Raw genomic sequence first — 144,179 nt, 5'->3', positions numbered from 1 at the left:
TCAGCTGACATGCCTGCACTGCACAGCCTTTTACATTGGAATGACAACAACTAAACTGGCTGAGCGCATGAACGGACACAGACGAACTGTCCGCCTAGGAGATGTCCAATACCCAGTAGCAGAGCATGCCCTCCAGCATAATTCTAGGGACCTAGGAACCTGCTACACCGTATGTGCCATTTGGATTCTCCCACCCAACACCAGTCCCTCTGAACTGCGGAGATGGGAACTTGCACTCCAACACATCCTTTCCCTCTGACCAAACTCTTTGCCTTTACAAATGTCTGCTTGTGTCTGTGTATGTGCAGATGGATATATATATATATATATATATATATATATATATATATATATATATATATATATATATGTGTGTGTGTGTGTGTGCGCACGAGTGCGCGCTCGTTTGTATACCTGTCCTTTTTTCCTCCTAAGGTAAGTCTTTCCACTCCCGGGATTGGAATGACTCCTTGCCCTCTCCCTTAAAACCCACATCCTTTCCTCTTTCCCTCTCCTTCCCTCTTTCCTGATGATGCAACCGTTGGTTGCGAAAGCTTGAATTCTGTGTGTATGTTTGTGTGTCAATCAACCTGCCAGCACTTTCGTTTGGTAAGCCACATCATCTTTGTTTTTGCTAATATTTATACTGCTAGACAAGGGTTAAAAATTGTCATATTCAAATTATTGAAAGCAAATAATTTAAAATCTATTCTTGGTCTCTTTACAAGCCAAACTGCCTGCTTACTCCCACACCCTGAGAGAAACATTTGCTATGTTATTCTCAACTAAAAGTGGTTTAAATTGGATCACAAATGGCTTTTTGGCTCACAGGCAGTTAACGAATAGTCACATTGCTGGAGGGTGAGCGATGACAGTGGATACTGAAGACTTTTTGATCAACTTTAATTTGAAGGCATACGCATGGTGAAAAGCTGGCATCAAATATCAGGCTGCTGCATAAGTTCATAACATTTTTGTTTTGCATGTTGGTATTCCAGTTGTTTATTTATCAATTGTCATTTGGAGATAGTAAGTGGAGCCAGTAGATGCTAGAAAATACGAGTGCCAAGTGTAGAAATCTGAATATTTCCGATATATTTTTTCTGTTTGAGTTCAACAGAGGAGTGGCAGCTAAGCTGACAGAAACATTTGCACCATGTATGGGGATATGCCATTCGACAGAGCACAGCAGGAAAATAATTTTCTCTTTTTAAGGAGGATCGTTTTGAGACTAGTGACTCTCCAAGTTCAAGAAGTCCTTTGGAGTTTGATGAAGATCATTTCAACACATTAATCCACAATGATCCACATCAGTGTACTTGAGAACTGGTAAATAAAATGAACTGTGATCATTATTTCACAATTTTGTGACATTTGCATGCAATGGGGAAAGCTTAAAGATTGGGTGTATGGATACAGCATGCTCTATGCCAAAATCATAAAAATCAGGTGGTGGCAATATGTGCATTTTTGCTTACTCACCATCAACTGGCTCACGAACACCAATCAGTCCTATTCTGTATAATTACTGGTGAAGAGAAATGGTGTCTTTAAACATAAGGAAAATAAAGGATTGGCTGAGCCCAAACAAAGCAGCAACTCCACATACAAAACCTGCTTGCATCCACAAAAGATAATGTTACGCATCTGGTGGAACATCAATGGTGTCGTGTACTATGAACGGCTTCACCGAGGTGTAATTATCACTGGTGACATTTATTGTCAACAACTGAGACATCTGAGACATCGTGCAGACGCAGTCCAGGAACAACGACCAGGAAGACTGAATGAAAGGCTGCTACTCTACTATAAAGCCCACATGCATTCTGCTAGACTAAACAAAAAACACTATACAGGAGCTGGGTTTGAGAAGTGATTCCACATCCACCTTATTCACCTGATCTCGCCCATTCAGATTTTCATCTTTTCTGTTTTCTATTTAAAAGCCTTCAAGGAACTTCCTTCCCATGTGAAAATGGGCTCTGAACATGAGGTCTTCGCATCATAACCATTTGACCTCTACAGTCACAAAATCAAGAAGTTACTCCAGCATTGGCAGACTGTTGTAAATAGTTAAGGAGAATACACGAAAAAACAGATTGCTACTTGCCATATGTAAGAAGACACATCTAGTTGCAGACAGGCACAATTAAAAGACACTTATATAAAGCTTTCAGCCAAAGCCTTCATCTTCAGTAAAACAGGTGCACACACCATTCACACAAACAATCAAGCACAGCCATGCACACATGACCACCAACTCTAGCATCTCAGGGCAGAATGCCAAAGCTGGAGTTGGCAGTCGTGTGTGCATGACATGTACTTGCTAGTGTGTGAATGTTGTGTGTGTCTCTCTTTTACTGATGAGGGCTGTAGCCACAAGCTTCATTTGTGTCCTTTAATTGTGCCTGTCTGCAACCTGATGTGTCTTCCTTACAATAAGTAACAGTCTGTCTTTTCCTATATTGTTGATATTCCTACCTGGAGTTTCCATTGTTTGTTTACAGAGAACACATTATTGATAACTAATGTCTCTGTTATATGTACTGTTGCATTTATTAACTTACAGAGAAATGCTATGAACTTATGTAGCAATCCAACAGTAAGTGGTGGTTCATTAGCTTCAGCACAGAGGCTAGGAATTGGTGTAGGACTTTTACTGCTACACACGATGCCAGTTTGATGTCTGTATCCATCTATAGAAGATATGAAGTTCAGACTGAACCACAAACGATGTTCCCATAGTCGATGAGGGACCACGCAATTGCTTAGAAAAGTTGTTGTAGACAGTATTTGTCAGCACTGCAGATCTTTCCACTGAGACACTATAAAATCTGCAAGGCTTAATGAGCTCTTAGTTAACTGCATGGAGAGAATACACTTCCTATTGAACTACGTATTTGTGTTCCTTCCCATTCCATTCACATGTGGATTATGGAAAGAAGGAATACTTAAATGCCTCTGCGTGCACTGCAATTAGTCGAATCTTGTCTCCACAGTACAGGATCAATACTTAGGTGGCTTTAGCAAATTTCTAGATTTCTCACTTAAAAGTGGTTCTCAACAATTTATAAGCAAGCTTTTGCAGAATAGCTGACATCGATATTCAAACGTCTGTCAAGTTACATTCTTCCACATTTCTATGACAAAGAATAAATTAAACTTGTGACCACTGGTATTACCATGCTTTGTATGCAATCAATATCCTTTGTTAGACATATTTTGTATGAGCCACATACACTTTAAAAATATTCTAGGACTTGCCATACAGGCGATTTTAAGCAAGACTCACATTTTCCCAGAATCCTATCAATGAAGGTAAGTACACCTGCTGGTTTACCTATGATGACTCATTCCAATAGTGACTCACTGATATTTACAGTCACAAGAACATATGTTTTTGCATTTTGTGAAGTAACCAATTTACATTTCTGAACATTTACAGGAAGCTTCCAATCTTTACACCACTTTGGAATCTTATCAAGTATGAATGAATATTTGTGCAATGTTTTTCAGATAGTACTTCATTACAGAAAGGTAAATCATCACCAAAACATCAGAGGTTACAGTTACTATTGTCGGCCGAGTCATTAACATACTGAATCAATAGAAATATTCTCAATACACCTCTCTCTGGTACGTCTGAAGTTACTTTGTATCTACTAATAACGTTACATCCAAGATAATATATAGTGTCCTCCCTACTGAGAAATTTCAATCCAGTCATAAATTTTGTTAGATCACACATCAATACTCAGTTTGGTACTTTGTCAACTGCTTTATAGAAGTAAAAAACTACAACCATAGTATGGCCTTAATCTGTAGCTTTCAGGATGTAATATGAGTAAATCATGAGTTTTGCTTTGCATGACTGATGTTTTCAGAATCCATGGAGGTTGGCACAGAGAAGGTCTTCTGTTAAAGCTACTTTATTTCTTTATAGCTCATAATATGGCCTAAGATGGCTGGCTGTGAGGGTTAAGGGACTAAACAATGAGCTCACCAGTCCCATGGTCATGAGAGGTCATGGGGAGAGTTCCACCTGCACAATGCAGAAATGTCTGAATTTTGCAAGTGAAAACTCCCTCTAAAATGTATTTTCTGTTCCTGTACACCTCATAGTCCTTTCCCCTTCTCTGCCTTCCTCCTCTTCTCTTTTCTCCCCTGGTACAACCTCCGGTACTGCATATACCTAACAGCCCACCATCTAGTCCCCACCATGTCCCTACATATTCACACATGTAGCAATACAGCACCTTCCCCAACCCCAACCCTGCTATCTCTCCAACCTCCCTGGCTCCACACCTCCTCTGTAACTGCACTACCCAACACAGCCGAGATCTTTGCTCACCTTCTTGCCTGGAAACAACAGTGGTCACATGTGTTGTGCATGTATAGATGTGTATTTTCTGTCTGAGGAAAGACTTTTGTCCAACAGCTTAGTCTACTTCTAAATGTACTTTAAATGTGCTTCTGTATCACTCAATGACTCCTCCATGAGGTGAGTAGCAATCTATTCTATTTCAGTGTTGTTAATTCATCACAGATTTTCCTGTTTGCTCCTAACTTTAAGAGCTCTCTTCATTGGTTGTGTGTTAGTACGCACTTATGGTCCACCCCTATATTGCAAGTTTGATCAGTAAGAATCATTTTGTTCCCACAAACTGCTAGGGAAATACACTATGTGATCAAAAGTATCCGGACACCAGGCTGAAATCACACAAATTTGTGGCGTCCTCCATCGGTAATGCTGGAATTCAGGTTAGTTTGTGGGATTAAAGGGACCAAACTACTATGGTCATCGGTCCATTGTTCCATAAAAACTACAACCACCCCGAAGAGAATAAAAAACGAACAACAGGAAATACAGCAGACAAAACAGGACATGAAATACTCTGACAGAGACCAGACAAAAAAAAAATTAAAACACACAGTGTGACGGTGGTTGGGCAACCGTAGAGAAAAAGAGGAAAAGCCAACCACCAAGAACACTTTAAAAACTCAGTTTAAAATCAGAGACTAAAAGCCAGAATCAACACTTAAAAAAAACACTCAGATTAAAGGATAAAAAACCCCTGCCCAAATAAAACACAAAACCAAGTCCACCATGGCAGAGTCATCTGATAAAAGAGCAGAGAGCGTGTCTGGCATTGCAAAAGTGTGCCTGAGCACGGTTAAACGGGGGCACTCCGACAGAATATGGACCACCGTCAAGGACGCCCCACAACGACAAAGAGGGGGATCCTCACGACACAGTAAATAACTGTGCGTGAGTCGGGTGTGGCCAATGCGGAGCCGACAAAGGACGACTGAGTCCCTGCGGTTGGCTCGCATGGATGACCACCACACAGTCGTTGTGTCCTTGACGGCACGGAGTTTGTTAGGAGTGGTCAGACCGTGCCATTCAGCATCCCAAAACGAGAGAACTTTGCGGCATAAGACTGCCCGCAAATCAGCCGCCAGGAGGCCAATCTCCAGAGATGGCGCACTGGTGGCCTCTTTCGCCAGGCGGTCAACAGTTTTATTGCCGGGTATACCAACATGGCCTGGGGTCCAAACAAAGACCACAGACCTGCCACTACGGGCGAGAGTATGCAGGGACTCCTGGATAGCCATCACCAGACGAGAACGAGGGAAACACTGGTCGAGAGCTCGTAAACCGCTCAGGGAATCGCTACAGATAACGAAGGACTCACCTGAGCAGGAGCGAATATACTCTAGGGCACGAAAGATGGCGACCAGCTCAGCAGTGTAAACACTGCAGCCAGCCGGCAACGAATGTTGTTCAGAATGGTCCCCTAGAGTTAGTGCATAACCGACGAGACCTGCAACCATCGAACTGTCGGTGTAGACAACGCCCGAGCCCTGATACGTGGCCAGGATGGAATAAAAGCGGCGTCGGAAGGCCTCCGGAGGGACTGAGTCCTTCGGGCCATGTGCCAAGTCGAGCCGAAGGCAAGGGCGAGGCACACACCACAGGGGTGGACGCAGAGGGGACCGGAAAGGAGGTGGAACAGGGAAACACACAAGCCAGGAAAGAAGCTGTTTGACACGTACGGCGATCGGACAACCCAACCGGGGCCGACGTTCTGGCAGATGAACGACTGACTGCACGAAGAGGACACGATAATTTGGATGCCCGGGCAAGCTAAAAACATGGGCAGCATAAGCAGCCAGTAATTGTTGGCGTCGTAACCGCAGTGGAGGGACACCTGCCTCCACAAGTATGCTGTCTACAGGGCTGGTTCGGAAGGCACCAGTGGCAAGGCGTATCCTGCTGTGGAGGATTGGGTCCAGCACCCGCAACGCAGATGGGGATGCTGAGCCATAAGCCAGACTTCCGTAGTCCAGACGGGACTGGATTAACGCCTGGTAAAGCCGTAGGAGAGTAGATCGGTCGGCGCCCCACCTGGTGTGGCTCAGGCATCGCAGAGCATTTAGATGCCGCCAATACGCCTGTTTAAGCTGCCGAATATGAGGCAGCCAAGTCAACCGGGCATCAAAAACCATCCCCAAAAACCTATGTGACTCCACCACTTTTAGAATGTTGCTGTCAAGACAAAGCCGCGGCTCCGGGTGAACAGTGCGTCGCCGGCAGAAATGCATCACGCAGGTCTTGGCTGCGGAAAACTGAAAACCATGCGCTACAGCAAAAGACTGCACCTTGCGGATTGCGCCCTGTAGCTGACGTTCAGCAGCTGCAATGCCAATAGAGCTGTAGTAAAGGCAGAAGTTGTCAGCATACAGGGAAGTGGAGACAGTATTTCCCACGGCCGCAGCGAGCCCGTTAATAGCTATTAAAAACAGACACACACTGAGAACAGAACCCTGTGGCACACCGTTCTCCTGGACTTGGGAGGAACTATATGAGGCCGCGACGTGCATGCGGAAGGTACGATACGACAGAAAATTGCGGATATAGATCTGCAGAGGGCCCCGAAGACCCCATCCATGAAGCGTAGAAAGGATGTGATGACGCCATGTCGTATCATATGCCTTCCACATGATGAAAAAGACAGCAACCAGATGCTGACGGCGGGCAAAGGCAGTACGGATGGCTGACTCCAGGCTCACCAGATTGTCGGCGGCGGAGCGACCTTTACGGAACCCACCCTGAGACGGAGCCAGAAGGCCCCGAGACTCCAGTACCCAATTCAAGCATCGGCTCACCATCCGTTCAAGCAACTTGCAAAGAACGTTGGTGAGGCTAATGGGACGGTAGCTGTCCACCTCCAAAGGGTTCTTCCCTGGTTTCAGAATGGGGACAACAAGACTTTCCCGCCATTGCGACGGAAACTCGCCCTCGACCCAAATGCGGTTGTAAAGATCGAGGAGGCGTCGCTGGCAGTCCACTGAAAGGTGTTTCAGCATCAGAGTGGATGCTATCTGGCCCATGAGCGGTATCAGGACAAGCGGCGAGGGCACTTCGAAATTCCCACTCACTGAATGGAACATTGTACAATTCAGGATGGTGAGTGCGAAAAGAAAGACTCCGACGTTCTATCCGCTCCTTAATGGAGCGGAAGCCCAAGGGGTAGTTGGCAGAAGTGGAATTCATAGCAAAGTACTCTGCCAAGCGGTTTGCAATGACGCTGGAGTCCGTACAAACTGCTCCATTCAGCAATAGCCATAGAGGCGGCGAATCTTGGCCCAGACCTGCGATGGAGTGACATGGAGGCCAATGGTGGACACATACCACTCCCAGCATTCCTGCTTGCGACGGCGGATAATGCAGCGGGCTCGTGCACGCAGCCGTTTAAAGGCGATAAGGTGGTCAATTGAGGGATGTCACTTGTTACGCTGGAGCGCCCGCCGGTGAGCTTTAATCGCTTCAGCAATCTCAGGCGACCACCAAGGCACAGTCCGCCGCTGAAGGGACCCAGAAGAACTGGCAATAGCAGATTCGGCGGCAGTAACGAAGCCGGTGGTGACCGATTGAACCACTGCATCAATGGCATCGGTAGAGAGAGGCTCAATAGCGGCAGTTGAGGAGACCAAGTCCCAGTCAGCCTTATTCAGAGCCCATCTGCTAGGGCGCCCAGAAGACTGACGCTGTGGCAGTGACAGAAAGATCGGAAAGTGGTCACTGCCACAAAGGTCGTCATGCACTCTCCACTGGACATACGGTAATAGGCTAGGGCTACAGATCGAAAGGTCAATGGCGGAGTATGTGCCATGCGCCACACTGAAGTGTGTGAAGGGACCATCATTTAAGATAGAGAGATCGAGCTGCGCCAATAAATGCTCAACGATGGTGCCACAACCTGTTGCCACTGACCCACCCCACAGATGGTTATGGGCGTTAAAGTCGCCCAGTAACAGGAAAGGTGGAGGCAATTGAGCTATCAGAGCAGCCAGGACATGCTGCGCGACATCACCATCCGGTGGAAGGTAAAGACTGCAGACGGTAACAGCCTGTGGCGTCCACACCCGAACAGCGACAGCCTCTAAAGGTGTGTCGAGAGGTACAGACTCGCTGTGAAGAGAGTTCAGGACATAGATGCAGACGCCACCAGACACCCTTTCATAAGCTGCCCGGTTCTTATAATAACCCCGATAGCCACGGAGGGCGGGGGTTCGCATTGCTGGAAACCAAGTTTCCTGCAGGGCAATGCAGAGGAAAGGGTGAAGGCTGATAAGTTGGCGGAGCTCAGCTAGATGGTGGAAGAAACCGCTGCAGTTCCACTGGAGGATGGTGTTGTCCATGGCTGAGAAAGGCTTGACGGGACTGGGAAGGGAGATTACGCCACTGGGTCACCTGCTGCCTCCGATTTAGCACCTGTGATAGTGCTTTCCATGGCGTCTGATGGACCGGCGAGATCGAGGTCCTCAGCGGACGCCAGAATCTCCACCGCATCCTCAGATACAGAGCTGGAAGGTTGCGGTGGGATGGCTGCCACCGCGAGTTCCTTGGGCTGAGAGCTCTTCTTGGGTTTCTCTCGCCATTCCTTGGGTCGCACCGGCTGGGAGGGCTTCACCGATTCAGTCTCCGGGACGGAGGAGGATCATGAAGCCCTACGACCAGCTGATTGCGGTCACTTACGCCATTGTCGGTCGTCAGGCTTCTTGCTGGCGGAAACCTGGGAAGGGAGGGACCCAAGCGACCCCTTGCGAGCGTGAGATGCCAAAGAAGTTGGACACTTCTCTGGCTTAGAAGTGGGGACGGATGTCCCCGATGGGTGGGATGGTGTTGCTCCTGAGGTAGGTGGTGCAGGAGCAACCAGGTGGGTTGAGCCCCCCACAGGCGAGGGGGCAGGAGGAGTTTTACTACTCGTCGATCCGGCCACAATTGGAGAAAGAGATGGGGCTAGCACAGGTGTTGTAGCAGCAGCGTAGGAAGATGTCATTCTCACAGGATGGAGTCGGTCGTATTTCCTCTTGGCTCAGTATAGGTTAGTCGGTCCAGGGTCTTGTATTCCATGATTTTACGCTCTTTCTGGAAAATTCGGCAGTCTGGCGGGCAAGGTGAATGGTGCTCCCCGCAGTTGACACAGATGGGAGGCGGGGCACATGGAGTATTGGGATGTGATGGGCGTCCGCAATCTCGACATGTGAGGCTGGAAGTGCAGCGAGAAGACATATGGCCGAACTTCCAGCACTTAAGGCACTGCATCGGGGGAGGGATATAGGGCTTAACGTCACATCGGTAGACCATCACCTTGACTTCTTCCGGTAATGTATCCCCTTCGAAGGCCAAGATGAAGGCACCGGTAGCAATCTGATTTTCCTTCGGACCCCGACGAACGCGCAGGACGAAATGTACACCTCGGCGCTCTAAATTGGCGCACAGTTCTTCATCACACTGCAAAAGAAGATCCCTATGGTAAATAACTCCCTGGACCATATTTGAACTCTTATGGGGTGTGATCGTAACGGCAACAACCCCCAACTTGTCACAAGCGAGTAACCGTCGTGACTGGGCAGAGGATGCCGTTTGTATCAGGACTGACCCAGAGCGCATTTTTGACAAGCCCTCCACCTCCCCAAACTTGTCCTCTAAATGCTCGACGAAGAACTGAGGCTTTGTGGAGAGAAAAGACTCCCATCAACCCTCATACAAACTAAGAAGTGGGGCAAATAACTGCTACTGCCATACTGAGACTTACGTTCCTCCCACGGTGTGGCCAGGGAGGGGAACGTTTTCGGATTGTACTTCTGAGCGTTAAACTGAGCCCGAGAACGCTTAGAGACTGCTGGCGGCTGGTCACCAGCGAGAGACAATGTACCACGCTTCATTGCGGGTCATCTGCCGCGATGCCACCTACTCCGACCAAGGGCCCTCCCCACGGGCGCCACCCAGCCACAGCAAGAGCCACCTGGCAGGATGGCTGTTGCCGGGAGTCCCGATACCCCAGGAGGATTGGCATCTACTCCCTGGCATACGTGGGGAGTTAACGGCGCAGGCATCAGTAGAGCGATCCCTGTGTTGTCAGGGGGCTACAACCAACAGGGTACATGGCGGCCCCACCACAACGGACTGGCTACCGTGCTGGATGTTAGGTAACATGTGGTCCATGGTCGCCGTCGGTGCAGAAAGAGGCACTGCACAGTGCAAGGTGTTATCTGCACGCAGAAAAAGAGTCATGCCCAAGAGATGGAGAGCGGACAGGACTGCAGTTCAACGCTGTACAAGCTGGCGAAAGGTCTGATCGCAAGATGGACACAATGCACCAAGTAAGGCGCCCTTCCCCAATCGGCTCGCTCTTCGGAAAATTTTAAGAGATGGAGGTCAAACCCAACAGGGGACCATCATATAAGGCCGAAAAGTTTGAGACTCCTTTTAGTCGCCTCTTACGACAGGCAGGAATACCGCGGGCCTATTCTAACCCCCGAACCCGCAGGGGATGCTGGAATTCAATATGGTGTTGACCCACACTTAGCCTTGATGACAGCTTCCACTCTTGTAGGCATACGTTCAATCAGGTGCTGGAAGGTTTCTTGGGGAATGGCAGCCCGTTCTTCACGGAGTGCTGCACTGGGGAGAGGTATCAATGTCGGTCAGTGAGGCTTGGCACGAAGTTAGCGTTCCAGAACATCCCAAAGGTGTACTATATGATTCGGGTCACTCCACTCCACCACAGGCTGTGCATTATGAATAGGTGCTTGATCGTGTTGTAAGATGCAGTCGCCAACCTGAACTGCTCTTCAATAGAGGGAATCAAGAAGGTGCTTAAAACATCAATGTAGGTGCATGGTGTGATAGTATCACACAAAACAATAAGGGGAAAAACATGATCCCCACCGTAGCACCACCACCTCCGAATTTTACTGTTGGCAGATGACATTTTCTCAGCATTTGCAATACCCACACCCTGCCATCGGATTGCCACATTGTGTACCCTGATTTGTCACTCCAATCAATGTTTTTCCACTGCTCAATCGTCCAATGTTTCCGCACCTTACACCAAACGAGGCGTCGTTTGGCATTTACTGGCATGATGTGTGGCTTATGAGCAGCTGCTCAACCATGAAATCCAAGTTTTCTCACCTCCCACCTAACTGTCTTAGTACTTGCAGTGGGTCCTGATGCAGTTTGGAATTCCTGTGTTATGGTCTGGATAGATGCCTGCCTATTACACATCACGACCCTCTTCAACTGTCGGCAGTCTCTCTCAGTCAATAGACGAGGTTGGCCTGTACGCTTTTGTGCTGTACATGTCCCTTCACGTTTCCACTTCACTGTCACATCAGACGTATGACACTAGTGACACCCAATCACCTGACCACGTTCAAAGTCTATGAGTTCCACGGAGCACTCCCTTCTGCTCTCTCACGATGTCTAGCGGCTACTGATGTTGCTAGTATGGAATACCTGGCAGTAGGTGGCAGTACTTTGCACCTAATATGAAAAACACGTTTTTTTGGGAGTGTCCAGATATTTTTGATCATATAGTATAAACATCTGCACAGGCAGAGCTCTGCTCGGCTGGATAAGTCTTATAAAACTGTGGTGCTGCAGATGCTACCTACTAGTGATCTGACATGTAGAATATCTTGAGGTTGAGTGATTTTTAACACATCTTCACCATCACCGTAATTTGTACAATTAAGCCAAGTTGCAACTCTTCCAAATACACAGTGTTCCACCTCCATGCCCATCATGGTTGCTGAAGCAAGCAAAGAGTTTACAGCAGCAGATGACTGACAGACACTAACAGCCCGCCGCTAGGGAACCCCATAACTTCTAGGCCATTACTCACTGCAGCCCTAAAGGAAAGGAACTGGAAAGAAGAACGGATAGGGAAGCAGAATCACAAAAGGTTGGGGCCCACAACTGCTTACCATCAGTTATGTGCACAGAAAAGGGTTGAAGGACCATTTGGGGAAGAAAAAAAACAGGCTGAAATCCAAGTTCTGCAGGAATGGTTACATTTCAATGTAATGGTCAGCGTACTAGTTTTACAGGGGATTCTCAAATTAACTAATCCACAAGAATCAAAGTTAGAAGTTGGGCAGAGAGACTAGTAGGGAAACATCCAATTGAAAAATAACTGTTAAACTTGTTTCCTAATATGATACCAGCTGATTAATGTAGTTATGATGCTAAGACAACAAAGGATATGGGCTACAATTAATTGCTAAATGGGAAAAACGAGGTAAATGGAAAGATGAAAAACTAATTAAATGGAAAGAAATTGGAACAATTGTCCATACCTGACTTTTGGAGTGTTACCATGTTTGTTCATGAAATCTCTCCTATTTCTTGCAATTGTAGCAGGGCGACGAGGTTCTGGACAATCTCTCAAACAGTGATTTCCCAGACAGTTGAAACATGTTTGCAATGATGCATTTGGTGTATTCTTCTCATCTGACTTTACTTCTTGTTTCTGAAGAACTTCGTTAAATTTCTGCAGAATGATAAATACAGTGAGAAAGATGGATTTAATTATGCAGATTCTTTTTCTCTCTAATTGCAAAATATCAACACCTCAAAAGACTTTTTACACAAAAGAAAATTTTGCAATATACCAAACAAAAAACACACTACTTAGAAGTTTACGATATATTGAAAAGCTTTAGATTCAAGTACAAAGAAGACTATAGAATGGGGCGAAAACAGTAGTTCAAAATGATTACTGTACATATTTTATAATTATGGAAAACCAAGGATTGGATCAATTACAAAAAATGAGGAAAGGCAACCACTAACCTAAATATGTACATACTTAATAGCACAGAAAATCTCACTAGTCTTTGAGAGAGCTAGTTCCATTTTAAATACATACTCTGAAACAAAATTCTTGATTTGACCACCTATAAAGCGAAAATTAATAATTTATTGCACATCTTACCTGATTATATGCAGGAATGTCTAAGTCATCCTTCATGGATGGATGAGTATCAACCGTAAAGAGATGTGACACATCGAGTTGGTCATCATCGTCTGCTTCTTCAAGTGATTCTTCCCAAATATCTAACTCTAAGTCCGATGAGCCACCATCTTCCGAATCTGTTAGTTGCTTTGAAATAAGATCTTTCAAAAAGTCCTTAATTTTCTTCTGGTATTTCCTGTGAAACCCAGAAAACAGAATTAATACCACAGTGAGTTTTCAACATTCCTCTACATACTGTACTGAATTAAACAAATAATTATTCTGCTGCCAACAAGGAACTATTTTTTCCAAGAATATCCAAGGCATTTAGCTTTCAAATTTTCACATACAGTTTGATATGCTTTTTGTAACATAGATTCACAGTGAGGAGATCCTCAAGCCTGTGGAACATGTCATTAAAACAAACATACATGACTCAAATTTACTAAAGGACACACATTCTCATACCCTGTTAGCACATCTTACATAAAATGATGCCCAATGACATGGATTAGGTAAAAAATTCGGAAACATATTTCCATTTAAAATTCAATGGCAAACTCATCACAAGAACATAAATTTATATAAAATGCTTGTTTTGTAAATAAAACTGATTTTTCTTGCTGCAACTTAATTTATTTTTCCCAGGCACATTTCGCCTCTTTCTCATTCTAAGACATCTTCAGTGGGATATATAACATTACAGTTTTGTTGTTTTTAGATTATTAAACAATTCACGTCACATTTTTTATGTAAACAAGTAATTACAGTTTGCTGAGACCTGTGCTTCCTCTCATCTGGTCTCGAGGTCGCACTATCACTTTATTTCCGACACATAAGCACTATTTTGTATTCGAAACTTTTTCACACTGTTCACCGTGTTTCTAAAAATAATAAAACAGTATTTTTGTAGATCCCACAGAATATGCCTTAGAGCAGAAAATGGGGAAACATGACAGGGAAAAACAAATTAAGTTGCAGCAAGGTAAGTCGGTTTTACAAAAGAAATACTTCTGTGCTTGCTGCAGAGGATGGCCACACAAACAAACTTGTTATATACAATGAATTGCATAAGATCTCATGTGTACATTATAGAAATTACAGAACAATATTTACAGAAGTTACACAACCTGTAATTGTGCACTGCAGATGTTCACAGGTCAAATTTTACAAAAGACCTACATTATTTCATATTATTAATAGCATATAAATTGATGAGTTGTATTAAAAAATGGCAAATGGTGTAGGAGGTGGCCATTAATACATTCCTTTGAACTCTTCATAAATTGAAGTCTGTTAGTGTCTAAGACTTTTTATAGCGGCTGGCAATTTTATGTAAAACGTGTGTTCCTGAGAGTATAGGACTCCTTTCAGAACCAAAGTAAGTGACTAAGTTTTTATGAAGCTTATCCTTAATTTTAGAGATAATTCCACGAACTGATCTGTTGGGGATTAATCATGACAAATTTCATTATATATTGGGAAGCAGCTGTTTGCAACTGTGGTTATTTGAATGGGCCTCTGCAGGAAGTTCTTGAATACACACCAAAAACAGTTCATACTTTTGAAACTATACGTGCTTTCGGAACTATAAAGCCTGAACTTGGCTCAGAAGTTACTACACAATATGATCCTGCATGACATTAAGTAAGTGAGTAAGTATGACATTAAGCAAGCAAAATATATTAGATTTTTCTATTTTTATATCTCCCATGTCTGACAAAATGATGATTTTAGGTGTTGTAGCAGTTCTGTGGTATGTTCCTCTCAACAGAAACTATTATGAAGTTTTAATCCAAGAATTTGACAGCATCAGCCTCTTCTATGCGCTTATCATATTTTAGACATATGCTGACTGGAAAGCTCCTGCATGTTACTAAGTGAAAGTAGTGTGCGTTTTCAAAGTTCAGAGACAAGGAATTGGGCTGAAAGCATGTATTAATGCCCATGGAAAATTTATTAACAGCATTTTCTAAAACAATACTCAATGTGTTATTGTCTCAATATTTGCAGTACCCGCACACAAAACAAACTAAGTATCTGGCAATGTTATGCACTGAATGTGATGTGAATTCAGAAACCAAGGCTTGTTCATAGAACTGAGGATGCTAACATCTGCTTTCAAGTATGTAGTGAAATTGGTAGTAAGGAATATGTCCTTTTCACAAATCCACAGCTCAGGTCATGGAATCAATAGTAAAAATATGAATAATCTTCACAAAGATTTAAAGTCTTTTACTCTGGTCCAGAAAGGTGTCCATTATCCAGGAACACAAATTAACCATGGACCTTGTCAAAGTACATTGCCTTGTGTGTCTCACTAATACAGATAGCTGTACCACATGTGCAACAACAATGAAGGGATATCTGTGGAAAGACCAGACCAGCGGGTGGGATCTGAAGAGGGGTAACATACTATTCAGTAGTTGCAGGGCAATAGTCTAAGTGATTGACTGATTTGGTCCTGTTACACAGTCATTATTTTTCCCACGGGCAAGCACCTGCAGCAGTACCGTACAGCTAAATGATAATGGCTTCTACACCTACATACATAGTCCACAAGCCTCCATATGGTACATGGCTGAGGGTACCCTGTATAACTACTAGTCATTTTCTTTTTGGTTCCATTCACAAACAGACTGAAGGAGAAATGACTGTCTATATGCCTTCAGGTGGGCCCTCATTTCTCATACCTTCGTGGTCCTGACGTGAAATGTATGTTGGTGGCAGCAGAATCATTTTGCAGTCAGCATCAAATGGGAGTTATCTAAATATTCTCAAAAGCGTTTCTCAAAAAGAATATTGCCTTCTGTCTAGGCCAGTGGTTCTCAACCTTTCTGAGACTACTTCCTCTGGGTGAAACCGGATATTGGCTAATATGCAACCCCGTTCCCCTACCATCAACAACATTAGCACCTAACTAAACTTTAGAATAAAAAAGAATTTCTTTGAACAAGTTTATTTTTTAAACAATGTAAGATAATTAATATTTAGTTTTTTTTATATATCTTATTAAATCCTGAAGTAATGAGCCATTGAGACAATTGGCAACACTTAATTCTAACAACATTTTATTTACACAGCGGGTGTTCAATTTTACATTCTCTGATTTTAAATTTTTCATGATTCCACACCATAAATTCATAGTCCCTGTAAAAAAACCCATAAGATCAATGCTAAAATTTCCCCAGTTTTACATTTCTGCCTGATAAGGTTTACCTCAATTCTAAGTACTTGACATCTCGCTTGACTTTGTCCCGTTTCCTTTGCATTGATGTTTGATGTGGCTGAACGAGTTATAAGTAGCACGAAATGCAGCTGGTTTGCACCATTAGTGGTGACAGGGTTAAGGAAATATTTTAGGTCGTTGTTGAGAGGGGAGATGTGAAACAGGAAATGCTGACGTAATCCAAGATCAGTGTTGCCAACACAACTTGCAACATTTAGCCTCACTGCGTAAATTATGATACACCTACTGCTAGGTTGTAGCATTATTGGAAAAACAAGACAGTTGACACAAATTGTTCTGGACCGAGCCAATATATGATGAAGGGACCCAGTCACTACCTATTTTTGTGCCACTTATAACTCGGTCTCATATTTTTGCATATATTTCCGAAGCACTGGATCCAGCAACAAAATCAATCATTAACCTCTTACATTCAAACACTGAGTCATGAAGAACATGCTCAATCACAATCGAGGAAACATCGTCCATTTCTGGCTAGTGATTTGCTAAGTCATCCAATAGCCAGAGCAAGCACAACACACTAACACACACACACAAAATGAGCTCACCTGCTGGATGTGCGGAGAGACCGAGTGGCCCTTCAGCCACAGGAGTGCAGGTAGGGGTGAAAGCCTTTTGTTAAGTGCTGAAAATATACTTTTCATGCAGATGATGTGCTATGACAGAGATGTCACACGGAAATAAAACAAGGATTTTGCGTGCACTTTGAAGACTTTTGTGTTCAAATCTGACATGATACAGTTGCAACAAGTACATACACTACCCCTGTGTACACTTTGCACCACACACACCACACACTGTAGATTGTAAAGACTGTCAGCAGTGATAGAGGGCATGAAACTGTAACACCTGAGCTTTCTTTCAAATTTACATTTTACACAGTATGCAGAAATTCACACTTCTAATAAATTTGTAACATCAATTGGGGAAGCAAACTCATTTTTTTCATTTCTCTGTTTCTCTCATCACGCCTAAAATAACACTTCAACAGTGCTGTGCATATGAAGTGCAGCTCATAAAAGCATTAAACAATACCAGCATGGTGACTAAGTTTGTCATTAAGCACATGCGTGCATTTATGGCTTAACCATTTATCTGCTGTGATATTTTTGGTTTAATACTGAAGCAATTTTTGGTTTTTTCTGTGTGAGCACAAAGGATGATCTCCCAAAAACACTTGTTTTGAATGTATAATTTGAGGTCATAGCATGCCGGAAAATAGCTTGATTGCCTTGTACCCAGATACCAATATTTTTGAGTTTTTACTTGCTGTTATACATCAGTGATTTCTTTTAAGAACTTATGAAATCCATTACCACAACTTATTGCGTAAACACTGTATTATATGTTTAATTTCCTTCATAGACTTTTTACAAAGTATAGGAGGATTGCAATTTTTAATCATATACGTCTATTACATGTGTTTCTGCCAAAATTTTTGAGAGTTTTAACACTTTGTTCACTCCTGCATTTGCCTCAATTATGCATTTTTTTGTCTGGACAGAACAGAAAAATAAGATAGGGGTTTCACTTTACTTATAGAAAGATGACATAATCCTCACTCCACTGCGAATGCTACCTACAACTCCTTCACAGAAAAGAAAGCTAATTATCCACATAGATAGTAAATATTTACTACAAAACATGCTTCCTCTGCACCACTCCTCTCCTAGTGACATTTGCCCCACACACACACTGTAACCTCATTTTAAAAACAGCCAAAGCAAAGAGTGTACATTATAGCTACTAGTTGCGTACCCCATTACCTCCGAAATTGTATAAATTGGAAAATTAGGCTGTCAATGCTTTGCATCTGACCACTGCTGCACACCAACATAGTAGACATTAAATGATAATTAAATGGACGCTGCAAACAGGCGTTGATGTACTTCATTAGGGACATGTTGAAAATGTGTGCCCCGACCGGGACTTGAACCCGGGATCTCCTGCTTACATGGCAGACGCTCTATCCATCTGAGCCACCGAGGGCACAGAGGATAGCGCAACTGCAGGGACTTATCCCTTGCACGTTCCCCGTGAGACCCACATTCCCAACATGTCCACACCATTACATTCAACTACGCCTAAGAGATGTTTGCCCATCATACTCATTACTCATGGCAGATTAATCTACTAAGTCCCGTACGAGTTCGTGTGTGTGTGTGTGTGTGTGTGTGTGTGTGTGTTGGAGGTTTACGGGCGCTAAACAGCGTGGTCATCAGCGCCCAAACGCATAAAAACAGGAACACATGCAGTGAAGGGACTAAGGCGAACAAGTAGAACAGCTAAAAGATACAGACTTGACGCAGTTCCAAATCCTCACATACACAGGCAAAACAAGAGGAGAAGGGACACACTAAAAAAGGAAAGGAAACACAAGGAAAGGAGAACATAAATTGACGGGAAAAAAGGAGGTAATCGCGACTGACGGACCTCTTACCTAAAACCTGGGTGAACCAGTCACCCAGCAGCACATTAAAACCCTCTCCCTAAAATCCAAAGCAACAAATTGGAAAGGACACAAAACCGTAGTCCTTAACCACAGTACGAGTTTGGGCATAGTGTGTGCGTTCGCACAGGAAGGCCAATGGCCGGGATGCCATATTTTAACTTATAGTTAAAATATGGCTTCCCGGCCACTGACCTTCCTGTGCGAACGCACACACTATGCCCAAACTCGTACGGGACTTGGTAGATTAATCTGCCACGAGTAATGAGTATGATGGGCAAACATCTCTTAGGCGCAGTCGAATGTAATGGTGTGAACATGTTGGGAATGTGGGTCTCACGGGGAACGTGCTAGGGATAAGTCCCTGCAGTCGTGCTACCATGTGTGCCCTCGGTGGCTCAGATGGATAGAGCGTCTGCCATGTAAGCAGGAGATCCCGGGTTCAAGTCCCGGTCGGGGCACACATTTTCAACATGTCCCTAATGAAGTACATCAACGCCTGTTTGCAGCTAGGGCGTCCATTTAATTATCATTTCATTTCTAGCAAAGCTGCATGGTCATCTACAGTAACTGTTCTTTCAGGAACAGATACTATCGTCATGTATAGTAGACATTACCTAATTATAGCTGTTTTGTGGGGTCAACCGAAACATCTGATCCCACATGTCTGCTTTGACCTGTAACATAAGGCTGTTATGGTGTGTGTCGTCATGACGCTGCAGAGTTTCATTTGTGAGTGTGGCGTGTTTGTAGGTGTCATCGTGTTGTGGTTCATGGTGCTCTCTGGTGATGTGATTAGGGGTTTTGTGTTGTGTGGTGTATTGGGTTTAGTTTGGTGTTACTGATTCTAGTGGTTGGTTCTCATTTTGGCTGTGTTTGGAGCAGAATTGGTTTCAGTGAGTTAACAATTTAGTGGTTTTGTGTGAAAGTTATTATAGTGCTGTTCGCTGAAGGTCGTGTGTCAATGTGAGTAAATTAATTTGTTGTTGCTCTTGTTAGGTATGGATACGACCAATAAAATAGTGGGCAACTCCATGCTTTGATGTGTGCGACTCAGTTGAAGCTGATCAAATTTCTACAGCTTTTTGGGTTGACTGCAGAGGTGGATGAGTGTGATGTCTGTCAGAATGACATGAGACTGGCAAAAGTTTTGGAATCTCGAACCAGGGACGGTTATATGTGGCAGTGCCATAGGGATAGATTACGGCACTCGGTACGTCGCGGTTTCTGGTTCGAGAAGTCTAGTTTGGGCATGTGCGAGATTGTGTTGTTGACTTATTACTTTTGTTATAGATCCTCTAAAAGTTTTTGCGCGCATGTGACTGGCATGTTTTGCAGTGAGGTATAATCTGAGTTTATTATGTACAGGGGTAAGCTGGGTGGGTTGTGGTGGAGGTGGACAAGTCACAGTTTGGGAAAAGGAAGTATGGGAGGGGTAAGTCTGTGGTCGGTATCTGCATGTAGGGGGGCTGTTGTACCAGGGGGTGGGTGGAATGTGTTTTTAAGGTTGTGGAGGGGCGGTCTAAGGCGGAATTAGGGGGGTTAATTGAGGAGTTCAAAGAACCAGATATTACTGTAGTTTCAGATGCTTTTTCTTCTTATAGGGGGTTGGGTGAGAGGGGGTACAATCATTTAGTTGTTAACCATAGTTTAAGAGTTAAAAATTATGAGACGAGGGCTTGTACGAATATTACAGAATGGCTGTGGAGGGGCCATTAAGTCAGTTCTTGGGAGGGAGAAGAGGCGCTCTTCTAACATTCAGTGTCATTTAGGTGAGTACTGTTGGCCAAGAGCGTTCCTGTGGGCTGCTTTTTTTTCGTTTTTTAAGGGCTATTAGTAAGATGTACAGGCCGAAAGTGGTTAGTTAGGGTGGGTGGGTGGCTACTGCTGGGGAGGGGGGGGGGGGGGTTAGGTTTTTGGTGCTGTTTGTTAGGGGTGTGTGTGTTGGTTTGTGATTTAGTTGTGCAGGATCTATTTTGTTGCAGTTTTGTTGAGTTGTAGTGTGCCATTGAGATTTTTTTATTTTGCGCTTGGTTTTTGTTTATGGGTATTTTATTTTGGGGTGAGCGGGGAGGTTGGATTGGGCCTTTCTTTTGGTTGTGTATTTTTTCATTGTTTTGTGGTTGTGTGTGTGTATGTGTGTGTGTGTGTGTGTGTGTGTGTGTGTGTGTGTTTTTGGTGATTGTGGTGACCAACCTAGGTTGCGGCGCCGGAACTTTGTTGTGGTAAATTTTTATTCTTCTTGTTCTTAGTGTATTTTTTGTGTGTTGGGGTCAAGGGAAGTGTTCGATTCCAATTTGTGGGATCGGGAGCTGACATTGAGGTATATAGGTCAAGGGAAATGTCCAATTCCAGAGGATATTGTTGTTTAGTGGAATTTGGGATGTGTTGTCGGTTTTTTTCATTGTTTTGTGTGGTCTGGTATGGAGGTGTGTGTCTATATTTATATTTACTTTGGTAAACTTACTGGGTATTTCCGAAACTACTGGCCATAGACTATCTTTGAATGATACTAAACCTGTTACAGTGGAATCAAGTGGGAAAAATATTAACTTGGTTTCATCTAGACGTGTTAATACATGACCAGATAACTTCACTAACACTAAAATTCAAACTCAAGAGATGTCTTGGCTAAAATATTTGGATTCAGGCAGGGACTACACATGAGGATACTGTCATTACCAAACACGAAACTGGCCTCCTATGGGTCAGAATGTGGAATGTTAGCACCCTTAATGGGGTAGGCAGGTTACAGAATTAAAAAAAGGAAATGGGTAGGTAGAAATCAGATGCAGTAAGAATTAGTGCAATGCAGTGCCAGGAAGTACAGAACTTCTGTCAAGTCAGTACAGGTTTATCAACACAAAATAACATTGAGATAATGCAGGAGATAGTCTAATAATGAGTAAGAAAATGAGAATGTGGGTAAGCTATTCTAACCAGTACAGTGAATGCATTATCATAGCCAAGATAGACACAAAGCCAACATCAACCACAATTGTACAAGTTTATATGCCAACTAGCTCTGTGGATGATGAAAAAATTGAAAGAACATGTGATGATATGAAGGATATTATTCAGATGGTTACAGGATATGATAATTTTTGATGGGTGACTAGCATTCAGTAGACGGAAGGGCAAGAGAAGGAAAAATGGTAGGCGAACATGGACTAAGGGAAAGGAATGAAAGAGGAAGCCACCTGGTAGAACTTTGTACAGAGAATGATTTAATCATCACCAACAATTTGTTGAAGGGTCATGAAAGAAGGTTGTATATGTGGAAGAGATCTTGGACAGTGGACAGTTGCAGATGGATTACATAACAGTAAGACATATTTCAAAACAAGATTTTAAATTGTACGAGATTTCCAGAAGTGGGTCTGTATTTTAACCATTGTTTAGTAGCTGTGAACTGCAGACTAAAACAAAATAAATTAGACAAATGCAGAAATTTAAGGAGATGGGACATGGATATACTGAAAGAACCAGAAGTTATTGAGAGTTTCAGAGAAAGCATTAGGCAACATGTGACTGAAAAAGGTAAAAGAAATGCAACAGAAGACAACTGGGCAGGTGTGAGAGATGAAACTGGGAAGGCAGAAGAGAATCACATACATAAAAAGAAAACGCCTATTAGAAATCCCCGTACATCATTTGAGGTATTCAATTTCATTAATGAAAGGAGAAAAATGCGGTAAATTAAGCTGATGAAAGGGAACAGAGACAAAGCAGTCATACATATATCGCTGTAAATACGTAGAGAACCAGTAGAAAATACACACAAGCAGGCAAGAACGAAAAATTAATATAGGCCTATATGGTGTCTCTGGACTGCCAGAAGAAAACACACACAATGGAAGACATCAGAACAAACAATACGTTGTCATTAATAAAAAAAACAGACTACGAACTACACTACAAGCTTAAGATCGCTAATATCTAACTGTTGGAAAGCTGGCAGTCTAACAAAATAAACACAAACAAATACAAACACTAACCTTGCCGTCCCTTGATCCCTAAACCTTATACTGAATATGGGTTCTTTTTTCCTCACGGCATCTCCCTTCAGATTACTACTTGAGCAGCTGGATCGATCACTTGCGTCTGTTAAATCGACTAAGGGACACATAGGTTTCAATGCATCACATCTATTTGCAGAATCCTCGTCAACATTAATAACCATCGTTGGAGACTGTTTCAGGGAGGTTTCCGTGGCAACGCATTCATCAGAGCAACTTCCATTAAAATCGGAATCAATGCTGTCACTTATACTCATACAAATACAATCATGAAACTACACATATAAACAAAACATAGAAAACCGTTTCCTCCTATCACAGCCCCTCAACTTCACACGAACAGAGCACACACAGCACAGTTATTCCGCAGTGCTACCAAAAGGCATCGATCTCGGTCGATATCACTTGATGTGTCGCGTCTCTTTCCAAGTAGGCGAAGAATTCCCTAGAAGATATATTCATTGAGCTATATTTGAAACTACAAACCAATATTTCATTTTCCACTGATTTGTGGAATGGCGGCTAGTGTAAATCGTGAGTATGATATTCCTGTTAGTAAACAAGGAATTGCGAGAAAAAATGTCTAAAGTGCAAACAATACAGCGTTCACAGTGAAAATAACTGCCTCGTGTGTTATATTACCGAAATAAGAGCAAAATATACATAAAAACGAAATAAGAGATTGCTTGCGTTCCAACCACGTCCTATAACAGAAATATGGACATATTTCTCGTGGGCATATTTCTCGAGTCTGGATATTACTACTGGGAAAAGCGAGCTCATAAAGGTATTACACGTGTTAAATTAAAACAATATTACATGTTGAGTGTGCAGACGCAACTTCAAAATGGAAAATACGGTTGTATGCAAAATGTGACCAAAATAAATTGAACAGAAAAACGTAAAAGGGATACTAAAAACTAAATTATTTTGCCACAAATAGAAGAAACATATAGGTTAAAGTGTGATGAACTTTCGAATACTAGGGTCGAGAATCAGAGTACAACAGAACTAAGTGAAAGTGTGTGCTGTAACTTAGACATAGTGAAAGCAAACGTGCGGAAAAATCCACGAAAAGTACACGCGAATGTGGTTGCAAGAGGCAAATGCCCCTCTATCAGAAATATGAAAACTAGGAAGCTACAGAAAAATGCTGAAGAATAGATGGGTAGATCACATAACTAATGAGGAAGTATTGAATAGAATTGGGGAGAAGAGAAATCTGTGGCACAACTTGACTAGAAGAAGGGATCGGTTGGTAGGACATGTTCTGAGGCATCAATGGATCACCAATTTGGTACTGGAGGGCAGCATGGAAGGTAAAAATCGTGGAGGGAGACCAAGAGATGAATACGCTGAGCAGATTCAGAAGGATGTAGGCTGCAGTAGGTACTGGGAGATGAAGAAGCTTGCACAGGATAGAGTAGCATGGAGAGCTGCATCAAACCAGTCTCAGGACTGAAGACCACAACAACAACATAATATCTGCAGATTGTATGAGTTTAAATCAAAAGGACTGGGTAATTCTAGTAGGGGAATCGAACGACATATACGGAAATGAAAAGCAAGTAACTGCAAGTAATTTAAAAAAGTGCCTAGCTGTCTTACGCATAACTATGTTATTGTTTGGAATGTACCACAAACATACGATTTACAAGAGTGATCTTCCGTAAACATGGAAATAACATAATTGCATATGCTTATGCAGCCAGAGTCATGCTACATAAAAGTTTTCTGGGTGTGGTACTGCATCATAATGTATAAAACTACTGCTGGAGAGAAACCACCTTTATTGGTGCCACAGTTCAACTTTCTTGTGCTTCTATTTATGAGCATAATGGCTCATTTGGATACAAAGACACTTTGGTATTTTGGTTCTGCAAAATATACAAAATGGATAAGTGTATGCAATGGACATGATTTCTTAAATCTACATAGGTGAAAGAAAGTAAACTAGTGACATCACCAATTACAAGAGATATATTGCAAAATAGGGCATAAGACTGGTCATAAATGGCAACATCATAAAATACAAAGAGTGAATAATCTAATAAAAAGTAGTAATAATTCATCAGGCAATAGCATAAATTTCAGCATAGCATCAGAAAAAAGCACATTTCATGGTATCAGCAAAGTCGAAATGTATCAGAAATAAATGAACATAAGATATTTAGAGGTTATATACCAAAGAATACAAATTCTTATTATGAAAAAAAATGTTTGTGTTACAATTTTCAGCGACCAGACCACCCAAGGGATGTGATCTGCTAGACATATCTCAAACTAAATTGTGTCTCTTTCAGTTATTGTTTCATGCATACGCATATGAAAACAAAAAATCTTAAGGTAAGGTAAGAGAACCAACCTGCAAGGCCCTCCCTACTGAGCACATCTCCAGCTAATAAAGTACTAAATAATCAAGAAATCATGAAAACAAGGTACCAATATAATTTGTATAAGCATGGGAAATGTGTCAAGTAAAAGGTCTGGTATGTCTTATAGATATGTGGACTTGCATGTAAAACCAAAATAAGTGTAAATTGAGATTTACTGGTAATGCAAATAGCGACTTTTGCAAAACAAATGCCAAGTATCATATTTCCTGATAAGTAACAAAAAAAATTATTTAAAGCTGAAAGGGGAAAAAAATAGTTGCGGTATGTGATCACCAACTTCTATCAAGCAACATGTATTGAACCAAAGCAAAAGTTATTCTTTAAAGTGTTTGACGTTGTTGGTGTGATGATTGCCTCACGATTATCTCTTCCATAAATTTTTAATATGAACCACATTGGATGGGGAAGATTATGTATCGAAAATCAAAAGGTCCAGAGTATGAAAGTTCAAATATACTGCAACGACATTTTCCTCTGTTGCATAGGTAGTGAGTGCATACCAACACTTTTTGTCCTATGTGGAGGTTACTAACCTTTTCTTGTTGACATTTGCGGCACTGTGCTGCACGCTTTATATTCTTGGGCGCCACGTGTATAATCTTTTTGTGGTAGGAAAAGAAACAATTTCACGAATTTTATTAGGTGGATCTATATTTTTCAACACAAGATACGCAAAAGCATAGTGGAGACGTTTGCTACAGAACTGATGACGCCATGAAAATCTGTAATGTACTTGTCCCAATCACTATGTTTCTCTTTCATTATGCTCTGTGATGGGTTGCAAGAAGCACTGTATCTGGAAATAAAATTGGATGTAATATTTCTAGCTTGCTGTGTGCGTTCACACACTACTGATCGAAATTGAGGTCCATTGTCGGAGATTACCTTCTGAACATGTCCAAAGCAAAAAAATATTTAGTAAAAGCATTAGAAACAGTTCTACCTGTGGCTTTTCGAACTCGGGACCTTTGCCTTTCGAGGGTTCGCAGGAGAGCTTCTGTAAAGTTTGGAAGGTAGGAGACGAGGTACTGGCGGAAGTAAAGCTGTGAGGACGGGGCGTGAGGCGTCCTTGGGTAGCTCAGTTGATGCTGGCATGCTAACTCAGCGTGTTCGCTGCCCTCTGTAATAAAAAAAACTTAGTTAATGGATCAACGACGCACGCAAATGGGTGTCTTGTGGCGTCCGCCCCGAACAAATAAAAGAACGAAAACGAACAAAATGAGATTTTAAAAAAATTGGCAAAGCACTTGCCCACGAAATGGAAAGGTCCCGAGTTCGAGTCTCGGCCCTGCACACAGTTTTAATCTGCCAGGAAGTTTCATATCAGCGCACACTCCGCTGCAGAATGAAAATTTCATTCTGGACTGGAATAATGTTTTGCCTTAAATGTATCATGCGGCTTTACTTGGAATTCGTAAACAAAATTGGACATGTTTCCTGGAACATTGTTCAGTACTTTAGAGTGCTGTAAAAAAGTATTCTGTAACTGTTGGCGTTCTTCGTCGCTCGAAGCTTTACTTTTATTTACCTGTTGTTGATCGTCTGTACAACGTCGTAGTCAGATTTATCAGGGATGTTGTTACTACGGTAATACATGTATGTAAAAAATGTTGTATGCCAATTAGTATTCTTACATGTTGAAATGACCTCCACTCTGTTAATGTCTTGCTATTCAGCAGGCAAAATGGAAAGGTAGAACAGCTATCGTCGGTGTTACATTTTTGAAATGGTGTTTCATTTATCACTGTTACTGGTAAACCAGAGTCGATCACTGCAGAAAATAAATACAAGCCAATTTTAATTCCAACTATGGGATGAGAAATATTCTTTTGAGTCTGGCGTCTCTCTTGCAATAGTGTGTCCCTAATATCGTCGTAAGTTGTAACGTTTTGCTGAACGGTATTATGAGTAGTAGAATGGAATTTTACATTTTCTGACTAAACAGCGTCGGTAGTTTCTAGTCATGCATTACTAGTGGGCTTCTTGGTGGCAGAAGATTGCTGCAGTATTTCTATTATTTGTACTGTATGGTTGTTTTGACCTGTTGAGTGCTTCAGTAGATAGAAACGAACATTAGGTCCACTAAGAGTGAACTGACACTGCTGAGGTTGATTCTGATGAAAGTTGCTGTTTCTGAAATTATGTTTAAATTGTTGATTATGCCCTTTATGTTTGTAGTGAAAATTGCTTTACTGTTGATCGTTTCGATGTGACTGCAGCCATTCGTTTTTGTGGGAGAAGTTACTCCCTTGCAGTTGCGCCAAATTATTGGACTGGGCTGTACTGGAAAAGCTGGGCGGTGGCACATTGATCTTCGGTTGAACTTGTAAGACCGTATTGTTGAATATTTCCAGGCTGCTGCGACAAGAATTGCGGCTGGTTACTGTGATTGTTGGTGTCAAGATTCTGATATAGATGTTACTGCTAAATGCACTGGTTATCAAAATGTTATCTCTTATTAGAATGTCTATGAAAACCATTATCGAAACCAAATCTTTTATGTATTTTGTTACGGAATTGGAAGAATTGCTCGTTGTAACCAAACGAGTTATGCCCTTGATTGCTGTTATTGAAGATCTTATTGACAAATGAGTAGTCCGATTGCTGAATTTCTAGTAATTGTAAGAAGTCCCTGAGTGCTGAAATGCTTTCCTTTTGCTGTCCGGTGAGAATGGAAACTCGCAATGAACGCGGAAGTATCGAGCTGCATAATTGTACGAGCATAGATTGGCTACACGGTTCGTTCACATATTGGTTTCTGTTGGACCATATACACAAAGAAAACTGAGTGATAGTGGGAAAACTGGTGTGTTCAAAATCGGGTAAAATGATGAGCTGATCCTTAATGCCTCGCTGAGTCGTTTCCGATCGATACGCAGATAGAAACGCATTTTGTGACTCCCCGACGGAGTGACATAACCATGCTATGGGTCTCATAAGCATCGAAGGTTCTCCCTATAAAAAGCTACTGAAAAATTCGAGCTTATGTGTCACTCGCCAGTTTGGTGGCAACGAAAGTGAAAATTGCTGCACCCAATCAAGGAGATGCAGGTCTGTGCGGTTATTTCTAAGCCCCTTGAATTTATTTATAGGTAAGAAATGTTTATAGTCGAATCCTTCGCGTTAGATTTTGAGAACGTTCGGCGGCGTAAATAATTGATTGTGAGATGACTGGCTTGCTTCAATGTCACGCACTCTGCTCATACACTACAGTAGTGGGGCAAGCTTCGCGTCAGCTCACTCTGCATTGTACAGGGTGTTTCAAAACTGACCGGTATATATGAAACGGCAATACAAACTAAACGAGCAGCTATAGAAGTACACCGTTTGTTGCAATATGCTTGGGACAACAGTACATTTTCAGGCAGACAAACTTTCGAAATTACAATAGTTACAATTGTCAACAACAGATGGCACTGCGGTCCAGGAAACCTATAGTACGATATTTTCCACATATCCACCATGCGTAGCAATAATATGCTGTAGTCTCTGAATGAAATTACCTGAAACCTTTGACAACGTGTCTGGCGGAATGGCTTCACATGCAGATGAGATGTACTGCTTCAGCTGTTCAATTGTTTCTGGATTCTGGCGGTACACCTGGTCTTTCAAGTGTCCCCACAGAAAGAAGTCACAAGGGTTCATGTCTGGCGAATAGGGAGGCCAATCCACGCCGCCTCCTGTATGTTTCGGATAGCCCAAAGCAATCACATGATCATCGAAATATTCATTCGGGAAATTAAAGACGTCGGTCGTGCGATGTGGCCGGGCACCATCTTCCATAAACCACGAGGTGTTCGCAGTGTCATCTAAGGCAGTTTGTACCATCACAAATTCACGAAGAATGTCCAGATAGCGTGATGCAGTAATCGTTTCGGATCTGAAAAATGGGCCAATGATTCCTTTGGAAGTAATGGCGGCCCAGACCAGTACTTTTTGAGGATGCAGGGATGATGGGACTGCAACATGGGGCTTTTCGGTTCCCCATATGCGCCAGTTCTGTTTATTGACGAAGCCGTCCAGGTAAAAATAAGCTTTGTCGGTAAACCAAATGCTGCCCACATGCATATCGCCGTCATCAACCCTGTGCACTATATCGTTAGCGAATGTCTCTCGTGCAGCAATGGTAGCGGCGCTGAGGGGTTGCCGCGTTTGAATTTTTTATGGATAGAGGTGTAAACTCTGGCGCATGAGACGATACGTGGACGTTGGCGTCATTTGGACCGCAGCTGCAACACGGCGAATGGAAACCCGAGGCCGCTGTTGGATCACCTGCTGCACTAGCTGTGCGTTGCCCTCTGTGGTTGCCGTACGCGGTCGCCCTACCTTTCCAGCACATTCATCCGTCACGTTCCCAGTCCGTTGAAATTTTTCAAACAGATCCTTTATTGTATCGCTTGTTGGTCCTTTGGTTACATTAAACCTCTGTTGAAAACTTCGTCATGTTGCAACAGCACTGTGTTCTAGGCGGTGGAATTCCAACACCAGAAAAATCCTTTGTTCTAAGGAATAAACCATGTTGTCCACAGCACACTTGCACGTTGTGAACAGCACACGCTTACAGCAGAAAGACGACGTACAGAATGGCGCACCCACAGACTGCGTTGTCTTCTATATCTTTCACATCAATTGCAGCGCCATCTGTTGTTGAAAATTGTAACTACTGTAATTTTTAAAGTTTGTCCGCCTGAAAATGTACTGTTGTCCCAAGCATATTGCAACAAACGGTGTATTTCTATCGCTGCTCGTTTAGTTTTTATTGCCGTTTCAAATATACCGGTCATTTTTGAAACACCCTGTAAATAGTCTTCACGGGTGTGCCGCCAGATGACGTTGTGCAAATCCCACAATATATCCTCGGAGGAACTGTCCGACATCATCAGGTGGTTAAACCTCCCTGGTGGCTAGGTACGACTGACAAGATCCGCATATCGACACCGCTGTGTATAGAGGACGCGCGCGAAGATTGCGCAGCCGCGGGAACCACGCATGCGCAAAAATTTGCAGATAGATGGCGCCAGACTCAAACACCCTCTGCTGGGAAACGCAGAGCGGCCGTTCTGCGCGAGCGCTGACGGGTCTATTATCGAAAGCACTTTGCTTTCTCGTCGTGATTTAACAGCAGCCAATGCAGGATTCTAGGCTGTACTCAATTGAAATCCCGCATCCCTGTTGATAAGGTTATCAGCTGTACGGATATGTATTGCTTCCTTAATGATGCAATCCCAGAAAGAGGATGCTGGGGATAAAAATTCCGTCTTTTCATAAATCATGTGATGTCCTGTGTTCAGACAGTTTTCTGCAATTGGCGACTTCTCCGGTTGGCGTAGGCGTGTATGACGCTGATGTTCAGCGCAACGTTCTTGTACTGTGCGACATGTCTCACCTATATATGCCGCTCCACACTGACAAGGAATCTTGTACACACCACGTTTCCTCAGACTGATGTCATCCTTAACCGAACCTAACAGGTTCCTCAGTTTTGCAGATGGTCGGAAAACACACTTGATGTCATACCTTTCGAGGACTCTTCCGATTCTTCACGACATGGCACCAAAGTACGGCAAGAAGGCCAAGGTGGTGAGTGTCTTCGTATCTTCATTCCGCTCCATAGACTGAACTTGCGTGGGCCTGAATGCATTACGTATCTGTCTCTCAGAATAACCGTTTTGACAGAAGACTGTCTTCAAATGTTGCATCTCACTCGGCAGGCTTTCAGAGTCAGATACCACATGCGCTCTATGCGCTAGCTTCGTAATGCACTACCGCATTGTGCTTATGATGGCAGCCTGTGGCCTGCAAATATAGGTCTGTGTGCGTTGGCTTGTGGCATACGCTGTGTCCCCAGGTTCCATCTGCTTTCCTTCGTACCAAGAAAAGGTAAAGTGCCATCTTTTTCCACTTCCATAGTGAAGTTAATATTCGGATGGAGCGAATTTAAATGTTGAAGAAACGTAGGTATAGTATCCAGTCCGTGTGGCAACACCACAAACGTATCGTCAACATACCACATAAAACAAGAGGGTTTGAGAGTGGATGACTGTAGTGCTTTATCTTCAAAGTCCTCCATAAAATAATTGGCCATCACAGGAGAAAGAGGGCTCCCCATGGCGACACCGTCCACTTGTTCAAAATATTGGTCTTTAAATAAGAAGTGTGTTGAAGTAAGCACACGTTTAAATAGTGCCACTATGTCCTCCTCAAACTTGTTACTAATGAGCTCTAAAGAGTCCTGCAAGGGCACCTTTGTATATAAAGACACAACATCGAAACTTACTAAGAGATCCGATGATTGCAGTCATCAGTATCATCCTCATTAACACTATCGCGCCCACTGCACACTGAACTTCTGTTCATTGTAGTGCTGCTCATTGCAAATCGCATTCGTTGGCAGCAGTGTGTAAAACTACAGAACGTTCCAGACTCTGCCGACGAGCTCCGAGAGAGCTAAGGGAAGTAGGAAAACCTTAAAAGATACATTAAAAGGAAAAAAAAAATCCACGAACATACCTAATGCATCTACTTTTCATGTAGCACACCCAATGTTGCCAAATTGTAAAGATCCATTTCCGCTATAAATTGTTTACCACAACAAAAAAAGCATGTTATAAAATTTCGTATGTTGGAATCTCGTACATAATTGTACGAGCCTGACCGTGTACTTGTACCCCGTACAGCAGACCACAAATCTCGTATTTGTACGAGGAAGCTCGTACATTTGGTACCCATGATATCCATGCACACAGATGCAAAAGGCCCTGAGCTAAGCAAGGCAAACACAGCGCCATCTTTTAGCCAACTGACCGTAGAGTTAAGAAGACTGAGTGCTAGGCTGAAACGACGTGAGGGTGAGGCAATATGCAGTGTACCGGTACCAAAGAACAATAAACGCGTCGCCTTCGGCTGATGTTGGTACCACAGACGTTTACGCGACGCTGCCAGGCAATGTGCAAGATCCTCCCACTACCCAAACTTTAAAGATGAGTGCTGGAAGGTGTGAATGCTCGTCAAATGAAGAATAAGCGACTTAAAAGTTGTAAGAACGCCATCGGGTCTGCAGTAAACAGTTCGTGTCGTCGTTTTGTGCAGGACATCATAACTGGTGAACATTTCGTTATCTACACTGGATCGGAAATTAGTGTGTGCGTAAGGGCCCAATGAGCGCCCAACAAAAGTGGCACTTTCTCTGCACACCGTGGCTAGTGATTCTTGGACTTCCGCATTTTAAAGGAAAGAGTTGACACTTCACATAGATGACTATTTCCGCCCTAAGTGGACTTCTGTGGTTGCCGAAGCAAGCGGTATTATTATTGGCGCCGACTTTTTCCGTTATTTTCGCCTAATACCACTATTAATAAATCATTATTTAGTGAAAAATGCATACTCTTAGTGCCTATCTCCAGTGTCGGAACGCATGTTGCACAATGGAACCGTCACACGTGGCACGAAGATATTTGGACATACCATGTGAAACGTCCCCTTAGAAAAATTATACAAATCTGTGCTTAAACTGACACACAATATTTTTAGCGCAACGCAAACTGACTTTCAAAAAACCCTACAAAAGAATGGCCCTGACTAACATTAACCTATACGTTTCACATATCACTTACCTCACAAAAATCTTGGTTACTCGAACTACTGCAATACAGCGAGCACCACTACTGCCAGCTAAATAAAAGATTCAAACTACAGAAGTCACTAACTACTGATAGGTATAGTTAGCAAATGAAAGATTTTAATAGAGAACAAACAATGTATTTACCTTAATAGTCATTATATATATATATATATATATATATATATATATATATACATGTGTGTGTGTGTGTGTGTGTATATATATATATATATATATATATATATATATATATATATATATATATATATATATATATATATCAGTTCATGACATCAATTCTTACAAATTTCAAAACTCCGCAATCTCTCTTCCCACGACCACCACTGCTGGCGGCTCACCTCCAACTGAGCAACGCTACGCGCTGTTAACATCCAGCTGCCCAACACAACAATGGCAGACAACAATGCAAACCAGCCACAGACTGCACACAGCACAGCCAGTGATTTTCATACAGAGCGCTACGTGGCGGCGACGTTACCAATAAAAAAAACCTAAACAGCCTACTTACATAGCCCACATGCTCCCCACAAAAAAATTTACAAATTGTTTTGGGCAGAGGCCAATACAGATTTGAAAAATTTTTCATAATTACAATTACAATAACAAAGAAATCAAATGCACACACTTATTGATACAATGTTGGTCAAAAGCTAAAATTTTCTCACAGTCCAAAAAGACAGTCCTGATCGTTCATCACAGTAAGATTGCAGTTTTTTCTGAAAGTCTGAGCAGTAAAAGAAAAGGCACACAGAAGTAGTGGATTTCCGTGCAGTCTGGAAGATGTGGTGTTGTCCTTCCAAGGGAAAGACAGTTTTGACTCTTGACTTGCAGACACGTAATGGGCCACAACAGAGCAAACCCACAGCAGAGTCATTCGAAGTTTTGAAGAATATTGGTAGGTATGTCATCACAGAACAGACCCACTTTAGTCCTGATAAAGATAATGGTATTGGTGGGCCATCAAAGGTGCAGACCCACTGCAGTCCTTGTAGAAATAATGGCATTGGTGAGTCATCAAAGGTGTAGACCAACTGTAGTCCTTGTAGAGTGTGCAGGTGCACAATCACCATTGAAGAGTCTTGCGGAGAATTTAGCAAGTCCATCAACCACCACTTGTGCATGCACAAAGTTTTTGGAATTCTCCTTAGAACCAGCAATGCTGTTAACCAGTCTCTTGCTGAATTATCAACACATGTGCAAACACTACCAGTCCCTACTTCTCACATATTGTCCATATACTATGACCAACAGAAATGTGTGCAGTGAAATGACACTTAATTTGAAGAACTGGTGTCTATACAATTATAAATTTAAAACATAATCATTAAAGAACATAACAATACAGATAACATTTGTAGTAAAGCGGGCTTTACAAAAGAATAGAAATAAACATATACAGGAATTATGACATAAGTAAATACATAAAAGATCAGAATAATTATTGAAACATCAACTTCACACATGAGCATTAAAACAGAACAGAATAAATAATGTCTAAACATCTTTACAAAGAAAATAACATATTATCAGAAAAATTCTACAATGGAAATCGTATTACCTAAACACATAAAGACAGGACAAACACAGATTCACATAGCGTAATAACACAAAATACAGGGTAGGGTTTGTTTTCAGTGTGACATTTGGTACTGCAGTCCAACCCAAAACGTCATTCTGTAGATCTTTCGTCTTATCTCAACATTTGTTTCTACCAAAAATACCCTATCCAAGGATGCTTTCTGTATTTTGTTCACATCTTCTTTCAAAAATAGTTTTTCCTCCACTGTACACTTCTTTTTTTGCCAAATCATATTCTTATAGCTTCTCAATGCATTTCTTCCAATTCATCACAACTTGTTCTCTTTTATAGCCTACCCCATCTTAAGCTAATTTAAATCTACTGAGCTCAGATGCTAAACTAAGGGACGAGGCAATGCAGCAGCACAAAACAATTAATACAAACAGCAATGAAAAGAATGGAAGTTGTCAAAGCAAGCAGCAATATTACAACTAATATTAGGCAATGCTCAGCAAACAAGAAAAATAAATCCGTAGTAAAACTGGCTTAACAGAGTAATAAAAAGTAAAATTCAGTAACACTATGCCTGGCAAACAGCAGCAGCAAATGCAATAATTTATATCTAAACATGACAAAGCTCAAGGAGAAAAAATATTACAGTAAAGACAACAATGCAGAAAAGGGAAATGTCTATTCACATATTAATATCTATGTCATTAAAGTGGTGCACCACAAAACTAATTCTACAAAAGATATTACCAAGTAGTTGAAAAGAAAATTAAGTATGCAGTAACTGTTATTAATCCCTTCTTATTGTTCTTTCCTTTCCAAGTGCTCCTTTTTCGAAGAACGTGGATCATAAAAAGATTATTTAATAGATCTGTTAACAGAAAGTGTTCACATTAGCAAATGCATTTAATTTTAATTTATAAAACCAATGCTCCAACACAGCTGGAAACCAGATATCAAATGAAATAAGCAACTATGACAGGCAAAGCATAAAATATCATTCAATAGTCGTGTGACATTTCATAAGTTAGTAGTAATTCTCTCAACTCTCGTAGAAAGACGCTTGTCATAATCAGGTGTGCACATGTAAGTATCTTTCCAATTAATGAGCGTGTCGTTTTTGCGATGCTTTCTACAAAGGAATGTCAATAGCGAGGATAATGGCCTCTTTTTTTTCACCTAATGGCTTTCTTTTGTCAGGTGGCTGTCGTGCAGGTGGGTGCCCACGGCGCATTACATGCAGGTGGTCACGTAACTGTCTTACCAAAATATTTACGACACCAGGTTCCGCTACAGTGGCAGTCTCATATAAAAATTTCACAGGTCGGGAATTTGCGTTACAAATGTGTAGAAACAAAATCCTATAAATATAACAGTGTCCAAAAAATTTTCGTCGACATTGTAATACATTCACGCATTTACATACATTTCATAACTCTTAAAGTATGATTCTTGGATTCCAACCACCATTTCACAAACCAGAGTCCCTAACCACTACTCATTATTCTTACCTTATTACACTTATACATATTCGTCGACACTTCTTCAATATTTCGTCGTAAGAAGTACATAGCATAATCAAATTCCTCATATACGGTAGCATCATCTTATTGATCATAAACATACCTCAACAGCATAATACACATTGTCATCATAATAGTAACTTCATAAAAACTCAGCCAAATCTCCAAAATCGTCGTAGCTTCCTTCAATGATTTCAAAACCTAAAAAAATTCTCTGCTCATGTCAAAAGTGTCATCTGCCTCAAACGTACTTTAAAAATCATCATCCCATACCAAATACATCATTAAAATCTCTCATAGTATCACAACAGTTCTGAAAAAAATATGAACATTTCACAAAGTACAGACCAAATACAATTCAATAAGTGTGAAATTACCCAACTGTATAATTGCGTAAACATGTGTCACTGACGTAATAAAAAAAATGTTTGTCTCTCAGTTAAATGATCATATAGCTGTGTAATTCTGTGTTAGAGAAATATGGTACCAATGTGTAAAGTTGTATAAGCAAATACCATATTAGCTACGGCTCCTTGTGCTTGCCACACACATGGTACACAAAGTAAGCGTGTACCCCCCTGAGGATTAATGTAATTATACCCTCAGGTGTTACAGATTACAGCAATGGAATGAAATGTATCACAGAAAACCATTGTAGGATTGTACTTCGAATATCTTTAAAAATGAATGTTTTAAGTACAAAATTAATCACTCAAATATATGTACTGTAGCGCTAAACTGTGCGTCTTGTTGTAAGATAATCTCTGTGGAAGTGTCATAGTTATTGTCCTCAGAAAGCTAAGTTCTGCAGAAGTCAATGTACTTACCTCATGATAAACAAAAGTGAAATGCTCTGTGTATAGATATCTTAGTTATTACGCTTATTGCCGAGATGAGGAAAGTACTGTGCTGTAGCATATTGTTGTGTAACGGAAAAGGCTGTCTTCTTGTAGCTATACCACAAAAGTTACTACTAAAACATGTTTTACTTTCCGGAAGAATTCAGAAAAACTGTGCAGATATCAAACAGATACACCGCAAAAGCACAATGTAAATTGTGTCACACATTAGTAGCGTCGTGATAAAATCGTGTAGCTGTCAAATAAACCAAATTCTAAGTCATCTTTAATCTCACAGAAAGTACTTCAAATAAAGAATGTCTTTTCAACTAAACCAAAATGTTGCATTGAAATCTCATTAACAGTATATGTTCTAAGAATGTAAGCCTTATAGTCGTTACGTAATCATGCCACTAACAAGCAAGAATGTACACACAGGCAATAATACAGTGTCGTCTGTTCACTATAACAATGCATTCGTAATTTCTGTTTAAATAAGTTCTATTGGTTCTAGACTGGATAGTTAACTTCAAAACATTGTTGCATGTTAACAGTTTCTCAGTGTGACAGATTGTACTAGTAGCGTGAAGTGAAAAATTTTATGGCAAAGACAAAGTTTAAAAGCAGATTATCTCTCAATAAACGGTTTTACATGTAAAATGTGGTGCAAGCCTTTACTCTTCCTACTATGCAAAGCTCGAGCTTCAACGGAATTATAATGTCGTTTACGTCGGTAAAGAATGCTAAAATTTTCCTCAAGGTTAGCGTCTTATGTTATTTTTCTCGGAGCCAGCGGGCGCACGTGGGTGCCTGCGGTGCGAGTCATTGTCTGTCTCTTTGTTGGCGCGCGTCGTTATTGGGATTAGGAGACCTAACTTCTACAAATTCATCTTGTCGAGAGTGCCCTGCTCTGTTTGAATCTCGCCAGTTCTGATGAAATTCAGGTCTGTCGTTATGATTATATAGTCTGTCGTCATGTCGGTAGTTCCTGTAGGTTCTTTCTTGTCGGTTAAGTGGTGGAGAATTTCTCCCTGAATTATCATTGCACGGTGGTCCGTTGCGTCTGAAGTTATTCTGCCTCCCCGTGATAATAATAGTTCTGGTTGCCATATTGTCTGTTTCTATGATTGTCTCTGTCATATTCATTACTATGGAAATGCTATCTTTTTCTGTAACTATTACTCTGCCAGTGGTTGTCATATGGGTGGTGTCTGTTTTGTTCACGATTTGCGTTGTAAGAATAGCCTTGTCGTGTATTATTTCTGTCTTCGCGGAATTGTGACAGGTGTGACCTGTAATTGTTGTGCTCCTGTTTTCGCGTTCCGCGATTGTCAGTGTCAATTTCCAGTTCTTGTAACAGTCTTTGAAAAGCTTCAATGTCGTCTTTGCAACGTCCTGCTAAAATAATATGTCGTAAATGTTCAGGTAATTTAGTTAAGCAAATGCGGATGAGTTATGAGGGGCTGTATGGGTTTGACAGGTACTGATTCTTGTGCAACATGTCTTCGAAATATTTGACAAGACTGGAAAATTCAGATTGTCCGAAATGTTTCATCATTATGATGCTATGTTTTACTCGGTCTTGTGTAGCTTGAGACCAATATGCTGAGAGGAAGGCATGATAAAATTCTCCCTCACTGTGACAATCGTGAATGACCGATCGCATTCTTACAGCTGGTTCATTCTCCAAGTAGCCACACATAAATTCTAATCTGTGCTCTAACGACCAGTTGGGAGGAAAACAATGAGAGAATTGATGGAGCCACGCCGGAATTCTTAAATGTTTTGAATTATGTGTAGTAATGAACAGATTATAGTCAAAATCATCGTGTCGGCGAGTAGCATATTGGTCATTGTTACGTCGTGTCGGCGGTTCCATCTCAAAATTCGGTGCACCTTGCCAATTTCTTTCATGATTTCCGAAATGCCCTGTGTTATTATTTTGTGGCTTTTCCGTATTTCTAAGTTCCTCTTCCCGTGTTGGAGCGCGAGTGTCCTTGAAATACGTAATTCTTGTATTACCTGTGTCAGCTGATCTTGTACTTCCCGGATTTCTCGTTTGTATTGCGTATTAATTTGATTCTGATTTTGTTTGAATTTCTTAATTTGTTCATACTCTTCTGTGTCAGTGATGGCTACAGGTCTTGTGTCATTCAGATCATCATCTACCTTTGCAGATAAATTAGTGAACTGATCCGAAAGTTCGGCTACTTTATCCGATAGTGAACACATTTCCTCAGTGTGTTTTTCTGAACCACGTTTCAGAGTGTCCATTTGTGTTGAAATCGAATCTACTGTGTCCTTTAGGTTTTCCTGAGTTCTTGCAAGTTGCGTAAACGAATCGGTGGATGCAACTGAGTCCATTTTAGCTTGCAAGGTGTCGTGATTTTCACGAACAATAGTTTGCAGTTCTTTTATGGCTGCTTCGTGATTCTGTAATGCATCTTCATGCCGCGAAAAAATAGGTTGAAAATGCTCACAAATTTGTGTTTTTACGCCAATACAGATTTTTTGACATTTCGATTCAATGTAACTCAGTAGTTAAATCTTCACATGTTGTTCAAGTGTGGTGTCTAACTTCCGAAGATTTTGTTCCATTGTGTCTAACTGTTGCTGTGTTTGTCTCTGGTGTTGTTCCATTGTGTCTAACTTTTGAAGCTTTTACTGTGTTTGTCTCTGATTTTGTTCCATTGTGTAACTTTTGAGGATTTTGTTCCATTGTGTCTAACTTTTGAAGCTTTTGCTGTGTTTGTCTCTGATTTTGTTCCATTGTGTCTAACTGTCGCGGTGTTTATCTCTGATTTTGTTTCATTTGTTGCATTAATTGCAATAATAATGTATTAGTGTCTGGAATCTGCTCCTCTATGCTTTCCGGCAGTGCATTTGCACCGGCAACATTCACATTTTGACAAGCAGAAAATGTGTCTTGACTTATTTGAGAAAACGGTGAGAACGCAGAACCTGAATGTACAGTATTTGAAAGATTGTGTCCTGTCATTTCGGATTCCTGATGCGAGTTGTTGCCGACCGATCGATCACTGCCTACTCCATTATTTGCAGCCCGCTCCATTTCCCTATGCATAATTACCAAATTACTACTTTGAACATTAGTTAATTCATTACACGGTGGCGCTAACACACTGCTTTCGTCTTCACTGTCATTTCTCAATTTACTTTGTAGCCTAGTATTACGTTTTTCACACGCCATTATTGTCACAGTATTTCACATGACAACACAGAAAAACACAATTTGATGAGCAAAAATAAGAGAACACATTAACATAGCACTGAAAATAACATCTAATTAATTGCAAGTGCAGCTGCAAAATACTTGGTGCAAATTTACATGCGTGCCTCACCTGTTTTACTGTACAACAATGAAAGACTGTAACTACAAAGGAGATTCTCTCTACAATTACGTGCTAGCAATAAACAAAAGCTGCACTAATTAACAAATTACAAGAAAAATCAGAAGATTCCATTGAGGTATCCTGGCAGGGTCGCCATATGAAACGTCCCCTTAGAAAAATTATACAAATCTGTGCTTAAAGTGACACACAATATTTTTAGCGCAAAGCAAACTGACTTTCAAAAATCCCTACAAAAGAATGGCCCTGACTAACATTAACCCATACGTTTCGCATATCACTTATCTCACAAAAATCTTGGTTACTCGAACTACTGCAATACAGGGAGCACCACTACTGCCAGCTAAATAAAAGATTCAAACTACAGAAGTCACTAACTACTGATAGGTATAGTTAGCAAATGAAAGATTTTAATAGAGAACAAACAATGTATTTACCTTAATAGTCATTATATATATATATATATATATATATATATATATATGTGTGTGTGTGTGTGTGTGTGTGTGTGTGTGTGTGTGTGTATATATATATATATATATATATATATATATATATATATATATATATATATATATATCAGTTCATGACATCAATTCTTACAAATTTCAAAACTCCGCAATCTCTCTCCCCACGTCCACCACTGCTGGCAGCTCACCTCCAACTGAGCAACGCTACGCGCTGTTAACATCCAGCTGCCCAACACAACAATGGCAGACAACAATGCAAACCAGCCACAGACTGCACACGGCACAGCCAGTGATTTTCATACAGAGCGCTACGTGGCGGCGTTACCAATAAAAAAACCTAAATAGCCTACTTACACATGGCATCAGCATCTGTACTGCAAGATTCGCTGCCGCTCTCGACAAAAGGCGGAATACACGTGTACGTTACGCGAGGACAACATAGTTCGCCACCCACTCGAAACACAGGAACTTTCAAAGTGGAGAACCATGTATCGGACACGTAAAGCAAAAATTTGTGGTATCGCCTTGAAACATGTAGAACTACAAACAATAACAGCTAAACCTCAAGAGGAAAACGTGACCATTAGAGCTCAAGGGCTGCAACAAAGATTGTACTGGAAAACACAAAACATAAACTGCAACAGATGCGCCACCCTCCATGCCACATGCCAATAATTATAGCGACACAACGGTTCTGACATCTTTCAGTAGCTGCTTCAGGAATTCCCTGTTCACTGTTATGACAAAAAACAAGTGATGCCGTTCTACGCAACATTACATTTGGACCACACAGCCTGTTGCTGCTCGACTGCGTTGATTACCACTGGATAAACTACTGACCGCACAAACAGAGTTAAAAAAAATGTGTACTGATGTGAATGTGACAAGATATTGCAGTGCCAGGGTGTCACTGCTCCAAATGGCGAGAAACAAGAATTCCTCTTGAAGACTGTGTGATGACTATACTGTCTTAAACATTTGCACTATTCTCGTCATTATCCAGCATTTAATGTAGCGTATTTTAAATAGCAATGTGATCAAAGTTTAAATTGTTAGTGTGAAAGATTGTGCACAAGGATATTCTCAAATTTCCATAGCTTCGGCAGATAAAAACAAGATAGCTGTCATAGTACCATCCAGATTGTTTGAAAGTAATTCTATGCCTTTCAGACTACGAAAGGCTTCTCAAACATGTTGCGCTTTTTGAAGGAGGTACTGCAAGGAATTACATTTGTTTTTTGCTATGTGCACGATGTATTAGTAGTTTCTAAGACTTGGCTGCAGCATACTGATCACTTACATTTGTTATTTGAAACTTAGAGAATTACGACATTGTAATCAACAGTGATAAGTGTCTTGCCTCTAAAGAGAAGTGCATTTCCTAGGTTATGCTGTCACTCAGGCGAGCGTTTCCGCCCTGCCTGAGAAGGTGGAAGCTGTTGAACAGGTGACTTTACTGACTACATTCAAAACCACACAACAGATTGCTGACTGGAGAGAAACTGGAAGTACAAAAGTTCCATAAACGACAGAGGCGGAGCTTGCGTTTCATGATATAAAGGTGGCATTAGCTTAAGCTACTTTGTCGGCACATCCACCTCCAGGTGCTTGCCTTGTACTGATGATTGATACGAGTCTACGTATACATCTACATCTACATTTATACTCCGCAAGCCACCCAACCGTGTGTGGCGGAGGGCACTTTATGTGCCACTATCATTACCTCCCTTTTCCTTTCCAGTCGCGTATGGTTCGCGAGAAGAACGACTGTCTGAAAGCCTCCGTGCGCGCTCGAATCTCTGTAATATTACATTCGTGATCTCCTCGGGAGGTATAAGTAGGGGGAAGCAATATATTCTATACCTTATCCAGAAACGCACCCTCTCCTAACCTGGCCAGCAAGCTACAGCGCGGTGCAGAGCACCTCTCTTGCAGAGTCTGCCACTTGAGTTTGCTAAACATCTCCGTATGGCTATCACGCTTACCAAATAACCCTGTGACGAAACGCGCCGCTCTTCTTCGGATCTTCTCTATCTCCTCCGTCAACCCGATCTGGTACGGATCCCACACTGTGAGCAATACTCAAGTATAGGTCGAACGAGTGTTTTGTAAGCCACCTCCTTTGTTGATGGACTACATTTTCTAAGGACTCTCCCAATGAATCTCAACCTGGTACCCGCCTTACCAACAATTAATTTTATATGATCATTCTACTTCAAATCGTTCCGCACGCATACTCCCAGATATTTTACAGAAGTAACTGCTACCAGTGTTTGTTCCGCTATCATGTAATCAGACAGTAAAGGATCCTTCTTTCTATGTATTCACAATACATTACATTACTCTATGTTAAGGGTCAGTTACCACTCCCTGCACCAAGTGCCTATCCGCTGCAGATCTTCCTGCATTTCACAACAATTTTCTAATGCTGCAACTTCTCTGTATACTACAGCATCATCCGCGAAAAGGCGCATGGAACTTCCGACACTATCTACTAGGTCATTTATATATATTGTGAAAAGAAATGGTCCTATAACACTCCCCTGCGGCACGCCAGAGGTTACTTTAACGTCTGTAGACGTCTGTCCATTGACAACAACATGCTGTGTTCTGTTTGCTAAAAACTCTTCAATCCAGCCACACATCTGGTCTGATATTCCGTAGCCTCTTAATTTGTTTATCAGGCGACAGTGCGGAACTGTATCGAACGCCTTCCGGAAGTCAAGGAAAATAGCATCTACCTGGTAGCCTGTATCTAAAATTTTCTGTATCTCATGAACAAATAAAGCGAGTTGGGTCTGACACGATCGCTGTTTCCGGAATCCATGTTGATTCCTACAGAGTAGATTCTGGGTTTCCAAAAACGACATGATAATCGAGCAAAAAACATGTTCTAAAATTCTACAACAGATCGACGTCAGAGATATAGGTCTATAGTTTTGCGCATCTGCTCGACGACCCTTCTTGAAGACTGGGGCTACCTGTGCTCTTTTCCAATCGTTTGGAACCTTCCGTTCCTCTAGAGACTTGCGGTACACGGCTGTTAGAAGGGGGGCAAGTTCTTTCGCGTACTCTGTGTAGAATCGAATTGGTATCTCTTCAGTTCCAGTGGACTTTCCTCTGTTGAGTGATTCCAGTTGCTTTTCTATTCCTTGGACACTTATTTCGATGTCAGCAATTTTTCGTTTGTGCGAGGATTTAGAGAAGAAACTGCAGTGCGGTCTTCCTCTGTGAAACAGATTTGGAAAAAGGTGTTTAGTATTTCAGCTTTACGCGTGTCATCCTCTGTTTCAATGCCATCATCATCCCGGAGTGTCTAGATATGCTGTTTCGAGCCACTTACTAATTTAACGTAAGAGCAGAACTTCCTAGGATTTTCTGTCAAGTCGGTACATAGAATTTTACTTTCGAATTCACTGAACGCTTCACGCATAGCCCTCCTTACGCTAACTTTGACATCGTTTAGCTACTGTTTGTCTGAGAGGTTTTGGCTGCGTTTAAACTTGGAGTGAAGCTCTCTTTGCTTTCGCAGTAGTTTCCTAACTTTGTTGTTGAATCACGGTGGATTTTTCCTGTCCCTCACAGTTTTACTCGGCACGTACCTGGCTAAAACGCATTTTACGATTGCCTTAAACTTTTTCCATAAACACTCACCATTGTCAGTGTCGGAACAGAAATTTTCGTTTTGATCTGTTAGGTAGTCTGAAGTCTGCCTTCTATTACTCTTGCTAAACAGATAAACCTTCCTCCCTTTTTTTATATTCCTATTAACTTCCATTTCAGGGATGCTGCAACAGCCTTATGATCACTGATGCCCTGTTCTGCACTTACAGAGTGGAAAAGTTCGGGTCTGTTTGTTACCAGTAGGTCCAAGATGTTATCTCCACGAGTCGGTTCTCTGTTTAATTGCTCAAGGTAATTTCGGATAGTGCACTCAATATAATGTCACTTGATGCTCTGTCCCTACCACCCGTCCGAAACATCTGAGTGTCCCAGTCTATATCTGGTAAATTGAAATCTCCACCTAAGACTATAACAAGCTGAGAAAATTTATGTGATATGTATTCCAAATTTTCTACCAGTTGTTCTGCCACTAATGCTGCTGAGTCGGGAGGTCAGTAAAAGGAGCCAATTATTAGCCTAGCTCGGTTGTTGAGTGTAACCTCCACCCATAATAATTCGCAGGAACTATCCACTTCTACTTCACTACAGGATAAACTATTACTAACAGCGACAAACACGCCACAACCGATTGCATGCAATCTATCCTTTCTAAACACCGTCTGTGCCTTTGTAAAAATTTAGGCAGAATTTATCTCTGGCATCAGCCAGCTTTCTGTACCTATAACGATTTCAGCTTCGGTGCTTTCTATCAGCGTCGGTGCTTTCTATCAGCGCTTGAAGTTCCGGTACTTTACCAATGCAGCTTCGACAATTTATAATAACAATACCGATTGCTGCTTGGTCCCCGCATGTCCTGGCTTTGCCCTGCACCCTTTGAAGCTGTTGCCCTTTCTGTGCTTGCCCGAGGCCATCTAACCGAAAAGTCGCCCAGTCCACGCCACACAACCCGTGCTACCCGTGTAGCCACTTGCTGCGTGTAGTGGGGGGCCATGGATGGTGTGTTGCATCAATGCGTGTCTGGCAACTACTGACATTCTCCCACAAGAAACACTATCTGCATCACAACAGAAATGGAGCACATTTGATACAGAGTTACTTACAATCTACTTAGCCAGTAAGCATTTTAGACCACACGTCAAAGATATTTGCTGACCGCAAACCCTTGACCTCGAGTTTTCAGCAGATGAATGAGCTCAACTCGCCTCACAAATGAAGGCAGGCTGAATTTATTGTGCAGTTTACTATCGACATACAACTCATAGCATTACAAAACAACGTTGTGGTGGATTGTCCGCCCTGTGCAGAACTGAATCTGATTAACTGGGCTGATATGGCAGCTGATCAAGAAAAAATGCATTCCTTCAACAAATTATTATTTGTGGCCTTACAGCTCAGTGTGTGGGGGAGGGGGCTAGTGTGACGACTTCGAAAAATACCGTATCAAAACCAGATGCATGTGCATATATTGACAGTTAAGCAGCCGACCTGAGCAGGAATTAAGTGTGGCACAACTTGTAGGATGCTATGGACTTTCATCTCTATGTGGTGGCAGCGTGAGATTTTCAATGACTACCACAACCTTACACACCCTAGTGTCAGTGCTTCAGTCAAGCTTGTTGCTGCCAAAAGTGTTTTGGCGTGGTATACAGAAGGATTGTCGCATCTGGGCATGGGCAAACAGAAGTTGCCAATGCAGCAAAATACCTAGAAACGTTTTAACTTGGACTGCTTTCTCGAATTCATGCTGACATTGTAGAGCCTTTACCATACTCAGAGGGATATCCATATTTACTTAGGATAACTGACCATTTCACTATGTGGTCAGAAGCAGTACCTACTCCTGACATATGAGCAGAGCCAGTGACCTGAACCTTCATGCAGTATTGGTCTACAAGATGTGGCATCCCCAAAATAATCACGACTGACGAAAACTGGATGGACAGCTTTTCAAGGAATTACTCCAACTCTGTGGAAGCAGGCACTGTTGCACTATTAGTTACTCTTCTGGGAGCAATGGGATGGTACACCGACGTCCACAAATTTTTCATTCTAAGAAACTGAAGAACAGATGCACCAAAACTGCTGCAGAATTTACAGGGTCCAGTGTGAAGGCCGAGTCACCTCCCCAGCCCCTCTAATCTTCACTTGTTCTGAAAGAAGTAAATTTCCGTTCATTAGAGGAGCTCCTCGTTTCGTGACAAAGTTCAAATGTTCAAATGCATGTCAAATCGTATGGGACTTAACTGCTAAGGTCATCAGTCCCTAAGCTTACACACTACTTAACCTAAATTATCCTAAGGACAAACACACACACACACGCCCGATGGAGGACTCGAACCTGCTCCAGGACCAGCTGCACAGTTCATTACTGCAGCGCCTCAGACCGCTCGACTAATCGCGCGCGGCTTTCGTGACAAGAGTGATTGTTCAGAGGGTTCACCATGTCAGACAAATCAAACATTCTGCTCCAAGCCTTGTAGCAGACATTGCAACATATGTACAGGTGACCACGAGTGATGTCATGCAGAGTTCGCTTCTACTCTCTACTTGCTCCATAGTGTATAACAACTATCAAGAGGTTAGCTGTGTTCCCCCTCAGTGGCCAGCCACTATATAGCTGGCCACCTGCTGCCACAAATTCTATGGTGGCCACACAACACAAAGTGAAAACTTCCTCAAACAGCACAATGCAAATGGGCCAACTGTGAAGGGGCCCATCCAGCCAACTACAGGGGTACATAGCTTACGATAAGGCTCTGAGATGTAAAACAGCAAAACACATCAAACATATCGCCATCACAGAATATGCTTTGCTGGAATGGTAGCTGGAACCCCCAGAAACATGTGGGGAGGGGGGGGGGGGCGGGGTAGAGGAACCTCAGAGCTGCACATGCACACAGAAAACTCCTCTAGCATCAGACACACAGCCAAGTCAGACAATACCCAACACCACACTCCCATCAGTTACTCCACAGGACACAAATAACAACCGCCTCTAGACCATGGATTGCAGCCCACCATAGGCCACAGAAAAGACACTCACACAGGGACAGTCTTAGCCACAGAGAAGATGGCAGAAGAGAAACAACTGGAACAAAGGGAACACAAATACAACACAATAAGAACGCAGACAACAAGACACAAATACACAGATACACAACTCGGACACCAACCCAACGACCCACAGTACACGTCCACTCACTCACAACAACTCCATAAACAGCTGAATCACAAGCCAGACCAAGCCTGACGCCAACACATGCATCAATGGCCGCCAACACCACTGATAGCCCAATAACCCACACTCTGACACTTCCAAAATCAACATAACACTCGGAAGTTTAGTGGAGACATTATTCCCCGGACTCACATACACTGAAATAATCATGAAAATTATGGGGTGTGCCACACACTCTTCACACAGTTCATATCAGGCTCAGTTAACTGGATTAACATGCAAACTGTCCTCACTCCATCATTTACGACAATCCATGGATAACACACCACACCAGCCTTGTAATGCAAATTTTAACACTACTTCAAAGATCCTGTTTTACAATGCCAACAAGATCTTATTAAAAAGAACCAAACTGGTCACATTGACAGAGCAAAAGAGCACCCAAATTCTTCTTGTGAACGAGATGCTGCTTGTATCTCACAAACAACTGAACACCCAAGTTACTGTGTCTATTGTACCACCGAGTGGATGGCAGGAATGGGGTTGGGAAAGCCATCATCATACATAAAGACATAGAACACATGAACATCGAGATCTCTACACTTCACAGACTAGAGGCCATGACAAATGGCTCTAATCACTATGGGACTTAACATCTGAGGTCATCAGTCCCCTAGAACTTAGAACTACTTAAACCTAACTAATCTAAGGACATCACACACATCCATGTCCAAGACATGATTAGAACCTGCGACCGTAGCAGCCGCGCGGTTCTGGACTGAAGCGCCTAGAACTGCTTGACCACTGAAAAGGCCATAACCATTATGGTCAAGTTCAGTGGTGCTAACACCACACTGGTATCACTTTACTACTCACCTAAGAACATAGTAACACGCAATATCAGCACAGTTCTTAGCATATCACTGTGGGTAATCGCCAATGGAGATTTAAATGCAAAACACCCCGACTGGAATTCGCGAATACGTACCTTCAAATGCGAGAAAGTATGCGAACATGCACTAGGCCAAAACTACACTCCTGGAAATGGAAAAAAGAACACATTGACACCGATGTGTCAGACCCACCATACTTGCTCCGGACACTGCGAAAGGGCTGTACAAGCAATGATCACACGCACGGCACAGTGGACACACCAGGAACCGCGGTGTTGGCCGTCGAATGGCGCTAGCTGCGCAGCATTTGTGCACCGCCGCCGTCAGTGTCAGCCAGTTTGCCGTGGCATACGGAGCTCCATCGCAGTCTTTAACACTGGTAGCATGCCGCGACAGCGTGGACGTGAACCGTATGTGCAGTTGACGGACTTTGAGCGAGGGCGTATAGTGGGCATGCAGGAGGCTGGGTGGACGTACCGCCGAATTGCTCAACACGTGGGGCGTGAGGTCTCCACAGTACATCTATGTTGTCGCCAGTGGTCGGCGGAAGGTGCACGTGCCCGTCGACCTGGGACCGGACCGCAGCGACGGACGGATGCACGCCAAGACTGTAGGATCCTACGCAGTGCCGTAGGGGACCGCACCGCCACTTCCCAGCAAATTAGGGACACTGTTGCTCCTGGGGTATCGGCGAGGACCATTCGCAACCGTCTCCATGAAGCTGGGCCACGGTCCCGCACACCGTTAGGCCGTCTTCCGCTCACGCTCCAACATCGTGCAGCCCGCCTCCAGTGGTGTCGCGACAGGCGTGAATGGAGGGACGAATGGAGACGTGTCGTCTTCAGCGATGAGAGTCGCTTCTACCTTGGTGCCAATGATGGTCGTATGCGTGTTAGGCGCCGTACAGGTGAGCGCCACAATCAGGACTGCATACGACTGGGGCACACAGGGCCAACACCCGGCATCATGGTGTGGGGAGCGATCTCCTACACTGGCCGTACGCCTCTGGTGATCGTCGAGGGGACACTGAATAGTGCACGGTACATCCAAACCGTCATCGAACCCATCGTTCTACCATTCCTAGACCGGCAAGGGAACTTGCTGTTCCAACAGGACAATGCACGTCCGCATGTATCCCGTGCCACCCAACGTGCTCTAGAAGGTGTAAGTCAACTACCCTGGCCAGCAAGATCTCCGGATCTGTCCCCCATTGAGCATGTTTGGGACTGGATGAAGCGTCGTCTCACGTGGTCTGCACGTCTAGCACGAACGCTGCTCCAACTGAGGCGCCAGGTGGAAATGGCATGGCAAGCCGTTCCACAGGACTATATCCAGCATCTCTACGATCGTCTCCATGGGAGAATAGCAGCCTGCATTGCTGCGAAAGGTTGATATACACTGTACTAGTGCCGACATTGTGCATGCTCTGTTGCCTGTGTCTATGTGCCTGTGGTTCTGTCAGTGTGATCATGTGATGTATCTGACCCCAGGAATGTGTCAATAAAGTTTCCCCTTCCTGGGACAATGAATTCACGGTGTTCTTATTTCAATTTCCAGGAGTGTATATTATACTAGGGCCAGATGTCCCTACATACATGCCCGCACATGCCCGACTCAGGTCTGATGATTGAAAACGATCTGGACTCAGACCACGTGCCTGTAACACTTTATAGCGAAAAAAAAATACTGCAGGCCACGGAACCAAGCAGAATAATGAATTACAAGCAAGAGAACTGAACTCTGTTCAAAGAAACGCTTGATAGTCGTAGTCTAGACACTCACGAAAAGCTGTTTCACAGAGGAAGACTCCACTGTAGTTCCTTCTCTAGATTGTCGCACAGATGACAAAATGGTAAATATCGAAATAGACGACAGAGGGATAGAGAAACAATTAAAATCGCTCAAAAGAGGAAAGACCGCTGGAGCTGATGGGATACCAGTTCGATTTTACACAGAGTACGCAAAGGAACTTGCCCCCCTTCTCGCAGCGGTGTACTGTAGGTCTCTAGAAGAGCGTAGCGTTCCAAAGGATTGGAAAAGGGCACAGGTCATCCCCGTTTTCAAGAGGGGACGTCGAACAGATGTGCAGAACTATAGACCTATATCTCTAACGTCTATCAGTTGTAGAATTTTGGAACACGTATTATGTTCGAGTATAATGACTTTTCTGGAGACAAGAAATCTACTCTGTAGGAATCAGCATGGGTTTCGAAAAAGACGGTCGTGTGAAACCCAGCTCGCGCTATTCGTCCACGAGACTCAGAGGGCCATAGACACGGGTTCACGGGTAGATGCCCTGTTTCTTGACTTCCGCAAGACGTTCGATACAGTTCCCCACAGTCGTTTAATGAACAAAGTAAGAGCATATGGACTATCAGACCAATTGTGTGACTGGATAGAGGAGTTCCTAGATAACAGAACGCAGCATGTCATTCTCAATGGAGAGAAGTCTTCCGAAGTTAGAGTGATTTCAGGTGTGCTGCAGGGGAGTGTCATAGGACCGTTGCTATTCACAATATACATAAATGACCTGGTGGATGACATTGGAAGTTCACTGAGGCTTTTTGCAGATGATGCTGTGGTGTATCGAGAGGTTGTAACAATGGAAAATTGTACTGAAATGCAGGAGGATCTGCAGCGAATTGACGCATGGTGCAGGAAATGGCAATTGAATCTCAATGTAGACAAGTGTAATGTGCTGCGAATACATAGAAAGATAGATCACTTATCATTTAGCTACAAAGTAGCAGGTCAGCAACTGGAAGCAGTTAACTCCATAAATTATCTGGGAGTACGCATTAGGAGTGATTTAAAATGGAATGATCATATAAAGTTGATCGTCCGTAAAGCAGATGCCAGACTGAGATTCATTGGAAGAATCCTAAGGAAATGCAATCCGAAAACAAAGGAAGTAGGTTAGGTTGTTCGCCCACTGCTTGAATACTGCTCAGCAGTGTGGGATCCGTACAAGATAGGGTTGATAGAAGAGATAGAGAAGATGCAATGGAGAGCAGCACGCTTCGTTACAGGAACATTTAGTAATCGCGAAAGCGTTATGGAGATGATAGATAAACTCCAGTGGAAGACTCGGCAGGAAAGACGCTCAGTATCTCGGTACGGGCTTTTGTTTAAGTTTAGAGAACATACCTTCACCGAAGAGTCAAGCAGTATATTGCTCCCTCCTACGTATATCTCGCGAGGATAAAATCAGAGAGATTAGAGCCCACACAGAAGCATACCGACAATCTTCCTTTCCACGAACAATACGAGACTGGAATAGAAGGGAGAACCGATAGAGGTACTCAGGATACCCTCCGCCACACACCGTCAGGTGGCTTGCGGAGAATGGATGTAGATGTAGATGAAATTAACAACAAACAACAAATGGATGAGGCAGGGGAGGTTCTCTCTACTGTTGTCCAAGACGCAATGTCGGACGCCATTTCACACCAATACCTTAACAACACTCGACAGCCCTGCCCCAGGAGATCCTAGGCCTTATCTCAATGACTAACTACCTCAGTAGATACTGACAGTATACCAGGCGTCCGTTCTATAAACTGCTTGTTAACAGACTACAGGCACTAATACGGGAGAAAATACAAACATTTAGAAACGAACAGTGGGGGAAAAACTCACAGGGCTAGATGTCACACATCCAGGTTCAAATGTTTCAAATGGCTCTGAGCACTATGCGACTTAACATCTGAGGTCATCAGTCGCCTAGAACTTAGAACTAAGTAAGCCTAACTAACCTAAGGACGTCACACATATCCATGCCAAAGGCAGGATTCGAATCTGTCACTGGAGCGATCGCTCGGCTCCAGACTGTAGCGCCTAGAACCCCACGGCCACTCCGGCCGGCCGTACATCCTGGCATGTGGAATCTATCCAGACATATTACCAGGGAGAAATACTACATTCCTACTTTACAAGACCCAGACAGCACTGCATACATGGCGAAGGACAAGGCAGAGCTTATCGCCACAATACTTATAGTGTTTTGCAGGCCAGTTCTGGTTCCATCAGACGCAGTATTCACCCTTGAAACCGACTAGGAGGTTACACGACTTGTAACCAGGCCCACATGCAATGAGATCACACATACTAGCACAAACCAAATCACATGTGCTGTCAAGCATTCGAATGCTAGGAAAGCTCCTGGTCCTGATGGCACTCAAAACCGTGTTCTCCAGGAGTTAATGGATAGAGCTGTAGAATACCTTACACACATAATGAATGACATCTTATAACACCAATACGTCCCTGACTTTTAGAAGGTGGCTAAGGTCCTGATGTTTAGGAAGCCAGGGAAAGACCACTCCCTCCCACAAAATTACCTACCCATCAGTCTGCTGTGCTCACTCAGAGCACGTAATACTAAAATGCTTCACTTCGTGAATGACCCCCTAAGACCAGAGCAATTTGGCGTTAGGAATCACAATACATAGCTATAACACGAACAAAAGCACAGGGGCTGTGCTCCTGGGCATCAAAAAAGCTTTCAACCATCAGTGGCCCAACGGCCTCATATGCAAACTAAGCAATGCTGGTTTCCCTGGAAGGTTCGTACACTCATATCTCAGCAACAGATGTTTCACCACTGAAAACAATTGAAATGACACGGTATTCAAGCTGGAGTATCCCTGGTAAACATACTGGGGCCAATCTTGTTCTGCCTCTAGCATAACGATCCACCAGCAACACAAAACATGCTGTTAGCTATCTATGTGGATGGCACAGCTATCCTTGCAACAAGACTTAAAACTGTCGAACATAAATTCGCAATTACAGACAACACTCAGAACGGCTGAGCCTTGGTTAGAATGATGACATATTAAAGTAAACTTTGACAAATGTGAAGCAGTTCTGTTCACACGCAGACTGAAACTATAGCGCAAACATCAGCATTGTAGACTGGTAATACTACATGCACGCCCAGTACGTTTCCAAGAGAAAGTTAGATACCCTGGTATCTACCTGGATTGGGGTGGGGGTGGGGTGGGGGACACACAGAATACATAGCCAACAGAGTGGATGTGAGGTTCAAACAAATTTACCCAATGCTGAACAGGGAAAGTACACTAAATAGAAGAGTAGCAAGATCCATATACATGACACCGATCAGACCTCAGATGATGTATTCAGCTCTTGTCTGGGGATATGCCACTCCTACACATCGGCAGATCCTACAACAGAAAGTGCTACCATGTCATTAGTGAAGCTCCACACTACATTCGCACCACAGATCTTCACAATGACTAATGCCTTGAAAGCATCAAGAAAAAATTTTAAAAACTCACCACATGACTGTACAGGAACTCGAGACACTCGAACAATCCTCTCATCCTTACTCTGAGGAACTATGATCACAATCATAGATGGAAGCATAAGTGACCAAAGACACTGCTAGCTAGCGCTAACCACCTATTATGATCTAACACTTACAAGCGACAACATCTGTGAGCCAATGCACATCAACAATACTGAGTGGACATGCCAGCTGCTATCACAGTCAAGCAACAGGCAACAGCATGGATGCCAATAAACTCGCACACTAACGCATAAACAAGTGGTAATGACAAACAATCTGGTAATGGCCTATTGGACACTAACAAATGATGAACTAAACTGTTACAGGTGTGCTGATGCTGCGCGAGATGACAACTCCAGTGCTCAGCTGCAACTGCCGAGTGACAACGCCTCACAACGTCAAAGGTATCCGCCTGCATGATACTCACTACTAACTTACCTAACCTTTGCATGATCTGTCGCAGGTAGTAAGCAGTCCGCTACTGTTACTGCTACTCGGCACGACTTTCCTTTGGCTCTTGCCTTGGCATTTTTTCCGCTCTAACGTCCAAACCACTAACGTTCATTCAGTTTTCGACCCAATCTATCTCCAGATGAGCGTGTATTAAAGGTTAATCATAAACAGATGTACGAAAACATCGCAGTACCCATACCCAGTGAAGACCTCATTTAATGAACACTAACCACTATGCATAAATGACAGTAGACCTTTCGTGCTGCTCATCATGCCTGTGTGGGAGCGTGCGGCTTCATATCTTCTGGACTGGGTGTTGAGTAGTCCAAGTCTATCTGGAATTTCCTACCACTGCTGTGGATTGTAGGTCGTGGTGGACATCTTGTTTGATGGTGTTAGTCTTGCAGAGGAGTAGGTGGTGGTGAAGCTTCTATGCTGACCTGTCTATTCGATCAGGGCAACAGGCCTTTAGTGGTCGTGACTGTCATTTGGTCGTCTTAGCTGCTGGACGAGTGGGTTGTCGGAAGTGCGGGTGGTGTTGTAAAACCGGCGCACCGCTTCTTGAAATCGCTCCTTTACTAGGGGTTCTTCTTCAGCTTCGTGAAGGACACAGTGAAGAAAGTCGTTTGGTACATGGTAGATGCATCGCAAAATCTTGTTTTGTAGTTGTTGGAGCTTCTGTATGTGCGAGGGAGCAGCGTTTCCCCAGAGTTCACAGGCATAATCCATGACTGGACAGATGCAGGTGCGGTACCGGTGTAGACCATTGTTGACTGGGAGCGAGGAGGTTGCATTGAGCATGGGGTATAATGCCCCGGCCCTCTGAGACGCCGTCTGGCGAGCAGTGGCGATGTGAGCCTTCCAGGTAAGCTGGCGATTGAGGAGGACTCCAAGGTAGGTGGCAGTAATTGTCCAAGTGATGGACTGGTTACAAAGAACCAGTGGTTGCGCATCAGGTGGGCGACGGCGGGTAAGTATCATCCCCTGCGTCTTGGTGGCGTTGAAGCCGAATCTCCAGTCGGCAGTCCAACGCTTGAGGTCTTGCAGTGCTGTTTGTAAACGTCGGAGGACAGCAGTAATGTTCCGATGTCGCGAGAAGAGTGCTGTGTCATCTGCATAGATGGCGCCTTGAAGTAGCTGGCAAGGAGGCGTACGAAGCACTATGGGATGCCAAGGTGGAACAGCTTGTAGTGAAGGCCTTGGTGCCATATGGTGCCAAAAGCCATTGACACATCAAGCAGGACAAGGCCGCAAAACTCCCGGTTGTTGAAGGCCAGTGTTGCCTCCTCGACGACGTGGACTAACTGCTGAGTAGTAGAGTGATGCTGACGAAATCCGAACTGCTCCCGTGGAATGATGTTGTCCTGATGAAGCAGCCAGCCGAACCTGGAGAGTAGGATTCTCTCAAACACTTTGCTCAACGTCGGTAAGGTCCTGTTTCTGCCTGGCTTCGGGACCGCCACAACGACAGCCTTCTTCCATGCTTCAGGAAACTGCATTTGCTCAAAGATGGCGCTGAAGAGAGCTACTACATACAAGATGGCTAGTCTGGGCAGCATGTGGAGGACTCTCCCATCAACATTGTAATGTCCTGGGGCCTTCTCATGGGGCAACCATCTAATGTGTTCAGTAACCTCCTGTTCAGACGTCGATACAATTGTGATGTCACCATGGCCACCATCGAGGAAGGCAGCAAGTCTGGTCTCGACCGTTTGGACGTTCCCCAGTTTAACTGGTTCCACAAGTGGCCGGAAGTTTGCCTCGAAAGTCGTTGCCAATGCCTCTGCTTTAGCCGCAGGCGTGAAGGCAGGTCCATCCGTGGTAGTGAGTGGCGGCAGTTGTGGGCGATGCCGAGTGAGGGAACAGACAATCCCACACGTATCATTCCCAGGATCAACTGAGGCAAGCTTCTCCTCCCATTGGCGTATACAATGAGCAGCAAGTGCAGCCTTGATAGTGTGGCGTAGATTGTTGATTCGACGCTTCAGCTGAGGCTGCCGTGTTTCATGCCAAACACTGTTTAGGCGATTTCGTTCCCGGATGAGATCCTGGATGTCTGCAGGGAGAGCTGGGGCTGCCACAGTGGAGATCCTTGGAGGCGGCGTGGAGTTAATGACAGCTATGGTAAGAGCCGTGTTCAGAGTGTCGAGAGCAGCATTGACGTCTGTGTCTAACGATGGTGGCTCTTCTGGGAGGTGATCCATAACAAGCTGCTGGAAATGTGGACAGTTGGTCTTCCTGGTGTCGAGCTTGGCTGCATGAGGAAGTGGATGGAAGTGGAGTTGGAAGAGCACTGGCAGGTGGTCGGAGTACATGGTATGGAGTACTTCTGGTGTGACAAACCAGTTTATGCCTTTGGCAAGACAAATGTCCACGACATCTGGAGCATTGCCATTTGGAGGATAGTGCGTTGGCTCGTCAGGTCCATAGAGGAAAGATCGTGCCCTCTCGGCAGCGTGATAAAGACGCCTCCCACTGATGTTCCGCCGTGTCCGCGAATTCCAGATCTGGCGCCTTGCGTTCATGTCTCCGGCGAGGAAGAGCTTGTCTCCAACGCGAAGAAGAGTGTCAGCGTCATGAACGGTGAGGTGGCCTCGTGGCGGTCAGTACAAGGGGAGTGGAGGGCTATATATATATATATATAAAGGGGCGGGGGGGGGGGGGGTAAGTGCAAACTATGGCATAATCGCAGACAATACTTGATCTCTTAAACTTCTGTCTTTGTAGCCTCGAGTGGCGGCTGAGGATGGAAAACCAGCTGAACATGTAAACAAGCTAAACATGTAAACACGAAAGCGAAAAACGGTTTCCAAAATTCGGTATTCGTCTGCTGGAAATTGTGTCCTACGTAAACGTAGCAATCGTCAAGAAATTGATGAAAGTAATGTTTCCAGCTAGAGCAGGTGAGGAAGTTCTGTGATTGAACTACTTTGATAGCAATGGCATCTGAGTGCGGCGGTACGAGTGAGGCGGAGAAAGAAGTATTTGAAAAAATTGCAAATAATGACGCAGACGGCTTAAAAAGCCTTCTATTACAATACAAAATGAAACCTGACGTATTTGATGAAAATGGTATGACGCCACTTCAACATGCTGCATACAAAGGAAACAAGGAAATGGTGCAAATGTTATTGGATCAGGTAAGTGTCAACACAGTGCAGACGCGGTTTTGAATCAGCTGTCAGTCTTAATCGAATATTTAGAGCAGAGCAGGTGGCAGAATTTTTGTTTCTGTGTTCACAATCAAACTAATCGTGTAGGTGTTATCAATCAAAATTTAAAAATTTTAGATTTTTGACATGTTTTCTTTATTAACAAATTTCCAGGGGGCCGACGTAAATTCTGGAAAACATGAGCATGGCTACACTGCGTTACACTTTGCGGCGTTGTCAGGGAACGCAGAGTTATGTCGCTTATTGCTCATGGCAGGGGCCAAGAGTCATGCAACCAATACAGTTGGAAGAACAGCTTCACAAATGGCCGCATTTGTTGGTAACGAACTTCGATTGTTTACACAACTGATCTCATTAGGTTAACATTACATTATTTTTAGTAATAGACGCCATGCTATGCTTCGTCTGGTATCTTTATGTCTGTGTTTCCCGAACTTAACAGCAGTTATTTCTAGCGTGGCAGTTTTGTAGGTAATTTGTTCAAAGTTTGTATAAGTAACCGTGGTGTAGCGCAAATTACATAATATGTGACGAAACTTTAAACTGTTATAACTTTACAATAAATAGCAATGTCCCCCCGCCCCCCTTGTCTTCCTCCCTCCCTCCCGCACACACACAAAAGAATTCTCACTGCTTCCAATTTGTCATGCATCAAAGTTTGCATCTGTAGGTAAGAGGAATGACCAGTTGAACACGAAAATAGTGAGCTACATATTGTCATTCAAGATTTTGCAGCCAAGTATATTTTGTTACTGTACAGAAAAAAAGGTAGTTTCATTTATATATCTCTAGGCTAAAAGTCTGTATAAATAAACTTTAAGAAAAATATTGACCATTGTATGTTTGTTTTCCTTCTTTAAATTAAAGTTCATGGAATGCAGAATGGAAGACAGTTTTGAAGAGAAGCTTTTATTACACCTGGTTTATTTGTGCAATAGCTACCATCATTTTTACTGGCAGTCTTGTGTTGCCCTAATCAAAAATTTTTACAGTATGATTCCTTGAAATGGCTTTAATTACTCATTTAGGGATTGTGTTGAAAAGTTGGGAAGAAGCCACTAATTTTGCATTTTCAGTTTCTGCTTTACTTGCCAGTGCATGCATCTTGTGTCTGTTTGTGTATGCATGCAATTGTAAATTCTTTGTTAATATATTTTGCTAGGAATATTATCTCATATATTATTGACAGATATCGTAATCTTCTGTTGGAAGTGAAGTGCATGTTGCAGTGAAAGGCCATCTTTTATTTCTAAACACCTTTATATTACTATTACCTCTTCTAAATAATAAAGTTTGATCATCTTTGTGATAACAGAAGCCGGTTTGAAGAGCTTATTACTCGTTCAATCGCTAGTAGAGATGAGTCACTTGTACAGTGAGCTGGAATGTCTACAACTCAAGGCAGAGCAGCTCTGAAGGCACTGACCTCATTTTTGGCAGGATGAAGTTGCACTGTCTGGCCATCCTGATTTGGATTCCCCACGGTTTACCTGGATCGCTAAGGCAAATGCTGGGATGGTTCCTTAGACAAGACTACAGTTGACAACCTGCCCATAGGATACCTGCCCTATCCTCGTAAAGTATCTTATGTATGATGTGTGTTGTATATTTTGTCCTATTGATTTGCACTTATTACCTTGGCAAATCATATATCACTGTGTGATGATTCTTAGATGAAAAATAAATAAAATAAATGAAGCACTTACAGGGAATAGTTACAAGTCCCAGTCCCAAGCATGGAGGAGATTTGGTGGGTTGCTTGTTATATTTTGGCATAGGGAAGCAAACTGTAATTTGACACAACTAGAGTTGCAATTGTTATTGGAATAAATCAGAGAAGTTACTCCACTAACGAAGAATGTCCAAGGACCATCATCCACAGCTATCAGTATGACAGTTCTTCCAGTGATCATCTATGGTGAAGTTTATCACGTTTTTCAGATGTTAATGCTGCGAGATTCTCTTATCTGACTCATTTTGCTTTCGACTGCACTTGATTAGATTAGCAACTGTTCAATAGAGAAAAGTCCTCTTCCCCATTTAATGGCCAAGTCAATTCATTGTCTAAAAGATGCATGGTTTGTATTGTCACAGATGATGATTGTCTGTATAGTGTTATGATAGACAGTGAAACTTAACCCAACATATACTTCAGAATAAAAGGGGGGGGGGGGGAGGGAGAGAGAGAGAGAGAGAGAGAGAGAGAGAGAGAGAGAGAGAGAGAGAGAGAGAAAAGAACAAAGGAAAACAGGGAGATGTTACCACACACACCTGAGGGAAATTTATCAGCTAACCACCAAAGAATAATGGCAATTTTGTTACTCCATATGAAAACATTTGCCATGAGGAAACAGTATCAATGCCACTGTTTCCTGTCACACTACAAAGCAATGCCCTGAACTGTTGAAAACAAATGACAAGAAAGGCATTTGCAAGAAATTTGTTTACTGTGTGATTATATCAATCCACAATCTGCACTTGGCTCAGAGGGAAAATTTTGGAGCATACAGCATATGATACACTTCCTCCTAGAGATGCTTTCACTTATTTAAAAAGTTGAAAGAACACTTGGATGGAGATAATTTCACAGATCACATTGAGGTTCAACAGACAGCGAGAAAATTATTTAGAGACCAGGAAAAAACTTGTAAGGTATTAGAGGGAGGGAATGAGAAGCGCAGTGGCACTGATAGTGATTATGTAAGGTAGCAACTGATTAATAGTGCAATTTAAATATAGCACATCAGATATATTTCATTTAATTCATATCTTGTTGCTTGTTTCACCTCAGTAATGACATCAGTTCGTTAGGCTCCTTGGGAGACAATCTTTCTCTCAAAGGAGAGAGCTAGATGCTCTGTGGTTAACTTTCTCTGGTTGAAAACCATGAAATATTCTAGATATAATAAAGAAATAATAAATCACTGTACCAGCATGAACCAAATTAGCCACTGGAAATTTATGTCAAAGTATTCAGGACACTTAGATGTGTGTGTGTGTAGGCAGACCGTGGAATATCAGCAAAACCAGCGAAGATCTTTGCAATTTTAGGGTGCTAAGAAGTATGTTAATAAGCAAAAGTGCATTATAGGACATGTTCTAGATTCCGCTTAACCAGTTTGCACATGCTGTCAAATCATACATGTCAGTATTTCTCACAGCTATAGTTGATTGAGGACAGGTATCTTTTGTAATAATATATTCAATGCAATGGTGGTCTTCTTTTGCCACAAAGCATTCCAAGTTTTGCCATCAGAAGGAAATACAAATAGGGACAGGGGATGTTAGTTCATAAAATAGTTGTTACCAATATGGAAATTGAATTCTATATTAATTGTCTCATTCTGCCCAAAAGGCCAGATGGTGTACAGTATGAGTTCCTATAAGCTGAAAACACATTATCAATCAAGAACATAAAAAGTTTCGTCTGATGTGTAAATTGATTTATGACCCCCTCATGAAATAGTTGGAGGAAGGAAGGAGGGGTACCAAGTGAGGTAGCGCAGTGGTTAGACACTGGACTCGCATTTGGGAGGACGACGGTTCAATCCCGCATCCGGCCATCCTGATTTAGGTTTTCCACGATTTCCCTAAATCGCTCCAGGCAAATGCCAGGATGGTTCCTTTCAAAGGGCACGGCTGACTTCCTTCCTTAATCTGATGAGACTGATGACCTCGCTGTCTGGTCTCCTTCCTCAACCCAACCCAACCCAAGGAAGGAGGGTAGAGGGTTTAACATTCTGCTCATGTGGAAGTCACTGGGTACTGAACATAAGGGCAGAGCTCCGCCACAGATTTAAGCGAAGCCAAAAACTTGTAGGCAAACAAAAGCTGAACAAAGCCAAAATGAGTATAAGGAAAGCAGTGTGAATTGCATTCAGTGAATTAAAGAATAAAATTTTGCCAACCAATCTGACTAAAAATCCTAAGAGGTTCCAGTTTCAATCTTAGATAAGGTCAATAATCGGAATAAAATCCTGTGTTCCATCACTCAGTGACTGTAATGGCAGCAAAACAGAAGATGGTAGACAAGACCAAATCCAAAAATTGTCTCATTGTGGAAGAATGTAATACAGCAGATAATGAGATAAGATATCACACAATACAAAAGCAACTACAATTGTTCTCTAGTGGAAAGGCATCTGGACCGGGTAAAATTCTAAAGCGATGTGAAAGAACTTGCTTCTTTTAGTAATAGTTTATTGTAGGTAGTTGGAACAATGAGGAGTACCGAGTGATTGTGGGGGGGGGGGGGGAGTGGAGAAGGCCGAGGTCATTCCTGTTTTCAAGATGAGTTGTTGAACTGATGCACATAATTACAGACGTATGCCACTGATGTCAATTTGCTGTAGAATTATGGTAAGTGTTCTATTCTAAAGCGTTATAATGTATTTAGAGAGTGAAAATTTCCTCTACAAAAACCCATGTGAATTCAGTGAACAGGGATCTTGTAAAACAGAGCCCACTTTGTTCATCCATGCAATCCAGAGTACAATGAGCAGGGGTGCCCAGTTGATGCCATGTTCCTTGATTTCCGAAAGGCATTCGATGCAGTTCCAAACTTGCTTAATGAAGAAAATACGAATTTACCAAGTATCATACCAGATTTGTGACCAGGTTCAAGACTTTCGCGAAAAATTGCTATAATCTGTAGTAATCTTAAAGATTTGGGAGTAACTGTATGGAAGGAACTAAAGTGGGATAAAACCAGTTTTAGGAAAAGCAGACACAATTTTAAGGAAATGTAATTCATCTACAAAAGAAACGGCTTACAAAGCACTTGTTTGATTGATTCTTGAGTATTGGTCATTAGTCTGGGATCCTTGGCATCTAGGATTAACAGGAGAGAGAGGGAGAAGATTCAAGAAAGAGTGTCGTGTTTTATCATAGTATTGTGTAGTGGATGCAAGATCGTTACAGAGATGCTCACCAAACTCCAGTAGCAGTATCTGCAATAGAGATGTTGTGCAACAGGGAGAAGGTTGCTGTTGAAATTCAGAGAGCATACATTTGAAGTAGAGTTCTGGCAACATATTACTTTCTCCCACATACCCATTTTTAAATAACCATGATGAAAAAATGCGATAAATTAGAGCTCATAAGGAAGCTTATTGACAGTAATTAATCCCATGCACTGGAAATGGAACACCAAAGGTGAAAATGATAGTGGGATCAATGTAACCTCTACCACACACTGTAAGGCGATTTTTGTGGTATATATGTTGATGAGACAACAATGGTGAAGGAAATCAGCTGTCCCCTTTCCAAAATGAGAAATCCATTTCTTCTGCTGTGCCCTCTTGCTCAGTTTCACAGCTGCGTAACGCATAGTCCATATAAATTCAGGCAGGCTAGGAAAAATTCTTACCTTCATAGTCCCGGATGTTATTGAATTTAGCATATGTTAAAATGAAGGCCTAAGTAAGGAACACGTTTTTTTTCCCTCCAAAAAAATTTCTGCTCTGAATATAGCCTTCCAAAGATGACACAGCGCATACCGTTTTGAAGATGCGAAGCTTGAAAAAAGTTTTAAAATGCTGTATCTCTGGAACAGCTCTAGATATTTTGTTGTTTTATTTTATTTGAAAGATAATTGCTTTATCATTACAAAGAAATCTTCCATTTTGACTTATCTGTCAAAGTTGTTTTGGAAAGGTTTTATAAACGATTGAAATTTTGTCATACATAAAACCTCTTTTATTACCACATATCATGTAACAGACTCATAAAAATCAAAACCTAGCCTTATTTAACATAATTTTAGTTTTGAAATATGAGTAAGAGACTCATTTTTCAAGCATTTTAAATGGATTCAAAATGTATGTGAAAAGTCCAGAGACTTAAAGGGTTCAATTTATACAAGTTCTGTGCACTCCGTTTTGTACTGAAATTAACCAGTAAGCGAACTAAAAGTGTGTTTCACTGCTTCAGTATCTTCCTTTGATATAGTGTAATCCCTTTCTGTTGTTGAACCAGTAGGAACTGGAGCACTTACAAGCTTCAAAACATTGTGAATAGGAAGTGAGCACTGATGGTGGTGTTGCTGTCCTTCAGCTGGAAACCTATATCCAGCAGCTAGTCCATGTGGTAGCATAAAGTTCATTACAATTTCGTTTAACTCATAACTGGTGTCTGTAATCTGTGCAATCCACCAGTTAGTCATAGACACACGCCACAAACATCCCCCTTCTCAGGTTGTGAATCTGAATATTATCCTGCTGTTTCTGAGGTGTTGGCCGACCAAATTTCTCTTTAAAGTGCGTGCAGTATGAGTTCGCCCACAACTTTGATTCCAAAAATCTGTGTTCTGGATTCCTTTCACAGGAGTAGTTTTCTTGGACCGTTCTTTTTTTTCTGCTCACAGAGTTCTTTGATTTCCTCTTTGGACAAAAGACAGGGCTGTGGATGTTTAAGATTTCACGACTCTCGTAAACTCCTCAGCATTCTTAATCACAGCTGCATTTGGTCTCCAAAGGTTGCTGTATAACATGGTGCTTCATCAGGCCTCCTACACCATCACAACACCCTTTCCCATGACCAGTAGCACTGTATATCCAGTCAGTTGGCCCAAACAACTTACTCAATTCAAACAGCTGGTAACGATTTTTAAAATGACTTGGAGCACCATCAGAAATAATGATGATCTTCTCTGCCCCCATTACCGAGCGAGGTGCGCAGTGGTTAGCACACTGGACTCGCATTCGGGAGGACGATGGTTCAATCCCGTCTCCGGCCATCCTGATTTAGGTTTTCCGTGATTTCCCTAAATCGTTTCAGGCAAATGCTGGGATGGTTCCTTTGAAAGAGCACGGCCGATTTCCTTCCCAATCCTTCCCTAACCGCGCTCCGTCTCTAATGACCTCGTTGTCGACGGGACGTTAAACACTAACCACCACCACCATCTGTCCCCTATTTCCAGTTGTAGAACTTCGCGCATTGGTAGCAAAACACATGCTGAGTCATGTCCTGTGTCATCACTTATAACTGCAACACTTGTGGTCTTGTTTTGAAAATATGTCACTCCTTTAAAAATTGAAACCTGGTCGTTACTCCAATTGTACTCTTGTATTTATTGTGGGAGAATGATAGACCAGTTCTCAGCAAAATCACAGTGAAGCACTAAACATAGGTCTTCAGCCTGTAGACACTTTTTCACTTGTGCAGTGTGTTGTTCCAATTTTTTGAGATGCTGGTGTGTTACTGCTTCCGCTGACCATTTACCAAGTTTATCAGTGAAACTGTTAAAGGCAACAGTTTTCTTAATTAGTTTATTTTCCTCCCATGTCACATATGTAATTTCTGCAGAGTTATCTGTTACGTTTTCCAGGTTAAGTGTCTGTAAAGACAGCCCTCCCTTTCCAGGGCAGTCACCACATTCTTGGAACAAACAAGTCTCTCACTTTGTCACAGACTACTAATGACTTCACATGCCCAACCAAGATGTCATACTTCACATGCTACAGTAAGTTCTTGAAAGTTACCACACAAAGTTCGAAATTCGCTCAGTACACACATAACAGACATCTCTAGGTGGGTTCAAAATTACCCACTCAGGTCATAGTGCATAAAATTTTGATCTTCCAGTATGTGAAGTTGTATAGTTACTCTTATAAATTGCAAAAGTTTCTTTAATACTGCAAGTCATTTACCTCTTCACTTTCACAACTTTTTTACCTTCAACTTTTACAGTTACAGTGCCTTTTTTGTTGGCACTCTGGCGAGAACAGTCCCATTTATCTTCCAGATAAAATAACCGCATTATTTGAATGTGAGCTACTTCTACAGGATGACCATAATAGGGATCTGCTCTTTTTTACAGACCTCCCATTTCTTGATTTGTCTACCATATACTTTGATACCAATGGAACAAGGTTCAACAATGTTTTCTTTGAAAATGTCTCTGGAATAATAGTTAAAACTTGCACGTTTTCACTGTAGGATGCATAACATTCAACAGCTGAATTGATATTTGTGAAAAATTCCTGGCAAGAGTGCTTTGGCCCATTTTCTTCTGAAGATGGAATTTCTACTTTGAAGAGTGTGGTCAGTTTTGCTGTAGTGTATTCATCCATAGCGTTAGTAATTTTTCTGCACTTTCTTGATGCACAGAGCTTACGATTCGACTTACTGACCACAGCTTCTTAGCAAGACTAACACCTACCTCTATAGTTGACTGACTCAGGGTATTTAATTCTTCCTCAATTAATGTAAAATCTGCACTTTTGGGAGGCTTCATATTGTTCAGGTACTATCATTGTTGTTATTCTGTCAGAACATTTAGAACACAAAAAGTTATCACTGGAAACATCTTAACTTTGAAACATCTTCACTTTGAAACAGAGTCTTCAGATAAGAACACTTATTCCCAACCTGAACAAAGTCTGTTTTTTGTTTGTCTTATATATAACTCTTTTATGGATATGCAAATAGTGTGCATGTTTCACTCTCCTTTGGCCCCAGTCAGAAGACATTTCAAACAGTCCTTTTCACAAAACACACTGCAATTGTGTCAACTGACAAATTTCCCATGAAAACACAGAACTCACTGGATGGTCTCAGATTTCTTAGAAGCCTCTTCAGTAAACAAATTAGCACTGAACAACTACAATACAGAAACCTGCAGTGAACAACCATGACAAAGAAACTGACAGGCAACTACAACAAAGTATAAGAAATATCTGCAGCAATGAAAGTGAAAAGAAATAACTGCAACAAAGGCAATAGAAGTAAACATCATAACAAAGAAATTAGTAAGAAACAACATCAGTGAAGATATACATTCCCCTTGAAAGTTAAAAAAATGATTTTTTTTTTAGAATGAAAGCTTTCCAACTTAAAAGTGGAACCTCTCCAGAGAATATAGTACCACTTGGTCCTAATCAAAAGAAAAGAAACTTAACTTTTCTGTATTGGCATTTTTGAAAAACATTTCTTTTTCTGGAAATTATAAAAAGAATTCAAAAGGTGATAGTAAAAGAACTTTGAGAGATAAGCGCAAACAGTGTAACCATTGTAATTATAAAGCAATTATCTTTCAAATAAAAAAACCTCTATCAAAAATATCTAGAACTGTTACAGAGGTACAGCATTTTTAACATTTTTCTGAAATTCGCATCTTCAATATGGTGTTTGCAGTGTCATCTTTGGAGGCCTGTATCTTGGGGCAGGAATTTTTTTGAAGTAAACAAAAAAATACATGTTTCTTACTTACTCCTGAATTTTTACATAAGCTAAATTCAATAACATCAGAGACAGTGAATGTAACCCCCCCCCCCCCCTTTCCCCTCCCTGCCAAAAGTGATACGAATTATGCCCTAACAGTGTCAACATGAGAACAGCTTGATGCAGAGTAAAGTGTGTGTTACCTTGTTGACCATTATTCATAGATGCTTAACCTGGTTAATCACATACACATCCTGATCTTCATCTACATGGATACTCTGAGAATCACATTTAAGTGCCTGACACAGTGTTCATCGTACCACCACTGCACATATTATACATACAGGTTTAATAATTGATTAAATACTCTTAAATTTGAAGAATAATGTACTTCATACACTCATGTTAAGAAAATACAGTAATCTTTGAATGACTAGAGATCGGACATTCATATTCACAGGACATTTGCATTAGAATGTTCTGCAGAAATGATAAGCATTTCAGTCATCTTGGTGCAGCACTGATAACTTTTCCACACATGATGGCATCAATGCATATAAGGCGTGTATCCATGCTGCATTCACCTGGTTCCAAAGTTCATCTGTGGTGGTTGATATTCTGCACCCATCATTTCACCATGTCCCACACATTTCTGATTGGCGGCAAGTCTGGTGATCTGGTGGGCCAGGGCAAAAGGCTGACATGGGACACCAAGAAGGCACATGTTCATGCAGCAATTTGTTGTCGTTTATTGTCTTGCAGAAAAATGACATCTGGGGTGTTGTGCAGAATTGGTATGGCTGTTGCAAGATGTCATTTACGTAGGTCATGTTGCTCACAGTACCCAGGACACAAACCAACTATGATTTGTGATTGTACCCAGTCGCACCCTGCTCCCTAAGGTCTTGAGTTGGTGCTATGTCTTGTGCGAATGCAGTCACTGATATAATGCTGCTGCCTTCCATGAACCATCACCCCTTGCACTGCTGAAACACTTCATCCCACAAAAGCAGCAATTTTCTGGGTGGATGCATCACGTTCTTTCATGCCAATAATGCACCCTCTTTCAACTCACTGATTTAACAGTACAGTTCACACATACATCTGCGAGGCACGCTGCACATATGTTCAAGTCACCCTGCTCCATTACCTATAGTGTAACGTGACAATTATAGTCGCTGGCACATTTATCGGTAGGTGGTGTTGCGCCGCGATATAGATGTTGACCTTGAATCCACGAGCTTCTGCGAACAATATCTGCATAGGTTCTTATTTATACTTGAAAATCTACACGGTAGTCATTTGAGAATATGCGGTTGTAATGTACCTTTCCCATTGAGTACCCTGACGACACAGAGATCACACTGATGACGCCTGAGCTGCTAGCTCCCCATGCATATCATGTAATAGAGGCCCTTTACCTGGGTCATCAGGACTCTCAGCAATGGCCATCATGCCAGATGGCCTTTGCTGTGTCTGGGTGGTACTCGTGGGGAGAACCCTTGATCAGAGTAAGTGGCCTCAGGATGGACATTTTGCACATGAAACATACTAAATTACACCAAGACAATGGTCAATCTTATATGGTTGCCACATCAAACGGAAATTGAAAGCTCATTTTGTTTAGTTACAATCCTACTTCTTTCCCTACCCTGGCTACCTCACGGGAAGAGAGACAAGACAGACGTCTAGGAGCTGAAGAATTTATTCAATACTTACTATTATCCAAACTGATGGGGATACTTTTACAATGGCAAAGCCATTATTTTTTGCAGAGCTTATTGAAGGTAAATTTGGAGAAACTAAATCATCAAGAAAAACATGCGATGGATCATTATTAATTAAAGCTTCTTCAGCTGCATGTTTGCAGCTTTTCAGGCATGTGAATGTGTGGTGATATATCAGTGATCATTGCTCCACTCAAGAATCTGAGTATGATGTAAGAAATCATCTTCCACAAAGACCTTAAGCTCCAAACGGACAAGGAGCTGCCTGCTGATCTTGAGTGGTGAGGCAAATGTTTTGTGCAACGTGTCCAGAAAGGTGCGAAGAAAGAAAAGAAAATAGATCCAGGCACCTTTAACTTAGCATTTGAAGAGAGTGACCTCCTGGAAATAATTAGTCTTGGTATGCAGGTGTAATGTGAAACCTTATGTCCCACTGCCAATCAGATGCTTTTGGTGCTTGTGAACAACTATCTTTGTATGTCAGTTGCATGCAGCATCATCCTCTACATTCACCAGTTTTTCCAGTCCTCAAGAAAAGTAAAATACAAGAATATAAATCTAATGACCACCTATCATATACTGAGTGAGGCACGTAAAAAATATGAACACCTGCATCCTACTGGTATGATGTCCAATTATGTCACTCCCTCTGCCTCAGGTTTTTTTTTTTTTTTTAAGCCAGTTCTCCCGCCACCACTTTTGGTTCTTGCAGCACCATTTTCAGCAACAACTTCCCACACCTGGCTGGAGGAGCAGTGACTACCAGTGATGGGGCTCTCTCTTACGACCCCTCTCCCATGAAACTGACAGATCAGAAGTCAAAATGCCAGCAAATCGTTGAAGGAGCCACAACCACCACAGCCTGTGGGTCAGTGAGCTGCCCACTCTCCATCTGTCCTGAAGCTCATCACAGATAGTCCCTCGCAAGAATTCTGTCCACCAAAGGTTGTGGGTGGGGGAGGAAGAGGATAATGAAGACAAAGCCACTCCGGTGACTGGAAGTTCCAGATACCCTCCATGCTGTCATATTTGGAACCATTGCTCATTGATGTTCTACTGCCGTTTCTAACAGGTATTGATCCTGTGACTGACCAGTCCTCCTGGCTCCTTCATGCCTAACATGGACATTCATAATGTGATAATTCAATGGAAATATAGTGGGTATTACTGCCACCTGGCAGAACTACACCACCATATTTCCTCCTCTTCGGCAATATATGTTGTTCTGCAAGAAACTCGCTTCAGGACAACCAATCCCCAACAATCAATGGCTATTTTGCATTCTGTTGGAACTGTGCTGGACCTGAGAGGGCAGCTGAATGGGTCTGTATATTTGTTTGCTCATATGTGGTCAGTGAATGGACTCCCCTTCATACCACATTGGAAGCAATAGCAATGTGAGTTCAGATGACCTCAGCAACCACCATTTGCAACATTTGCATACCTCCAGACAGGCCACTAACTTGATTTGACTGCTTTAATCCATCAGCTTTCCCTCCCTTTTCCCCTGCTTGAGGATTCCACTGTGCCCCGCCCCTTGTGGGGCAGTACTACTTCATCTTGTAGGAACCCTCTACTTGACTATCTTCTACCCCCATGATCTTTCTCTCCTCAGTGATGGTACACCTACCATATTTACTCGAATATAAGCCACACTTCTTTTCCGGTTTTTGTAATCCAAAAAACTGCCTGCGACTTAGAATCGAGTGCAGAGTAAGCGGAAGTTCTGAAAAATGTTGGCAGGTGCCGCCACAACTAAGTTCTGCCGTCGAATATATGTAGCGCTACACAAAGATAAATACTGGCGCCAAAACCTTTGCGTCAGTAAATGAATTAAAAAAAGAAAAGGTGGAAGATGAGCTTTTTTCTCCAATCCGAGTTTCGACCACTGCATTTTCATACATTATCCAACAAAATAAATACAAATTCCGTATTGTTCATCTTTGAGGGTAGGAGCCTTTCAATGTACTATGCAAATCCGACTGGCAAGACTGTTTGGCAACATTCAAGCGACATCCTTTACAGACCAAACTTATCACTTTTAAGTGACTTTGTGCTAAGACTTGCTATGTAACCAAACACAGTAAGACAGAATGCTGGGAGTGCATGTTTCCTCCCTCAGAACATATACCTCTTCAACCTAGATGTGGGCCAAGCTTCCTAGTCATCAGGACTGTCAATGATCAATGACTTTTCCGGGTCTTGTCCTTCAGGATGCTCTTTGTACGAATGTGTCAGTTCTTGCTGAACCTAGTTTGCGACAACATTGGCATCATCTTCTTATCTGGCTAATTTTATACTGTAGAAACGACAAATTGGAGACATCCCCATTTATGTTTCTGCCTCATCTCATGATATGGCCCCAGGCCCTGATACAATTCACAATCAGATGATCCAACACATGAATGTTACTCATAGGCTACATCCACTCAGGGTCTTCAACAGCTACTGGCTGATTAGCCTCACCAATGTGTCTTGCAAACTGTTTGAAAGATGGTTACCCGCAGATTATGCTGGGTTCTCGAGTCTTCAGCCGCCCCTCCCTCTCCCCCAATCGAGGTTTCTGGGAGAGACCACCTTCAATTCCAGTTAAGAACAGCAGTCTGACAGACATTTTATAAATGCCAACACCTTCTTGTAGTCCCCCCCCCCCCCCCCTCACCCCCACCCTTACATAAAGCAAACACCACCACTTGGTGCCATTACCTTTTACTTACCCTCCAAACTGGGGCTTTCAAGGCTGCCTACCTAGTTTTATTCATCCCAATGTTTGTGCTAAATGCGAGTTAATACCAAGAAAATAGGCTCTGTCCTGAGAGTCACTCTCTGCTTCATTGTCATCAATGATGTAGTGACCTCTGTCGAGCCTCTGGTCACTCCTGAATTGTGTGTCGATAACTTTTGCATTTGGCACAGCTGCCAGTCACTAGCCTCAGCTGAACACAAGCTCCTAGGTGCCATCCGATGGACCCTTTCCCAAGATTTCTAATTATCTCCTGCAAAAACCGTGGCTCATGTGTTTCTGTCATCATGCCGCAGTCCATCCTGACCCAGAACTCTACTTGGGTAACTAGAGCTTGGAAGTTGTATAAAACATTCTCAGGCTTCTTGCCACATCAGTTCAGGGTAAATCCTCAAACTCCATAGTCTTCTTCAAAACTGCTGCTGTGGTTGCTTTATATAGCCAAGACAGCTTCTGATTGGTCAGGAAATTACATCATGCAGTCACAGATGGTGTCAGCTTCTGCTTTTGTGGTGCTGCCATGCCTGCTGTAGTGTAAACATTGTGACTAATATCTCTGGCTCTTCCTACAGAGAGCTTACCTCCATGCACTGCTGTCTGCTGTCACGATTGTAGATTTTCTCACAAATTCTTATTTCTATACCATCTTTAATTGGAGAATCCCAGTATGTAGGAGCTTGACATCAAAGCTTTTGTTTTATCAAACACTGTTTTATGTTTGTGAGGCTGTACTCAGCAGATTTCTCCAGTTCTCGATGTTTAATATGTCATTGATGTTCTGCGCAGTGGTTGGAAACAGTGCGGGCCGACTGACCAATGTAATTGCTACCACAGTCACAAGGATGCTGTAAATTCCAGGGATCCTGAGGCCAAGACTGTTCTTAGCAGTGTGCAGCATCTCCTTTATCTTCTTATAAGGTCAGAAAGAGATATGATACCTCGTCTTCCCAGGACTCTGTCTGTTTTGCTGAATGGAGCACTGCAGAAGAGAAGGTGTGCAACCAGTGGCTCATGATGTGAATGTTCAACAGTTTCACATTTCCTTTTCTTGGAGAATGCTGACTTCATATCATCTTTTCAACTGTAGCTGTTCTTTTGGAACACGTACTTCAGATGATTAATTTCAGAATCCAAGTGGTCCTTGCCAAAAACAGTTTTTGCTCTGGATACCAGTGTTTTTAAAGCTGTTCTCTTCTGGACTGGGTGGTGAAAACTTTGGGTTTTGAGATATAAATCAGTCTGTGTTGGATTGTAGTATGCTCTTATAACTTGGATGTTGTTGGTGAGTCTCATTGTTGTCTCTTTTTGATAGAAAGCTGACTTGGTTGCATTAAATGTGTCAGCTGAAGTAGTATACTGGCAGGCGATTCCTGGATGGTTTAATTAGTTCTACATGAAAGTGGCTTTTATTTTCAGATGTAAGGTTCTAAGCAACCTTTGGAGCAGGGGCAGGATGATTGGGGTTGTGGCATCTCCCACTGCATTCAGACAGGGGGCCGCTGACCCAACCTCCTTGACCAACTCCCTTTTTAATTCCCCTCTTATTCTGTTTTATTTGCATTTAGATGCGGTTTGTCAACTTTTCTGCTGCACATTGTTTTCTGTTTTAATGGTTGCACTCTCGTGTGAATAGTGGGGACTGTTCAACACCTTGACTTTGCTGGAGCAAGTGTGTGATGTTTGGGGGTAGCCCAACTCTGTTTACATGCTGAAGCACAGGGACAACCACCTGCTGCCTTACCTATTTCTGTCCTCTTGTGTTTATTATTGACAGTCCAACTGAAATCCATTAAATTTAAAAATCATTCTTGATTTTATTGTTCTCAGTTTATTGACTTGAAGAAATTCTCTGCTGTGTATCTGTCTTCACCCTTCATTGGGCATGTGAGGGTCAGATGTGGTGAGGGGTGTTTTTCACCGTTGGATAAACTCTGCTCTGACCTATATACCTGCCTGATCCATATGCTTCTCCATATATACTTTCTCACGTCTGGTATTAGTATTGCCTTCTGTGCCTCAGTCTTACTGCTCCTATGGACTTCCATCATGAGAACATGTACTTTGCGGAAGTCACTAATTCCAGATGAAGTACCCAGCTAGGTGGGGAGTATGTCTTTGTCACAAAGGGCATGTGCTATATGTACTAGAGTTGTCACAACAGTGTACTGCTGTGCTGGATGATGACAGCTCTTTACATGAAAGTACAGTTATTTGCGGGTCTTCTTTTTGTAGACTGTACATCCTACTGTACCATCTGCTTTTCTTCTTATCAGAATGGCCACAAATGGACCACATCCATTCTGTTCTAGTGCCATTGTGCAGTGCGTGTGGTTCAGGAACTTGTTTAGGACATATAATGTATTCAAGAGTAGCATCACATATTTGTAAAAATGAAGTACTAACCAAATTTCAGTTTGGTTTTCAGAAAGTTTCTCAACAGAAAGTGCTATATATACTTTCACTGATCAAATACTAAATGCTCTGAATAAATGAACTTCACCCATTGGAGTATTTTGTGCTCTCTTGAAGGCTTTTGATTGTGTGAATCATGAAATTCTTCTAGATAAGTATTGCGGTAAGAATGGGACAGTGCATAAATGGTTTAGTTTATACTTAAATGGAAGAATGCAGAAGCCAAAATTAACAGTAAAGGTAGTCTGCAAAAATCAGCAGAGTCTTCTAATTGGGGAGGTATCAAGAATGGTGTCCCAAAGGATTCTGTCTTGGCTCCCTTGTGGTACATACAATTCTGTACAGTACATGGCATAACACCATTAATAAATATAGACTTTGAACAGAAGTCTGGTGATAAACATAACAGTAAATTAGCTTACTGTGACTATTTTCATTCACTGCTTTCATAGGGCATCATCGGTTGGGGTAATTCATCATTAGGAGAAAAAGTATTCATTGCACAAAAGTGTGTAATCAGAATAATAGCTGGAGCCCACTAAAGATTACCTCGCAGACATTTATTTAATGAAGTCAGGACATTCACAGTACCTTTGCAATACATATATTCACTTACGAAATTTGCTATTAATAACCCATCCCAATTCAAAAATAATAGCAAAGTACATAGCTACAACACCAGAAGAAAGGATGATCTTCACTATTCTGGGTCAAATCTGACTTCACAGAAAGGGATGAATTATGCTGTCACTAAAACCTTTGGTGATTTGCCAAATAGTATTAAAAGTCTGGCAGATAGCCAACTAACATTTAAAATCAAATTAAAAAGAATTTTTGAATGACAACTCCTACTCAGTAAATGAATCTTTAGATAAGAAGATAAAAAAATTGGTTTTATTGTGTAAAGGAAACTTACGTTAAACTGACATATTCCACATCATTACGAAATGGCACATTCATTTATGGAACAAGTATTAATGTAATGTGATCTCTGCCCTGTTCCCACTCAAAAAAATTGTCACCCGCATAATGGAAGAATTGTTAAGGTTTAAGCTGTGCAGTTTTTAGTGTCGTCTCCACAAAGTGATCCATATACACTGACGGGAAAAAAAATTGCAACGGCAAAAGATAATTAATTTGGAGTAATGATATTTTGGGAATACACATCTATAACATATTTAATTGATTAACATTGCAGTATCGTGAGTTAATGTAACTGTAAGATAACCTATTGCAAATGTGGAATGCTGGTACATTAATAACCGGTGTAACCTCCAGGACGTTGAATGCAAACATGCATACATTGTATTTGCGCAGGTGCTGGATGTCATTTCGTGGGATGAAATTCCATACCTATTGCATGTGGTCGGTCTATACAATGCTGGTTGTGAATGATGCTGGAGTTGTCTTCCAATGATATCCCTTATGTGCTTGATTGGAGACACAAATGATGGTCAAGCAGGCCAAGGCAACGTGTTGACATTGTGTAGAGCACGTTGCGCAACAACAGTATTATGTGGATGAATGTTATCCTGTTGGAAAACACCACCTGGAATGCTGTGTGTGAATGAATGGTAGCACAACAGATTGAACCAGCAGACTGATGTACAAATTTGCAATTAGGGTGCGTAAGATAACTGCAAAGTGCTCCTGCTGTCATACAAAATCACACCCCAGATCATCACTCCAGTTGTAGCTCTAGTGTGTCTAGCACACAGACAGGTTTGTTGCAGGCCTTCTGCTGGCCTCCAAACCAACACACGGTCATCACTGGCACTGAAGCAGAACCAGCTTTCATCAGAAAACACAACAGAACTCCACCTACCCCCCCCCCCCCTCCCCGCCACCCAACCCCCACCCATCCAGTGAGCTCTTGCTTACACCACTGAAGTTGCAAATGCCAGTGGTTTGTGGGCAGTGGAGTGCACTCTACAGGGAAGCTGACTCAAACCTATCCTTGAAGTAACCAATTTCTAATGCCCCTCCCCCCCCCCCGCTGTGTTGCCAACTGCTACTAAAATTGCTGCTGTAACTGCAATACGATGCGCGAGAACCGTATGCCAAACATGTTCTTCCCTCTTGCTTGTGCCATGTGACTGTCTGGAGCAGCTGTACATTCCCGTGACCACTGCTGCCAACAGTCGTGCTCAGTGGCTACATTCCTGCCAAGTATTTCTGTAACATTGTAGAAGAAACTTCCAGCTTCCCATAGCACAATTACATACTCGTGTTCAAACTCAGTTAAGTGTGATAATGGCATCTTTGTTGTCTGAAAGACATTCTTGAGTAACATCTATACACCATGTCCAATCTCAAAGACAAGTAATGCTCACGACTGTTATAGCATATATTTAAAGCAAATATGATTTGCGTCTTCATAGTGCCACTTTTGTGGGACTTGTGCGAAATTTGAATAGACATAATCTTTCCAATGTAGGCAAACGCTACTATGTTTTGTTTATGTCACACAACTTCTTCTTTGTGTTGCGATTTCTTTTTCTGGCAGTGTAGAAACTGGCAATTGCAGGGGAAAGTGGTGAGCCCATGGCTGGCTCTTCATAGAACTACCCATCACATTTGAAGTAGGTTATAGTGAGTATGTGTTCAAACAGCTTCCCTGTTCAAAATGAGCTCCTAAGGGTACCAAGGTGTCTCGAAATGGTACATGTGTGAAGAGAGAGATTACTTTGAAGCTCACCAGCAAATCATCCTTCTGCAGCTAAATTTCTTTCTGTACAATCATAAATTTTGACGAAGTTCTTAAAGTGAAAACTGCAGTGTCCCACTATGGGTTTCAGAAGTAAGGCTGGATACTTGGGCACCCCAAATGCAAGTGCATTAATGCTGTTGATTATAGAACACAGTGGAACATCTTCTTTACAAATTTTAAGCACTCCATAAAAGTGTGGAGGTTTTGGAGTCTTTGTGTAGAGTCTCTTCAGATCTACTTTCCTTAGAGCTGAGTTGTGAAGTGAATCTATTGTTTTTCTGTTCATCTTCGGTGTTGGGACCTTCTTCAGCTTCCTATATTACCAGATCCTGTAGAAGAGTGTTTTTTTTCTGGTGGTAATTATAGATTCACTGATGATCTTCTATGCTTCCCACCTAATTTACTCCACCCTTTCCACTGGAAGCCGACAGGTTGCTTGTTTAACACCAGCAATAATGTTCTGTTTTGGTATTGTGTTTGAAACAAGATTGAAGTTCAGCCCTATGGAGAGGGTTGAGGTTGTGGTGCTATATAGTTATTTCTTCATCAGGTTGACAATTGTTCTCTTATCATTGACACCCTGGGTCTTCATCTGAACTCCCACCAACCTCTCAAATTTTCCAATTGTCTGGTGTCAGCACACACTCTTTGTATTTTGCTGTTGACAAGTGAGCTGTACTCTGTATTATGATACAGTACTCGGTATATAGTAGCATCACTTGGTAACATGTCTGCAACACATCAGGAAAACACCATGCTGCATCTTACAAAGCTGCAAGAAATATACTACATGCATACATCGGGGGCGTAAAAGATAAATCAGCAGTAGCAGAACACAACCTCAATGAGGGACATAAGTTAGACTTTGAGAAAACAAGAATTTTGTGCCGAGCTAGTGGCTTTTGGGATAATATCATTGAAGAATCAATTCAGATAATGACAATTTTGTTAGCAGGGTCTACCAGCTGTTTGGCATGGAACACCCCCCCCCCCCCCCTCCCCGTTTCATTTCCAGTTTTGTCAGTGTCAGTGAAACAAAGAAGATAATGTGAATCTTCATCATCTTTAGTTATTCATTTTATGGTGCACAGACAAAAACATTCAACTCTTTCTTAGCATGAATAGTCATAAACACAATAGTGTAGGTTGTAGTAAAATGTCATCATGTAACTTGACCTAGTTTCGGGAGTAGCTGAAACTTGTATCGTTCCTTGGGATTTTCTTAAATAAGCCTTTGGGTGTATTGAGCTGGTTTTCTGCAAAAGTACAGTTACTTTTTCTCAATCCTTGTCACAAAAAAGACTGATTTCTTTATCAGATGATGGCTACTCTTTACATTTTTAAACCATTAAAAAAATCTTAAAAGCATGAAAGATGTACCTGTGTTAAGTACCTATACATGTACACTCATTTCCTTGTTATACATCGAAAAGTATCATGTTGAGTAGTTTTCCATTACTTCCCTTATAATACCCTTTTGCTTAAAACCAATGCATACAGATTGATGGTTGGAAAATATGTTCTCTGCAATTCAGCATTTAACAATTTGGTTAGCATATTTTAAAACAAACTTTATATTTTTAATGTAAACTGTTTAACTAAATAGTTAATGTTACACAAAAGTATTATACAAAACAAGGAAAAATTCATCTTTTATAGTTTAAAGGGAGACTGAAGCAAATATACTGTCAAATATGAAAGTATATCAACTGAATAATTTAACAAAAAAAATGATCGATTTTTGACAATATAACGTAATTAGACAAGTAAAAAATCTGCTCTAAAACAAGCGGCGGCAGATCACGCGCATAAGAGCGGGTTATACTTGAGCAAGCTTTCGGAGCCAGTGGCTCCTTCTTCTGGCAGAAGGGGAAGGAAGAGGCATGAAGGAAAAGGACTGGAGAGTTTAGATAAAGGGGTAGATTTTGGAAAATTCACCCAGAACTGCAGGTGACTTAATGGACAGGATGAGAAGGAAAGGTTGATTGTTGGTGACTACACCAGATGACATTTGAATACCTTGAGAGCTGAAAGGTGGAAGACAAGGTAAATGCAAGACAGGATCACTGCTAAAACATCATGCACAACTTAATAGGAGTGAAATACTAAATGCACTGTATGCAACAGAGTTAGGAGGGGGACATAGAAAAATAGACAGGTCAGAAGATGAAAGATGTAGAAAACTAAAACAGAGTGGAAAAAGGAGTAGCTATTGTGAAGAAACGCTGTGACTCAGAAGTTAACATAAATTAAGGACAGCTGAGTGACAAGAACCAAGAACATGTTGTAGTGCTAGTTTCCACCTGCAGAGTTCTGAAAAACTGGTGTCTGGCGAAAAATCCAGATGGCACATTTGGTGAAATGCACTGAGGTCATGACTGTCACATTGTAGAGTACGCTCTTGCAACAGTATATTGTGTGTTGCCAGTAAACACCCTCTGGCTATGTCCATTCATCCTAACTAATAATTTAGTGATAGTCATGCTCATGTAAAGGCCAGCCAGTGGTCACGTATCAGCTGGTATATGATGTGTTGTTCCACAGGTGGCTCCCCCTTTGATAGTAAATGTTTTGCCAGTTATACTTCACCTTTCAGGGGGAGACATACTAACAGATCAGGGGTATGACTATGAGAACCAGGATGGCTCCTTCCTATGCCAACCTTCTCATGGAACGCTTTGAGGGGGATCCATAAGCCTTCAGCCCCTAGTTTGGTTTAGATGCATTGATGACATCTTTGCCATATGGACTCATCGTGAGACCTATCTGTTAAAATTCCTGGAATCTCTAAGTACCTTCTCCCAATTAAATTTCACATAGTCTTGTTTCGAATCCCATGCCACTTTCCTTGATGTTGATCTCATTCTCACCAAAGGCCTACTACACACTGTCCACGTTAAAACTATTAACAGACAACATTACTTAAATTTTGACATCAGCTACTTCAACACAGCCATGACTTCCTAAAATCATACCCTGAAATGAGATCCATCCTGTCTTGAGAGTTTGCCCACCACACCTATAATAGCTTTTCGTTGCCCTCCCAATCTCCACAATATTCTTGTCAGACCTTATGTTCCTTCTGCACCCACCTCCCTCTCCTGTGGCCCCTATCACTGTGACCATCCCCGTTGCAAAACTTGCCCTATGCACCCTCCTACCACTGCCTATACCAGCTCTGTACCTGGCAAAACATATACAGTCAAAAGGAGAGCCAGCTGTGAAATGGCATGTCATATACCAGCTGTTACGTAAACACTATTTGGCCTTTTACAAATGCATGACTACCACCAGATTACCAGTTAGGATGAATGGTTGTAGGCACAGGGTGTATACTGGCAACACACAATATCTTGTTGCAGAGCATTCTCTACAACATCGCAATCGTGACATTGGTGCCTATTTTACCATACATGCCATCTTGATGCTTCCCCCAGAAACTAGTTTCTTAGATCTCCACAGGTGGGATCTAGCACTAACACATTTTCTTGGTTCTTGCTGCCCACCTGACCTTAATTTATTTTAATTTCTGAGTCTCCGCATTTCTTCACAGCAACTACTCCTTTCTTTACTCCAATTTAGTTTTCTTCATCTTTCATTTTCTGACCTGTCTATTTTTCGCCGTATGCTTCCAACCTCTGTTATGTACAATGCACATAGCTTTTCACTCTTATTAACTCGTGCATGATGCTTACCAGCATCTGTTTTACCTTTGAGAGACATACATACAAACAGATCAGGAGTATGCTCATGGGAACCAGTGTGGCTCCTTCCTATGCAAACCTTTTTATGGGTTGCTTCGAAGCGTCTTTTCTGGGATCCATTACTCTTGAGCCCCTGGTTTGGTTTAGATACATTAAAGACATCTTTACCATAGGTACTCGTGATGAGGCTGACCCGTTGAAATTTTTGGACATGCTAAATACATTCTCTAAATTTAATTCCACATGATTCTGTTCAAATCTCCTGTCACTTTCCTTGATGATAACTTCATCCTCACTGAGGGTCAGCTACACATTTCTATTCACATTAAAGCTACAAAGAAACAACATTACATACGAGGGTTGAATGAAAAGTAATGCCTCCACCTTCGTTAATTGTGTTTGGATGGAAATAGTTTAATAGATCAAACACAGAAATAATCCTTAGAATGTGAGCTTTAATTACCAATATTCACTTTTCCACATAATCACCAGCCAATTGGCTGAATTTCTGCCAATGATGCACAAGTTTTCTGAAGCTGTCATGGAAGAAGTCGACACTCTGTTTCCACAACCACAGTCTCACAGTTCTCTCATCATCTTCATCAGAAACATAATGATGTCCCTGCAGATTGTCTTTCATTATCGGGAACAGATAGAAGTCAGATGGTGTTAAATCTGGACTGTATGGAGGATGCCCTACGTGGTGAGTTTCAGTCTCTGAAGATCTGCTGTGGTGGCATGTGAAGTGTGTGGTTCGACATCGTCATACTGCAGGAAAACATTTCCCTTTTCCTTTCGGACCCTTGTTAGCCGTCGTTTCAGAGTTCGCTGAGTTGCGATGTAACACACTGAATTTATTGTTGTTCCATGATCAAGGTAATCAACATGGAAAACACCATCTGTGTCCCAGAATACTGTGGTCATGATTTTTCCAGCTGAGGGCTGCATCTTGAATTTCTTTTTTAGGGGCAAGTCTTTGTGTCGATATTCCATAGACTTACATTTTGTCTCTGGGTTGTAATGGTGTACCCACGTTTCGTCTCTTGTCACAGTTGAATGGAGAAAGTAGTCACCTTCGTTCTCGTAACGTGAGAGGAGTTCTTGACAAATTTCAAGTCCGTGCGCTTTCATTTCAGGAGCCAACAACCGGGGTACACATCGTGTACAGATCTTCCGATAGCAAAGCAAAGCAGTAATGTGACCCACATGATCTTGTGAAATGCCAATTGTGCTTGCAGTTTCTCTCTGAGTGACACAACGATTGTCCTGAATCAATCTGTCAACTTTTGCTTGTGAAACACGGTGGTTGCTGTCATAGGACGTCCAATACTTAGTTTGTCATGCAGGTCAGGTGTTCCAGTCTCAACATCTTTAAACTTAATCGTCCAACGATGCACAGTACTCACATCAACACAATTGCCATAAACTGCTTTCATTCTCTGATGAATCTCTTTTGGGCTGACACCTTCTGGTGTCAAGAATTCAATGACTCCGCATTGCTTAAATCCCATTGACCGATCGTCTGCACAGGTCCCATACTTCACAATGTAACAACATGACTGTTCAAGTTTCCCGCCGACTGGAGATGTAGAGAAGAGTCTACGGAACAAGCCAGTACCTGCAGCATACCATTGCTGCCAACTGTTGAAGAGGTACGCAGGTGGAGGCATTACTTTTCAGTCAACCCCCGTACATCTTGATAGTTGCCATCCTTCTGATGTCAAACATTCCTTCTCAGACTTGGCATTAGTGGCAAATGTAATTTTCAGAGACAAATTCCTGACAGTAAAACACCACCATTCTCACAAGCCTTCACTGTATGTAATTACACCAACCAACGTAGTGCGAAAGCATATTTCTTGGGCTACCACATCCTATCCTTGTACAGTTGATCCCTGGAAAAAATGTCTTAGGAGTACCCCCATTTGTCACTCAGTACTATCTTGACCATGAATGTATTAATTAATCATCTACTTCGACAAGGCTATAACGTTCCAAAGTCATGCCCAGAAAAGAGGTCCACTCTGTGTCACATTTAGCCAACCACACCAAGAATAACTTAAGAACTTTTTGTTCCCCTCCACCCCATTCCAATCCCTGCAATACTCCAGTCAGATGCTATGCTTCTTCTGCACCCATTTTCCTACCGTATTGCCTCCTACTCCTGTGACCATCCCCACTGTAAGACATGCTTGATGCATTCTCCTATCACCACCTTTACCAGTACTGTAACTAGCAAAACTAACCACCAAAGGAAGAGCCACCTGTGACACGTGTCTTGTACTAGCTGTTACATAGACACCGTTCAGCTTCTTCATTGGTATGACTTCCACCAAGCTACATGTTAGGATGAATGGGCATAGACAGAGGTTATATACTAGCAACACCCAATGGGTCTTATGAAGAAAAGAGAGAGAGAACATTATCCGAAGAAGATTCTCATAGCAAAAGAATGTTTTCTGAGGAAAGTTCTCAGTTTCATATGAAAAGAAAATTTGAAGCATACACTCTGACATAGTTATTTCTCACTACCTCCCCTACTTCTTGAGAAGGTTTATTTATTTATTTACATGTCAAGTTCCGTAGGACCAAATTGAGGAGCAAATCTCCAAGGTCATGGAATGTGTCAGTACATGAACTTACAACATAAAAGTAATAACAGATAAAAATAAATGTTCATGAACTTGAAAGAAAATCAGTCCATAAGTTTAAGCAAACGCTATCAGCAATACAATGGGAATCAGCTTCATTTTTCAAGGAACTCCTCGACAGAATAGGAGTAACCCATGAGGAAACTCTTCAGTTCTAATTTGAAAGCGCGTGGATTACTGCTAAGATTTTTGAATTCGAGTGGCAGCTTACTGAAAATGGATGCAGCAGTATACTGCACAATTTTTTGCACAAGAGTTAAGGAAGTCCAATCCAAATAGAGGTTTGATTTCTGTCGAGTATTAACTGAGTGAAAGCTGCTTATTGTTGGAAATAATATTGGTAACAAGAAACGACAATAAGGAATATACATATTGAGAGGCCAATGTCAAAATACCTAGACTCGTGAACAGAGATCGACAAGAGGTTCGTGAACTCGCACCACTTATTGCCCGAACCGCCTGTTTCTGAGCCAAAAATATCCTTGTAGAATGGGAAGAGTTACCCCAAAACATAATACCATACGGCATAAGTGAATGAAAATAAGCAAAGTAGACTAATTTAGGTGTCGAAGTATCACTCACTTTCGATACTGTTTTGAATAGTGAAAATGACAGTACTAAGTCTTTGAACAAGATCCTGAATGACACTTAGGAATTTGAACTGTTCAGTTTCACTAATCATATGCCCGTTCTGTGAGATTAAAACGTCAGGTTTTGTTGAATTGTGTGTTAGAAACTGTAAAAACTGAGTCTTACTGTGATTTAACGTTACTTTATTTTCTACAAGCCATGAACTGAGGTCATGTACTGCACTACTTGAAACCGAGTCAATGTTGCACACAACATCCTTTACTACCAAGTTAGTGTCATCAGCAAACACAAATATTTTAGAGTTACCCATAATACTAGAGGGCATATCATTTATATAAATAAGGAACAGGAGCGGCCCCAACACAACAGGTTCTTGAGGCATTTCGTTTGCTGCGTCCAGCAAAGAATACACGTTTAATCTTGCATTTCATTCAATTCAGTGATGATTCAGGCAAGCTACTCAGTGTACCCTACCCCCATGAACCATGGACCTTGCTGTTGGTGGGGATGCTTGCGTGCCTTGGCGATACAGATGGCCGTTCCGTAGGTGCAACCACAACGAAGGAGTATCTGTTGACAGGCCAGACAAACGTGTGGTTCCTGAAGAGGGGCAGCAGCCTTTTCAGTAGTTGCAGGGGCAACAGTCTGGATGATTGACTGATCTGGCCTTGCAACACTAACCAAAACGGCCTTGCTGTACTGGTACTGCGAACGGCTGGCAAGGGGAAACTACAGCCGTAATTTTTCCCGAGGGCATGCAGCTTTACTGTATGGTTAAATGATAATGGCGTCCTCTTGGGTAAAATATTCCGGAGGTAAAATAGTCCCCCAATCGGATCTCCGGGCGGGGACTACTCAAGAGGACGTCGTTAAAAGGAGAAAGAAAACTGGCGTTCTATGGATCGGAGAGTGGAATGTCAGATCCCCTAATCGGGCAGGTAGGTTAGAAAATTTAGAAAGGGAAATGGATAAGTTGAAGTTACAGTGGGAATTAGTGAAGTTCGGTGGCAGGAGGAACAAGACTTTTGGTCAGGTGAATACAGGGTTATAAATACAAAATCAAGTAGGGGTAATGCAGGAGTAGGTTTAATAATGAATAAAAAATAGGAGTGCGGGTAAGCTACTACAAACAGCATAGTGATCGCATTATTGTGGCGAAGATAGACAAAAGGCCCATGCCTACTACAGTAGTACAAGTTTATATGTCAACTAGCTGCAGATGATGAAGAAACTGATGGGGTGAATAGAACTCGAGAGTAGGAAAAGGAAGAGAAGGAAACATAGTAGGTGAATATGGATTGGGGCTAAGAAATGAAAGAGGAAGAAGCCTGGTAGCTATGATTAAGTTATGCTCTGTGCAAAATTCTAACATTTGGTTCAAGAACCATAAAAGAAGGTCGTATAGATGGAAGAATCGTGGAGATAGTAGAAGGTATCAGATAGATTATATAATGGTAAGACAGAGATTTAGGAACCTGGTTTTAAATTGTAAGACATTTCCAGGTGCAGATGTGGACTCTGACCACAATCTATTGGTTATGAACTGTAGATTAAAACTGAAGAAACTGCAAAAAGGTGGGAAATTAAATCAAAATGGAATACAAATGTCTCAAAAATGAGATCGAGAGGAAGTGCATAATGGCTAAGCAGGGATGGCTAGAGAACAAATGTAAAGATGTAGTGGCTTACCTCACTAGGGCTAAGATAGATACTGCTTACAGGAAAAGTAAAGAGACCTTTGGAGAAAAGAGAGCCACTTGTATGAATATCAAGAGCTCAGATGGCAGCCTAGTTCTAAGCAAAGAAGGGAAGGCAGAAAGGTGGAAGGAGTATATAGAAGGTTTATACAAGGGCAATGTACTTGAGGACAATATTATGGAAATGGAAGAGGATGTAGATGAAGACGAAATGGGAGATACGATACTGCGTGATGAGTTTGACAGAGCACTGAAAGACCTGAGTCGAAACAAGGCCCCCGGAAGTAGACAACATTCCATTAGAACTACTGACGGCCTTGAGAGAGCCAGTCCTGACAAAACTCTACCATCTGGTGAGCAAGATGTATGAGACGGGTGAAATACCCTCAGACTTCAAGAAGAATATAATAATTCCAATCCCAAAGAAATCAGGAGTTGACAGATGTGAAAATTACCGAACTATCAGTTTAATAAGTCACAGTTGCAAAATACTAACGCAAATTCTTTTCAGAGGAATGGAAAAACTGGTAGGAGCCGACCTTGGTGAAGATCAGTTTGGATTCCACAGAAATGTTGGAAGACGTGAGGCAATACTGACCCTACAACTTATCTTAGAAAATAGATTAAGGCAAGGCGACCTACATTTCTAGCATTTGTAGACTTAGAGAAAGCTTTTGACTATGTTGACTGGAATACTCTCTTTCAAATTCTAAAGGTTGCAGGGGTAAAATACAGGGAGCGGAAGGCTATTTACAATTTGTACAGAAACCAGATGGCAGTAATAAGAGTGGAGGGACATGAAAGGGAAGCAGTGGTTGGGAAGGGAGTGAGACAAGGTGTAGTCTCTCCCCGATGTTATTCAATCTGTATATTGAGCAAGCAGTAGAGGAAACAAAAGAAAAATGTGGAGTAGGTATTAAAGTCCATGGAGAAGGAAATAAAAACATTGAGGTTCGCTGATGACAATGTAATTCTGTCAGACACAGCCAAGGACTTGGAAGAGCTGTTGAACGGAATGGGCAATGTCTTGAAAGGAGGATAGAAGATGAACATCAACAAAAGCAAAACAAGGATAACGGAATGTAGTCGAATTAAGTGATGCTGAGGGAATTAGTAGTAAAGGAGTTTTGCTTTTTGAGGAGCAAAATAACTGATGGTCGTAGAAGTAGAGAGGATATAAAATGTAGACTGGCAATGATAAGGAAAGCGTTTCTGAAGAAGAGAAATTTGTTTACTTCGAGTATTGATTTAAGTGTTAGGTAGTCGTTTCTAAAAGTATTTGTATGAAATGTAGCCATGTATGGAAGTGAAACATGGACGATAAATAGTTTGGACAAGAAGAGAATAGAAGCTTTCGAAATGTGGTGCTACAGAAGGATGCTGAAGATTAGATGGGTAGATCACATAACTAATGAGGAGGTATTAAATAGAATTCGGGAGAAGAGGAGTTTATGGCACAACTTGAAAAGAAGAAGGGACCGGTTGGTAGGACATGTTATGAGGCTTCAAGGGATCACAAATTTAGAATTGGAGGGAAGCATGGAGGGTAAAAATCGTAGAGGGAGATCAAGAGATGAATACACTAAGCAGATTCAGAAGGATGTAGGTTGCAGTAAGTACTGGGAGATGAAGAATCTTGCACAGGATAGAGTAGCATGGAGAGCTGCATCAAACCAGTCTCAGGACTGAAGACAACAACAGCAACAACAAGAACAACAACACCACTCAGTGTACAAATATGGAACTGGCATCATTGTGTTCTGGAATAGTTGCACTACATTTTGATTTTAGTTTTATGTGCAACAAAAAATTATTGAAACTTTACAAAAATGCATTTCTTGAGAATGGTACCAAATTTTTGGCACATCGATATTTTTTTTTTCTTTTTGTTTAATTTAAGGTGAATACATTATGCAAATGAAAACTTAAGAATGCACCACATTTCCATCTACTCCAAATCGGAACTCGTGTCAGATTATTCTACCATGAGATAATTTTGGTTGGTTTAATGTGATGCTTAATTGTCTGCATCAATTATTTAAGCAGTCACTGTGTGATTTCATTATGAGAAACAGATCGCTAGGTTTGTAATCAGCCAGTTATTGACTTCTCTTACACACCTACATATTTCTAACAAAATATAATATTTATGCTGTGAGAAAACATGATTATGATCATCAGATAATGCCACCACCTGCACCTTTTTTTTTTTTTTTTTTAACTTCATTCGGAAGGTCACCATACTCTTGTTTAATGATTTCTGCATGAAGGGAATTCACCAACCAAATAATGTTTTTCTCTTGTAAGTATGTCTTCAGTCTATATGTATCCTTTCTGTTTCTTTCTCCCCCCCCCCCCCCCCCCCCCCCCCACACACACACACACCAAACAAAATAAATTTACAGAGGACACTTCAAAATATGGAGAATATTCTTCGCTTGTGAGAGACTTCTGTTGTTTTATTCATATGAAACTGGAGAATGTTCTTGGAATTGAGCAACTTCCCCCATCCAGAAGACATTCTCAGGTGAAGTGTATTCTCAGACTCACATTATTCATGCGAACGTGAGAATATTCTCAGAAATTCGGAGAACAAAGTATATTCTCTGTCACATGATGAGACAGTATCCTGTTGCAGAATATTCTCTACAGTAGGACATCAATGACCCAGAAGCCTGTTTCATCATAGGTGCCATCTGGATTCTCCCTCCTGACATCAGTTTTTCAGAACTCCACAGATGGGAACTGGAGTCACATGTGCGTGGTTCTTGCCACGCTATTGGCCCAAATTTGTGTTAATTTCTGTGGTCTCCACATTTCTTTCAGCAGCTATTCCTTCTTCTTCTTCTTCTTCTTCTTCTATGTCTTTTATTTTTCTGACCTGTCTATTTTTCCTGCCACCTCACATGTCTACCAGATACAATGCACTTAGCTTTCCATCTTATTGACCCTTGCACAATGTTTTCTCTGTAATCTCTGTCTTCCTTATTTTTGTATCTTTAATGTTTAAGTTCTCAGGTTTTCAAATCTTGTCCAATGTAGGCATCAACAGTCAGTCTTTCCTTCTTGTCCTATCCAGTAAGTCTCCTCTGATCCAGGGTTCTGGGTGACTTTCCCAAAATTCTTCCCATTTCCTTAACTCATCAGATCTTTTTAGTCATCTCTCTTCCTTTCTCTTTAATCCTTTTGCCAGAAGGAAGGAGCCATTGGCTCCGAAAGCTTGTACATTGCCATACGTTTTATTTGTTTTTTCTCCTCCACTACTTGGGGAGTAGGCTTTTTTTCTGCCCATATTATGTTTTCAAACAGAGTCATTCCATGTCAAATCAACACACCTATTTTACCTCATCCTCTTAGATTTTGCTGAAAGTTCGTATACTTATAGTGGGCACTGAGACTAAGAAAAATACCAAATTTCAATTTTTTATCTCAAACCATTCCTGAAATATGGCCATGTAAACTTTTCAAAAACCAGCCAAAAATGTGTGAATGGATTTTTTTAAAAATTGTCCTAAGAGCTGTCCTAATTGAGCTAGGGAACTGGGAAAGGTGTCATTTTGCAGCACTTTTCATGCTCTTTCCAGTGATAGACAAAAAACATAGCTTCTAATTAATAACCGTTTTCAAAATGGTAATTAATATTTTGATTTAATTTTTTTACAGAAAGTACATAATTGAAAATTTTCAAAATATTTCCATAACTACTTCATACTTTGGTAAATCACGTGACAAAATATAAATCTGGGATGATGATGGGTTCATTGTTAAAAAAATTATTCCGGACTCTTGTTTTTCACTAATGGCCCTAGTTTGACCAAATTGACCTTTAACAAACAAGAATTTCTTTAAAATATACTGAAAGGTAAGTAAAAAAAGTATTAGAAATATCAAAACATCACCTTATTAAACCAAAACTAATCAGCATATTTTATAATTAAGTTGATTTCTTATTTTAATTTCATACAACTTCACTAACAGTATATTAATCGATATAACAAAAACAAGAAATTGAGCATTTAACTACAAACTGAAATAAAGTATGAATAAGCACAAGTATTTACATAACAGTTCTGGTCCATGATGTTTGGAATGGAACTATTAAACAAATGAAATACATAATGCTTGTTTTTAAGTAACAAGTATCTGTACATAGCTAAATTTAACACAATAGATACTAACAATAATTCTGAAACAACTTTCTATAAAATATACATTAACACTAACCTGAGGCAAAAATTAAGTTTTGAGTTGAAAGCAGTTTCCCAATAAATTGTCTTGGAACTTCACATATTACATTTAAATAAAGCTGACTGGGTTTGGTTTACATCACTTTCATTAAGAATGTATGTTCAACCTGTCAGAGTAAATGGATTCACTTTTGTGAGAACATCCACAACTGACACCCACAGGACATCTGCATGTGCAGGATAAGAGAATGACTTACCTGGTCCACATGGATGAAGAAAAGTTATTTTCACTTCATCAAGTTCTTCATTTTTTTTTCTAAAATGTACCCAAGCCACCAGTTCCTGCCATATACAGTGGTGACATAGCCTGATACATCTCGTAACTTCAGTTTGTCTGGTAATGTAGTTACTTCCCCATCCCAACTCTGCATATCACCTGAGAAGTATTTGACTATTAATTTTGATGTAGTGTTGGGAATGAAAGTGTGAAATTGCTGTGTACCTTTGATTGTCAATGCCTCTTCAAGTCGGCTTTTTAAGGATATTTCAGAAGCAGCATAGTCTTCTTGAGTGGAATATGCAAAATCAACATTTTTGATATTATCTACTGCCCACTCAACTACATCTCATGCAGTTTGGATCTGAGCTGCCATTCTCTTTACTGAACCCCCTACTCCATCACAAGGCCTTTTCCCACGTGCTGTGGCTGAAAAGTGCCACTCAGCTTTTATGTTGAAGTCTTCCTCATGAAGGCAAAGGTTCAGGAAGTTTTTCTTATTTTTATACTGAGCGGCAGAACCGTCAGAATAATGGTATATCTTTTTTGGAATCTTTTGAAATTTATTTGTTAGATATGAAATTAGCTTCTTTTGAAAGGTGTAAACCTCAGTTGTATTGTGCTCCAGGCAATCAGAAACAATGAAAAAGCTCATATGCTCAATTTTGTCTTCCTGTTTGTAATATATAACAAAAGGATGAATGGTAATCTGTTGTCTTGTCCAGTGGAAACTCTGAGCTTCATCCTGTAGAACTATACCATAATTTTCTGAAAAATCACATATGACAACAAATTCAGATTCCATAAGGTTTTCTCTTGTGGAGTTAAGGAATGTTCGTTGTTGCTTGGCAATGAAGTCATGCCGAATCAAAGTCGACATCTTACTACAAAATAAATCTATGAATTCTTCAGAAGTTTTCTGAACAATTTCCACTTACATCGGTAAACTGACATCCACTGTCGAAACTGAACTTGTTCAATTAAGTTTTCATGAAAAGAGACTTTTAAAATTTTACGTATGACAGTTTCTCGTGGGCAGTATTCACAGTTTCCCATGTTGCAATCAACTGATGATGGGTTGCAAAGCACTGTCGTACTACCTTAAAGCTCAGTTTGGTCAAACTAGGGCCGTTAGTGAAAAACAAGAGTCTGGAATATTTTTTTGTAACAATGAACCCATCATCATCCCACATTTATATTTTGCCATGTGATTTACAACAGTATGAAGTTGTTACGGAAATATTTTGAAAATTTTCAATTATGTACTTTTTGTAAAAAAAATTAAATTGAAATATTAATTACCATTTTGATAAAGGTTATTAATATGAAGCTGTTTTTTGTCTATCACTGGAAAGAGCATGAAAAATGCTGCAAAATGACACCTGTCCCAGTTCTCTAGCTCAATTAGGGCAGCTCCTAGTGCAATTTAAAAAAAGTCCGTTCACACTTTTTGGCCAGTTTTTGAAAAGTTTACATGACCATATTTCAGGAATGGTTTGAGGTAAAAAAAACTGAAATTTGGTATTTTTATTAGTTTCAGCACCAACTATAAGTATACCAACTTTCAGAAAAATCTAGGAGAGTGAGGTAAAATTTTTATTTAAAGTGTGTTGATTTGACATGGAATGACTCAACAATGATTATTTTTGTTGATAATTACCTTTTTGGTGTGATTAATTTCACTTCTTTTGTTTACAGGAAACCACGCATGTGTGGCAGTCATTAATAATTTTGTACCTAAAGCTGACGTTGACTATTATACAGTTCCTCAAGGTTTAGAGACTGAGCCTAAACTGACACCTGTGCTTGCTGCACCATTGCATAAATTTGTAATGCAGGTAATACTGTTAATGTAAACCAGTAAACATAGTTATAAATATATTGTTCTCTTCCAAAATTTTCGTTTGTGTGTGTGTGTGTGTGTGTGTGTGAGAGAGAGAGAGAGAGAGAGAGAGAGAGAGAGAGAGAGAGAGAAGGGGAGGGAGGGTAGGATTATAAGCAATATCTGTTTACGAAGTGTTTAGTCCTTCCTGTGCCAGGCAAGACCTGAGTTTTTATCCTCGTGTAAAGATAAGCTCATTACTAGCAATATTATTTTAGTGAACTTTACATAGATGACAAGTGTATTAGTTGCATTAAATGTTTCGTGGAGACTTCTGGTGTTATTCTGTAAGCCAACTGATATCATTTAACACAACAAATCTAGCATGAAAGACTTTGTGGTCATATTTGAATTAGTATATATATTTAAACCTTTTGTCAACATTTTCATCTTTGGGCAGTACTTACAAAAGCATGATTATAAATGCAGGCTCTAGTTTTAATTTTTAAGTGCAGTTTTTAAGCAGTAAACTTACAGAATGTGAGTGTTTTGGAGCCCAGCGTAACTGAGAAGGGCTATCTCATTACTGCCTAGTACAGGTTTGCAGGAGATACAATGAATTTTAATCATTGTAGGTTAAACAATTTAATCAATCCTAGTTTGTTTATATGTTGACCAAATTTCTGTGAGCAAGTTTTGCTGCTTACTCGACAATCTACTAACTTATTTTTGCTAAATCATTGCTATTTATTGTGAGCAAGAAGTGCTCATTTTGCTGTAGGTTAGTTAACTATATAGTTTAGGGTTAGGGCAGCTGTATTTTTTTTTCTGTACTAGCTTGAGTATCAGGAAAGTAAATGAGGCTCTTCAGTGACGGTGTAAGATATGCAGTAGGGATAGGAAGACAGTAAACTGCAAAGGGAAGACTACTGACTACAGGCTGAATTAGATAAGACAAGAAAAATATCTTGCCAAGTTAAGAAAGGACAAGGGTAATGAGAAGGGGGAACAGACATGGACTTCAGATTTATGCTAAATGTGGAAAAATGTTTTCTCAATTGCTTCTGTCCTAATTTCACTCACCCTGCACCCACATCTTCTTTTTTGCACTCTCCATCAATTTTGCTAAAAGCCTGCATGTCGATGTTGTACGTTGCGCACAACTTCCCCTTCTTGCATCCAGAATGAACTCACTAGTACCCTATTCTTATCACAAACGCCTTCAACATTTCTCTCTCACCTGTCAGCCTCCTTCCCTCCATTCCTGCAATGTGTGTGTGTGTGTGTGTGTGTGTGTGTGTGTGTGTGTGTGTGTGTGTAAGAAGTCCTCACTAAATGAAGTGTATCTTGTTATTCTTAAATTAATTTCAGAAATAGTGGTATCAACTTTGTTTTCTCAAGTAAAAGTACGATAATTCCTGCTAGTGTCTTAGAGCTCGGAAGACAAATTCAGCATTTCACTCTCCAAAATCTGATAAATAGTTTCAAGAAGGTGTTGATGTTTGTTTTATTGCTGTTTCCCATTATGTCTATTATTAATCAAATTCATCATAAGTAGTATAACTCCCATTCATACTAACAGATTTGCTTGTAAGGTGTACTGGTCCAGAAAAGTATCCATAATTCAGGATCACGAATTTTTAATAGTTTGCCAGCAACCATATAAAGTGTACTTTCTGATAAAGTACAGTGTGAGAGGAACCTAAAGATTTCACTAGCATGCAGCTCCGTCTGTTGAAGAATTTTTTAGTGGAACCAGTTGGCGAACCTAGTGTTAAGTATATCTCATAACGTTCTATAGTGTGGATTGATAGATACTAAAATTATCAAACCACTGATGCACTTATTCACTACTATGCTAGAAATAAATGATAACATTTTGGAAATATGGTCAATGCTGTGTATACATCAGCCACACACTTAAAAGGAATTAAGCAATACACAGGAACAGGAAAAACAATTTTGGTGTTATTTTACACCAAATTCAACATTATTTCTAGCAGTTTTGGTATTAGTTTCTGAAGGCTTATTTTTCAATTACCACATGTTCCTTACATCTTATTTCATCTTCTCTTTCTTTTTATCCCAGTGTTATGTGGAAGATGAAAATATATCCATTAATTATATTACAGTTGAACCTTCTTATAATGATATCAATTATGACGACATCTCGGCTGTAACATTGTGATTTCTGTGGTACATCCGTGTTCCTCGCAAGGAATGTACTTCTCATATTTGCTTAGTACAACAAACGTATATGTATGTGCCTCCTATATAACGTCATTTTCAGCCTTATTTAGCGACAAGATTTTCCAAGAATCAATGTGCTGTGGAAGGAAATTGGTTGTAATATGGGAACCTGGCATATTCTTCTCCCTGCCTTCCCGTCAACAATAGCCGTAGTACAGACTCCTCACTTAATTGCTTCCCTAGCGCATTCATACTGCAATAGTGGTGACAGTCACAGAACTTGTCAACAGTACATGTTATGTCAGTTTCCATTGTGTTTCAAAAGAGTGTGGCCAGTAAAGGAAATGTTGTAATGGTGACAGGAAAAGTCAAAGTGATTCATGAAATTGAGAATGGAGCTCAAAAAGTTGACTTGTGTTGTCAGTTTAGCTTCGTAAACTCCACAGTCCAAATGATTTTGAAGAACAAGGATAAAATTGTTACTGCATTTGAACAAAATTGATATAAAATTAAGTGATTACAAAAAGCTGAATAGAGGAACGTGGATGAAGCACTGTTCTAGTGGTTTAAGCAGCAGAGAAGTGTCAATATACCCATTAGTGAACCCCTTCTTATGGTGAAAGCTTGAAGAATTTTCCATCAAATTAAAAGATGAGCAATTTGTGCGCATCAGTGACTGGATTGACAGGTTCAAGCAATGTCATGACTTTACTTTTGGGAAACCGAGCAGTGAATCCAGCAATGGCCCACTACCATCTGGCCTGCAGTTCATGAAGGATATGCGGACTGTGAAATCTTTAATGTAGACGAGACTGGCATTTTCTTTGAATTGACACTCGACAAAAAACTGAAATTCAAGGGTGAAAAATGTGTTGATGGCAAGTTATCTGAAGAACGAATAACAGTTCTGGTGTGTGCTAATTCAGATGGAACTGAGAATTAAAAAAATTGCTTGTGATAGGTAAATCAAAAAATCCTAGGTGTTTTACGCATGTAAAAATCTGTCAGTGCGCTACAATTTTTATTTTATTTATTTATTTATTTATTTATTTATCCATCCGTAGACAATCAGGATTGTATGGATGTTGTCAACATGAGTGTATACAATAGGTACACAAATTTATAATTGTCACAATCGGAATTCATGAATATTATAACAAGATGCATTTTTAAACCACTTAGACACAGTTGCTAATTTTTACATATTTCTATGCATTCACATCATCTCAAGTAATCATTGACAGTATAAAAGCACTTTTCCGAGAGATATTTTTTTAGCGATTTCCTGAGGTTATCTATTTTGCTTATGTCTTTGATCCCTTGTGGAAGTTTATTGTATAATTTAATTCCATTATATAACATGCTATTTTGAGTTTTTGATTTGTTTTTCCTATAGAGGTGTAAGTGTTGTCTGTGTCTGGTGTCATGTGCATGTATGGAACTGTTTATCGGGAACTGGTCAATGTGTCTTTTTATGCATATTACTGTCTGCAAAATGTATTCACACGGAACTGTCAATATACCCAAAGATTTAAATAACTCTGTGCAATGGGATCTACTGCTACTTTTTGTTATGATTCGTACGGCCCGTTTTTGCAACTTAAATATTGTTTGTCTGTTCTGCTCTGTTGATCCCGAGAAGGTTATGCCATAACTAATTATAGAGTGGACATACGCAAAATATGCAGTTCTAGTACACCGGCGACTACACACTGAATTTATAATCCTAAGTGCATAGCATGCTGAAGCTATTCGCATTCCAAGTACCGCAGTGTGCTTGGTCCAATTTAGTTGAGAGTCGACATGCATGCCTAAAAATTTTGTTGATGGTACACATTCTATGTGCTCGTCATTAACTTTTAGCTTGCTACTGTTCGGTTTTCTGTTTAAGTGGAAGCTAATGCTGTTGGTTTTTTTTTTTACATTTAGGGTTAATTTATTAGTCTCTATCCATTGGCATACATGCTTAAGTGTTTCCTCAGCTTTTTCATTGAGTGCACTTGGCGACTCAGCTTTGGTTAGGATGTTACTGTCATCAGCAAACAGTACTGATTCACCATGTTTGACACTTTGTGGAAAATCGTTTATGTATGTTAAAAAGAGGATTGGGCCCAGCACACTTCCTTGGGGGACTCCTATGTTGATGTATTCTGGGTTTGAAAGGTGTGAAAAGGTGTGATTGGAGTTGGTTTGAGTGATCTCCACCTGTTGGACCCTGTTTTGCAGGTATGTATGAAACCACATGTTTGTTACTCCTCTTACTCCTAGTGCATTTAGTTTGTTTAGCAAAATTGTGTGGTCTACCGTGTCAAATGCTTTGGTCAAATCAAGGAAGATCCCTGTTATGTGGTCTCCTTTGTCTAGTGCTTCGAGGATAACATTTGAGAAGTGAGCTACAGCTGAATTTGTGCTTTTGCCAGCCCGGAAACCAAATTGCTCTTTACTCAGAAGATTGAACTTTGTTAAGTACCCCATGAGCCTGTTTTTCATTATGGTCTCTATGACTTTTGAAAAGGATGACAGTAATGAGATTGGTCTGTAGTTTTCTATGATTTCTGGGTCACCTTTCTTATATATAGGTAGGATTTTTGCATGCTTTAGTATTTCTGGGAAGCAACCCATGGAGAAGGATTCATTGATGATGTGCACTAATGGGTCTTTGATGTTGTCTATGCAGTCCTTCAGTAAGCACACAGGTATTTCATCTATGCCTGCTGAATTTTTACATTTTAGGTTACTCACAACATTGGATACTTCTTCTGCTGTGGTTGGTCGTAGCATCATTGTGTGTGCTATTTTGTTCAGAGTTTGTGATTGCTTTGTTTTGTTGAACTTCTGTTGCAGTCTGGTAGCTATGTTACTGAAATATTGATTGGCAAAGTTTGCTAGTTTTTTGGGATCATTTATTTTGGTATCATTGTGCTGAAACTGTATGTTTACTGGCTTTAATTTTTTCCTATTAGTTTCTTGTTTGGTGATTTTCCATGCTGCTTTGATTTTATTACTGGCTTTTTCTATAAATTTGTCATTTTGGTACCTTTTAGCCACTAACAATACTTTTCTATAGATCTTTCTGTATCTATGATAATAGTTATGAAATGCTGAATCATTACGGTAGTTTTTCATTGAGCTGAGGTGCTTGAGCGTTTCAGCAGATTTCCTTATCCCATTGGTTACCCAGCTGTTGTTGTTGCATGATTTAGTGATTCTTAGAACTTTAGGGAACACTTCTTCAAACCTGAATTTAAATACTGACAGAAACTTTGAAAACTTCCCATTTATAGTAGGTTCTCTGTACACTTCCTCCCATGTTTCACTGTTAAGTATTGCAGCAAATAGAGCTCTTTTTGACTTAGAGAAAACCCTACTGTACTTGTCTATTTTAGTGTTATTATCTAATTCTATACCCAATTTTAATAACTGACTGGAATGGTCTGCGATGCCAAGGTCATCTATGACAACGTCACATCTATCTTTCTCTATGTCTGTTAGCATATGGTCAATACTTGAAGCTGAATGTCTGGTTATCCTAGTGGCAGTGTTAATTAATGGTGATACACCATAGGCATACATAATGTTCAGAAAATTATTGTACAACATATCTGGGTTCATCATGTTAATGTTTAGATCTCCACAAATGATAATTTTGCCTTTGGGGCTGGAGACCATATCTAATGCTTGGGTTAACTTTGTAGTGAATGTGTCCATGTCACCACTGGGAGCACGATAAATACATAGTACTGTTAGTCTTTGGAATACATCTAGGTTTTTTATATCTAAAGCAGATATTTCTATGTGTTTATCTTCACTTAATGCCATGACGTCATTCCTAATTTTATACATAATCCCCTCTTTCACGTATATGCATGATCCACCACATTTCATAGTGTTTCTACTGTAATGACAGGCTAGAGTGTATGAATGTAGTGCTACATTTGATAATTCTGAACCGTTACACCAATGTTCTGTTAAGCAAACAAGTGAGCTGTCAGTAGACTGCAGTTCCACTTCTAATTGTTGCACTTTGTTTCTTAAGCATTGCATATTTTGGTGGAAGACTGAGAAGCACTGAGCACTGCTTACCTTGTAGTCTTTACGTTTCTCTTGCCTTGGTCTAAAAAATCCTTTTAGTGATGGGGTGTTATGGTTATCCTACTGATTGATGGACTGGCCACTGTTTCTTCCGTTGGATCCTCACATTTTCTCGCTGTTTTTGTTGAAGATGATTCTGGCGCTGCCTCTTCTTGTTCAAGTGATGATCCTGGCTGCACTGATGCTGTGGCTGCGACTGACTTACTAGTTATGCAGCTGTTAAGGTGTTTTCGTATTTCCTTGATAGAAACTGGCTGTATTGCAATTGTATTTCTTACAGCGTGGTCGTCTTTTTGTATTAGTTTTGTCAGCATTTTGCTAATGCACGACTTCCCAGCGCTGTTATAGTGTTGACCATGTTTCGTGAACAGTTCTCTTGAATTGGGAAGCTCAAAGAATGTTACGTTTTGATAATACTTGCATATTTTACGAAATTGTCTATTTATTTTTGTAAGCTCCAAATTTACGATTGAGTTGTCCTGCAGGTCGTTTCTATGAGGCATGCTTGTGACTACGATATTCGGCACTTTGAGGTTCAGTAGTGTTGTTTTTAGACATTGTGTGGCAAATTTACCCTCGTTTCGGTATACATTGTTGCTTCCACCCATGATTATGACCGTGTCAGTCTTAGATAACTCATTTAGTGAATTACTGTTTTTCGTTATCTCGGTCAAAGGCGCGCTTGGCTTAGTTATTCCTGCGGCCGTAAATGATGAACTGTATTAATTCATTTTCTCGGCGATTCTCTTGGCGTGACTATCTCCAAGCACAAGAACTCGTTTTTTGTAGTTCCTTGTTTTATTAGTTGTAAAAATTTTCCTGACTGCACTTTATTGGACGTTTAGTCACTGATTCTGGTTCATCCCTATTTGCTGTTTTATTACAGTCTTCGTCTAGAACCAAGTATTTATTTGATAGCGGTATCACCGAAGCTGTACTTACTGTTTGTTTACATGCTTTAGTCGGCACACGCCACGTTTTTTGCGTGGAAAGATCTTCTACGACATCTTGTGCTAGGCTTGCGGTTTTATTACAGTCTTCGTCTATAACCAAGTATTTATTTGATAGCGGTATCACCGAAGCTGTACTTACTGTTTGTTTACATGCTTTAGTCTGCATCGGTACTCGCCACTTTTTTTGCGTAGAAAGATCTTTTACGGCATCTTGTGCTAGGCGATGATTTTGCTCCAATCCTTGGTATTTTATTTCCAGTTCTTGATATTTCTTCTGGAGTTCTTGGTATTTCGTTGTTATAGTCACTAAATCGTCTGATAGAACCCTTATTAGTGTTTCTTTTGATTTTAGTGTGTACAGTGTTTCGTTTTTCGCGGCACTCGTAAGGCACTGACGGCATGTCCAATCATGATCGTCTTTTATATACTTCAGATTCACTTTTACGCATTTATCGTGGTACCACGACTTGCACTCGATACACAGGATACCACGCTTAACCTTTTTTACACAAATTTTGCACATATCACTATCACTTTTTATGGAAATTGAGACATCATTACACGAGGAGGGTTTACCCGGCGCCATCTTGAACATTCAACAACATCTTTTGAATGCTAAAAAAGTCCTGGATTACCTCTGAACTCTTTGAAGCAGAGATGAGGTGTTGGGATTGGGAACTTGGAAGTCAGAAGAGGAATATACTGGTTCTTGGTGACAACTGTCCAGCACATCCTGCACTCTCTGGTATGGAGTATATTAAGCTTGTTTTTCTTCCTGCATATATGACTAGTTTTTTGCCACCCATGGACCAAGGAGTAATTAGGAGTCTGAAATGCCACTATCAAAAGCTCATGTTACTGAAAATGATTTAGTGCATTGAGAAAAATTAGGATTATTCTATTACACTAATGGATGGGAGCTGAGTCACAACCCAAACCATGAAGAACTGTTTTTGTTGTGTGTAAATCACAGCTGAAGGAAATAAATGCTGCAAAAACTGAAGACACATTTGATGACACTGATGATCTGCTGCCATCTGCATTGCTGCTTAATCAACTGTGATATTCCCAGTCAGTGTGACTTGAAATGTGTGCAACATTAGATGATGACCTTGTCACAACTGAAGTGAAAACTGAAGATGATATTGCAAATAAGAAGAAGAAGAAGAAGAAGAAGAAGGCCACTGTGGCCATGTAGTGAGTTAGAGACATGAAGAAGAAGAGGAATAAGAAAGAAGTAAAGTGCCTATCCCTGCTGTGAGTGACACTTTTAAAGCCATTAGAATTGTGAAGATATTTTACGAAGCTAGGAGAGGAAGTAGCGAAATTGCAAATGAAATAATGAACATAATTTAGAAATTGTGTATTGGGCAAATAGACAGCAGAGTAAAATGACTGATTACTTAACTTTAAAGTAAAGTAGTTTAGACTGCTGTATATATCATATTCATGTAAGCTTAAGAGTGAATATTGTTTGTAAAATAGAGCAAAGCTACATAAATTTGTTCTTTTCCATTTGCCACCAAAATAGACTGAAAATACAAATCTCAGTTAAAACACTCATTTATAACAACATAATTTCAAAGTCCTTTGAATGTTGTTATAGCCAGGATTTACAGAGTTAAAAGAAAAAATAATTTATGTTATTTATATTTATTGACATCATTAGGCTCATTTGTTTACATGATTAAAAACAAGTTATTTATATTAAATTCATTATCTGATACTTTAAAAAATAATAATAATTTTATAACCATATACTGTTAAGATGTGACTCATCAGTTCCTCGCGTATTTGTTGCTCGAACAGTCCACGGGTATACTGCCGGTTCATAGTGTGCAACGGGAACAATATTTTGGTGATCAGACATTTCGCCATCATCAGATGCGCTGACGAACTGAGCTCCTGAGGGCGGGTGGCTGATTTAAATCCCTTCCTCCCCATGGGCCGCTCTCTTCGGCTGCCTGCCCTCAGGAGCTCAGTTCGTCAGCGCATCTGATGATGGCGACATGTCTGATCGCCGAAATATTGTGCCCATTAGGACAGTATGAACCGGCAGTATACCCATGGACTGTTCAAACGGATATATTGTTAAGTTTTTTGAAAGAAATTGTCATGACTTCGAAGCTCTGTTCTGAGATATTATGTTGCCAACCTGTCGACACTTTGCTTTAATTTGGAGACAGCTGCCTGGAACCTAAATTTAAACAAGAAAGACAAAATGCCTAAAGCACAGCACCAGACATTTGACTGTGTCCGCATATTTTGCCGGCAGGGAAAGTTGCTTCTTCATTAAATTATGAAGGAATTTGTTTTCTTCTAGAATATCATACATGGCTGAGACTTACCATTATAGGTACACATAACAGACTCTTTGCCACTTCAGTGTTAATAGATTTTACCGTCATCCCATGGTTGAAACAAGAACTTACAGCTGTGAACACAGAGTGGATGTATGGCCATGAGAAATGTTAGGCTCATTTGAAGATGTGACCCAATGCATTTCAGTTTCCTTCACCTCTACCTGAGGTGTTCAGCCTTTTATATTTCTCAAAATCTTTCTGGTTTAAACATAAAAAATTAATTTTCCGACAATAATTTTCAATTTTAACTTGGATTCAGGTAAGGTTTTATTAGTGATGTAAGATTTATTGATCTTTTGCACATCAGATAATACCAGATATGATGCGTTTTGGAGGAACTTTAATGCAGTGTATCAATTGAACACAAAAATCAATATGTCTCCTGCTTGGTCAGTCAGTCAGCACAGGACACAGTGCCATGCTCATTTGTTTCTGGTGGCAAAAAAAGAACACTGAAATTTTTATTTCCATATTTATTCAGTATTATTTATTTTTTATTTTTGCTACATTCTGAGTGAAGTTTGTGATGACAGTGCAATCTGTTACACAGACTGGGACCTAGGTAGGGTTGGAAAGTGACCAGACACCATGTTGACTTATGTGTTTGCTCAGCTAAAGTGCCATATTCATATTTTTGTGCTATGAAAATGTGTACTTGTATGAACTGCATTGGAAATCTCACAAAAGTGAACCATTTTTGTGCAGTAATTTTTGCAGAAGTGTCTGGAAATGTTACATTGATAACTAAAACTGTTACTGGAATAGATATGATTGGAAGTAGAGTAGTTTCATGTAACATTACCTCTAATCATTGTCTTTTATGTGGAAAATAACTGTCATTGTAAAATAATGCAGAATTTTCAGCATTGAGAAAAAGTCTAAATCTAGTTTTAGCAATCAGTAACTATCAATTACCAGAGTAAGAAAACTACTGTCTTCAGATTTATGACAGTTTTACATGGGAGCAAGGAAAAATGCCAGATTTTGTGATCCTTCATAAAAATTGCCAATTTTGTGTTATGCGACTAAAAATTGCAGCTTTCAGCTGTTTCAGTTTCTCACTTGAGCGAAATTTTCCTGGCCCTAGTAATACAAAATCGATACAGCAAAGTAACTCAAACATTTTATTATCAACAGTAAGAATATCATTATGTTAATAACTATAGTTGATTCATTACAGCACATTTCTAAATATTAAATTCTCTGGTGTAAACGGCTCTCTGATATGTGAAAACATTTTTGAATGCTTGGAAAAGTTGTCTCCAATTCGTATGAACATAAAGGGCAAGATTTCAATACATCAGTGCCCCTAGGAGGATACTCTTCCAAACTTTTATCAAATGTCCCCATGAAAACAGTTGCAATAAAACAAAAATTAAAAAAAACTGAATACAGCTCCACATTCTTTGCTCTGTTCTTGCTATCTTAACAGAAATTGAGATTCTAATATTAGCGAATAGCTGTTTATTTGTAATAAAAATGTACAGTTTCAGAGCAGCCACCTAAGGAAGATCTGTTCTCTCCAGTCATTTGCTTGCTGATGCCAGATTACTGAAGTGTGATTTGATACCACATGCATTAATATCAATGTGGATGCTGTATGATTTGTCTGTTAACATTTTCCAAGTTGGTGTGCAAAATTCAGAAATATCATATATATTAATATTTTGAAACCATCTATATGGTTATGTATGTAAAGATCCCATGTATCACACACTGCAGCTACCATTCACCTCGGTGGGCTCTCATTTTCAAGTAATTGACAAAAAATTTCTGAGTTATGTGTGTCAGTCAATATCATTAAAAATGTTGCATCAAATAGTTTTGTTACCTGGTGTAATGGATATCCTGCTAATATGCTGGAGGTTGAGAGTTTGAATCTCATCAGGTAAATAAATTTATTTTTAAATCTTTATCAAAATGACTTTGATCCTCATTTTTATTCAATTAATTGATTGAAATATAATTTTTTATTTCCATTGCTTTGTCATATCATTTTAAACCCCCCATGAACCATGGACCTTGCCGTTGGTGGGGAGGCTTGCGTGCCTCAACGATACAAGGTGCGACCACAACGGAGGAATATGTGTTGACAGGCCAGACAAACATATGGTTCCTGAAGAGGGGCAGCAGCCTTTTCAGTAGTTGCAGGGGCAACAGTCTAGATGATTGACTGATCTAGCCTTGTAACACTGACCAAAACAGGCTTGCTGTGTTGGTACTGCGAACGGCTGAAAGCAAGGGGAAACTACAGCCGTAATTTTCCCCGAGAGCATGCAGCTTTATTGTATGGTTAAATGATGATGACGTCCTCTTGGGTAAAATATTCTGGAGGTAAAATAGTCCCCCATTCTGATCTCCGGGAGTGGATTACTCAGGAGGACGTCGTTATCAGGAGAAAGAAAACTAGCGTTCTACGGATCGGAGCTTGGAATGTCAGATCCCTTACTCGGGCAGGTAGGTTAGAAAATTTAAAAAGGGAAATGGCTAGGTTAAAGTTAGATATAGTGGGAATTAGTGAAGTTCGGTGGCAGGAGGAACAAGACTTTTGGTCAGGTGAATACAGGGTTATAAATACAAAATCAAATAGGGGTAATGCTGGAGTAGGTTTAATAATGAATAAAAAAAATAGGAGTGTGGGTAAGCTACTACAAACAGCATAGTGAACGCATTATTGTGGCCAAGATAGACACGAAGCCCATGCCTACTAAAGTAGTACAAGTTTATATGCCAACTAGCTGCAGATGATGAAGAAATTGATGAAATGTATGATGAGATAAAAGAAATTATTCAGGTAGTGAAGGGAGACGAAAATTTAATAGTCATGTGTGACTGGAATTCGAGAGTAGGAAAAGGGAGAGATGGAAACATAGTAGGTGAATATGGACTGGGGCAAAGAAATGAAAGAGGAAGTCGTCTGATAGAATTTTGCACAGAGCACAACTTAATCATAGCTAACACTTGGTTCAAGAATCATAAAAGAAAGTTGTACACCTGGAAGAATCCTGGAGATACTAAAAGGTATCAGATAGATTATATAATGGTAAGACAGAGATTTAGGAACCTGGTTTTAAATTGTAAGACATTTCCAGGGGCAGATGTGGACTCTGACCACAATCTATTGGTTATGAACTGTAGATTAAAACTGGAGAAACTGCAAAAAGGTGGGAATTTAAGGAGATGGGACCTGGATAAACTGACTAAATCAGAGGTTGTACAGAGTTTCAGGGAGAGCATAAGGGAACAATTGACAGGAATGGGGGAAAGAAATACAGTAGAAGAAGAATGAGTAGCTCTGAGGGATGAAGTAGTGAAGGCAGCAGAGGATCAAGTAGGAAAAAAGATGAGGGCTAGTAGAAATCCTTGGGTAACAGAAGAAATATTGAATTTAATTGATGAAAGGAGAAAATATAAAAATGCAGCAAATGAAGCAGGCAAAAACGAAAACGACTCAAAAGTGAGATCGACAGGAAGAGCAAAATGACTAAGCAGGTATGGCTAGAGGATAAATGTAAGGATGTAGAGGCTTATCTCACTAACAGTAAGATAGATACTGCCCACAGGAAAATTAGAGAGACCTTTGGAGGAAAAAGAGCCACTTGTATGAATATCAAGAGGTCAGATGGAAACCCAGTTCCAAACAAAGAAGATAAAGCAGAAAGGTGGATGGAGTATATAGAGGGTCTACACAATGGCGATGTACTAAAGGACAATATTATGGAAATGGAAGAGGATGTAGAGGAAGATGAAATGGGAGATATGATACTTCGTGAAGAGTTTGACATAGCACTGAAAGACCTGAGTCGAAACAATGCCCCGGGAGTAGACAACATTCCATTAGAACTATTGACGGCCTTGGGTGAGCCAGTCCTGACAAAACCTTACCATCTGGTGAGCAAGATGTATGAGACAGGCAAAATACTGTCAGACTTCAAGAAGAATATTAATAATTCCAATCCCAAAAAAAGCAGGTGTTGACAGATGTGAAAATTACCGAACTATCAGTTTAATAAGTCAGAGCTGCAAAATACTAACGCGAATTCTTTACAAACGAATGGAAAAACTGGTAGAGACTGTGGACAGTCACTGCATGCAAACATTGCCTGTACACCTCCCCCCCCCCCCCCCCTCCCCTCCCACCTGTGTCAGCTGTGGAAAGCAGCATACACCCTGCTCACCAGATTGCACTGTTTTCCAAAGCGAAAAGAAAGTACAATACTTGGACAAACTGAGTTACCAAGAGGTTAAGGAGAAGTACAAGCGGTTGCACCCAGTATGTCAGTCAGTGTCATATGTTGCAGCTACGATGACATCGCCTCCTTTGGTGATGGTACTCCTGTCCATTACACCTCCTCCAGTGGACTCTCAGGGCCACTCAGCCATGCCTGCCCCCCCCCCCCCCCCCCCCTGATGGTTGGGGGCTCTCCTCTTGCTGTTCAGGATCAATGGCTTCCTACCCACCAGGGACGTCAGTCCCCCACCTCCCAGCTGGAGATTAATTACCTTCCTCCGGTTTCTGTCAGCAGGAAGGGGTCCCTCGGGACACATTTTTTCCGAGGTTTTTGCTGATCTACAACCGGACTCCAGCCAGTGGCTGAAGGAGATGCAGGCTGCTGGTCGCAGGGCTTTGCTGAAACTGATTCAGAGAAACCTTCGCAATCATCGAAATCCTTTGAGGAGAGGAGGGGAGAGACAAGAAAAATTCCTCCAAGAAGGAGGACATTCCAATAGCCCCTGCACCACCAGATCCCGCCTGTTCCACTACAGTGGCCGAGGTGGAGATTCCAGCACCTCCCTGAGTACCTCGTTCACACTACACAACGGAACTTGAAACCTATGTATGTTGATGCCATAACCCCTCAACCAGTGGTAGCAGATGACCCTAAGGCATAAACTGCCCCCATAGTCCCTTCATGGCCTTACTGTACATAAACATCATCATTCTCCAGTGGAATTGTAGTGGTTTTTTCCACCACCTTGCTAAGCTATGATGTCCTTTAAGCACTTCACCTGCCTTCTGAATTGCCCTTCAGGAGACTTGGTTTTCAGGAACGCAGACCCCAGCCCTTCATGAGTATTGGGGATATTATAAGAATCATACTGCCTATTACAGAGTGTCAGGCGGAGTTTGCACATATATTCTAGACACACTGTATAGTGAACTCATGTCTCTTAATATGCTTTTGGAGGATGTGGTTGTTCGTGTAAGAGCATTTCAGGTTATTACCGTCTGCAGGGTTTACCTCCCTCCCGATGGTGAAGTGTCTTGGAACATACTGTATGCATTGGTGTCTCAGCTCCCTCCACCTTTCCTAATCTTGGGTGATAACCCTTTGTCATGTGGGACCATGGTCACTGACCGCAGTAAAGACCTTGAAAATTTACTGGCACAACTTGAACTTTGCCTCTTTGGTACTGGTACCGCCACAAATTTCAGTGCGATGGACAGGATTTTCTTGACCAAATTGACCTTTCCATTTGGAAACCTTGTCTTCTCCCATCCATGTGCTGGAGAGTCCACGATGACCTGTGTGGTAGTGATCACTTCCTGATCTTCCTCAACATCACTCCCCTGGATGCCTGCCCAGATGAGCTCTCAACATTGCTGACTGGGTTATGTTCAGCTTTGCTGTTGCCCTTTACTCTCCACCATAGAGAGATATCAATGAGGTAGTCCAGAATGTAACTACAGTCATTCTATCGGCAATCCCATATTCTTCAGGCTCACCCCGACGGAAGTCAGTATCTTAGCAGTTCTCGCAAATCACGGAGGCCGTTCAGGATCATAGGCAGGCTCTCTAATGCCATAAGTGGCACCAATTGATGGAAAACCTCATTGTCTTTAATTGGTTCCGTGCATGGGTCTGCCACCATATAAAAAGACGGAAGTGGCAATGCTGGGAATGTATGTTTCAACCATCAAACCTTTCCTTCGCAGGTTTGGGCTAAGGTTGGAAGTCTTTGTGGATATGAAACACTTGCACGTGTACCTCATATTATCTTGAATGGCACTGTCTACATTGACCCACATGCTGTCGCCAAACATTTTACTCTGCACTGTGCTCAAGCTTCAGCATCTGAGCATTATCAACCTGCCTTTTGTGTCTTAAAACAGCGGTTGGAGTGAAATCAATTATCTTTTACTGCACACCACATGGAGCCATATAATGCTCCATTCAGTGAGTGAGAATTTGTCAGTGTCCTAGCCCACTGCCCTGATACAGCCCCAGGCCCAAACCACATCCACAACCAAATGGTCAAGCACCTAACGGGGGATTGTCAGCGCCATATCCTTGCCATCTTTAACTGAGTGAAAGTAAGTTCTATTGCAGTGGTGAGAAAGCATCATTGTTCTCTTACTCCAATCTCGTATAGCACGTGCAGAAAACGAACACCTATATTTTTCTGTACGAGCTCTGATTTCCCTTATTTTATCATGGTGATTGTTTCTCCGTTTGTAGGTCAGCGTCAACAAAATATTTTCGCATTTGGAGAAGAAAGTTGGTGATTGAAATTTCACAAGAAGATCGCTCTGCAAGGAAAAACGCCTTAGTTTTAATGATGTCCATCCCAAATCCTGTATCACTTTAGTGACACACTCTCCCATATTTTGCGATAATGCAAAATGTGGTGCCTTTTTTGAACTTTTTCAATGTACTCTGTCAGTTCTATCTGGTAAGGATCCTACACCGCACAGCAGTATTGTGAAAGAGGGCGGACAAGTGTAGTGCAGGCAGTCTCTCAGTAGATCTGTTTCATTTTCTAAGTGTCCTGCCAATAAAACGCTGTCTTTGGTTAGCCTTCCCCACAACATTTTCTGTGTATTCCTCCCAATTTAAGTTGTTCGTAATTGTAATTCTTAGGTATTTCGTTGAATTTATGCCCTTCGGATTTGACAGATTTATTGTGTAACCAAAGTTTAATGGATGCCTTTTAGCACTCATGTGGTTGACCTCACACTTTCTATTATTTAGGGTCAATTGCCAATTTTCACAACATACAGATATCTTTTCTAAATCGTTTTGCAGTTTGTTTTGATCTGCTGATGACTTTACTAGTTGATAAACAACAGTGTCATCTGCAAACAATGTAAGCGTCATCTGCAAACACCGTAAGACGGCTGCTCAGATAGTCTCCCAAATTGTTTATATAGATAAGAAACAGGAAAGGGCCTCTAACACTATCTTTGGGAACACTAGAAATCACTTATGTCTTACTCAAAGACTTTCCATCAATTACTACGAATTGCAAACTCTCTAACAGTAAATCACTATTCCAGTCACATAACTGAGATGATATTCCATACGCACGCAATTTCGCAAGCCACAGCTTCATCTTGACCTGTCACAAGGTCCAAAAGACTCGGTGCATCCGAGGCCGCCACTGCCAATTTTTCTCAATCTTGACGCGTCCTAGGGTTTGGAAGCAGTATACACTGATGGCTTGGTAGTCGCTGATCCTGTAGGCTTTGCTTATACTCATGCGGGACATAAACTCACTGTGGAGTTGATAACCATCTCTCGTGCTCGTGAGAATATTTGTTCGTGTGCTAGTGGTTCTTTTGTCATCTGCAACAATTCTTTGAGCTGGTTGCAAGCTCTTGAACCAGTGCTGCCCTTGCCATCCCTTGGTCATTGCTATCCAGGATTCCCTATATGTCCTTGAACGACATGGATGCTCAGTGACCTTTTTCTGGACCCTGGGCCACGTCAATATCCCGGGGAAGGAACTCGCTGATAAACTGGCCAAACTGGCTACCAGTAGACTTACTCTTGAGATTAGTATTATGGAAACAGACCTCCATTGGTATTATGCTGTTAAGTTTCAGGTGCCTGCAGTATGAAATGACTCACTTTTTCACCAAACTATGGGTGGTGAAGGAGACTATGAATCTGTGGAGGTCCGCCATAGAGGTGTCTTACAAGGACTATGTTGTCCTTTGCTGGCTCCTTATCAACCTTTTTTGGTCAGTGCCGGACACTCTTAATTTCCCTGACTTGATACCCCCTGTGTTAGAAAACAATCCCCTAGCAGCTGACTTAGTTTTATGTTTTATTCGTGAAGCGGGCATTTACGACACTCTTTAAGTGAGGGCAATTTAACCTTATTGGCCCATTGAGAGGTTGGTAGAACACTCTGTCGCCTCTTCTGCTCAGACCGAGCTGCACTGCTGTTCTACTCTTCTCTCCCCTCTCACATGGCCTGTGAGACTTGTTCATCTTTTGTGTGTCTGTGCTTCTCTTGCCCTGTCCTTGTTACTAGTCTTTATAAGGATATCTCAGAGTATAGAATACCTCTGATAAGTGGCGGGGGTTGGGGGATATATGTCCCCTCATTGTACTCTGCTTTCAGGGGCTTCTGGCTGCTCCCTAGATGGAGCACCTTGCTTGCCTTTCATCCTGTCTCCCTTTCTTCTTTCTGTCCCCTACCTCAGCTTCACTAGCATTGGTAGACCTTGCGGTTTTCTTCTCCTGAGTTTTGCACAGTAGGCTCTCTGATCTACCTCATATAGACTAGACCTGTGTGTCTGAGGAAAAGGGGCTAATAACCTAATAGTTTGGTCCCTTTAACCTTCCAGCCAACTAACTGATACTATTAGGAACCAGCTCCATGTGTGCAAATCACTGGCCCATATTTTCTGGTAATTGCATGACCTGGGCATAGACATCTAGTGCCACATACCTCCAGAAACCTATGAAAGATTTGTCAAATTCATGCCACGCAGAATCACTGCTGTATTTTGTTCTAAAATTGGAACAACATGCTGTTAATCGGTTGTTGATCTACAAGGTCTGTTCAAACAATTCCAGATCTTCGTGCACAAAGTTTTTCTACGATTACCTTTTACTTCTCCTTCAAAATACTCTCCTCCACAATTGATACACCACTCCCAACACTGATTCCACTTCTTGAAGTAGTCTTGGTAGATCTCTTGATGGATCATGTGAAGCGCCACCTGCAAATTTTCTTGTATCTCTCCTTTGTTGCTAATCTTCATCCTTTCAGGTTTTCAACTTTGGAAATAGAAAGAAGTCTGCAGGTGTTAGGTCTGGAGAGTACAGAGGATTAGGCATCACAATGATTTCGGTTTTTGTAGAATAGTCGTGCACCAGTAGGGATGAATGTGGGGGGGGGGGGGGGGTACGTTATTGTGATATAAGAGCCACGAATTGCCTCACCACATTTCAGGCCATTATCTTCTCAAATTTTCTTGCGGATGTTGCAATACGTCCAGATAGTACCATCTATTAACAGCTTGTCCCTGTGGCACGAAATCATGATGAACTAATCTGTCAAAGTCAAAGAAAACTATCAGCATGGCTTTGACATTTGACGTGACCTGACAAACTTTTTTTTCATCTTGGAGGACCTTTTCTAACCCATTGTCAAGTTTAAACCTTGGTCTCAACATTGTAACCATAGGGACCCGTGTCTCATCACCAGTTATGGTTCTCTTAAGTCAAGTCATGTTTTCATTTATGTGATCTGAAAACTCTTCACAGATTGCGAGACAAAGATCTTTCTAGTCTTGAGACTCGTGAACCACAGGAAGAATGTGTCAGCAACATAATACACTCCTGGAAATTGAAATAAGAACACCGTGAATTCATTGTCCCAGGAAGGGGAAACTTTATTGACACATTCCTGGGGTCAGATACATCACATAATCACACAGACAGAACCACAGGCACATAGACACAGGCAACAGAGCATGCACAATGTCGGCACTAGTACAGTGTATATTCACCTTTCGCAGCAATGCAGGCTGCTATTCTCCCATGGAGACGATCGTAGAGATGCTGGATGTAATCCTACGGAACGGCCTGCCATGCCATTTCCACCTGGCGCCTCAGTTGGACCAGCGTTCGTGCTGGACGTGCAGACCACGTGAGACGACGCTTCATCCAGTCCCAAACATGCTCAATGGGGGACAGATCTGGAGATCTTGCTGGCCAGGGTAGTTGACTTACACCTTCTAGAGCACGTTGGGTGGCACGGGATACATGCGGACGTGCATTGTCCTGTTGGAACAGCAAGTTCCCTTGCCGGTCTAGGAATGGTAGAACGATGGGTTCAATGACGGTTTGGATGTACCGTGCACTATTCAGTGTCCCCTCGACGATCACCAGAGGTGTACGGCCAGTGAAGGAGATCGCACTCCACACCATGATGCCGGGTGTCGGCCCTGTGTGCCTCGGTCGTATGCAGTCCTGATTGTGGCGCTCACCTGCACGGCGCCAAACACGCATACGACCATCATTGGCACCAAGGCAGAAGCGACTCTCATCGCTGAAGACGACATGTCTCCATTCGTCCCTCCATTCACGCCTGTCGCGACACCACTGGAGGCGGGCTGCACGATGTTGGGGCGTGAGCGAAAGACGGCCTAACGGTGTGCGGGACCGTAGCCCAGCTTCATGGAGACGGTTGCGAGCAACAGTGTCCCTAATTTTCTGGGAAGTGGCGGTGCGGTCCCCTTCGGCACTGCGTAGGATCCTACGGTCTTGGCGTGCGTCGCTGCGTCCGGTCCCAGGTCGACGGGCACGTGCACCTTCCGCCGACCACTGGCGACAACATCGATGTACTGTGGAGACCTCATGCCCCACGTGTTGAGCAATTCGGCGATACGTCCACCCGGCCTCCCGCATGCCCTCTATACGCCCTCGCTCAAAGTCCGTCAACTGCACATACGGTTCACGTCCACGCTGTCACGGCATGCTACCAGTGTTAAAGACTGCAATGGAGCTCCGTATGCCACGGCAAACTGGCTGACACTGACGGCGGCAGTGCACAAATGCTGCGCAGCTAGCGCCATTCGACGGCCAACACCGCTGTTCCTGGTGTGTCCGCTGTGCCGTGCGTGTGATCATTGCTTGTACAGCCCTCTCGCAGTGTCCGGAGCAAGTATGGTGGGTCTGACACACCAGTGTCAGTGTGTTCTTTTTTCCATTTCCAGGAGTGTGTATGTAAATGATCAAGTAGATAGTGTCGGAAGTTCCATGCGGCTTTTCGCGGATGATGCTGTAGTGTACAGAGAAGTTGCAGCATTAGAAAATTGTAGCGAAATGCAGGAAGATCTGCAGCGTATAGGCACTTGGTGCAGGGAGTGGCAACTGACCCTTAACATAGACAAATGTAATGTATTGTGAATACATAGAAAGAAGGATCCTTTATTGTATGATTATATGATAGCGGAACAAACTCTGGTAGCAGTTGTTTCTGTTAAATATCTGGGAGTATGCGTGCGGAACCATTTGAAATGGAATGATCATATAAAATTAATTGTTGGTAAGGCGGGTACCAGGTTGAGATTCATTGGGAGAGTCCTTAGAAAATGTAGTCCATCAACAAAGGAGGTGGCTTACAAAACACTCGTTCGACCTATACTTGAGTATTGCTCATCAGTGTGGGATCCGTACCAGATCGGGTTGATGGAGGAGATAGAGAAGATCCAAAGAAGAGTGGCGCGTTTTGTCACAGGGTTATTTGGTAATCGTGATAGCATTACGGAGATGTTTAGCAAACTCAAGTGGCAGACTCTGCAAGAGAGGCGCTTTGCATCGCGGTGTAGCTTGCTCGTCAGGTTTCGAGAGAGTGGCGTTTCTGGATGAGGTATCGAATATACTGCTTCCCCCTACTTATACCTCCCATGGAGATCACGAATGTAAAATTAGAGAGATTCGAGCGCGTACGGAGGCTTTCAGATAGTCGTTCTTCCCGCGAACCATACGCAACTGGAACAGAAAAGGGAGATAATGACAGTGGCACGTAAAGTGCCCTCCGCCACACACCGTTGTGTGGCTTGCGGAGTATGAATGTAGATGTAGAAAATGACACATTCCTAGATGCTGTGTCCAGGATTTCATGAAATAATCTAACTGAAATATTATGTTCTTCTGCAATCTCTCAGACTGTCAGGCTTCAATTGGCGTGCACAATTTCATTGATATTGCCAAGATGAGCGTCATCGGTAGACATCGGAGGGCGTCCTGTATGAGGTCATCTTTAACTTTTGTCCGGCTATTTTTGAACCATGTTAACCATTCATAACACCAAATACGGCTTCAGCACTCATCACTATAGGCTTCCTGCATCATTGGCGTGTTTCTGAAATGATTTTCTTGAGTTTCATGTAAAATTTAATGCAGATGCATTGCTCCTCTAACTCTGCCATCTCAAAATTTGCTAAGTGTGTGACGCAATGTTCTATTCAATACAGCACTGAACAATATGTAACAGATATACAACAACGAAAGTTCAGGCAGTTACACATTAAACACAGGTGTGTGCAGGGATGCTAACTGCATTTTGCTCCAACGCACCATTAGTGCAAAATTACCAATATTCTGGACTTTCTTGAACAGACTTCGTACACGAGGCACTGAGAACTGCAAGGGTCCAAAGCACAGACACAGAGTTTTGAGAAAAATAGATGTTTGTGAAAATCATATTTGTAGACAAACCACCAGTCTCACAGATTTGATTGGTTTTTAACCAAGTCTCAACATCCTACATTTCCTATGGAAAAATAAATTACCCACTTTGTAATGAAATTTTAATTAATATTGATGATTAAGATTATTAATATTAATTCACAGAATTCTCATACATAAGCTGTAACAATAGTGTATTTTTAACTGTTATAAAGTTTGTAATTAATGTGAAACTTGAATCAAACTGTAAAGAACAGATACTAAATGCACTACACACACAGTTAAACCTGTTCTGACACTTTATAGTCCTCATTATCATAATTTTCATTAAACACATTCTGTGCTTGAGATTCAGATGAAACAGTCTGCCCACATAGGGCATGAAATCTAGTAGCTTTAAGTCTTGTGTTACAAGGTTGATTTTGTCTACCACCTACTTATTTGAGCACTAGATTTTGCAAGGCATCCACAAACTGTTGGGAAATGATAAATTGTGGCCTTCCTGTATGTGTTTTGCAAAAAGTAGTGGCCTCTCAAGACTCTAGTGTTACTTTATGCAGTGCTTCCCAGCAACATATTGAGAATCAAATCACTGTAGAATTTATTAAATGTACATTTTTACCATGCGCATTAACTTTTGGTCTCGTAGTGAGTTCGTAACACTCATAAATATTCTGAAATCCTAAAGAACTCTACAGAGCAGATTTTAGTGCTTGTTTATCCTGCTCGTTTATATCTTGCGTGCATCTCAGTATCCATAGCGCCACTGTTGGGGTAATTTTCTCTTACGCGGGGATGTGCTTGTTCCTTCTTAGTTAGTCCAGATTGCTTTGTTTGTGTTTTTTGAGATCTCATGAATATTTTTACACGGGATTATGTGGACAGAGATTATGCTTGTTATGTGCTGCCTCAAGGGGTATTGGCCACTGCCGTAAACAGCAGGAAACTGCGTTAGCCATTGTCAGCAGGCATCTATCTACCACTCAAACCTCTGGTGACATTGGGACACCACAGACAAGTCCTGCAAAACCTGTGGTGCCATTGAAATCCCCTGGTGAACTGGTTGTCGCTGCGACTTCTGTAAAGCAGCGCATCGGATTGGTTTGTCTTCACCTGAGAGTGAGTGTTAATAGTGATGGGATTGCTTGTCTCTGGGCAGAAGGTGAAAGTGTGAGCTGGCTGCTTGGCTGACCAGTTATGCCTTAGCAATAGGTATGAGGTGCTACCTAGTGTTGATAACACTTCTGAGCCAGCACGGGACACCTTTCCTGTTGGGCCAGTGGTTGATTTTCCTATCCGGTCTGAACAAGTGCAGAAGGTGGATATGCTAGTCATTGGTAGGCAAGCTGTGGAACTCTTCAAGGAAATAGCAGGTAGTTTGGGAAAGAATGCCAGTGAGCATTCACTATGTTTGTCAGAGGATCTTGTCAGAGATGTGGAAGAGGTTCTGGTGACGGCTATCAAATCCACTGGGTGCGACCAGCTGCAAATAGTGGCACATGTTGCAGATGCCTGCTGCTTGGGTTGTAAGGCCACCCTCAGTTCCTACAGGCAGATGACTGGTTTGGTGAAGACAGCTTGCATCTTGCGCATGGTGCTGGCTAAGCTCACTATTTTTAGCATCGTACCCAGGACCGTTCACCATCCTCTAGTGTGCTGCAGAGTGGAAGGGCTAAACCAGAGTCTGACAACTTGGAATTGTTATTGTATACAAATTTCTCGACCACCACTATCAGGTTGTAGGGCTTCTCTTAACAGGTCAAGTGTGCATGACACAGAGGAAGCAATTACTAGGATAGGAGAGTACTTATGGCATGTACACGGGCTTTCCTTAGGTTAGAGGAACCCCCTCCCTTGATATCAAAGATCAGTCGCCTGCCGAAATCTAAGATACATTAGCCATGTTATTTTCAGAAAATGCTCATCCCTGCGGGTTGGAACTAGAAAAGGTTAATATGTACTAGTAATCTGCAGGGACGTTCATGGTAAGGTTCCAGAATTAGTATTGCTTATTGAAGGTAATAATGGCCAGATAGTATTAGAAACAGAAAGTTGGTTGAAATCAGAGGTGAGTAGCAAAATTCAGATTGGAATATATATTGCATGGATAGGTTAGTTGCCAATGGTGGTAACATATTTATTACAGTAAAAAAAAAATACATAAATCAAGCAAGGTTATTATGAATTACGAATGTGAATTAATCTGGGTGGTATTAAGCATCAAAGGCTGATCTAAAATGATAATTGAATGCTTTTATGGACCTCTTGCATCAGTAGCTGTAGTAGTAGAATGCTTAAGAGAGAAAGTGCAGAATTTCATGAATCAGTTTCCTGATCATGCTGCTGTAGTAGGGGGTGACTCCAACTTGTTATGTATAGATTGGGAGAGGCATGCTATCAAAACTGGTTCAAGAGCTAGGGATTCGTGTGACATTATTCTGAATGTTTTGGCCAAAAATTACTTCAAGCAGATCATTAGAGAACCAACTCGTGAATGTAACGTCTTAGACCTAGCAACAGACAGACCTGAGCTTCTCCTTTCAGTTAACAGGAAAAATTCAAAAGCATCGTTCAGTATGCCTTAGATGATTGTTCCGAGCAAGTTCTTAAGGGATGGGAAAGACGAAAAGATCCACCATGGTTTAGTAGCTATTTTAGAAAACTGATTGTAGTGTAACAGAGTTTTTTATCAAATGCCTGGTCCACTGTTGATATTTGTACCAGCTGAGGATGATTGTGATAGTGGGTATTTGTTAAATAGTGTTTAAGAAAGGAGCAGATTCTGTGAGCTCCTGCCTCCACCAATGAAAAATGGGGACCCCAAACAAATGAATCACTGTTATGCTAAAGAGAATTTTGATGTATGGCCTATGGTGATGGTACGTTATGTACCAATAGGCCTTAATGTTTGAGGTTTGATTAAACTACTTTGAATTCTCGTTATTAGGATCTGTCATAGTGAAACTTGAAGATTTTAAATACAGAGAAGTGCAAATGAGAGTTCAAAGTTTATTTAGTGGCTCGAATTAGTTGGTATGACCTAACATTTCGGTATCACCCCCAAAAAAGATTGAAGTTCAGAAGAAAAGTAAGTTTGTACATGGTGGTGGGACCAACAGAACTATTTATAAAGGTTACCATTCCTCAGCAAGATTTGTAACAGATAATTGGCAGATCCAACATGGTGGAAACATACCACGAGCAGACAGCAGGGAAATAAAATTCATAACCAGGAAAACTGGAATTTTGATGCATGACAACATATTGCCAGTATGTAAGGATGTGAACATCTGCAAATTGGTATAAAATAAGCTCTGATAAAATTTTTTCAACAATATGGATTAGTTAAGAGCACAAGGTGATTTTATCTCACAGGTACTAATGAGTAATGTCATTAATAAAGAGGTAAAAACTCTCTGGCAGATTAAAACTTTATGCTGAACCGAGACTCGAACTTGGGACCTTTTCCTTTCGCGGGCAAGTGCTCTACCTGCAGGAGAGCTTCTGTGAAGTTTGGAAGGTTGGAGATGAGGTACTGGTGGAATTAAACCTATGAGGACGAGTCGTGAGTTATGCTTGGCTAGCTCAGGTGGTAGAGCATTTGCCCATGAAAGGCAAAGGTCTCTAGTTTGAGTCTCGCTCCAGCACGCAGTTTTTGCTAGGAAGTTTCATATCAGTGCACACACAAGTGAAGGAACCTCTTTGAGTGACCACCAACAAACTGTGGCCAAGGAACAGCTGGACAACCCAGATGCAGAGTATGCTGCCCAACAGAACTTTCTTCATTTGAATGATTGCTTTACAGCCTGTGCCATGTGGATATTTCCTACCAACACAGCTTTTCTGAATTGTACGGGTGAGACCTCTCCACGCAATATGCTACATTCCTGCAACTTCCTGGCCTCTACTTCCATTAGTCATTGTACTTCCATCACCTTCCGTGTTCCCATTCCAGCACTATACTGTTCCACCAACACACTCACGAATAAAAAGAGCTATGATATTATATGATGTTTAAATATGACACGACACTTATAATGAATGAAGCATGTATCATTAAATGTAATTAAACATGAGAAGGATTAATATTCACTAGTGACGTGTATAAATGACGTACCTGGTGAGAAAATGAAAATATTGATGCATATGAATAAGCAATTATGCACAACACCTTTACCTTGAGTGCGTGGATATGTAGTGTAACAAGGCGTTTTATCTAGTACCTTGGTCCACTATTGATATTTGTACCAACTGAAGATGATTGTGATAGCAGATATTTGTTGAGTAGTGTGTAAGAAAGGAGTAAGTACTGTACACCCCGGCCTGTGTTTGTATAGAGGCATGTATGCCGTAAAAAGGACGACAGTGGTGTGATGCGCAGCGTTCAGTTGCTGCACGAGGCTACATGTATGCTTTGGCACTCAGAGTTGGCTGTGTCCTGGATGCCTCAGAAACAAGAGGGCTGCCAACAATGTCAAAAAATGGGGACCCAAAAATACGAATCACTTTTATGTTAAGTAGAACTTTAATGCATGGCCTAAGGGTCAGACAAGTATCAGTAGGTGTTAATGTTTGATGTTTGGTTAAACTACTTTGTGTTCTAATTATTGGGATCTCTTATTGTGAGACTTGAAGACTTTAAATACATAGAAGTCCAAATGAGAATTTGAAGCTTATATAGTTGCTTGAAGTATTCGTGAGCTAATGTTTCAATATCACTCAGCAAGGATCGAAGTCCAGAAGAAAAGCATGTTCATACACAGGGGTGAAAATGTACCAAGCACATACGGCAGCTAATGTATGCGACCAAGAAAAACCACAACTTTTTCACCGTATGCTATGTAAACAAAGAGGGCTTCACCACAGGTTCATGAGAAGGCAGAATCTAGCAGACAAACAAAAGCTGAACAAAATGAAATTGAGCATAAAGAGAGCAATGACAGAAGCTTTTAATTACTGAAAGTAAAATTTTAGTCAGCCAATCAGACTAAAAACCCTAAGAGATGTTGGTATTACATAAAATCAGGAAGCAGTTTGTGCTTGGATACCACAGGACTCTAACCTTTGTGGTACAGTTTCCCTTCAATGCTGCATGTCTGTCCTCTTGCTATTCCGTTTTTCCTCCCTTAAGGAACATGTCTGGGCTGTTTTTGTAAATGTAGTCTGAATTTTCGGAAATCAGTATCAGAAAACTCTACACTGGTTTTTCCCTTTCTTTTTTTGTTTCTTCATTCATCTTCTCCTATCCTTCATCTGCTTCGACGTTTGAGGTTCCTCTTTTTCTTCTTCCTCCCTGTGCGCTCCTGAAGTTTGGCCCATGCGTCTGACGCGTAGCAGGTGACTGGTAATGCATAATTCCCAGGTAGGGTACCTCCAGGTACAGGACTTGCCCAGGGAGAGGTGACTGCCTGTGCTGCTACCGTCCCAAATTACCAATTGGTTCCTCTGTCAGGTGTTCAGGAGGTGTGAACAATCACCTAAGGCAGGTGCACCTCCTTCTGAAGGGGCGGGCAGTTGGAAGGAGCATGCCGTCAGAGACACTGGAAATCATGGGGATTTTCTCACAATGAGCCAAGCATCTTCACAGTCAACAGCTACTAAACTTATACGGAATGAGTCTCGTGATTCAAAGACCCTTCCAGCTGTATCAAGGTTCCTCAAGGTTTCCTGTACTGAGGTCTGTCAGTCCTTTGCTATAGTAAATCCGTTTATTATTCAGAAATGTGTTGAGGCAATTGCTGGCCCTATGAAATCCTTTTCTCGATTATTCAATGGCACTTTGCTTTTGGAGACTACTTCTGATTCTCAAGCACAAGAACTGTTTGCAGATTCGCTCCTTCATGGCTATCCTGTTCATTTTGAGAGCCATCAAACGCTGAATTCTTCCCATGGTCTTATTTACACTATGCTGCTTGATGGTCTGACCGAGGCAGAAATCCAAATATACCTCTCTGATCAGGACGTCATTGCATGGAGGGATGAAGAAAGTAATTACAACCACACTCGAGATCCTGTCGACACCCAGCCAAATGTGTAACCTGTGGCAGGGATGCTCACAAAGGCGGTTGTCCACCTCCTTCCCCACTGCATCAACTGCAATGGCGACCATGCAGCCTTCTCCTGCAATTGTCCCATGTATCTCGATGAGTGGGCTGTCCAGGAGATGCGGGTGAAGGAGAAAGTGCCTTACCTGGTAACTCACAAGTTGTTGGCTAGTTGTAAACCCTGTGTTCTACCATCTGGCACCTACTGTTCTTACTACCTCTTGCTCCACGAAGAACATCACCATGCAGACATGCAACCTCAAATTTAGCACCGCGGTTGTGAAATTGTCCAGTGTCGTGGTAGCATCCCTGTCACTTCTTCCAACTGTGCAACACAACACCAAACTTCTGCTTCACTGGGTGAAGTCAAGAGCTACACTCCCGGCAGGCTGGAAGGGACAGAAGGAATACTCCCATGAAGACTTGCTACGTCCCTGTAGCCAACCAACGTCTAAGTCTTTCTCTGCCAAACGGAAGAGCTTGAAGAAGTCCAACAAAGGCAATCAGTCTTCTCCTTTGCTGACTTGAAGATCCTCTTCAATGGTGTCACCATGTGGTGCCCTCGCCCAGCCAACCTCTGTGTCACCGGTGTGCATCACCAACCATTTTTCTGCCCTGGACTCCGCAGGCCTACAGGAGGAGAATGCTGATGCCTCTGTAGATCTCGTGTTGCAGGATCCTCCTGCCTCTGTGCCCTGTAGCAGCGAGTCTTCAAAGCCTGGCACTCGGCAGCCGCCGAGGTAACACCCCTTCATTTTTTCCTCGTCGCGACTCTCCTTCAATGGAACATTTGTGACCTTCGATACAATAAAGATGATTTAAGGCTGCTCTTAGAATCGCAGCGCCCACTTGTTCTCTGCCTTCAGGAAATAAAATTGCATCTTCATGATCGCTTTGAGCTCTTGCATTTCTTCCCAGTCCATTCTGACCTCCAGGCTGGCATTCCATCTCATGGGGCCGTCTTGCTGCTTATACAGGATGACGTTCATAGACAGCTCATCTCCCTGACTACCCGCTTGAACAGCCCACCTCCCTGACTACCTGCCTTCAAGCTGTTGCACTTTCTTTTCCTTCCTCACTTGACATTTTCCCTTTGTACTGTTTACCTCCCTCTGTCATTCAGTGTCACCAGGGCAGAATTCCTTTAGCTTATTGGGCAGGTACCTCACCCCTTTCTGCTGCTTGGTGACTTTAATGCACACCATTCCCTTTGGGATTCTCCCAGAACATGTCAGAGAGGTGCCCTCTTGCTGACCTCCTTAATCAACTTAACATCTTCTGTCTTACACAGGAGCACCCACATTCCTTTCAGATTCAACATACGTCTATTCCCATTTGGACCTATCCTTCTGCACTGCCCAGCTTGCCCATCGTCTTGAGCGGTCTGTTCTCTCTGACACATACCGAGCGACCATTTCCTTTGTGTCATCCATTTGCTGACTCCTACCTCACGTACATGCACACCCATATGGCAGCTTACTATGGCCTACTGGAGGCTTTACTCCTCCCTGACAACTTTCGACAAACAATATTTCCCCTTTCGACGAACAATATTTCCCCAGTTCTGATGACTAGGTGGAGATATTACATACGTTATCCTTACTGTTGCAGAACGCTCTATTCCTCGCACTTCCTCTTTACCACATCATGTCTTGGTCTGTTGGTGGACTGAGGCATGCCGTGACGCAATTTGCGTGTGGAGACGAGCTCTCTGCGTTTTTAACCATCATCCTACAATGACAAACTGCATTCATTATAAACAGTTGTGTGCACAGTGTTTTTACATTCTTCAGGACAGCAAAAAAGCTAGCTGGTTTCCATTCACTAGTTCTTTCAACAGTTCCACTCCCTCTTCCGTCGTGTGGGCCAACCTCTGACAGCTCTCTGGGACCAAGACACATTCCCCTATTTATGGCCTGACAGTAGCAGGCAATGTCATTGTGGACCTTATTGCTATCTCTAACACCCTTGAGCTGCCATTTTGCAGCGACTTTGAGCTTCTCCCACTGTCACCTTGCCTTCCTCCATCGGAAACACACAGAGGCGGCTTGGGTGATACCCTTCTCTTCTCAGAATCGTGAGTGCTACAGTGCCCCTTTACTATGAGGGAGCTAGATCACGCTCTCACTTCATCCTGATCCTCCGCCCAGTGCCAGACGCTGTTCACATTCAGATGTTGCAGCACCTTTCTTTTGCAGGCAAGTACTTTTTGCTTAAAATGTACAACCACATCAGGGCAAAGGGCATGTTTCCCATACCTAGGCCAGTTAAGGACAAATACCTTCCTTCTAGCTATTGCCCCATTTCTCTCACCAGCTGTATGTGCAAGGTGATAGAATGTATGATTCATGCACAGCTGGTATGGTGGCTAGAGTCTCGCAATTTACTAAGCACAGTGTGGGTTTCGAGCACACTGTTCTGCAGTTCACCGTCTCGTCACTTTGTCCACCCATGTTGTGAATCGTTTTCTTCAGAAATTCCAGACTGTGGCCATGTTTTTTGATTTGAAGAAAGCCTATGACACCTGCTGGAGGACTGGGATCCTCCGTACTCTGTACACGTGAGACTTCCGTGGCTGCCTGCCCCGTTTCCTTGAGGAATTTTTAAAAGATATAGTTTTTATGGTACGTGTGGGTTCTGTCCTGGGCGTCGCCCTCTTATAATGGTCTGTCTCCTGCCAGGCATCTCTGGCTCCCTTTCCGTTGACAATTTTGTCATCTATTACAGTTCTTCATGAACCTGTCACATTGAGCAGTGTCTTCAGCGATGTCTCGATTGTCTTTGCTCATGGAGCATTGACAATGGCTTTTGTTTTCCCACTGACTTAACCGTTTGTACAAATTTCCAGCAGCGCAATTGGTTTCGTCCACTGTCTGTACATTTTGGGCTTCTGTTTGTTGAAACTACAAAATTCCTGGGCTCACGCTTGATAGGAAACTTTAGATGTCCTTCCACTCATCTTACTTGGCAGACCGCTGTATGCGGTCCCTCAATGTCCTGTTTGTCCTCAGTTGTACTTCCTAGGGAGCAGATCAAACCACCCTCCTGCTTGCAACTTTCCCGGTGGATATAAACCCTTCACCACCTTGGCTTCATGCAGTGGCCTGTGTTCACCTTGGCCTGGCCTTCCTTCACTTCCTAAGAACACTACTCCATGCTCACTCTATCGCCGTCAGTTTCACAGCCTTCACATGGAACTTCACGATAGCACCTTTGTGCACACTGATGGTGCTCGGACTGACCGTGGTGTTGGGCGTGCCTTCATCAGTGGCACCAACATTTTTCAATATCGGCCTCCAAAATACTGCTTGGTATTTACAGCAGAGCGCTTCGCCCTTTATCAGGCCACACAGGACATCCAGCGACACGGGCTTTTCAATTGTGTCATCTGTTCTGACTCTCTCTGTGTCCTTCAAAGCATCTGTGTGCTGCACACGATCCGTCCCTTAGTGCAACAGGTCCAGGAAAGCTGTCACTTCGTCACAATGGAGCCATGGTGTGTTTATGTGGGTTCCTGGTCACACCAGTCTGACAGGAAATGAGGCCATTGATGCTGCTGCCAAGGCTGCAGTCCTTGTACAATAGTCCACTAGTTCTCACATTCCCTCTGATCATCTCTGTATCGCCGTCTGTCAGGAGGTGGTCACTTTGGCATCAGCAGTGGTCGTCCCTTGATGGAAACAAGCTCCGGGTTATTAATTCTCTCCCAGCGGCTTGGACGACCTCCTCTCGCCCCTTTTGCCGTTAGATCATTTTAGATAGGATGCTTAATCAGGCACTGTCTTTTTGGCCATCGCCATTTGTTAAGTGGTGCTCCCCCATCACTTTGTACTCATTGTGCTTAACCTGTAATGGTCCACCATTTCCTTACAGAATACGTCCCTTCTTTTAATAACTTAAATTTTCATTGTGTTTTCTGTCTGAGTTATCGGCCATCTTAGCAAATAATTGGCTGTCGACCACATTTTACATTTTTTCTATCATAGCAATATGGCGAAGATCATTTAATTTTTAGCTATTGACCTCTGTTTCTGTTTGGCGTATTTTATGTACCTTTCTCCACGTCCCTGTTTTTAGCTATCTTCTCTTTCATTGGTTGGGATTAACGTGTAGTCATTTTTAACTCTTCTCTTTGTCTTTTTGTTCAACAGTTCTAATGTAGGCGCGTATGAACCTAGTTATTTTTGCACTCTGAAACAAAACAAAACGAAATCATGTGTTCAGGCATTTAGTGACCATAATGACACCAAAACAGAAAATAACAGAGAAGGCAATGCAGGAAACAGTTTCACTGCAGAAGATTGTAGTAAGCTTCCTCTTTTCAATCACAGTATGAACTGGCAGATATTGAGATAATTGACTGAAAAAAGTAAAATTGCTTTATAGTGGAAAGTCATCAGAATAATTTGAGATACCTGTAAGATTGTACAGAGATTATAGAATGAAAATCTCCACTATAAAAATCAATATGGATCTTGCAAAACTCGACTCCCTCCGTTCCTCTACAAGATCTACAGTGCTGTAGCATTGGCACTCAGATTGATGCCATGTTCCACAACTTCAGGAAGGCATTTGACACTATCCTGCATTGCTGGTTAGTGAAGAAACCAATAGTTTACTGATTATCAGGCCAGCTTTGTGACTGAATTCAAGACTACCTTGCAGGTAGCATGCAATACAGCACTCTTAACAGAACAGAATTGGAGGGTGTAAAGGTAATTTTGGGTTTTGGGGGTACTGCAAAAAGTGCAGAACTTCCAGCTATTAAGGATTGTCCGTGATTGTTGCACATTCATCACCTTGATTATGGAGTTGTGGGAAAGATACTGTTTACATTTCACTAATCATATGCTCCTAAAATGTTTTATAGATTTTAATGATTTCCTTCCCAATACTTAGTGACTTTATCACAATGACTTGCTAAGGTAGGTTATGCTGAGTGCCATTGAAATTTTTTCGTTTTGCCCATCTCCTCTTAAAGGATAAGAATAAAACTGCTTTCAGACCAAATGACAGAGAAGGTTCAAGTTGTAAGCTGTTGTGGTTTTTCTAAACAGGTGACATTGCAAGATATGCAGTTCACCAATTTATCTATACATACATGGTATACATAAAGTCTGGGAACACTTTCAATTATTTATTGCACAAGAACCAAACATTGTACAGATATCATAGATGTGTCATTTTGAAGAGAAACCCTGAATTTTTTTTTAGTGAATACCACCACAGCATAGTTTGGTAATTTGCCAATAGTCAGCGCTAGTCACAAACATGGCGAGTTCAGGTGTGGAGCAATCACCAGATCTCACACCGTGTGATTTTTTTCAGTGGGGACACATTAAAGATCTGGTGAATGTATAACTTCTACCATGTGATGTAGCAGAGCTCCGGGAGAGAATACGGGAGTGACTGGTACATTTGACGATGCCATACTGGGACGGGTATGACAAGAATTAGATTATCATATTGACGTCTGCTGGGTCACTCGTGGTTCACGTATCGAATGTTTGTAATTAAAAAAAAAAATCTTTCAGAGTTTCTCTTCAAAATGCAATATGTATTATATCAGTACAATGTCTAGTTCTTGTGCTATAAATAATTGAAAGTGTTCCCGGACTTTATGTACACTCTGTAAATACATAGCATACTGATGCAATTTAGCAATGTCCTCTTTTTTTTTATAAATTGTGCCAGAAATAAGTTGTTACAGAAAGTGATATTTTCGATAATTTTGTAACTTTATCTGTGTTCGGTGGTTTTATTCATCTTTTTAGAATTTAAAAACACTGTAAGGTAATGTTAGCTGCTATGGGTTTTTTTAGTTGTTTTGTCAAAAATGCAAGTACTTAGACTGATTGATCGGCAACCATTAAGTTTTTGTATAGACAATCCTAGCACAAATGTTGATGTAAAATTGAACAGTGTCAGAAATGTAGCATTTAAAGGCCTAAATCGGGCTTCTAATTTTTAATATTTTGTGGTGGAGAGCCCCAGGACCCACCTCCACATTTGCCACATAACTGACAGCCTCTTCACAAGATTGACATCGATGAAAGTTCTATATAACTGTTTCTGTTTATAATGTGTATAAATGATTTAATAGACTGAAGCTCTTTAAGGCTGTTCACGTTCTATATAACTGTTTCTGTTTATAATGTGTATAAATGATTTAATAGACTGAAGCTTTAAGGCTGTTCACAGATTATGTTATTGTCTATAAGAAGGTATCAGTGCCAGAAAATGGTAATGATTTGCAGAAGGACTTTCAGTATTGATGAATGGTGCGGGGTCTGGCAGTTGACCTTGAATGTAAATAAATGTAACATATTATACATACATAGAAAAAGAAATCCACTACTGTACAATTACACTACTTATGACAAATTTCTGAAAGTGACAGCCATTATAAACTACATAGGAGTATCTATATGGCTGGCTTACAAGGTGCTTGTTTGACCAATTCTTGAGTATTGTTCATCAGTCTGGGATCCTTACCAGGTAGGACTGATACAGAGGAGATAGAGAAGAGCCAGTGAAGAATAGCATGTTTCATCGTGGTTTGTTTAGACTTGAGAGCATTAGAGATGCTCAACAAATTGCAGTGGCAGAAACTACAAGAGAGGTGTTGTGCTTTATGCAGAGGTTCACTACTGAAATTTTGAGAGTGCTTTCCAGGAAAAGTCAGACATTGTATTACTTTCTCCCACATGTTTCGCAAAATGGCCGCAACAAAAAAATTTGAGAGCTTGGAGCTAATACAGAGTATTGTTGACAATTGTTCTTCGCACACATCATTCGCAAATGGAATAGGGAAGGGAGGAACAGTTAGTGCTACCAGAGGTACTTTCTGCCACACACTATCAGATGGCTTGTGGAGTATTGATGTAGATGTAAAAGAGAGTGCAAAATCCTTTTTTCTTGTATGTGCCTAGTGCAGTCTATTTTCCATTAAGTCCACCACACAAAAGTAGAAATGCTTTATGTTGAAGCCAATCTCAAGTGAGGGTACTGCTGCTTGTCAGTGGACTTGGTGTATACAGAAGTGTGTAGTTGATCAAAAAATAGCATGGGATTTGCGGAAATGTCAGTTTTATATTAGAGGTGGCCTTCTTGCAATTCACAAGATTAGGTAGTTCAGGCTTACTGCATGTATCTTCTGTAAATATGAACCAGGTCTAAAGTTGCTTATTTTGGGAAACAGGAAAGTGTCTGTAATTTATTCATAAAGAAGAATCTGTTTTCCAGAATAGCCTCAAGAGGTAAATTTAGAATGTTAATATAGAGACATGTGACATTAGTAGTAAAAAGAGGTTTTTTTTGTGCTGAGGGATGTGTACAGGAGGAGGGGGGGGGGGGGGATGATACAGGTAACCTACATTTTCAAGTGGTCAAGGGGGTAGAAAGTATAGTAATTAAAGCATGGGACTAAGAAACACTTTGCTCATATGAGGCCTGTAAAATATGCAATATCCAGGATTAAGACTTTTGTATCTTCCAAATAAGCTTCAGAGACAGGATAAAAGTTCATACAATTCAAACCATGGATTTGGAATCTCCTTTGTTAGTACATTGTTACTTCACAATTCCTTCCCTTGCTTAAAGCCTTATCTGTGCCATGCTTAACTTTTCGTTCTTTTTCCCCCTAATTCTTAAAATAAATATCCAGTTTGTATTTAGTATTATGTAAGCTCTGCTCTAGTTGTTCCTGCTTTAGATGCTGGTAAGTACAGTATTCTTTCTCAAACATTGTAATATTCATTTATGACTTTAATTGTAACATAATTCTTTGAAAAATTTCTTTTTTCAGTATTTAATTGTACCACAGAAATACTTTCTTCCTTTGCTGTACACATTACTTCATCATCCTACAGTCTGAGTTATCCTAAAGTGTTTTAAAAATTTCCGTTTTTTGCAGGTAAATGTTCATCCAGTCAGGGTTGCTCTGAATCTGCAGAAGGCACCTTTATTAGCTGAGAATCTGGAGAAAGTTCAGAAAATCTTGGAACTCATGAGTGAAAGAGAAATGAAAAGAGGATTTGAAGCAAATGAGGTTATGTCATTCAAATTCCATTACTTGTCATGTGTAGTTGCTGAGATTGGCCGATGTAGAAAAAGGCAATTAGCAGCACAACAGGAGAGAAAGAAAGATGAAACTAAAGATAGTGAGAATACAGAAGAAAAGCGGTCAGATCCTGTGGAACTCTTTGCTCGGAAAATGCTGAAATGTGGGCGTGGCGACAATGGGTCTCCAGAGTTTCAGGAAAGTTTTCTGAGAGAATGTGTTCGTGAATTTCCATATCGTGAATGTACAGTTTTTCGCCAGATGGTTACAAGTTTAGCTCAACAGGACTCCCCTTCTGCTCTGAGCATTATTTCTGCTGCCATCAATGGGCAGAGGGGCTTTTTAGACAGTGGCACCCATTGCTGCTCAACATGTGGTGAAGAAGGAGCAACAAAGAAGTGCTCTAAATGTAAAGCAGTTCAGTATTGTGACAGAGAATGTCAACGTCTCCATTGGTTTATGCATAAGAAAGCATGTACAAGGTTATCTCAAGTTTCCATAAAGGCTAAACCATCAGCTAGTCCTCCAACTTCAGAATTGAGGGGTCTTCAAGTGAAGTAATGGAAGTTGAATAGCTTACTGTAATGGTTTACAAAATCTCTTTTTTTTCTAATTACGGGAACCATTTCATTTTTTCTGTATTTCTATGTATGTAACATGTGATTAACTGTCATTGTACATTGGATAATGTGGCCATTGCAAGTAAAGTATGTTCCTTTCCTTTCCCTCTCTTAAGAGAGAAAAAGAAAAGAAATTTATGTTCACAGTGCAGTTCAGTAACTAATGTGTGATAAATTCCATAGACGACATGGTCAAAACGGTTGCTATGTATCTATAACTATTTGTCCTGATCTTTTTTGTCTGTTGATTAACACACACATAATGAATTATGTGGTATGTGATGTTACCTGATGGTTACCTTGGAATAATTATAAAAAGCTTCTAAAGCTTTTAAATTAATTAGAGACTTGTCTTGATAAGTTGGAGCAATGCAGAAAATTATGTGAAATGTTTCAGCAATAAAGAATTAAAAATAAACTCAATCTCACACATGATAAGCAAGAAGGTAATTGGATGTACCACTCTAAAAATAAAGTAGATTCCTGATCAAAACCAGTAGATTCCTGATCAAAACCAGCATTATTATAAAACACATAAGTTCTTAATAAAACACATTTCCGCTTGAGATTTTTACATGCAATGGAGAAGGTAACATTACTGTAACATGGACCTGGTAAATAATAATTCATTACTAAAACAGATATACATTAGAATTCCAAGTGGAACAGCATTTAATTTCTAACCGGTAGATAATGCTAATTTGCCAGATAATTTTCTGAAAAAGTCTGTGATGTGAGGAAAAAAGTATTCACAAATGCTATCTTAAACAATATGTGATCAAAGTTAATATTTCATTAGTATAGTTGCTATCTACATCCTCTAAAGAAATAAAAATGATATCATAATGAGTAAATAACAAGACTCACAGCTGAGCTGTATTCAATTTCCAGAGGTTCCTACACTACGGACTACAAAAGCCAAAGAAAAATTAGACATTGGACACCAAAGTGTTAGATATGGAGTTAGCCAGAGAACAGAAAAAAATCCAGTTGTAGAATAAGAGGAAGAGAAAGGTCAAAATATGTGAATGAATGCACAGATAAAGGAGCTACAAAAGTGCTGGCTTTGGGCAGTAGCTGTTGTGGAAAATAGTTGGGTACGAGCACCGGAGGTAATGGTGGTGGAAATAATTGACAGAAATGGTCCTTAACAATTAGACAGTAGGTTTAATTGTGAGTGTATACTGTGTGTGATTGTGTTGAACATTTCAAGGTTCTTATTTTTCTGTGACCAGTTTTTCATTCATTAAATTCATGATTAAAATAAATTCTACTGAATATGAACTTATGTTCATTTGTCACGGAATGAAATTCTTGTATATTCAGAGAATAATGAAGCCAATACACAACAGGTAATCAAATTCAGTATGCCACAGTCTTGAGCTTAAATTGTTACAATTTGTCTCTAAATTATTCTTCACTCCAGGAAGGTTAACAGTTACAGGTATCACTTAATCTAGCACATAAACAGAGGGCTTGGCATTTTGATAAATATGTGTAATAACAGGAGTTTTTTGCAGGGCAAAGGACTTGATTCAGTAGTAAAATTGATGATGAAATGTGGCTTTAAATCATTACAGGATTTTCATTCATTTTGCAAACCATTCATGGGTAAACACTATATTCTAAGTGAATTAAATGATGTCAGTTGAATATTAAGGATCACAAACCTGAATACATCCCAGAAATTTGTGGAAGTAATACATAAACTTTACTTTAGAGTGAATAACTTAAAAAGGATTATGTGCGGATATCAGTAAAAGTGATGAATACGAGGTCTGTTCAAAAAGTTCCAGAACTTTGTGCACAAAATTTTTCTATGCTTACCTCTTACTTATTGTGCCTAGTCTCCTTGGAAATACTCCCCTCCACAATGGATACACCACTCCCAATGCTGTTTCCACTTCCTGAAGCAGTCTTGGTAGGCCTCTCGCTGGATCACGCGCCGTATGCGAATTTTCTTGTATCTCACCTTTGTTGCAAATTTTCGTCCTTTCAGTGAGGTTTTCAACTTTTGAAATAAAAAAGGTCTGCAGGGGCCAGATCTGGAAAGTATGAAGCGGGAGGAGGAGGAGGCAGCACAGTGATTTCACTTTTTGTGCAATACTCGTACCAACAGGGATGAACGTGTGGGTGCATTATTGTGGTGCAAGAGCCACAAATTGTTTCATCACATTCAGGCCGTTACCTGCTCAAATTTTCTCGCAGGCATCACAACATGTCCTGATAGTACGGTCAATTATAAGTGTGTTTCCCGACTCATTGTCAAGACTGAAGCTCAGCATCATAGCCATTGGACTTCTGGTCTTGATTCATGAGCCATGGGAAGAACTTGAGGGCAACATGATGCATTTCAAAATGCTGTGTCAGGATTTCATGATATGATCTAACTGAAATATTACAAGGAGTACTGGGGATTCTTGGCTACATGTCAGACATGGTAGGACGATACGTGGATATGTGCCATGAGAAGTTCGATAGAGTCGTTAAATGTTTGTGGACAGGATTGAGAACTCATCATTATTAGAACTGAGTTGTCAGCAAAGATACATAAAAGCAATGGTTAACCCAGAAAAGTAATAACAAGCAGAAATAAAGAGAGAATGTCAGTACATGTGTGTAGAAACATTAGGAAGGTGTACCATGACTTGTACTAGAGAAAATAAACTTGTCAGTTCAGTGAAGGTCAATGTCTCCTTTCAAATCCTTTTCGTGTCTATTAGAACTATCTGAGGGAAGATTTATAATGGCAAGTGTGGTTGATTTTGATAAGGCATGTACTGGCAGGCACACAGTCCCAATTTTAGTCTTCAGGTGCTTGTTACATGGGAGTAAGATGCCCACTCTAAGATGTGCATCATCATCATCATCATCATTAGTCCAATCACGGTGGTTATATCAGCACAGCTGGTTTTAGAGAGAAACTTGGCCATGTTTGGTACTAATAACGGAGTAGGTGTCTTACAAGAGTGAGGCAATCACGACAGTGAGTAAATATATTGAGATGTGATTTCTGCTAAGTCATGGTGTGCAGTGTGGTCAATTTTCTGATGTATACAAGTAATTTTTACTTTTTATAGCTGCTGCCAAATAAAAATACTGATCTTCTTTCCTTTTAAACTGAACTATATACAACTTTAATTTGTTGTTGTGTCATCATCAGTTGCATGTAATATTATGATGTTGATAACTGTCTTGTTAGCTCCATGAACAAGCAACAGAATAAAACCAATTTTGTCATACTGTAAGCATTTTGCCTATTCTTTTTTGTTTTATATTTTACAAGCACCATCAGTGGAAAGGTTTGCGACTGCTGCTCTAGATGAGTGCTCGCTTTGCTGGTTTTATAGCTGACGTTCTTCTGTTTTTTTAAATAGCGCAGTCTGTGAGTTTGAGAAATTGGAAATCTGAAGAATGAAATAAGACAATGAAGTAAAACAAAGTGATGAGAGAAATGCAACCAACATTTTAGCAGTGGTGACACACTATCAACACATCACTTAGAGGCAGCTCGAATATGTGAGTGGGATTAACAAAGACATGTTCTGTGATCACCGAATTAAATTCTATTCATCCTTTCCACATTTCACTCTCTCCATCCAGGTAATGACTTTCAAAATCTGTCACAGTTCTCTGATGATGTCTACCTAAACCAGTCTTTGGAAAGTTGTTGTTGTTGTTGTTGTTGTTGTGGTCTTCAGTCCTGAGACTGGTTTGATGCAGCTCTCCATGCTACCCTATCCTGTGAAAGTTTCTTCATTTCCCAGTACCTACTGCAACCTACATCCTTCTGAATCTGCTTAGTGTATTCATCTCTTGGTCTCCCTCTACAATTTTTACCCTCCACGCTGGCCTCCAGTACCAAATTGGTGATCCCTTGATGCCTCAGAATATGTCCTACCAACTGGTCTCTTCTTCTAGTCAAGTTGTGTCACAAACTCTTCTTCTCCACAGTTCTGTTCAATACATCCTCATTAGTTATGTGATCTATCCATCTAATCTTCTGTAGCACCACATTTCGAAAGCTTCTATTCTCTTCTTGTCCAAACTATTTATCGTCCATGTTTCACTTCCATACATGGCTATACTCCATACAAATACTTTCAAAAACGACTTCCTGACACTTAAATCTATACTCGATGTTAACAAATTTCTCTTCTTCAGAAACGCTTTCTTGGCATTGCCAGTATACATTTTATATTCTCTCTACTTCGACCATCCATCAGTTATTTTGCTCCCCAAATAGCAAAACTCCTTTACTACTTTAAGTGTCTCATTTCCTAATCTAATTCATTCAGCATCACCAGACTTAATCTGACTACATTCCATTAGCCTTGTTTTGCTTTTGTTGATGTTCATTAGATTAGATTAGATTAGTTTTCGTTCCATAGATCCGTGTTGAGGAGATCCTCGTAGATGTGGAACATGTCACCTTTTTTTTTTTTATTTTTTTTTTAATCTGAAATAACAATACTAATAGTATAAATATATACAACACATCATTTGTTTCTATTAAAAAATTTGTGAATGGAGTAGGAGGAGTTGGCCACTAGTAAGTCTTTCAGGCTCCTTTTAAACTGATCCCTATTTGTAACTAAACTTTTTATGTTTGCTGGCAAATTATTGAAGATGAGTGTTCCTGAGTAGTGGACCCCTTTTTGAACTAAAGTAAGTGCTTTTAAGTCCTTGTGCAGATCATTTTTGTTCCTGGTATTGTATGTATGAACTGAGCTGTTTGTTGGAAAAAGAGGTATATTATTTAGGACAAATTTCATTAAGGAGTAAATATACTGAGAGGCAGTAGTTAGTATACCCAGTTCTTTGAAGAGGTTTCTACAGGACATCTGTGAATTTACTCCACAAATAATACGTATTACACACTTTTGGACTCTGAAAACTTTTGTTTGACTTGAAGAGTTACCCCAAAATATTATACCATATGACATTATGGAATGAAAGTAGGCAAGCTTTTTCACTTTTATGTCGCCTATGTCTGCTAACACTAATTGCAAATACAGATTTGTTAAGGCGTTTCTGCAGTTCTGTGGTGTGGTCTTCCCAACTGAATTTATTATCAAGTTGTAATCCCAGGAATTTAAGACTGTCAACCTCATCTGTCTGCTCTTCTTCGTACTTTATGCATATGCTAGGTGGAAAGCTGTTACAGGTTCTGAATTGCATATAGGGAGTCTTTTCGAAGTTCAATGTCAGTGAGTTGGCTTTAAACCATTTATTAATATCCATGAAAATATCATTAGCAGATCTTCCTAGAACTACACTCGACATACTATTTATTGCCATACTCCTGTCAAAACGAACTCTGCTTCTGGCAGTGTAACTGATGAGAGATCATTAATGTACACAAGAAAAAGCAATGGCCCTAAGATGGATCCTTGTGGGACACCACATGTAATTTCTTCCCATTCTGATGATGACTGATGACTTAATTCACTAGTCCCTTGCACTGACACCCTTTGTTTCCTGTTAGCGAGGTATGACTTGAACCATTTTGCAGCACTGCCGGTGACACCATAGAATTCTAATTTATTTAAAAGGATGTTGTGGTTTACACAATCGAATGCCTTTGATAAATCACAGAAAATACCTGCTGCTTGTAACTTGTTATTTAATGAATTAAGTACATTTTCACTGTAGGTGTAAATAGCCTTTTCGATATCAGAACCCTTCAGAAATCCAAACTGCGTTCTTGATAATATGTTATTTGTGGTCAGATGGTTGAGAAGGTGCCTGTAGATATCTTATGCCCTCCTTTCACGACATTGTCCATTCTGTTCAACTGCTCTTCCATGTCCTTTGCTGTCTCTGACAGAATTACAATGTCATCGGCGAACCTCAAAGTTTTTATTTCTTCTCAATGGATTTTAATACCTACTCCGAACTTTTCTTTTGTTTCCTTTACTGCTTGCTCAATATACAGATTGAATAGCAATGGGGAGAGGCTACAAACCTGTCTCACTCCCTTTCCAACCACTGCTTCCCGTTCATGTCCGTCGACTCTTACAACTGCCATCTGGTTTCTGTATAAATTGTAAATAGCCTTTCGCTCCTTGTATTTTACCCCGCCCACCTTTAGAATTTGAAAGAGAGTATTCCAGTCAACATTGTCAAAAGCTTTCTCTAAGTCTACAAATGCTAGAAATGTAGGTTTGCCTTTCCTTAATCTTCCTTCTAAGATAAGTCGTAAGGTCAGTATTGCCTCACGTGTTCCAACATTTCTACGGAATCCAAACTGATCTTCCCTGAGGTCGGCTACTACCAGTTTTTACATTCGTCTGTAAATAATTCGCGTTAGTATTTTGCAGCTGTGACTTATTAAACTGATAGTTCAGTAATTTTCACATCTGTCAACACCTGCTTTCTGTGGCATTGGAATTATTATATTCGTCTTGAAGTCTGAGGGTATTTCGCCTGTCTCGTACATCTTGCTCACCAGATGGTAGAGCTCACCAGATGGTAGAGTTTTGTCAGGACTGGCTCGCCCAAGGCCGTCAGTAATTCTAATGGAATGTTGTCTACTCCTGGGGCCTTGTTTCGACTCAGGTCTTTCAGTGCTCTGTCAAACTCTTCACGCAGTATCATATCTCCCATTTCATCTTCATCTACATCCTCTTCCATTTCCATAGTATTGTCCCCAAGTACATCGTCCTTGTATAGACCCTCTATATACTCCATCCACCTTTCTGCTTTCCCCTCTTTGCTTAGAACAGGGTTTCCATCTGAGCTCTTGATATTCATACAAGTGACTCTCTCTTCTCCAAAGGTCTCTTTAATTTTCGTGTAGGCTGTATCTATCTTATCCGTAGTGAGATAAGCCTCTACATCCTTACATTTGTCCTCTAGCTATCCCTGCTTAGCCATTTTGCAGTTCCTGTCGATCTCATTTTTGAGACATTTATATTCCTTCTTGCCTGCTTCATTTACTGCATTTTTATACTTTCTCCTTTCATCAATTAAATTCAATATTTCTTCTGTTACCCAAGGATTTCTACTAGCCCTCATCTTTTTACCTACTTGATCCTCTGCTGCCTTCACTACTTCATCCCTCAGAGCTACCCATTCGTCTTCTACTGTATTTCTTTCCCCCATTCCTGTCAATTGTTCCCTTACGCTCTCCTTGAAACTCTGTACAACCTCTGGTTCTTTCAGTTTATCCAGGTCCCATCTCCTTAAATTCCCACCTTTTTGCAGTTTCTTCTGCATCTTAAATCCTTCATAATCTGCTTAGCGTATTCATCTCTTGGTCTTCCTCTGTGGTTTTTACCTTCCATGCTTCCCTCCAATACTAAATTGGTGATCCCTTGATGCCTCAGAACATGTCCTACCAACTGATCCCTTCTTCTAGTCAAGTTGTGCCACAAATTTCACTTCTCCCCTATTCTGTTCAGAACCTCCTCATTAGTTACGTGATCTACCCCTCTAAACTTCAGCCTTCTTCTGTAGCATCACATTTCAAAAGCTTCTATTCTCTTCTTGTCCAAACTATTATCGTCCTTGTTTCACTTCCCTACATGGCTACACTCCATACAAATACTTTCAGAAAAGACTTCCTGACACTTAAAACTTTACTTGATGTTAACAAATTTTGCCTCTTCAGAAACACTTTCCATGCCATTGCTAGTCTAAATTTTATATGTTATCTACTTCGATTATCATCAGTTATTTTGCTCCCCAAATAGCAAAACTCATTTACTACTTTAAGTGTCTCATTTCATAATCTAATTCCCTCAGCATCACATGATTTAATTCGACTACATTCCATTATCCTCATTTTGCTTTTGTTGATGTTCATCTTATATCCTCCTTTCAAGACACTCTCAATTCCATTCGGCTGCCCTTCCAGGTCCTTTGCTGTCACTGACAGAATTACAATGTTGTCAACAAACCTCAGAATTTTTGATTCTTCTTGATGAATTTTAATTCCAACTCCAAATTTTTCTTCTGTTTCCTCTTGCTCAATATACAGTTTGAGTAACATCTGGGATAGCCTACAACCCTGTCTCACTCCCTTCTCAACCATTACTTCCCTTTCATGCCCATCGACTCTTATAACTGTCATGTGGTTTCTGTGAAAACTGTAAATAGCCTTTCGCTCCCTGTATTTTACACCTGCCACCTTCAGAATTTCATTTTTATGGAATCTAAATGGGTCTTCTCTGGCTTCTGCCAGTTTTTCCATTCGTTTGTAAAGAATTCGAGTTAGTATTTTGCAGCCGTGACTTATTAAACTGATAGTTCGATAATTTTCACATGTGTAAAGATCTGCTTTTTTCGGGATGGAATTATTGTATTCTTCTTGAAGTCTGAAGGTATTTTGCCTGTCTCGTACATCTTGCTCACCAGATGGAAGTGTTTCATCATGGCTGGCTCTCGCACGACTATCAGTAGTTCTAACGGAATGTTATCTACTCCCAGGGCCTTGTTTCGACTTAGATCTTGCAGTGCTCCATCAAATTCTTCACGGAGTATCATACCTCTCATTCCATCTTCATCTATGTCCTCTTCGATTTCCATAATATTACTCTCAAGTACATCGCCCTTGTATAGACCCTCTGTATACTCCTTCTGCCTTTCTGCTTTCCCTTCTTTGCTTAGGATTGGTTTTCCATCTCAGCTCTTGATATTCATGCAGGTGGTTCTCTTTTCTCCAAAGTATTTTTAATTTTCCTGTAGGCAGTATCTACCCTACTCTTATTGATATATGCTTCTACATCCTTACATCTGCCCTCTAGACATCCCTACTAAGCCATTTTGCATTTCCTGTCAGTCACATTTTTGAGATGTTTGTATTCCTTTTCACCTGCTTCATTTACTGTGTTTTTATATTTTTTCCTTTCATTAACTAAATTCAGTATCTCCTCTATTACCTAAGGATTTCCTTTTACCTACTTGATCCTCCGCTGCCTTCACTATTTCATCTCTCAAAGCTTCCCATTCTTCTTCTGCTGTACTTATTTCCCCTATTCTTGTCAACCATTCCCTGATGCTCTCTCTGGAACTCTCTGCATCCTCTGGTTCTTTCAGTTTACCCAGGTCCCATCTCCTTAAATTTCTACTTCTTTGCAGTTTCTTCAGTTTTAATCTACAGTTCATAACTAATAAATTGTGGTCAGAGTCCACATCTGCCCCTGGAAATGTCTTACAATTTAAAACCTGGTTCCTAAATCTGTCTGATCATTATATAGTCTATCTGAAATCTTCCCGTGTCCCCAGGTTTTCCATATATACAGCCTTCTTTCATGATTCTTAAAACAAGTGTTAGCTAAGATTAAGTTATGCTCTGTAATTCTGCCAGGTGGCTTCCTCTTCCATTCCTTACTTCCATTCTCTATTCATCTACTACTTCCAGTTCCAAATTTTCGCCTCCCTTCACTATCTGAATAACTTCTTTTATTGCATCATACATGTCTTCAATTTCTTCATCTGTAGAGCTAGTTGGTATATAAACTTGTACTACTGGTGTAGCCATGTACTTCGTGTCTATCTTTGCTACAATAATGCACCGCTGTGCTGTTTGTAGTAGGTTATTCACATTCATATTTTTTTATTCATTATAAACCTAATCCTGTATTCAACTGACCGAACTTCACTAATTCCCGCTATATCTAACTTTAACTTTTCCATTCCATTTTTAAATTTTCTAACCTACCTGTCCGATTAAGGGACCTGAAAGTCCATGCTCCAATCTGTAGAACGCCAGTTTTGTTTATCCTGATGACGTCTTCCTGAATAGTTGTGCATGGAGATCTGAATGGTGGATTATTTTACCTCCAGAATATTTTACCCAACTGGACGCCATCATCATTTAACCATACAGTAAAGCTGCATGCCCTTGGGAAAAATTATGACTGAGTTTTCTCTTGCTTTCAGCTGTTCGTAGTCCAGCACAGCAAAGACGTTTTGGTTGATGTTACAAAGCCAGATCAGTCAAATCATCCAGACTGGCTCCCCAGCAACTACTAAAAAGGTTGCTGCCACTCTTCAGGAACCACAAATTTCTCTGGTTATCGTGGTAGCACCTACAATACAGCTATCTGTATCACTGAGGTATTTGAGCCTCCCCAACAACGGCAAGGTCCATGGTTAATGTGAGGGTAGTACTACGTAGTCAGTTTAAAATCCATGGCGGCTGACAAAAGTCGATAAATGATGGATCAGGGCTCTAAATGTCTGGTCTGGGGCTTTAAGAAAAACATAACTGTTCCCAGTTTTATTGGTGGGACTGTGTAGCCACAAATGTTCAGAGTTTTGCAAAAATGCTTCCACAGTTGTTAGAAGACATCTGTTAGTCCTACTGTGATACTAGTGAGACAAATGCCCCACCCATGGCATAAAGATAATCACAGACCATTTAACGGAACATTTGACAAGCACTGGATATGTCGTTTTGGAAACATTAAATGGCCTGGATGCTCAACAGACTTAACACCACCGGAAAATTAAAGCCAGAGTTCTACTTACAAACACTGACTCTCAAAAACATGAAATTGGTTGGAGGAGCTTGTGCTGTATAAATGCAGATGAAATTCAGCATCCAGTATCACCTGTCCAGAACTACTTTATAGCATATATTAGTGAACTTGGCCAACACACAAATGATACCTGAGTTATGCATTTGCTTATGTTTGGTGCAGCAGGGCTGACACTCCTGATGATTCAACAGGAGTTGCGCCTCATATATTGCTACTGTTTGATAAGCTCCATACATGTTATGTTGTCAAAGTCCTCTTGAAAGAATTACCTCCAAATTTCACCACATTCTTCACTATGGCTTGGTAAAAATGCTCTGTGATATTTTTCCTTGTTCTGAATATATTTGGGGGTATCCTGTCTTTGCCACTTCACGCAGTATATGGATTCCGAGTTGAGCATGGTATTGTGTCATGCGTTGAACATCTGTTTTAAGTGGAACCAAACTATTGAATGTTCGTGTTGTGAGAACAGGTAATCAAGAGTCATGGAGGCCATAGAAGAAACTTAAGTTTGGTAAGTAATTAAGCAAGAAGTAGTCACTATTTACGACTATAGTGCGCTTTTGTGGGTCTGTGTCTATTTCTTTAAGGGCTTAACTGATTTCTATTGGAATGTAAATCTGTACCCATATTGAAGGAGCTACATGTCTAGTGTGAGTGCTAACATGATTTTCTCATCATGTGCCAGTGTACTGTTTATCTTTTCTCTGCAAGTCTAGAGTTGTTTTTCCTTTCTTACAAAATATACTACAAGCAAGTTGCAACCAAGATTAAATTGTTCTGTTATTTTGCAAAGTATATGCTGTACTACATGGCAACTGTTAACTTTACTGCCAGGAAAAACTTTGAAATATTATAAGACATTGTCTGGTGGCAGTCAGTAGGAAGTGATGCAAGGACTGTAGCAGCTCTAAAGCTGCAAAAGCACTTCAAATGGTCTAGTTGAGATTAAAACTCTAAAAGGTCTTTACTCACTACGCACACAATGTGTCCTGACATTTTTTCTTCTTTTTCAGAGTTCTGTGTCTCGTTTGGTAAAAACAGAACCCTTATGAGATCAATTTGCTATCTGTATGTCTGTTGGACTGAATGTTTGTTAGCCTTTTTCTCAAGGACTGGTAGACATGTCACACTGAAATTATGTCACAAACTAAGGTTGACAGTTCCTTGGTGACATGAAATGTTTAAACTAGTAATCAAAAGGTTTGGCCCTTTATGTCACATACTTCAATATATGCGTAACTTATGAAAACCTACAAGGTACTTTCTAATCATTCAAAATCATGAAATTTCTCAGGGAGCATAATTTCACAGTACAAGCAAAAGGAAAACTGTGAAATTTATAATCATTTAACTTTTTTTCCATGTTATCTGTCTGTTAAGGCCCTTTCTCCCAGAAACAGGTAGAGGTATCAAGTTGAAATTTGTCAAATACCAATGTTACAGTTCCTTGGTGGTGTAAAAAAATTAAAGCTTCTAAATTAATGCAATCAAAGATACAGCAGCCATCTGTGTTACATATATTGATACTCGCTAACTTTCTCATCAAAGCCATTAGATCAACCACATACAGGGCGTTACAAAAAGGTACGGCCAAACTTTCAGGAAACATTCCTCACACACAAAGAAAGAAAATATGTTATGTGGACATGTGTCCGGAAACGCCTTACTTTCCATGTTAGAGCTCATTTTATTACTTCTCTTCAATTCACATTAATTGTGGAATGGAAACACACAGGAACAGAATGTACCAGCGTGACTTCAAACACTTTGTTACAGGAAATGTTCAAAATGTCCTCCGTTAGCGAGGATACATGCATCCATCCTCTGTTGCATGGAATCCCTGATGTGCTGATGCAGCCCTGGAGAATGGCGTATTGTATCACAGCCGTCCACAATACAAGCACAAAGAGTCTCTACATTCAGTATTGCGGTTGCGTAGACAAGAGCTTTCAAATGCCCCCATAAATGAAAGTCAAGAGGGTTGAGGTCAGGAGAGCGTGGAGGCCATGGAATTGGTTCGCCTCTACCAATCCATCGGTCACCGAATCTGTTGTTGAGAAGCAGCGTACGGACACTTAGACTGAAATGTGCAGGAGTTCTCCAACGTGCATGAACCACATGTTGTGTCGTACTTGTAAAGGCACATGTTCTAGCAGCACAGGTAGAGTATCCCGTATGAAATCGTGATAATGTGCTCCATTGAGCGTAGGTGGAAGAACTTGGGGCCCAATCAAGACATCACCAACAATGCCTGCCCAAACATTCACAGAAAATCTGTGTTGATGACGTGATTGCACAATTGCGTGCGGATTCTCGTCAGCCCACACATGTTGATTGTGAAAATTTTCAATTTGATAACGTTGGAATGAAGCCTCATCCATAAAGAGAACATCTGCACTGAAATGAGAATTGACACATTGTTGGATGAACCATTCGCAGAAGTGTACCCGTGGAGGCCAACCAGCTGCTGATAGTGCCTGCACACGCTGTACATGCTATGGAAACTACTGGTTCTCCCGTAGCACTCTCCGCACAGTGACGTGGTCAGCGTTACCTTGTACAGCAGCAACTTCTGACGCTGACATTAGGGTTAAAATCATTGCAGGTGTCCTCGTCGTTCTAGGTCTTCCCCAGTCGCAAGTCATAGGCTGGAATGTTCTGTGCTCACTAAGACGCCGATCAATTGCTTGCTCACTAAGACGCCGATCAATTGCTTTGAACGTCTTCCTGTCGGGACACCTTCGTTCTGGAAATCTGTCTCGATACAAACGTACGGCGCCCCGGCTATTGCCCCGTGCTAATCCATACATCAAATGGGCATCTGCCAAGTCCGCATTTGTAAACACTGCACTGACTGCAAAACCACGTTCGTGATGAACACTAACCTGTTGATGCTACGTACTGATGTGCTTGATGCCAGTACTGTAGAGCAATGAATCGCATATCAACACAAGCACTGAAGTCAACATTACCTTCCTTCAATTGGGCCAACTGGCAGTGAATCGAGGAAGTACAGTACATACTGACGAAACTAAAATGAGCTCTAGCATGGAAATTAAGCGTTTCCGGACACATGTCCACATAACATCTTTTCTTTATTTGTGTGTGAGGAATGTTTCCTGAAAGTTTGGCTGTACCTTTTTGTAACACCCTGTATAGTGATAAAGCATAAGGAAACTGAGAGGTCATGAGATTGAAGCTCTGCTGGGCCACAGATTGTAAAGTCTTCATTTTAATGCAGCCTTCACCTCTTATCAATGTGAGGAGTTTCCAGAAAAAAACATGTGGTTTGGATTCCACATTCAAACTGTAGGTCCATTTTCCCTGGGTGGATAACTAGGGTAGGTTAGGGACACACACGTCATCGAAGTGGCGTATAGTAGGAAGACTTACACCAGGCCATTGGGCCACAGGAAATCATTGTCGTCAGAAATTCTACAGTGGACTTTGGTGTTCTTGAGTATGCTCCCAATAAAGTGAACTTGTTCCTCGTGTGACTTATTCATTTCCACAAGGGTAGACTCAGCTTAAAGAACAAGGGTTTAGAGTTATAGGAACTTTGCGAGGTTGAATGTACCCAACAACCAGATGACACTTGCTGGGCAGATAGGTGCATTGAGTGGCATGGAAAGACAATAATATATTTATGAGACATAGTGCAATATTATATTGGAATTAAGTGTTCTACTTGGTGATAAGGGTAATGGAATGTCATCAAATTAAACCAGGTGATGCCAAAGGAATTAGTTTAGGAAATGAAATACTAAAAGCAGTAGAAGACTTTTGCTATTTGGGCACCAGACTAACTGATGTAGCTGCGGTAGAGAGGATAAAAAATCAGACTACTGATAACACAAAGTGTGCCTGAAAAAGAGAAATTTGTTAACATTGAATTTAGGCAAAGTGGGATTTTCACCTATTGTGGGCAAGTGCTATATCAACTGAGCTATCCAAGTACAACTCTTGACCTGCCCACACAGCTTTACTTCCACTAGTACCGCTTGTCATATCTTCCTAACTTCTCAGAAGCTCTTGTGCATATCTTGTGGGACTAACAATACTGGAATACCACACTGCACAATAATCTTTCTTCCAGCATTGCTAGGCCCACAAGATACACAGGAGAAATTTGTTAAGTTTGGGAGGTAAGAGAAGAGGTACTGGCAAAAGTCAGCTGTGAGGGCAGACCGTAAGATAGTCTTGGGTAGCTCAATCAGTAGAGCAGTTGCCAATAAAATGTAAAGATTCCAGGATTGAATACCAGTGTCACACACTGTTTTTAATCTGACAAGGAGTTTCAAATCAGTGCACACTTCACTGCAGAGTGCCCCTCGCTCTCTCTAAAGGTGTTATTTGCCAAACATTAGCAATAACATTCATTTCATACAATGATATATTCACTACACCTTTTATGTCTTGCCTTACTGCATGAATTGTCTTCAAGTGCTTTGAGATGCCATCTCTTCATAGTTATTAAAGTACTCCATAAATCTGGGGAGGTCCACTGAATGAGAGAACAGATCAAGATTGATTTTTAAACATTTGGTATCAAACAATGGGTAACAACTTTCATCAGCAAGTACTGCTCTGCAGTCCTTGTGATTGATTGTTCATGAATTTGATGATGTAGGTACAGTTACAGACATAGCTGAAAGGGGTGTGTGTGTGTGTGTGTGTGTGTGTGTGTGTGTGTGTGTGTGTGTGTGTGACACACACACACACACAAGAAAGAAAATATACATGTGAATGTCTTACGATGACCTGACGGCTGTACTATGAATTATACACTTTGTGAGCCTCACGAGCAGATCATCTAGAGAGCGTTTAGTTAACATAAACTATTCTATGCAATTGAAAGGACAGACAATACAGTTGTAAGACTAATGTGTGGAATTACATACTTCAGATATACAATTAAAGCAATTTTCTGTGAACTTTATAAAAATATCCTTCCTGAGACCAATCAGACATCTCGTCCCATTAGCAGTCATGGGTAGCAAGTGGTGGGGTGCCACTCTCTCAGCAACCCTTGACGAGATGTTTCCAGTAGATGTTAAGATTAGGAGAAGGCGCTGGCCAAGGCAACTGTTGGCTCATACTATCGAGGTAGATCAAGGTAACATGCAGTTCTGCATTATTTTGTTTAAAGGTAACATTACAGAAAGCTCAAAGATAGGTCACAGCCATTGGCCTTAATGTGTCACAAATGTAACTACTGCTGTGTAAAGCACTGACTTTATGAATCAAAGGGGGTGATCCCATAGTTCCCCAATGGCATCCCATATTGCCACACTAGATGCTGGGCCTGTGTAACATTGACCAATAGGACTAGTCTGGAAAGACCGTGTGTGTGCGCGCGCGCAACTCCCGCATCCAATGTCGTACACTGCACAGCCATGTCAAGGAAAGCCGCAACAATCATCAGTATAGTCACAATCTGTGGGGCTTCAGATATCACATTGTCTGCGTCAGTATTTTGTGCTGAAAATAAGCCTGTTTTCTGGCTTAAGGTATATGGCATAGCTGTATGGTCCTGCACAGCCAAGTGAGAGAATGTCTGTACCTGTGAATCTTGAAATTTTCCCAGCTTAACTAAATAGTTTTTATCATGTTAAGGAGTCAGCTGGTCATTGGTTACTGTGCACGGTTCGTATGTACACCTGCCCTCTCACATGACATGAACTTATATTGACAGTCTTAGAGTTGCCATTAAACCATCAGAAACTAAGAGTGTTCTTAAGACGCTTGCACATATAGCACAGCCCTCTTCAGATTATGAGTGTTTGCCTAAGAACCTCACCTATATCTAACTC

At 41.2% G+C, this 144,179-nt stretch overlaps 2 protein-coding genes and 2 non-coding genes across 4 annotated transcripts in view; 2 read left to right on the top strand and 2 right to left on the bottom strand.

Moving 5' to 3' along the window:
• Positions 1 to 23,786, bottom strand: part of LOC126279205 (zinc finger CCHC domain-containing protein 8 homolog) — a 58,627-nt gene extending 34,841 nt beyond the window's left edge. Inside the window, exons 1-3 of the mRNA XM_049979656.1 lie at positions 23,011 to 23,786; positions 13,293 to 13,509; positions 12,655 to 12,848 (exon numbers count right to left, since the gene is read on the bottom strand). Coding sequence (XP_049835613.1) covers positions 12,655 to 12,848; positions 13,293 to 13,509; positions 23,011 to 23,288 — 689 coding nt within the window. The 5' untranslated portion in view covers positions 23,289 to 23,786. The remainder of the gene's footprint in view (positions 1 to 12,654; positions 12,849 to 13,292; positions 13,510 to 23,010) is intronic.
• Positions 18,479 to 18,553, bottom strand: Trnat-ugu (transfer RNA threonine (anticodon UGU)). Its single transcript has one exon. It is a non-coding gene; the product is annotated as a tRNA-Thr (tRNA).
• Trnat-ugu (transfer RNA threonine (anticodon UGU)) lies at positions 19,399 to 19,473 on the top strand. Its single transcript has one exon. It is a non-coding gene; the product is annotated as a tRNA-Thr (tRNA).
• Positions 23,787 to 56,834: 33,048 nt separating the features above from the next.
• LOC126279189 (ankyrin repeat and MYND domain-containing protein 2-like) lies at positions 56,835 to 129,161 on the top strand. The gene is made up of 4 exons (XM_049979655.1): positions 56,835 to 57,399; positions 57,586 to 57,751; positions 90,992 to 91,131; positions 127,107 to 129,161. Exons 1-4 carry the CDS (start codon positions 57,199 to 57,201, stop codon positions 127,812 to 127,814), a joined length of 1,215 nt encoding a protein of 404 aa, XP_049835612.1. The 5' UTR covers positions 56,835 to 57,198; the 3' UTR covers positions 127,815 to 129,161.
• The last annotated feature ends 15,018 nt before the right edge of the window (positions 129,162 to 144,179 follow it).

Source organism: Schistocerca gregaria, chromosome 1 (assembly GCF_023897955.1).
Source record: "Schistocerca gregaria isolate iqSchGreg1 chromosome 1, iqSchGreg1.2, whole genome shotgun sequence".
Classification (NCBI taxonomy): Eukaryota; Metazoa; Arthropoda; class Insecta; order Orthoptera; family Acrididae; genus Schistocerca; species Schistocerca gregaria.
Note: the sequence above shows the minus strand (reverse complement) of the source record. Positions and strands in the feature narration are given on the sequence as shown.

Bases quoted from the DNA above. Each gene is read 5' to 3' on its own strand.
- LOC126279189 (XM_049979655.1), top strand. From the start codon at position 57,199: ATGGCATCTGAGTGCGGCGGTACGAGTGAGGCGGAGAAAGAAGTATTT. The intron at 57,752-90,991 runs GTAACGAACTTC...TTTTGTTTACAG, and splicing joins ACAAATGGCCGCATTTGTTG to GAAACCACGCATGTGTGGCA. The intron at 91,132-127,106 runs GTAATACTGTTA...CGTTTTTTGCAG, and splicing joins TGCATAAATTTGTAATGCAG to GTAAATGTTCATCCAGTCAG.